The sequence below is a fragment of the Vombatus ursinus genome, unplaced genomic scaffold (genome assembly GCF_900497805.2).
Source record: "Vombatus ursinus unplaced genomic scaffold, bare-nosed wombat genome assembly UNPS02014839.1, whole genome shotgun sequence".
Taxonomy (NCBI): domain Eukaryota; kingdom Metazoa; phylum Chordata; class Mammalia; order Diprotodontia; family Vombatidae; genus Vombatus; species Vombatus ursinus.
Window position 1 is genome coordinate 83,196 of NW_020954617.1, and position 144,179 is coordinate 227,374.

Consider the following 144,179-nt stretch of genomic DNA (forward strand, 5'->3'; position numbering starts at 1 on the left):
AAAGATTCTCAGTGTCTTCTTAGAACATCTTTCTCTGAATTTCAAATGGGTTGGCATTGAATCTGAACTTCGTGTACTGTGGTTCACATTTTGTCCTTCCTTCTTTGGTCACTGATTTGGATTTATGGTCACAGGTGGTCTGCTTCCTGTTTATTTGAAAGATTTTTCTCCCTTCATATTTCCATAATAACAATGATCTATTGAGTTGATTCAACTCTCAGGCTCCAGACTTGACCTCTGAGTGACTGTTGCCAAGTTAGATTTGGTAAAAGACTCTCTTTTCCTTTATTGTTCAGCAGCCCAAATTATTTAACCTTAGAAGATAGAAGTCCAAGAAGACTTAGAAGACTAAATAAATTTAGGACTTGTCTTTTAATCAGACTGTTGAGAGAATTTCCAAGGTCCTTAGTAGCCACTGTCCAAATAAACTAACAAAAGATATAGAGAGGTAAATTGCAGTTTATTCAAAAGTGTGATACATACCATCAGTAGGTGATGAAAATGTGTGTGCATTTCACAATTTCATGGATGACACATGTACACATGTATTAAGGGTATCTTGCATGAATATTTTCCACAAACAATATTTTATAGCAGACTGCATCTTTATAGCTACACAGGTGGCTGATAGATACAGAAAATACAAGCTCTCACTGTGTTTATTTTTTGTTGACTATAAAAAGTATTTGAATTAATAGAGTAAAATGTAGCCTTGAAGGCTTTCCTCACAATTCTGCTGATAATATAGATGACATACATGTGTCTATTCTCTCTTTCAGAGCTCCCTGCACCAGAGAAAGTAATAGCTTCTTACCAATCAATTTTGCCAAGAGCAGATAAAGCAAATAGGCAGGAAAAGGTACTTAATAAAACAAAAAAGATGTTATGAATAAAAGAATGTGTCCTTGTTAGCATATCCATTTATACCTGATCTTTCATAGTTCAGGGGAATGAGAGGTATTGAAAAAGACATTCAGTACTGTCAAAGATGCATCATTCAGAAAGAAAAAGAAAAATAACAAATGCAGGACAAAATGGAGTCAGTTATGTTCTCCCCCAAAAACACTTTCAGCAGGCTTTCACAAGACTTGGAAATATGGTTAGAAATGCAATTCATCTGAAAAAGATCTTGGGGTATTAGTGGATGGTAAGCTTAATGAGTCAACAATGTGATGGTAGCCCCCCCCCAAAAAAATGCAATCTGAGATTGCCTTAAAGAGGATGGTATATAGAACTAGGAAGTTTGATCCCTAGTCAGATCAGATCTGGAATATTTTGTTCAGTTTGGGGTACCATATTTTAGCAAGGACATAGGTAAGCTGGACAGTGTTCAGAGGAGAGTGACCAAGATAGTGATAGTGCTTGACTGAGTTCATGTCATGAGTATTTAATCAAGGGAATTGGAAATGTTAACTTGGAGAAAGGAACAGTCAGGAGAAACTTGGTAGTACATGGGATTTGACTTGTTTGGCTTGATTTCAAAGGGCAAAACTTTGCATAATGAATAGGAGTTGCAAAGAGGAATATTTAGTCCCAATTTAAGAAAAAGCTTCCCTAACAGTTTGAGCTCTTCAAAAATGGAATGAGCAATCTCAGGAAATTGTAGTTTCCCTTCCCTGGAGGTCTCCATACAAATGCTGCATGAATATTTATTGAGTTATGTTGTAGAGTTGTCTTTTTAGAGTATGGGTCAGGGATGGCCTCCATGTTTGGTCCCTTCCCACTCTCAGATTCCATAATTTTTGTGTATGTCCTTTTGAAATATTTTTGTATCTGTTATCTCACTACCCTCACAAGTATCTTGTGAAGAAGTAAGGTGGTTTTATTATCCCCATGAGGATAACAATGAGGTAACTCAAGACCAAAGAGCTATTTGGTGATGCCATGTGTTAACATAGCTTGTTAACTATAGAGTCAAGAATAGTTTATATTATACATTTCCATCTTGAAATATAGGGGCACTCTTGGGAAATGGATATATTTGAACTAAATAATCAAAATATATTTGTCTCTAAATTAGTCCAATTCTAGACCTGTAGGAATAGAAACAGTTCTTAAATACAGGCTCCTCTTGTAACTTTTTTTTTTTTTTTGGTGAGGCAATTGGGGGCAATTGGCACAGTGGATAGAATGTTGAACCTGGGAGTCAGAAAGACCCAAGTTCAAATCCCATTCAGACACATACCAATTGTGTGACCCTGAACAAGTCTTTTAGCCTTAGTTGCGTCATTTATAAAAGGGGGTAATAAGAGTACCAACCTCACAGTGTTGTTGTGAGGATCAAATTAGAAAATTTAGATGAAGTGTTTTGCAAATCTTAAAGCATTGTATAAATGCAAGTTATTACTAAATCTACTCCCATAGGATTTATTGGTAATATATAACCCATTGGTAGTATACACACACACACACACACACACACACACACACACACACACCCCACCACTACCACCACCATCACTACCACCATCACCACCACCACCACCACCACCATGCAAGGATATATACCAACTAAGCTCTGTCATTCAATTTCTCACTCTTCTGTTTTGGTACATATGTGGTCATGTAGTGCATGTATTCATTCTGGGAAAACTAGCACTGTCTAGAATTATGGGCTGGCTCTCCTAGGTGGCAACAGTAGTTAGCTATAGCACTGTTTAATACTAAGGGGCAAATGAGTTGGAACCTTTTTCTTTTTTATTAATTTCTTTTGATTTATCAATAATCACCTCCATAAGCTTTTGAGTTTAAAATTTTTCTCCCCCTTCCTCCCCACCATCCTCCCCAAGATGGCTCACAATCTGATATAGGCTATACATATACATTCCTATTAAACATATTTTCATATTAGTGATGTTGTAAGGAAGAACTAGAACCAATAGGAGGAACCACCAGAAAGAGAAAACAAAACAAAACAGAAGGAAAAAATAGCAAATAGCATGCTTTGATTGGCATTCAAACTCCATAGTTCTTTCTTTGAATATGGATAGCTTTTCTATCATGAGACATTTGGAAATGTCTTAGATCCTTGTATTGCTGAGAAGGGCTAAGTCTATCAACCTTAGTCATCATACAACGTGGATGTTACTGTGTATAACATTTTCCTGGTTTGGCTCACTTCACTGAGCATCAGCTGGAGCCTTTCGCAAAGAAACCGATCAACACCTCCCTCCTCCTGTACCTTTTTTTTTTTGGTGAGGCAATTGGGGGTTAAGTGATTTGGCCAGGGTCACACAGCTAGTAAGTGTCAAGTGTCTGGTCTGAGACCAGATTTGAACTCAGGTCCTCCTGACTCCAAGGCCAGTGCTCTATCCACTGTGCCACCTAGCTGCCCGTACCTTTTAAATATATGAAATCATGAGTAAACTAATTAAGACTGTACAAAGAAGTTGGTAGAAGTTCTTAGTGATAACAGGAGAAGCTACAGCTCATGGATTTATTAGTCTAGCCATTTCTGTCTACCTGTCTCCTACTCCCTATGAAAAAGTGTAGTCAGACTGAATCAGTTCATATTTTAATTGTAAATTTTTAATTCATGCATCATGCTCCACCTCCCATGTCTGTGTATTTGTGCTGGCTATCCCCCATGCCTGAAATGTATTCCCTCCTCATTTTCACTTTTTGGAATCGGTGGTTTCTTTAAAGAATTAACTCAAGTGCCACTTTCTATGAGGAACTTTTCTTGATCCTTTCAACTATTAGGGCCTTCCCTCCCCAAATTAATTTTGTATATATTTTGTGTGTGTATATACACACATATATGTATTTGTATGTGTGTGCACATATATACACATACATGTATGCTATATGTGCATACATTTGTACACATGTATACCTATATGTGTTTATATACATATATATGTATGCTATCTCTGCTGTTAGCATGTGAGCTCCTTAAGAGTAGGTACCATTTCACTTTTCTTCTTTATATCCTAAAAACTTAGCATAGTGCCTAGAACATAATAAATGAACAATAAATGCTTTTTGATGGATTGATTGATCCAAGTCCTCTGATTCCAGAGCTAGAGTTCTTTCCATCAAACCACGCTAATTCACTGCCCTAATGAATCATCATTAGATAAGTCATAATTTCCTGACCTCTGACCTCACAGACTGAAAAACTCTCTGCCTAAAGCGTTTTCTCATCTCCCCAGGGGCCATGTGGATTTGTCATGCAGTATCTCAACAGCTTACCTCATAATGAAATTTGATGGTAATTTAATTGGCTAGCAATCATTTCCTTGTCATTCACTGTGTGTAGAACTCCAAACTAGACATTGTGAGATACAGATGATGTAAAATACCTTTTCTCTATTCTCAAAGAAATTACAATTTCTTTGAGAAAAGGAAATAGAAATAATAGAAATTAGAAACAATAGGAAGCAGTAGATCAAGAAGTGTAAAATAAGTGTCAAAACAAGTATCAATAAGTGTATATTCAGTACAAATGGAACAATAATTACTATCATTTTTTTGTGTGATTTGTAACTGTGGTGTTTAAAAAGTTTGAGAGATATACTTTCTGGGTAACTTAATAATTTTATTTATAATGCCAGCATTTTAAATAAAAGGCCCAGTGGCACTCTTGAATGCCAAAGGCAATCATGGTGGAGGTGGGCTCATGGTTTATATGTTCTTGGAAGAGGGGCGTTCCTGAGAGTTGCAATCAATTCTGATTGGTTAACAATTAATGAGAGGTATACTTTACAAAGAGAAGTCAGCTCACTCTAATGAAGGGCTGAGATGATATCATTCTTGGTCAGACTATGCCTATATCCAGATCACCCCCATCTGTGGGCAGTCTAGACAAGGAATCTACAATTATCCTTTTTTACATCATGACTTTCCCCATTGTGGCTTCAATATAATGCAGACTGGCATAAGAAATTAAATGAGAATTTTGGGAGGAATTTTATAGAAGTTGCAGACGACATGCTAAGGCCAACAGACAACTCAGAAAAAGTTTAGAAACTCAGAAATGCATAAAATGTATGTTCAATATTATATAACGTCAACATATTTTATCTTTTAATACCATAATAAATCAGACTCCTTCTCTGGTATGAAGGGGGGGCCAAAAATTTTTATGTGGATTTTCCAGATCTTGGGGGGCAGGAGTATGCCTTGCCCCTAGCATTAGAATGTGGAAGAGATAACTATATCCAATTGCACCCAAGCCTGAGCTAGTTGAATGGAGTAGCAATACACAGAAGGAGAAGGTAAATCCTGGTGTCTATCAGCCTTGTCCTTGGATAGGAAATAGGACAGGGAAAAAAAGCTGGAGTCTCCCCAATTTTAATAATTGCTATTAATCTGAGAGAGAAATAATCATTTCTCTCATCACCCTTCTTGACCAAAAATGTTATTTCTCTCATTGTGACAAATTAAAACTTGAAATTAATGATGTAGTAACTAACATTGCTAATACCTGGAAGGATGGTGTTCAGCCTTTTTTTCTTGAAGAAACAAAGAAAAGATTTGCTTGAGATGAGGCCCAATTAATCCAGATGATATTGAGATCATTTAAAGGTGAAGCAGGAACAAAAGGACGAAAAATGAAAGAGATCTTTCAACATTTCTATGTTAGACTTATTTATTTTTTGTTTTAATCAATGACAGCAGAGAAACCACCTTTGGATTCTAACGTCTCCAGCTGGGATGCACTCTATGAAGAAGTGGATAAAAGGCAATAGAGACAATGAAGATAAGCACAGGTGGACAGACCATGTATACATATATAAATATATATACACACACACAATGAGGTTTGTTCTGGAGGCAACACAATTTTGAACACATTGAAGTCCTGATTTTTAAGAGAGAGGACTATAGGAAAAGGCAAAGGAGAGGACCTCATTAATTTCTGACTTATATGCTTATGCTCTCATCACTAAAAACATGTTTATGAGAATGAATTACACATGTATTAAGGGTATGTTGGATAAATATTTTGCACAATGTTCCACAGTAGACCATATGTTTCTAGCTACACAATTGGCTGATAAGTGCAGAGAATACAAGTTCTCACCATGTGCATTGTTTATTGACCATTAAAAAAGCATTTGAATCAGTAGAGTAAAATTCAGCCTTAAAGGCTTTCCTCCATGCATATGTTAAGATCATGCAAGATTCCTGGAGACATAAAAATGTAGATTACTGTTCCCTGATTCTTTGTTAATATTGAGCAAGGCATAAAATAGGTAGGCACATGTTTGAAATGTTTGCCACAGACATATGTCTTGCCATAAATTGGACCAAGCCCCAAAACATTGTATGGATTTCTCAATCAGATTCATAGCCACTCAAAAGATTTTGGTCTAACTATCCACACAAGAAAAACTAAGTGGGTGAATAATGGCTATTGTTCAGGGCATGATATTCAATTAGATAGATTGAGCTGGTCTAGAAGTACACATAACAGACTGAATATGGACATTGAGCTGTGCTCAGAATTAAACAGAAAAAAAAAAGAACAGGCATTGAGCATGTCACTTAACTGTTGAGGACTTCAGTTTCCTCATTTGTAAAATAAGTTGGACTAGATGACATTTATTGTCCTTTTTGGATCAACATTGGATCAATGTTGAAAAAAGAAATTGTAGGGAAGCTGTGAGGTATGGCTTATATATTTACATATAAGGGAATGAGGTTGTATTCATGATTAAAAAAGGACCTTGTAAGATGACCAGATGGATTTGCTCCATTCCCACCTACACTCAAGATAAAAGTAATTATTTATTTTTAGATTTATTTTCTTTAAATTTAAGAATAGGAGAGTGTTAGCTGGAGTTAGCTAGTTTGTGAATGGAGGTATACCACCAGAGGGCAGCAGAGTCAATGAAGTGCTATCCTTACTCTCGAATGCCAGAAGCCTTTTGAGAAAATATTGAGAAAGTTATTTGAGAAAATAAGAAAATATTTTATCTTTATGTGGATTCAGGAATACATGAACTATCCATCTTTGGTGTAGGATGATGCTCTGAACCAACTGCCACAAGGACATGTGCTTCGAACTATTTTTCCAGTAGGGATAATCAATATCTATGGATATATCCATATTCTCTCCAAGTACCAAACTCCTCCCAATGATTTCTTTACAAAAGAAAGGAGGGCAGAAACTGGACTCCACTCCACTCCACATTTGCTGCTTTGCCTGGTTTCAACTCCACAGAACAAGATGCCCTTCCTAGGTTAAGCTCATCACTTTTAATCTCATCATCATTTCACTAACTCAAACTTTAACTGATACCACCTCTTTTCTCCTCTGATTGAAGGGTTGAAGGGTGAACTACCAAGTTCTTCTTAATACCTTTTTTTATAGAGGGAAGAAATTGGACTTTTAGCTCCCACCTCCCCTCATCTCCTGAATCCTTTTGTGTGCTGTCTTTCTCTATTAGAATGTAAGCTCCTTAAGGGCAAAGACTTTATTAATTATATCCCCAGTGCTTAGCACAGTGCCTGGCATATAATTGTTGTCCTTTGTTTTGGAAGAGGACCAATGATATCACAGGGTGATGTCTTGACTAGTGTGTGAATTGGATTTAAGTGAGGCAGAGTTGCACAAGACAAAAGTCTACATGATTGGCAGTGGCCTGGAAGGCAGTGGATGACCTTGGTGTCTTCAATGTCTGACCAAGCTCTAAGTGCCCCACAGAGTCTGCTTCAGCTGCCTTTATGGATGTTGGAATACATTGTTCTGGGAGAAGTTTTCGAGTTTGGGGTAAAAATCCCCTTAACTCATGTGAACCCCAGACCCCATGAACCACAGACCACAATTTAATGCAGAGTGCTCTAAGAAAGAGACAAATGAAATTGGGGTACATGTATCCAAGGTTTAATTTCTCAAAGTGTCTTGACATGCATTGCATGGGAGTTCATTTCAAAACTGGGCCCCCACTAACAGGGCCAGTTCAGAACTGGCTCAGTTTGGGATTTTGGGGTACAGCATTATATGCCCTTCAAAGAGTAGGTGTTCCCAAGGGGTGTCAATCAACCATGATTGGTCAACATACTAGGAGGTAGGTCAAATTAAAATGAGGTACATGCTTTAGATCACAGTCCACAGAGGCCAATGTCCCCTACCATCAAAGGAAATATCATATCTAGTCTTAGAAGTCTGTTTCTTCCCAAACCTGAGTAGGATAAAATCAATTCAGGCATGGGTTGGAGTTTGACCAAAATAAGAAGATTCAATACAATCTCATTATCAGAGATGTTCTTCTGAACAACTTTGGACAGAAGGCTGGCAGTGTGGAGTTCTGAGTCTCCAAGACGCAGATTACCAAGAGAAATCACTTTTAACACTCATTGATGGGTTTGAGCCTGTTGATTACCCTCAACCTGGTTTAACCTGTCTGCCCAGATGGTTTTAGCAGAGTGTGGTTATTGCACATGCTATAGCTTCTTTGGAGTCACAGATGAGAATTGGGTGACAGGTGGATACCAAAGGTGGGTGAGCAGCTCTGAAAAGGACTCAGCAAGCCCTCAGACTAGAGGACACTCCAATTGGATTGGATGTAGTGGGACAGAGATACTGGGTTGAAATCCTGCTTCTGTCCCATATTTGCTAAGTTAACTTAAAGAAATTATTTCACTTCTCTAGGCCTCAGTTTCCTTGCCTTTAAAATAAAGTGATTAAATAAAAGGATGTCTATGTTCCCTTTCATCTCTAATGTTACCTGATTTTATAAATGGACTGAAAAAGCAGTTGAGAATTTGGGAATCTTTTGGGTCAAGTCTTGCCCAGATGTTTAAGGAAAGTTCAGTATGATTTGCTAGGTTTGCAGCTACTACAAATAACATAAAGTCAGGACACAGTGACTACCTGTCACTTTTGTCAATTTAAGATTTCTTACTAGAAAAATCTTAAAGAGTTCCTGGCCTGCATTTTCCTTATTTCGAGATGGACAATAGTCCTATTGGTGTTTGTATTGTGGCATATGCCATATGGCTTTAAACTGATCCCAACTTTCTATTGAGTCATGTCTGGTAGTAGAATAATGAATGAAAGAATCTGAGTTAGAAGGGATATCTAAAAGGTCAGAATGAATAGAAAAGAATTTTTTCCATAGTAGTTTAAGATGTCCCTTTGAGGTTTGTCATCTTTTCCACCTTCATCCCCTGATTCCAGCTGTGATATGCCTATCCTATATCCCAAACCAAGGAAACTAGATGCCACTCTGATGAGTTTGCACCATACTCTGGCCAGTTCAAGAGGTAAGTTGGGCCTTGCATCTGCCAGCTAGAGTGATATGTGACAAAAATTTGGCACTACCAAGGAGATTGTCTGGTCTACTATTGTAAAGTGCTATACCCAGGGAGTAAAAGTCCAATTCTACTCTTTAGTTTTGACCATATGATCACCATTTAGTCCTTTGCTTGTCTCCCATCTGTTACCTATGACTAAATAATGCTTTGCAAACCTTAAAGCACCCTATAAATGTCAGCTATCACTGTGGCTATTATCTTTAGAGAGAGTCATCCAACTGTAACAGATTATGAGAATGAACTCCCAAATCTGAAATAGTTTTAGAAAGAAATTTATTTGGTCATTTGGTAGAGGAGGAAAGCCAGAAGAAGGCTCCCTCCTGAGTCTCAGAATGGTTTATATTATAAAGAGTTTTAGAAAAGAGTACCAGTACACCAAACACATACAGAAGCAGTTAAGCTATTTTCTAGAGAAGGCAATTCCCAGGCAAGGTCCATTGACATATAAATCAATAAACATTAATATTCAAACTAAGGTTGATTGAGATATAAGCACAAGCATTCAAATTTGAGGAACCCAAAACACCAGCATGGAGGAACCCATGACCATCTAGCTTCCTTAGGACAGCCAATGTCTAGCCACATCAAACTAGGTTCACACAATATTAATAAATAAAGTTTCCCAAACAATACAATTAAATATTTCCCTACACAATGAATCACACTGTAGGTCAGTTATTTAAGGTACAAAACCTATTTTGCCATAGTATGAGGACTCCTAGAATATAAAATATTTACAGGTAGGCATCTGACAGGACATAGGCAATTTTGGGCAAGATTTGGAAAAGGGAAACCTCATTTCCGATCCTGGTTGTGACCCTGGGCAATCCACTTTTCTCTGAGCCTCACTTTCCTTATCTGTAAAATGAGGTGGTTGGATCAGGAATTTTTAACCTAGGATCCATTAACTTGTGTTAAAAAAGCATTTTGATAAAGATATTTCAGTATAACTGATTTCTTCTATAATCCCATGTATTTTATTTTATTCATTTAAAAATGTTATACTAAGAAGGGGTTCATAGGCTTTACCAGACTACCAAACCATGATACCCACAAAAGGGCTAACTTAACTTTTAACTCTAAATCTATTATTCCCTTCCTACAAATGACTGGATTAAGAGTCTGAGCTATAGGGAAGATTATGGGGGAAGGAGTACTCACATAGAAAATAAGAAAGTGGTAAAGAGTCTTTGAAAGAGAAATCTCCCTTGTAGCCTTTTTCTTTTTAGGTAGGGACAAGTGAAAGTTAATCAAGATAGAGATTTGGAGCCTTACTAGACGTTTCCCAAATAGAAAATTTTCCCTTTAGGGGCTGACCCATTTTACCCCAGCCAATCCCATCTATGAAGATTCTGAAGAAAACACCTGACATTGCTGCCCGGATCCCTGCCTCCTAGCCCAAATCTACCTGGAAGTTTAAGAATTTTTACTTATTCTTAGGTATAATCATATGCATGGCTTTTAAATGCCAAATTATTAAATTTTAATAAAATACACTTAGCACCCAAAATTATATTGATCATAATTTAATCTTCCTTGGATGTTTCAGAAGGCACTTCAGGATGTGAAGAGCAGGTATGAAGCAGGTATAGTGAGAAAAGTGCTACACTTGAAGTCAGAGTGATGAGGTTTAAGGGTGCTAGAACTCCAAAATCATGACACTCAGGCCCTGTCTGAAAGAATTTGACCCAAACCTTCTTTCAGCCAAAGACATGGTTTATTAAAGATTGGCCATATTGGCCAGAGTCTTAAGGAATCTGAGCATATGTAAGCTATTGGCTAGATTGTAAAAATCTAAGCAGTGGCTAGATTATAAAAATCAAAGCATCTTAATGGAGACAAGATGGACCTTATATACAGAAAGACTATAGGAGGGATCTAGGAGTGGCCAAGTAGTCAATGAGGTAATAGAATTCCAGGGGTGGCCAAGGGAGAGCAAAGTTTAGATAGGATTAAGGGTGGGAAGTGGCCTGGGGACATAGGGAGGTAAAACAATAGAGGGCTAAGCTAGGTTAAGGGTAACAGAGAATTGGGAGATTGGGTGTAGCCACAAAGAAAGGCCAGTTGATGACATTATAGCCTCAGGCGAACTCCAGAGATTTGGCCCTGTGGGAAAGTCCTGGGTTTTTCCTCTATAAGAATCCCTAGCTTCTCCTGGCTGGGGGGATGGAGGGTGTGAAGGGGATGTCTGCCTTAGGGAGCTGTGGGTGAGGAAATGAGATAATCAGGGACAGAAAGGTGGACAGGAAGGTGCCATAACCAGGAACACATAGGCAAGGGGGCAGTGATAGTTCAGAGTTTCAAGCATATCTAGGAATATCATTATTCCATTGTTCAGCCCATTTGCCCAGGGTGGAGGAGTCCCTTTTAGTTTTGGTATTTCAGATAATGGGTTTCTCATTGACCACTCTATTTGAATCTCACCACTACCTATGTGACCTAGTACAAATTCTTTCACCTCTCTGGGGCCTCAGTTTCTTCCTTTGTATAGAGGGACTGGACTGCATGATCTCTCTCTCTCTCTCTCTCTCTCTCTCTCTGTTATAACACATTAAGAGGTGAAGCAGCCTCTTAAAAAATCATTTTGTTCTTGGCATTTATTTTCTTCAGTCTTTATTCAGAATCCTAAATAGTCTCTATCATTTCTGTGGAAATGTCAATCCAATTTCCTCAACTTTGAATATGGTGTATGGTACATGAACATAGTGGATGGTGAATGCACCTAGTTAATGATACATGGAGTATCATTATGCCATTTTAAGAATTTTTGCAAATGTACTGGTCGGTGTGCACTTTCCCACTATTACAAGTCAAGTTAAGTCAAGTTATCAAGCATTTATAAAGGGTTGACTATGAGCCAGGCACTATGCTAAGCACTGAGAATATAAATAAGAAGACAAGCTTTGCCCTTAAAGAGCTTGCGTTCTAATAGCGGTGTGTGCTAGAGCCAGTTTGAACTGGCTCAAGCTCAGAGATAGGTTATTGTTAAAATTTTGTTGTGGGCAGGCAGGGCTCTACATATCATTTGGTTGATTGTCTAGACTTAAAAGAGATGTTAATAAAGCAAACTAAATTTAAAAGTATGAGTGACTTAAATTTTTTTTCCAGACATCTGGTTGTTAAACATTTACCACAATACTCCTAATTTGGATGGCACAAATAAAGGGAAACTGAAAAGTGGGGAAGAGTGAAAAGGGAGAGAAGAGAAGAAGGCATTGATAAAGAGGTCATAATGAAGAAAGAAGTCTAGAGAGTCAGGTTTAGGAGTAACAGAATTCTTAATAATCTGCCTTTTACTTAACTGCCTTCATTTAGGTTCTAGTATCTGTAGTAAGGATGCTCACCCAAATTCACAAATGTTCTAGATAATTGATTCCCAAATCTGATGTGGTAATATTCTTTGTGTATATCCTGTTATCTCAAATGATACTATTAAATTGTCAGAGCCAAATAATTTTAATTCAAACATATTTTGAAAATATACTGAAGAGGTGGGGGGTTTTGGGGTGCTTCTAGTTGCACAGAGGCACCCCAAGATCGCGGGAGGTTTTGGGGTGAACTGGACGCCCGAGAGAAATCAGAGCATCACACCCAATTGACATTAATTGAGAGCGCGTTTATTTGAGCCGGCCGGCGACGGACCCCAGGCGTGCATCCCAGGGGCCGTGCCACCGAGGGTTTTATCTGAAATATTTATACTGTCTGGTTACAAAACAGGGTTACAAAACAGGGTCCGGTGGGGTGCCGGGAAGAGGACAGGGTCCGGTGGGGTGCCGGGAAGCCAGATCAGGTTATTTACAGAACAGGATGTTGCACCCAGGATGTTGCACAGCCGTTAGGGGAAGCTGAGCCAGAGGGCCCGGGGCGTGGTGCCCCTGGGCCCCTAACGGAGGGTCTATCACATTCACCCCTTTTCAAGAGCAAGTTATACAGAGGACTCAACAGAGTCCAGGGGCGCTGACTCATCCGAATCCAGGGGTGTATAGGATTTGCGTAGGACAAACAGTTTCAGAGACTGTATACGCTGCTGGATGTAGCGGCAGAGACAATTCATGATGCAAGGGGCAACCAATAATCCTAGGAGGAGAAGAACCAAGGGGCCCATTATAGCAGAAAGTAGAGTGGTGAGCCAGGGGGACCAGTTATACAAGTTCTGGTACCAGGAGGAGCCGCGGGCTCGGGCTCGGTCCCTATCATCTAACCGCTGCCTTAATGCCTGCAGGGATTCCCGGATGACACCTGAACGATTGGTATAGAAACAACAGGTCTCTCCCAGGGCCATACACAACCCCCCCTGTTTCAGGAATGACAGGTCAAGGGCGCGGCGGTTCTGAAGTACCACCTCCGCTAGGGAATCCAGGGAAGTCTCCAGGTGGGAGACTAGTCCCTCCAGAGCTCGTCGGTCCTTATCCACCTGGGTACTGAGGGCCGCATAATCTGCCTTTCCCTGCACTAGGGCGGTTGTTCCCACGGCTGCAGACCCGGCCACTCCGAGCCCCACCAGCAAGGGCACTAAGATAGGGGCTGCCCTTCTGGAGCGGGGTAGGCCAAAGTGTTCTGTGGCCCCCTCCTCGGAATACACGTACACTTGTGGGAACACCCTAACTATCACACAGATCTCAGTGGGGCTGAGGAAGTGGCGATCTTGTATACAGGTGGTGAGGCCCAGAGTGCAGGCGAACCAAGTCTCGGGTGGGGTGGTTATCAGGAAGCCGGGCCTATTGGACGAGGGTGTGATTAAGATAACAGAAGTGCAGGTTGAATTAAATGGGGAAGCTCTCAACGGGTAGTCAGGTCCAAGCAAGCACGTCCCTGTGCCCTGGACGTCATCCAACGTCAATTTAGGCCTATTTGGGTTACAGCGGGCGGGGATTGCTGTGGAGGAGGGGTTCTGCATGGACAAGTTCCCCAGAAATGAACTGTTTAACTCCAAAGCGACCCCCACAAAGTATGGGGGAGCCGGGTTTAGGCACAGCCAGCAGGCGGTAGTGACATTGGGGTCGGAGGAATTCAAGAATGCATGGACCGCAGTAAGGGTGTCAAGTATGGAGGCCCCAGGGGCACCGGGTGTTTTCAGAGTCGCCAACCCTGGTGTAGCCGAGGGCTCAGCAGATCAGGTCTATCTTGGCCCGTGGGTTGAGGACAGGGTTGGGGCCTATGGGAAGGGGCTGAACGGGTAGGGCGACCTTTTGTATTGTAAAAAGGACACCGTTGTCCCATCCAGTCATATACAACCTCAACCCCCATGAATGCCCAAGATTCCATGAATCATCCGTGTACTGTTTGACCGTTAAGATCATGGGGTTGCATTTTCCAGGCCAGCAGGAATACGGGAGAGGTGACTGTCTTTCCAAAGTAATGAGCGGGTCTTTTCCACCCCCAGGAATCCAGTCTGCCACTGTCTCACACCCCCATTCTGCGCAGTGGAAACTGCCGCCTCCACGGCAAGAGGGGCTTCCGGTAGCAGGACAGGCATAGAACTGGATGCCCCTGATATTATATTCACCTTGTCCTGCTCCATGTTGGGTGGCTGGTATGGGAATAGTAGGGCAGTGCCCGCCCCCTCCCGTCACAGGGTCCTGCAGGTGCCTATCTCTATTCCATCCCGATCCTAAGAGGGCACAGAGGTCAAACCTGAAGGTAGGCGGGCCATAGCAGGTTAAGGTCTGTATGATGGCGCCATCATTGGTGCGGGATAGAATCCACCTATGTGGTGTGGGGCGGTAGGGGTTACAGACTGTGGGATATTCCTTATAAGCAAACAGGAGAAGCGAAAGAATCAAGTTTTGGAGAGCCGGAGCCTTAGATCCGACACCGCCTCTGCTTTCCATTTCGCGGGCTCAGGCGCCGGAGTCTTCTTGACGTGTGACCGATGTATCCAAGCCTTTCGACCCGCGACTTTCACGGCCGATGGGTTGCAGAGGATTACTTGGTAGGGCCCAGTCCACCGCGGTTCCAGAGCCGATCAGGCAGGCAGTTTGCGGGTGAGGACCCAGTCTCCAGGTGTCAAGGCCTCCGAGGTAGCGGCAGGATCCGAACTTCTCCCCGCAGCCTTCAGGACCGATCGTACCGCGTCTTGGACCTCCCGGAGTGCCTGAAAGGACTTAAGAAGAGTGGGGTTAGTAAAATCCGGGGCTGGGGTCGCCCCCCGTTACCTTTGGTAGGACAGGTGGGGGCGCCCCATAAAGAATCTCATATGGGGAGAGAGAGAGAGTGGAAGAGTTAGGAGTACACCTAGCCCGAAGGAGAGCGAAAGGGAGGAGGCTAACCCAGTTATCGCCAGTTTCCAGTTTGAGCTTAGCAATGTGCTCCTTCAAAGTCCTATTCATCCTTTCTACTTGCCCTGAACTCTGAGGCCGGTACGCACAATGTAGCTTCCACTTTAGTCCCAGCATCTTGGATAAATTCTGAATTGTTGCAGATACGAACGACGGCCCATTGTCGGACCCTATCGAAGCTGGCAAGCCGAATCTGGGAATGATTTCAAAGAACAGTTTTTTTGCAACTACCGTGGCGGTTTCAGCTTTTACTGGGAACGCTTCTGGCCACCCGGAGAACGTGTCTATGAATACAAGGAGGAATCGGTACCCCCCCGTCCAGGTCCCATATCGGTGAAATCAACTTCCCAGTGATCCCCGGGGAAGGTCCCCTGCGGTCTATCAGCCGGCACCCTCGTCGCCGGCCGGGGGTTGATCTTTGCACATGTACTGCATCTCCTGGCCGCCTCCTCAGCTGCCTGTTTCATCCCTGGGCTGTAGAAATGCCTACTCACCAGGTCGTAGAGCCTGGTTCCGCCTAAATGGGTGAGGTCATGGAGGGTCATCAATAGAGGGGGCAGGAGGGCTTTGGGCAGGATTAACAGACCGTTCGGGTGTCTTCTCCATCCCCCCTTTTCACGCACGCCATCCGGATCGCCGGACTGGTAAGAAGGTCGTGCGGGCAATAAGTTTTCCGTCTGGACAGCTAAGGCGGGGAGAGGCGTCCTCCTTGCGGCCGCACGGGCGGCTCTATCTGCGGCTGCATTTCCCTGCGACTGGGGGTCCGTCCCACGGGTGTGAGCTGGGACATGGATGACTGCCACCTCTTTGGGAAGCCAGACAGCATCCAGGAGATCCTGAATCTGCCTCTTATTCCTGATCTCCTTCCCTGCTGAGGTTAGCAGGCCGCGCTGCTGGTACACGAATCCGTGAACATGGACAGTTGCGAATGCATACCTGCTGTCAGTGTAGATATTGACTCTCTTGCCCTTCGCGAGCCGGAGTGCCTGTGTCAAGGCAACCAGCTCTGCCCACTGGGCAGAAGAACCAGGAGGCAGGGCTGCGTCCCAGAGGGTCTCGGTCGGGGTCACCACTGCGGCCCCGGCCCTCCAAATCCCATCCTCCACGAAGCTGCTGCCATCTGTGAAGAGGATCATGTCAGGGCTGGTCATAGGTACATCGGTAAGGCCGGGCCGGGAGGTGTGGATGGCGTCAAGGACGTCCAGGCAATCATGCAGCGGTGATGCCGGCGGGGAGTTGGGAAGCAGCGTAGCGGGGTTCAAGGTCACGGGCGCAGAGAAGGTTATGTGGGTTGGATCTAACAGGAGGGACTGGTAGTGAGTCAGACGAGAATTAGAGATCCACCGAGTGGGAGGGGTGTGCAGCAACTGCTCCAGGTGGTGAGATGCAGAAATCTCAAGGGGCTGGCCAAAGGTCAGCTTTGTTGCCTCCCTGACCAGGGTCGCGACAGCCGCAACGGTTCGAAGACATGTAGGCCACCCAGCAGCGACCGAGTCAAGCTGCTTGGAAAGATAGGCCACTGGGCGATTCCAGGGCCCCAAAGGCTGGGTTAGCACTCCCTTGGCCACTGCCTGAGATTCTGAGACATAGAGGCGGAACGGCTTAGTCAGGTCCGGCAGGGCAAGAGCTGGGGTACTAGCTAATGCTCCGCGCAGTTTGTTAAAAGCCTCCTCCTGCCTTGGTCCCCACAGGAACTTGGCAGGCTCACCTGACAGTGCCTCATACAGTGGTTTAGCGATTTCCGCAAATCCTAAGATCCACAGTCAGCAGTACCCGGCCATTCCCAAAAATTCACGGAGCCCGCGGTGGGTTGCTGGGGCCGGCATGCCCAGGATAGCTGACACACGAAAGCAGCCTTTGTCCGGACTGCAGGGTGAATCCTAGATAGATAACAGATTGTAAGCACAGCTGGGCTTTATTACCCGAAACCCGGTAGCCCGACTTGTCCAATAGCTGCAGGAGGTGTAGCGTAGCATCTCGGCAGGTCGTCTCGGATGAAGCGGCCAACAACAGGTCATCCACATACTGGAGGAGTGTGACCTCGGGGTGGGATACGCGAAACCTGGCTAGGTCCGAGGCCAGGGCTGAGCCAAAAAGAGTAGGAGAGTTCTTGTACCCTTGAGGTAATCGAGTCCAGGTTAGCTGGGAGGACGTTCCGGTTGAGGAGTCGGTCCATGTGAAAGCGAATATAGGCTGGCTGATAGGGGCCAGCGGGATGGAAAAGAAAGCGTCCTTCAAGTCCAAGACAGTGTACCATGTGCGGGTTGGAGTCAAAGAGGACAACAAGGTATATGGATTAGGCACAGTGGGATGGACCATCTCCACCCTGGCATTCACCTCCCGCAAGTCCTGGACTGGGCGAAAATCTCCGGATCCGGGCTTACGGACCGGCAACAGGGGAGTGTTCCAAGGACTTTGACATGGCCGTAGTATGCCAGCCTGAAGAAGTCGGTCGATATGGGGTTTAATTCCCAGAAGAGTAGGCCGGGATACCTGATACTGTTGGACCCGCACAGGAGTAGCAGTGGACAGGAGTTGGACCACCACAGGGGCCTGGTGGGCAGCTAGCCCAAAAGGGTTTAACTCAGCCCACACTCCTGGCACTAAACTCCTGTACTGACTCAGCAGTGGGGACGGGGCATCAACCGACGGTCGCCCGGGAGAAAGGAGGTGGGACTCCTCGGAGAGGGGACAGGTCAAGACGAGCTGGGGCACGCTGACCCCCAGGGTGGGAGTAGGTCCCTTAAAAGAAATTACAGCTTGGAGTTTATGCAAGAGGTCTCGACCCAGGAGGGGGTAGGGACAGTCGGGCATGACCAGAAAAGAGTGAGACACCGAGCCTTCCCCTAGCTGGACCTCACGGGCAGTGGTGAAAGGCACTGCTTGGATACGGCCTGTAGCCCCCTGGACCTGTATTTTAGAGGAGGACAGGGGACCTAGTGGAGAGTTCAGAACTGACGCAGCCGCCCCTGAGTCTACGAGGAAAGAGATTGGCCGACCCCCAACAGTGAGTGTCACCCTTGGCTCCAGGGGGTCCAGGGTCATAGTAGACTTGGAGCCAGGGCACCCCTAATCATCCATGTCCAAGGTTAGGACCGGCTCTGGTTTAGTCTTTTGCTGCCGATTTGGGCATTCAGACTTCCAGTGGCCAGTAGCTTTGCAATATGCACATTGGTCTCGGCCTAAGGGGGGCCTGCCCGTATTTCTCCCACGAGGCCGGGGACCAGGCCTTCCCCCTTTCCCGCTTTGCCTGTCCCCCGGGATTTGCGCCAGAGCTGCCACGACCGCCCGTGTCATGGAGCGTGCCTGTATTTCTTGCAGTTCCTCCCGGGAGTCATAAACCCGCTTGGCTACTTCCATGAGTTCAGTAAGAGTCTTACCCTCGAATCCATCCAATTTTTGCAGTTTTCGCTGGATGTCAGGAGCCGAATTAGACACAAAGTCTATCACCACTGCTCTCCGGTTGTTAGGATCCTCTGGGTCAATGGGGGTATAAGTGCGGTAGGCCTCATACAATCTTTCCAAATAAGCAGCTGGAGACTCACTTTTCCCTTGCCTGATCTCACTAACCTTAGACATATTGGTGGGTTTCCGCGCTGCTGCCCTCAACCCCCCTAACAGTAACTGGCGATACCTGTCCAAAGCCTCTCGCCCCCGATCAGAATTTGGGTCCCAGTCAGGGCGACTTTCGGGAAAAACATGATTCCGGTGGCCCGGATCAGTTGAGGGACGGCCGTCGGGGTCCATAACCCTTTTCCTGGCTTCCAATATGATCTTATCACGCTCCTCAGTGGTGAAAAGAACCCGCAGGAGCTGCTGACAGTCATCCCAAGTAGGCTGATGTGTATAGAAGACTGTCTCCAAAAGGGAAATCAGACTTTGGGGCTTGTCCGAAAAGGATGGATTCTGTTGTTTCCAATTGTATAAATCACTGGTTGAAAAGGGGACATAGACCATGAAGGGTCTCTCCGACTCCCCGGGGGCCGTGGGGACCTGTCGCAGGGGAAAGGCAGATGCAGTGGAGTCGGGGGAAAACCCGGACCCGGAGGAGCCGTAAGGCGTCCCTGTTCGAGTATGAGGAGGACTTGTCAGAGGCGGGGCCGAAGGGTGGCTCGACCCCTGAACAGGATATGGTGGGGGTCGAGGCTCAGCCGGGTCCAGGGGGTCAGAATTGGAAGGGGGTAAGACCTTGGCTCCTACTTGCATAGTCCTGGGAACCTTTTGGCCGGATGTTGGCCCCGAGTGCACCCTGACTTTGGACAAAGCTTGAACCCGGAGTGGCTTTGGTGGGGGTTTAAAATCTATCCATGCAGTTATATATGGGATCTGATCGGGATGGCCAGGGGTCCCATAAGCAATCTTCCTGACCCTCCCAGTAATGGTCACGTCAAATGTCCCTTCCGGGGGCCACCCAACCCCAAATGTAGGCCATTCTTGTTGACAAAAAGTGGACAAGTTTTCTTTGGTAACCTGAAACCCATATCCCTTGGCAATACGCCGAAACTGTTTGAAATTTTGTAGGACAACTGAGAGAGGGGTCCCCGGTGTGGGGCTTGACGGCCCCTGACCCATCACGGACGGGAAGAGGCGAATCAATTAGGACAATCACAGATGGATAAAACATATAAGACAGACATAAACAGTTAAGACAACACTCCAGACATTAACATGCGGCGCCAGACTGCAGATAATCAGGACTCTCACACGGCTTCCCGTGGAGGTCAGTAAGGGTGTTACAGCTGCATCCAGCCAGGCCACTTACTTCCGTTGAGTACTCACCGATCAGACTGAGACCAGAGTGCTCGGTGCCCAATTAAGAAATTTAGAGGAAGAATACGGGGCGGGCTGGTTCACACGGGATAAGTCAGTGTTCGGGGCCGGGGCACATCTTCCCGGTGGCCATCCCCTGAACACGTCCCACCCCGGCCTTCCAGCAACGCCGAAGCAGCTGGCCCGAAGGGCGATCTCGGTGGAACCTCCAAATGAACTGGACGTCCGAGAGAAATCAGAGCATCACACCCAATTGACATTAATTGAGAGCGCGTTTATTTGAGCCGGCCAGCGACGGACCCCAGGCGTGCATCCCAGGGGCCGTGCCACCGAGGGTTTTATCTGAAATATTTATACTGTCTGGTTACAAAACAGGGTTACAAAACAGGGTCCGGTGGGGTGCCGGGAAGAGGACAGGGTCCGGTGGGGTGCCGGGAAGCCAGATCAGGTTATTTACAGAACAGGATGTTGCACCCAGGATGTTGCACAGCCGTTAGGGGAAGCTGAGCCAGAGGGCCCGGGGCGTGGTGCCCCTGGGCCCCTAACGGAGGGTCTATCACAGGGGTGCTGGGAAAAAGCCCTAGATCGTGGCGCGGATCTGCCTGAAAGAATCCAACCCAATTCTTCTTCCAGTCAGAGAGAAAGTTTATTAAAGATAAAGCATATAGGACAGACTCCCAAGGAACCCAAATATCAGTGATCTAAATGGGGCCTAAGGTGGTCAGGTGAGGCTTGTAAGGAAGAGCCGGCTTGAGGCAGTCTCAGCCTTTTGGGCATGAGGAAAGCTCAACTTCTAAATGGGGACTGGGGGCTAAGGAGGCCAGGTGCATGAGGATGAGTGGGCTTGAGAAAACCTCAGCCTCTGGGCTTGAGAGATTCTCAGAGTCTGAGTGGGGGCTGGGGTGGATAGGCTATGTGATGTGAGGATGAGTGGGCATGAGGGTCTCAGCCTCTAGGCTTGAGAACAGCTCAGCATCTGAGTGGGGGCTGAATGGGGGAAGTCAGGTGAATCTTAAGCCAGGTGACACCCATAAACACAGGCGGCGTGAGAGTCTCAGACTCTAGGGGCATGAGAAATTCCCAGCATCAGAATGGGGCAAAGGTGAATCTTAAGTACAGAAAGACAGTGGGAAGGATTTAGGAGTGACCAAGTGGTTTGGGGTGAGGGGAGGCAGGGCCTAGGGAGATCTGGATGGGAGTGGCCAGCAAGCTGGGGGTGAACAGAACTCCTGGGTCCTGGACCTCGTGGTGCCTAGGTAGGATTAAGGGTGGCCAGAGGAAAGGGGGTTGGTTGGGTCGTTTGGAAGGTAATAAACAATGAGAATAGATAATGAAGGGAGCTGAAAGGGGGGGTAGTTTGCTTTCAAATGGAGCTAAAGAGAGACACACAGGAGCCAGGTTCTTTTCAGGGCCAGGGAGGAAAGGTGCATTTGAATAAGCTTTCAAAGAGAGAATCTAAAAGTTTTAAGGTTTTTCTGGGAATTGTAAACAAATTCCTTTTGAAAAGGGGCAAAAGGGAAAAAGGGGCAAAGGTAAACCCCTTCAATACCACATAACACTCTTAGGAAAAGAGAGGTACACATTTCAGATAATTAAAGAAATCATGATAATATTAATATGAATTCAAAAAGATTCTAGTTAAAACTCCAAAAAAGGTGTGGTAAAATGATAAGAACAGAGGACTGAGTCAGGAGACCTGGGTTAAACCATAGCTCTTGGTTAAGTAACCTCACTTTTGGAAGACATTGTTTCCTCATGTATAAAGCAAGGACATTGGAATAGCTCTAACATTTTATAAGTATTACTAGTGATCTCATGCTCATTGAGAAGAAAGGATAAGAATACATACTTTGTTGTATTATAGATTTTCTACTTTTTCCAATTTAGCAAACTTCAATTCATTAAGTATATTGGGAGACTGTTATAATAATACTGCCAGAAACATCTAGATGTATATGTACACATATTTTAATAATTCCTCCAACAGAGACAATAGATACTATTAATATATCTTTAAGAGAGAATAGACACTTGGGGAGAATAGAATAGTAATTTACCTGTTTTCTGGAGATGCATCATGACTAGAAAGATTGTATAGGGTACAAAAGGAAAGGACTAAGAATTTCTTTCCTAAGGAGAGTCTGAAGAGTCATTTCCTGAGACAACTGAATTTAAAGCTTATCTTGTGAAAAAAAAAATCGTTATGAAGAGAATCCTTGAGAACAGACTTTAACTAACACTCCAACAGAAGGAAATAATTGGACTTTGGTTTATGGAGAAGTCAGCAATTATAGTAGGTGGTTATAGGTGACTCTGGTTGTGATATTTCTTATTGCAATATATAGTCAAAATATTTAAACATGTCTATATTGTTTTTAATAAATCTTGTAGCCAATAAATTGATGTCTATTTACTTGTATGAGTCAAGGGAGTTTGAGAAAGACAGAAGAAAGTAAGTTTATAAGAAAAGAGGTTTCTCTATTTTATTTAATAAACTGAGATGTGGGCTCTGAGCTAATTGATAAATTAGTGAGAGAAATTTTGACTTTCTTTTAATTTTTGAGGAAATATATACTTTAGATTGCTTTAGAACATTTGCAAATTAATAAAGAAAATGAGTTAGCCAAAAAAAAAAAAAAAAATAGAAGGGAGACAGCCCTATCTAGGGGAGAGAATGTGCAAAACCCCATACACACATATGTGTGTGGGTATATAGACAGATAGATAGATAGATAGATAGATAATCATTTAAGATCAATTGAGCCTCAATAAGGGCCAAAAACCTGAATTAATCTTTTTTTCCTGAGTGAGCTAAGAATGCCCCTTCCTGAGTCAACAGCCAAAGCTGACCAAGATCATTCTTCCGTTTATGACCACTATGGTGCTTTTAACCCAGACACTACCTTGAATAATGGGACTTTTCTTATCTTGATTTTCTATAGTGGTAAAGGAAACACAGATATCCTGGATCTGACATTTGCCAATCAATAACACAGACATCTTGAGTCAGGGTTTAAATGTCCTGCTAAAATTGCTTGCTTCAGTCAGAATTAAAGCTCCCCCTCCATGTAACATGTTACATGCTGCTAACTTAAGGGAATAAAACAATATGAATTTACTTATCACCTAGCTTGTTGTCTTTTTAACCAGCTTTCAGGTCGACAGTATTCGGGCCGTGACTTGGATGGAACTGAAGGAGTAGGAGAAAACATCCTACCCCAGCAATGCTAGTGGTTCAGGTGCCTCAGGATCCGTTTTTTCCTGGAGTACTAACCTTGACGGAGTCGGGTAAGTTTCCTCTATTCCCAGCTTCCATGGACCTCCCACTAGTTTGGTTGAAGTTTGAAAGAAAATTCCCTTTAATCTAGCTCTGGGGTCAGGGATCAAGCCGAAGTTCAGAAACTCTGGCTACTGTATCACTTAGGTCCCCTCTGGTCAAGATCAAGCTAGAGAAATTGGCTATGGGTCAGTCAGAAACTAAAACTAGACATCTGGCTAACAAGACCGCCACCTCTTAGATGTCAAGCCATTGCCATTCTGGTCATCACAAGTACTGCTAGCATTGATGTCAGTTAGCTAAAGATAACCCCAAATTACGTTGGCCACAATGGGGTTATTTTGACCGGTCAAAGTTACTTTATCTTAAAACCAAATTAAGTTTAAAGGCCAACAAAACATCTAGCCAGGAGTGGAAATGTTTTTATCCTTGGATTGCTGAGATGGCTGAGGGAGAAGGAAAGGCAGAAGCCTCTTCCTTTAAGGCTCGCAAAGCTGCTTCAGCACCATTTCCCAGGCTCCTCATAATCCCCTTCTCTTCCCCTTTTCCCTTAAAGGCTATGGTCCTGATGGGGACTCAGATCCCTGAACTTAACTTCGTTGGGACTTGTCCCTTTAAATCTGCAGCCTCAGGGACACTTTGAGAAAGGCTCGCAAGATCCAGTTACACTGTCAGGTCTTGGATCCTTGCAAGTTCTCCAACCCCCTTCCTCGGAATAATAACAGCCAATTCGTGTTGGGGGTATTCTAACAAGCCTCTGATTCCCTCTCTCTCCGTCATTAAGTGCGCACTATGTCACTGTGTTTGTATTGTATTTGTCCTGTTAATTTGTCTGTCAGTATGAGTCCCTGTATCTATACCTTGTAAGATTTTAAATGCAGCCAGAGACTTCTAAGGGCTGCAGCTAGGGAAACAACAAACTGTAAAACTCCTTTCCTTGTGGGTCCAGGCCTGGCCAGCCTAGACCTAGAGTGAAAAGTTAGATATAGCTAAAGACATCTTAGCAGATTCTGGAGGTTTTGAGATTAATCATTTAGAGGTTTGGAAATTGATCATTTTGGGATTGTTGGAGAAAACTCCTGAAATTGGGGGTAATTCCAAGAGCTCACTCTCTGCTAAAACACCTCCTCCCAATCCTGATTCTTCAACATTCCCCACTCCCTCCTCAGAGATAAGCATCTCAGTATGGGGACTGTAAAAGAGAAGAGAATGCTGGAGAATTGTAGGGAAAACTTAGATCAGCCTTCCCCATCTGGCAAAAGGAGGGGAGGGGCAGCTATCGCAGACTAGCAATGAAAGTCTGCTATCAGCCCTGTGCCCCTGGGCACCTTGCAGCCCACCCCTCTAGGCAAGGCCCAGGAGTAACCTCCAGGTTCAATACATTCTACCCACCCTGCCCCAGCAGCTGCAAATGGCACCAGCCTCAGTAAATTCTGCAGCTGTGGGGAGGGGAGAAGTTCACAGGTCAGAACTATGATAAGAATCCCTAAGCTCGGCCACCAAGAATTATCACCACTGGGAAGGCCCTGGCATCAACCACCCAAACCCCTGGAAGGCCTGGCAATAGTATGATGAGGTGAGAAGCCAACCTCTGCTATTGGTAAGCCCCATACTTCTCTGTTCCAGTTGCAGAAATGTGTCAACTTTGTAATTTATAACAAGCTCTTTTATCACTGTATACCCTGTTTCCACATTTGTAAAGGGAAAAGTAATAATGATTGTTGTAACGGGATCAAAATGATATAATGATTGTAAAATGCTTAAAACAATGGCACATGTTAGACAACATTATTATTATCTCTCTAATTTAATGTAATTGTTCCATACCTGATAACTTTGAAGTGGTTTTTAAAATAACAAAGAATAAGAAGATCAATAATTCCTACATGGGATAACCTGGAAATGCAACTGATGTCATCTGAAGTTTATTGTTTGTGTTGTTAACTATGTTTCTAAATTGTATTGTATTTCTAAAACTGTCTTAGATTGTGAAGTAGAAATGAATTGGCCTTTTAAAAGAATGTGACAAAAATGAGAATTTGAAAACTGTTAATGTTTGATGACGTGTATTTGGTTATAAGCAGGTCATTAATTGTTTCTATTTCAAGTTTTAAATACCTGATAATCGCTTATGGTGTGGTTATTCTTTTGAATTTTTTTTATATGGTGTAATTTGGTAAACAAATTGTATCAGCTATGTTGCTGAAAAAGCAATTTCTCTTATGATCTAGAGATGTTAGATCAAGAATTGTACTCTCCCCCCCCCAAAAAATAGGGGAGAATGAATGGGTTAAGAATAAACTTCCAAGTTTTATTTACCTTTAAGAGGAAATTTCACCAAGTCTGTGTAAAAGTTTCCTGTGTTGTAGAATTCCTGAGTAAATGAGAATCTTGGGGATATGTTAATTTGGAAATTTATGGACTACCATATTCACTATCTATGTGAGATTCCAGAATGTAATAATTTTTCCTAATTTCTAGTGATATATTTAAAGACAAAGGAAAAAAAATACTGAGTAAATTTTTGAAGGCTTGGTAATATTTGTTATTGTGATAAGGCTAATTTAATTGGGTACGTTTTTCATGGCTTATAAAAACTGAGTTTTGGGGGACAGCTAGGTGGCGCGGTAGATAGAGGACTGGCCCTGGAGTTAGGAGGACCTGAGTTCAAATTCGGCCTCAGACATTTGGCAGTTACTAGTTGTGTGACCCTGGGCAAGTCACTTAACCCCATTGCCTAGCAAAAAAAACCAAAACAAAACAAAACACAAAAACTGAATTTTTTCTCTATTACAAACACCTTTTTGACTAAGGAACTTTGTGATATCTAGGAATTCTGTGGTAACTAGGAATTTAGTTATAGTACTTTGGGAATTTATTTATGTTACTTAAGGATATTTTATACTAACTTAGTCTTAATGAATTCCAATTTTAAAGGCTTATTTTTGCTTAAAGGTGGAAAAGAGATAAGTTTAGTGATTATTCTTCTTAACATCAGGATAAATTTTAAACTGTTTTTAAGGAAGGGAAACACTTTTAGAAAAAATGTCTTCTTTGATTTTTTTTGAAGGCCTACTAAATTTTCATTTGCAAGATAATTTATTGCTTAATTATTGTAATGAATTGTAAAGCAGAAGAGATCTTGCTGTTTTGATCTGAATCTGTATTCCTTCCTCAGCCTAAGCAAGAGTTAAATTAATGTTTATTAATAAATATATGCATAAGATTCAAATCCTGAAGTGTCTTATTCTTCCAGAATGAGTATAATTAGAGAAGCTTGTGAACAAGAACATAAATCCATCAACTTGTGAGATTAGACAGGAACCTCTTTGCTTTGTTTAAACTAGGATAGGATTCCAGAACAGATAGTCATGTTAGTGAAGAGTAGTAACTTGTGAGTTCTTTTATGTTAACTTAATGGGAAATCTAATATTATTTTTAATGTAGAATTGGAACATGTGCAGAAATTTATGCAAATAGCTTAAGACTTACTGTAAGATGTTCCCATTGTTTAAGGGAATTATGAGAGCAGTAGTATTTTTCTGTGATCAGTCTCTTACTGTTACCAATGTGAGATTAAATTCTTATTATCTAGGATATGTGATTTTATGGGACAGCAATTTACTGTTGTTTTGAGCTTTGATTACCGGGATAATTGAGTTGTCATGAAGCCAATAGTAGAATGGCATGTGCTGCAGGCTGAGAACTGCTAAAGGTGGATGTCTGTGCCTGGGAAGGGTTTTGAGGACGACCTTGGACATAGCCTAGGGAGGATCTTCCTGACTCTATTTCCCAATTGTGCTATTTCCTTTCTGAAAAGGAAAATTCCCCACCTGATTAATCCTGAGCCCTGCTTTTAACATCCGGTGACAACATGATTGGCTATCAGATATGATCATGCCTGGAATCAAACAGAGCTAACGAAGTTCTTTCCTTCTGATGTGATATATGACATTGTCCCTCCTTTTCTTTTATAGCAAATTTCTATAATCAAGAAGCTGTAAGTACAGTACTAAATTTATTAAAATAATAGATGGATACTGGAACGTCTCTGAGTTACTATAATAGAAGGCAAGTATGAATAGCTTACAATTTTAACTTACATTCATGGCCAAATAATAATAATAATATAGGGATAACATCCTCCTAAGGAGGAAATGATTAGACAAAGTAATAAGACAAAGATGTAATGTGATAGATTTCTAAATAGGATAGCAAATTTTGAGAAAAGCAACAGGATTAGACTGATTCCTCTAAGAACTATATACAGATCTATATGATTGGCTTCCAAAATGTATCTGTCATAGAAATCCAAGCTTTAAGCATGTTTTGGCAATAAGATCTCAAATTTAGATTTTTACACCAAAAATCATAGAGGATAGTGGTAAAAGTAAGTGAAATTATTTCTCCTTTATTAAAGTATCTGGTAATTTTAAAAGGCAGGAGAGCTTGTTTTATGGTTGGACCCTCACATTTTAAAAGATTCTTATATCAGGTACAGGATTTAGGTAAGGATAGAAGCAGCAGATGATATAAAAAAAAATGGAGAACCAAATTTTTATGACTATACCAATTTATGATAAATCAGGATTATCTGGAAAATTCTAGATCTAAATCAGAGAAGCAGAACTCCCTTTTTGAACTGCCTAAGAATAAAACTTATTGTACATGAGCAAGGAACTCTAAGTTAGTTAACATCGGTAATAATGATTGTATTGATTTGTATAGTTCATGTTTAAGGTTTTCAAGGTTATCTTGGTGACATGTAAATCTCCCTTCTCAAAACTAGTCCATTGTGAGCCCTCTAAGTAGTTTAATCTGTACCTGATTTGATATAATTATGCAATTTGTGAATTATGAGAAAAACTTTGTTGTATTGTTGAACCCAGCCCTGCGTGACTGGGAAAACTGAACCATCTTTATGTGCCTTTAACTAAGGACTTATGCTGTTTTCTCTCAATTATCAACTCATACATCTTCTAAGAGCCCCTATCAGGTCTATGTGACTACTCTCATAGCTGCCAACTTCTGGATGTGGACTCCAGGATCATCTGAACATGCCCATTCCAAATGGACATCTCTTCCCACCCCCTGAGGAGAAAGAAAGTTTTTCTGGTCTAGAGGTGAAGCCTTTGGCTTACCTTTGACCAAAAGGAGGAAATGATTTAAGATTTAAGATCAATTGAGCCTCAACAAGGCCCACAAACCTGAATTAAATATTTTCTTCTTGAGTGAGCTAAGAATGCCCCTTCCTGTGTCAACAGCTGAAGCTGACCAAGAACATTCTTCTGTGTATGACCACTAAGGCACTTTTTACCCTGACACTAATAATGAATAATGGGACTTTTCTTATCTTGGTATTCTATGGTGGTAAAGGAAACATAGATATCCTGGATCTGACATTTGCCAATCAATTAACACAGACATCCTGAGTCATGGTTTAAATGTCCTGCTAAAATTGCTTGCTTCAGTCAGAATTAAAGCTCCCCCTCCATGTAACATGTTACATGCTGCTAACTTAAGGGAATAAAACAATATGAATCTACTTATCACCTAGCTTGTTGTCTCTTTAACCAACTTTCAGGTTGACTATCTATCTATCTATCTATCTATCTATATAGTTACACATTTATGTTGGATGGGGTTTTCTTGACAAAGATACTGGTGTGTTTTGCCATTTCTTTCTCCATGCATCTACATAGTTTGCCAAGTACTTAAAAAAGGTTATCTCTTTTGATCTTCATGACAATACTGTGGGGTAAGCAAGACAGATTTTTATTATCCATTTTACATATGAAGGAATTGAGGATGTGGAAGATTTAGGAACTTGTCTAACAAGTGGTTGAATCAGAATTTTACCCAGGTATTCTGGCTTTAGGTCCAGGCTCTTTCTCCTATTTGACAGTTGTTGAAGTTACTACAGGTTATATAAAATAAACAAAATAAAAGTCTCTTGACCTTAAAAGCTCAATAACTTTGACATGTTATAAATTTTGTTAAACAATAACTTTATATTTCAGTACTTCAAGAATCTGTGATTTAATAGGTGTGGTTACTTCCTCTGCTGTTTCAGATTGTAACCAACAATATATTGGAAGGTTTAAACTTCAAAGATAACTGTTTTTAAAAAATTCATCTTGCAGAAAGTAACAAAAATGCAAAATGACAAAATAAGGTAATGTTGGAATTTTTTTCTACTCCCCTAATAATAATCAACTCATCAACTACTTACATGCTACTTACCTACTTACTTTATGCTGTTCTAGGTGCTAGTGAATGAAACAAATGAAATTTTTCCTCCTCTCTTCTCAGAGTTTGCATTCCACTGGGGGGATCTAACATGTAGAAAAATGCGTAGGGTATAAAGTATTTTGTGGAAGGAATAGTGTTGGGAGAATTTTCCCATGGGAGTTCTAGCTTCTCTTGGCAGAAGCTGAGGGTCACAACCTGTTGCGTGGCAAAAACAAGGAAGTCTCACAAGACCTCTCCTTTGCTGACACGCAGCTCCCACGGTTCGCTCAGTTCTCCTCTCATTGGGAGAAAAATCCTACTCGTACCCCTGACACGAGGGCTGCAGGTGTCCAGCAGACTTGGTGATTGGCTATCACGTGGAGATCATGCTTTGATCAGGTGTTACTAGGATATAAAAGAAAGCTACTAGCACTTAATAAACGGAGCTTCTGCCATCTTGCTGTCTCCCGCCTCATCAATGCGCCTCCGGGTTAAGAGTATTGAACTGGTCTCATGCTCACCACTGCAGCGGCAGCGGCAGAATAGGACTCACCCTGACATGGGAACTGTTGAGATAGTTTGCCAGAGACTGTTGGGTTGAATCTTCTGGGAAATTATTTGTAACTTGCTCAAGAATAGACAGGATTGAGATTGAGAATAAAAACTATCAGCTTGTTTTTGAAAAAAAGAAGAATAATGGACATCGTAGTGAAATGCTTATTCAAATGTCTCCAGAATAAGTGCCCTATGTTTAGTGAGAGACTGTGTCTATTTAAGCGGAAATGAAACCAATGAAATCACAGGGTGAGTGCCTATTCCTATCAATCAATCAACATTTATTAAGCACATACTCTGTGCCAGGCACTGTGCTGAGCACTAGGAATACAAAAAGAGTCAAAAAATAGTCCCTGACCTCAAGGGGTTTATAGTCTAGTGGGGGAGAAAACAAGCAAATACATACAAATAAGGTATATGTAGGGTGAATAAGAAGTAAGAGACAGAAGGCATGAGAATTAAGAGGGATTAGGAAAAGGTTCCTGTAGAAGATGGGATTTTTGCTGGGAACTTAAAGGAAACCAGGAAAGCCAGGAGGCAGAGATGAGGAGGGAGAACATTTCATTTCAATGGTTTGAGGAAAGAAGCATTATATGGGAAATATTTCAAATTGCCTAATTAGTATCCATTATATTTCAGTAGATCCATAATATTAAAGATGTAAGCAATCCCTCTAGGGCAGCTAAGTAGCACAGAGGATAGAGCACTGGGCCTGGAGTTAGGAAAGCTCATCTTTATGAGTTCAAACATGGCCTCAGACATTTACTTTGTGTGTGACTCTGGGCAAATGACTTAAGTCTGTTTGCCTCAGTTCCTCATCTATAAAATGAGCTGGAGAAGGAAATAGCAAACCCTTCCAGGATCTTTGCCAAGAAAACCCCAAATGGGGTCACAAAGAGTTGGACATAACTGAACAACAAATTTTTAAATTAAGGTGTGTATGTTTTTTTTAAAAAAAAAAACATAATGCTATTGCACACTTAATAGAGTACAGTAACAGTGTAAACATAACTTTCATACACACTGGGAAACGAAAAAATTCATGCGACTCACTTTATTGCAATATTGGCTTTGTTTTGGTGATCTGGAACTGAACCCACAATATCTCTGAGGCATGCCTGCACTTGACTTGGAAGATCTAATTGGAGGTAAAATCAGTTCCCATGGACTTAATTACCATCTCTGTGTTGACAGTTCTCTGCCCTAACCTCTCTGCCGACCTCTAATTTAGCATCTCCAGTTTCCTTTTAGGTATCTTAAATTGGATGTCCAGTAGACATCCTAAACTCAACATTTTTAAAACTGAATTCATCTTTTTCCCAATCTCCTACCTTCTCTGAAGAGGGCAACATCATCCTTCTGCTCCCTCAGGCTCTCAACCTAGGTGTCATCCTGGACTCTTCACTCTATTCACTCTATCTAATCTGTTGCCTGTTATTTCACCTTTGTAACGTCTCTCGATTATGCCCTCTTCTCTCCTCAGACACTACCACCACTGGTGCAGGCTCTGTTACCTCATACCTGGACTTTTGTGATAGCCTGCTGATGGCTCCACCTGCCTCAAGTCTCTCCCCACTCTAATCCATCTTCCATTCAGCCACCAAAGTGATTTTCCTAAAGCATGGTCTCATTCATCATGTCACCCTACCAGCCAATGGCTTCCTTCTGCCTCTAGGAGCAAAACCAAAATGCTTTGTTTGGCATTCAAAGCCCTTCATAATCTAACACCCTCCTTCCTTTTCAGTCTTCTTACACCTTACTCTCCTCAAATCTTTGATCCAGTGACGTCGGCTTCCTGGTTGTGCCATGAACAAGACACTCTGTGTCTTGAATCCAGGCATTTTCTCTGGTTGTCTCCATGCCTGAAATGTTCTCCCTCCTCATCTCTGCCTCCTGGCTTTCCTGGTTTCCTTTAAATTCCCAGCAAAATCTCATCTTCTACAGGAACCTTTTCCTAATCCCTCTTAATTCTCGTGCCTTCTCTCTCTTACTTATTCCCCTTATATATACCTTATTTGTATGTGTTTGCTTGTTTTCTCCCCCCCTAGACTGTGAACCCCTTGAAGCCAGGGACTATTTTTTGACTCTTTTTGTATTCCTAGTGCTCAGCACAGTGCCTGGCACAGAGTAGGTGCTTAATAAATGTTGATTGATTGATAGGAATAAGCACTCACCCTGTGATTTCATTGGTATTGGGAACATCCTCTACCAAAGTTAAACAAAACTGTTCTATGATTTATAGTTTTAAATGATTGTTGAGATTAAATAACTGTCAGAGACAGGACTAGAAACCAAGTCTTCTAATTCAAAATTAGCTTTCTAAGTAGTATGACACACTGTGTCTCTGAGCAATGTATCTACGTTTTAAAATTTTTAATAAAATCTTACCATGATGACTATAGCAATATGTCTAAAATATTATTTCTGTGACCAAATTGGATTTATATACTTGCAAGGATGGTTCAGCATTTGGAAAACAATGAACAAAATTTTAATATTAACAATAAAAACACTCCAAGCATCTGATTAGATCAACAGATGCAGATTGTCCTTGAATGTTCTACTGATGAAGCCCTGAATTATGCTATCACATTGCCACTGAGGGTAGCCTTGGCAGAAACTCCACGCCTCTGCTACTATAAACCTCATAGATAATCTTGGAAATCTTATGCCTTTGCATGTGTTGACATGAAGAATACACTGGTTCTAGGAATTAATTAAAAACAAAACAAAACAATAATGTACATTTAACTCCTTTCTTCACTCACATCTTCTAAGATAAAGACTAGGTAAATTAATTTTGAACAACAGTTTTTGGTCCTGATGGGGATGGGATCTGAACCTCTAAAAGGAAAAGCCCATGTCTTTGGGATCTGGACCCCAAAAAGGAAAAGCCCTTGTCTTTGGGATCTGGACTCCAAAAAGGAAAAGCCCTGGACTTTCCCACATGGCCAAATGTCTGGACTTCCCTGAGGTTATAATCATGTCTACCAGCCTTTTATTGTCTCCTATACCCAATCTCCCAATTCTCTGTTACCCTTAACCTAGCCTAGCCCTCCATTGTCTTACCTCTCTATGCCTCCCCTCACCCTACTTCCTACCTGTAAGAAAGATTTTAGGGGGTTAGGCTTCCACAGCACGATAAGAAATTCCAAGATCTTGTGGATAGTCCCTCAACCAATCAGAAAGTGCTCTAAACTTTTCTGTAAATAACCAGTTCCTTAAGAAAGAGCCCTAGAGGCTAAACCGGTTGCAACCTGTTAGGTTCAAGGACGGGGACAGGGCAAAGGCTTTTCTCCATTGTGCCTGCTTAATAAACTTATTGAATGTTAACTGACACGCTCCAAGGGTGGAGATAGCTTCCATTTTTGAACATGTGACCCATGAAGTGGGCAGAGTTAACAGGACATGGATGAACATGTGATAGGCTGACCAGGAAGAGTGTAACTCAGATGAACCAAACCAATTGTAGCCCTGATAGGTGGAGTATGGATCTTACCAATGGTTTAAAAGTTGATTCTACCACTGAACCAGTGCCCACACACTACTAAAGTGCGCCGTGCCCGCTTGTCTCACGAGAAGCTTAATAAAGGCTTTCCTTCACTCCCTCACCGTAGTAGGTTTTTGTTTCAGATTTTTCTAACACACCCTTAATCCTGTCTAGGGTCCGTTCTCCCTTGGCCACGTGGTCCAGGTCCCTGGCTTTCTGTTACCTCATAGTCACCCTAGCTTACAGGTCACTCCCATCCAGATCCTCCTTAGATCCCTCCTGCAGTCACCCCAAACTACTTGGCCACTTCTAGATCCCTCCCACAGTCTTTCTGTATGTAAGGTCCCTCTGGCTTCCATTAAGGCACTCAGGTTCTTAAGATCTGGCCCACTTGTGTTAAAATACAAATGTTTAGATTCCTTAAGGGTCTGGCCAATATCAGGGGTTCTTTAAATCTCACCCACCCCCGACTGATGTTCTAATAAACCTTGTCTTCGGCTGAAAGAAGACTTGGGTTGAATTCATTTGGGCAGGACCCAAGTATTGTGATTTTGGGGTCCCAGAACCCCTAAACCTCTAAACCTCAATAGTCCCATCAAGAAGAAAACTAGTTAGAATGTCAATTTCATTGTATAGATTATAATCCTTCCCGAAAATTGAGCAAAAATGTATTTTACCAGAAGTGATATGAATGGAAATATGAGATACCACTCAAAACTTTGTCCAAAGCCTTCTTTCAGTGCTCTACCTTTAGAAAGGCCCTTGTCATCCCTTCTTTTTTTACAGACCCTCAAGAATTGGAACTTATGTTTTACAGAATTCGAAGCCACTGAAAAGAATCTACCCTCCTGCTAACTCTGACAGTGCTATGCTTGACTAATAAAATCCACAGAGTATGTAGGTATGGGTGGGGAGGGAAGCAGATGAGCATACACACACAGGGAACGTAGGGAAGGGAAAACGCCCTTGCCTCTTTCTTTACAAGCTAGGGTGGGCTCAATTCATTCTGCTTGTATAGATTTCCCCTCCCTTCTCATGACTACTACTTAATCAACAGAGTGTCCTAGATTTGGAGCTACAAGCATTTTTAAAAGTCATCTAGTTCAACCCTCAGGGCAGGTAGGTGGTGAGTGGATAGCATGCCAGACCTAGAGTCAGGAAGACTCATCTTCCTGAGTTTAAATCTGGCCTCAGACACTTACTAGCCATGTGACCCTGGGCAAGTCACTTAACTCTCTTTGCCTCAGTTTCCTCATCTGTAAAATGAGCTGGAGGAGGAAATGGCAAATCACTCTACTATCATTACAAAGAAAACCCCAAATGGCATCAAAGAGAGTTGGACACAACTGTAAAAATGATTGAAAAGTTCAACCCCCTCATGTTACAGATGAGAAAATTGGGGTTCAGAGATTTTGGTTAACTTGCCCAAAGTTACATAGGTAGTGAGAGCAGAGCAGGATTCAAACTCGAACCCTTTGACTCCAAATTAAGCCATTTTTCCTCTGTAATTATTTCCTCCAATTAGGTAAGGATTTGTGTACCTTGAATAGGTTTCAAGAACCAAGCTGACACTCCTTGTTTTTTTTTTTCACCTCTTGCTCCACCCTCCTCTCCCCAATTTTCTGGAACCTAACCAGAAGATAGTGAATCTATTTTCATCTCTTCTTATTGCCACATTTCCCTGCCTTCTCACCCCTCCCTCCCCCCACCAAAAAAAAAACCCAAAAAACAAATTAAAAATGATCAAATTTCTAGTCAGACCGTAATCTGTTGGTCAATATAATTAGCCAATAAATATTAAGCCTCCACTATGTGCCAGATCCTATGTTAAGTGCTGGGAAATAGGAAAAAGAAAACACCTGTCTTCAAGGAACTCACAATCTAATAAGGGACAGCACATATTAAGCAGCAGTTGTGTTCAGAGGCCTATATAAGATCACATGGGAGTAGGATCCGATGATAAGAAATAGAGAACATGTGGTCCTTCCTCTTATGGGAATCATGGAGAGGTGTGGTCAATGACACTTATCAGACCTAATTTACCCAGAAACAGAGTTGGTAATGCATAAAAGGTATGATTGGATGGATCTAAAAATACTCCCTCTCCTCCCCACTAAGGTGGCAGAAATTGGGTTATTTTCTCCTGGAAGACTTTGAAGCTTCAATTAAAATGAAAATATTTAAATTAATAAAAAAATGAAAATATTTCCTTTAGTTATAGCATTAAGTCAATGTCATCCATTAACATCTCATAATTAAGTTAGTTTATCTGACTTGCTCTGTAGCCATCCAGTCAAATACTCAGGTAAAATTTAATAGGGAGTGGGTCAAGAGAGGTCAGGAACCTGGATTGCACTTTTGAACAGAAGCTATGGTGGGGTTCCGTGATGAGGAAACATCACAATTTTGCCACTGCCAAGAAGAGAGCGTTTGAAGTGAAAGGTATCTGGGTTTGGATTCTTGCTCTGGCTCTGTCACTTATCAGCTAAAGTCATTGAACTGAAAGTTTCATTAGGGCAGGGACCCCATCTTATCTAAATTTATCATGTTTCCCAATTAGTTGCTGAACATTTATTAAGCACTCATTATGTGCCAATAGCTCTGCTAACTGCTCGGGATACAAAGAAAGGCAAAAATAGTCCTTACCTTTATGGAGCTTATAGTATAATGGGGTAACCAACACACAAATAACTAGATACACACAAATTAGGTATGGAAACAAAATGAGCTGGAGAAGAAAATGGCAAACCATTCCAGTACCTCTACCAAGAAAATCCCATAAAAGGGTCAGAGCTGTATATAACTGAAAAAAACAACTGAAAAATGCAACCCTCTCATGTTATATATGAGAAAATTGAGGTGTAGAGGCATCAGGTAACTTGCCCAAAGTCTCATGTTACATATGGGAAAACTGAGGTCCAAAGGGATCAGATAACTTGCCCAAAGTCAGATAGGTAGTGAAATTGAGAAGGTTTAGCTCATCTCAGGGCAACTAGGTGGCACAGTGTATAGAGTGCTGGGCCTGGAGTCAGAAAGATTCATCTTTCTGAGTTCAGATCTTACTACTTCTGACTTGCTAGCTATGTGACCATGGGCAAGTCACATAACCCTGTTTGCTTCAGTTTCTTCCTCTGTAAAATGAGTTGGAGAAGAAAATGGCAAACCACTCCAGTATCTATGCCAATAAAACCCCAAATGGGGTCACAAAGAGTAGGACATGACTGAAATGGCTGAATAACAATAATGGTTCATCTGATTTGGTATAGATGATGATGGGTCTGAAATGAGATCTCAAGCCTGCTGTCCTATAGTTCATGGGACTCATAACTACATTTTACTTCCTTAGAGAATTCCTGGACACTTACCAACTAGTCATGCTCCACCCATGTTTCATTGCATTTTGATGATTAATTCGCATAACCTGTCTATGATGTGTCACTGTTGACAAGGTTAGTAAGTCATCATTGCAAATCATTATATTGAAAGAGGGCATGTAAATACTCATTTATCTAAATTTACATGGTTTCTTTCATTTGTGGAGCTCAGTTGCATATTAGCCTCCCAAGAAGAAATGGGCTAGTAGAGAGAACATTAGATTTGGAGGCAGAGGCCATGGGTTTAAATCCTGACTCTAAGAATCCTGACTGGTTACTTACTACCTGTATGACCTTAGGTGAGTCACTTAAACTCTTTGGGACTCAGTTGCTTCACCTGTAAAATAAAAGGGTTAGATTGGATGATCTTATAGGTACTTATGGATCCAGAATCCTTGGATCTAATTTCTTGGATACCCTCACATAGAAATGGAAATCGGCATTATCATTCTCATTTTCTAGATGGGAAAACTAAGGTAGAAAAAGCTAAACCTTCTCTGAATCTTAGTTTCTTTGGCTATAAAATGGAAATAATATCTATTCTGCCTCTACGGATTGCTATGAAGATAAAATGAAATATGCTATTTATTTAGTGAAAAGAGTTCTGGACTGCCAAGTTTCTGAAAGCAATTTTTATTACTGTACAAAAAGAAAGATCCCCATATAAATCAAAATATTTAACAGTATATTTTTTCTGGTAGTAACAAAAAACTAGAAACAAAATAGATACCCATTGATGGAGGGATGGCTAACCAAGCTATGATATACAAATATATTAGAAAATTGCTGCATTGTAAGAAGTGATGAAAGTGATGAATACAGAGAAACATGGGAAGATGTATATGAACCAATCAAAAAGAAGTAAGTAGAAATAAGAAAACAATTTATATGACTACAATAATGTAAATAGAAAGAATAAAAACAAGTAAAAGTGAATTGTGAAATTTCAATGACTAAGCTTAGTGCCAAAAAAGAGGGGTTGGAAGACAATTTCATGTACCATTTTTTTTTAGAGATGGGGGATTATGGATGTACATATAATACCAGCCTTTTTTGGCATGTTGGTTAAATTTTTTAAATTGCTTTTTTTATTTTACTCTTTTAAAATTCTCTTTCTTCCCTCCTTCTCTCCTCCTCCTCCTCCTCCTCCTCTTCCTTCTTATTCTTCAATAAGGGATGGCTCCCTGGGAAGGTTAGTGAGGTGGGATAAATTAGAAATGTAGGTGATATAAAAAGAAAAGATATCAATAAAAATAAATTTAAAAGAGTGCTGGACTATTTGAAGTCAGAAGAACCAGGTTAAAATTATGGTTTTGCCTCTATTGAGCTGTGTGATCTTGGATGAGTATGAATCGTCTGTTAAATGAAGATGATTATACTTCAAAAGGCTGTCAAAGGTGATAATGTACAGAAACCTTATTTAAATGTAAAATAAATATATTGTATTATGTGAAATGTTTATAAACCTAAGGCACTATATAAACATTAGTTATCATTATTATTAGTGTTTGAACCCAGAGCTTACGGTTTCTTGATTTTCAGTTTTCTATACTTGGGTTAGAATCTCTATTCTTATAGAATATTAGAGCTAAAAGGGACCTTTGAGATAATCTAATGCAATTCCTTTATCTTTCAGATGTGGAAACAAGCCCAGAGAAGTGAAAGAACTTTTCCTAGGTCACCAAGGTAGGAAATTGCATAGGCAGTACTAAAACCCAGGTTTCCTGTTTCCCAGTCTGGTCTTCTTTTTTCTTTTTTTTTTTTTTTACTTGTATAAATGTGACGTAGCAGAGAGAACAGTGGATTTGTAGTCAGAAAGACCTGGGTTCAAATTTTGCCTTAGATATTACTGGCTTTGTCACCCTGGCAAGGCACTAAATGACTCAATTTCCTCATTTACTAAATGAGGATAATCACAGCACCTCCCTCATAGAATTGTTGTGCGTCTCAAATGAAGTCATGTATGTAATTACTTGGAAAACCTGAAAGCTTTCTCTAAGTGTGAGCTATTCCTATAATCCCGTCATGTTGCCTTCTAACTTGTTCTCTAACCACCTCAATATTTTTGTATTAAAGTTGTTTAAACAATGTCTCATCATGGAATGGTGGTCAAAGGCTATGACTGTGGAAGACGAGTTCTGGCAGACCTTACCAAACTGGAAAGATTTTCAAATGGTCTAGGTGACAGCTTGTCCATCAATCATAAGCATTAACAGGAAGGCTTGGCACTAGAAGGATGGTCAATAGGCAAAGATTTTTTTTTCTTTTTTGGCTTCAGAAACTCATGAAGATAATCATGAAGATAAGTAGGATTATAGCCTTTGAGACAGAAGCAAAAAATGTTTGTTGAATTTGGAGCTAAAGATTCACAGTGCAAATCTCAGGTCTGCTAATTAATACCCACGTGACCTTGGGTTCCATCTCTTCTTTCTCTGGGCCTCAGTGCTCTCATCTGTCTGTAAAATAAAGGGGTTGGATCACATGTACCCAGTCTCTTCCAGCTCTAAATATATGAACCTGAAGGACTTTAGACGTTGTCTAGTCCAAAAGTTCCTGACCTGGGGTCCATGGACACCCTAACTGCACCTGGCCTATAGAAGGTGCTTAATAAATGCTTATTGACTGTATAGACTTCAGGGAGTCCATGAACTTGGATAGGAAATAAATTATATCTTAATCATTAACTTATATCAGAGATTCTTAAACTTATGTGTGTCTTGGATCCCTTTGACAGGGTGCTGAAGCCCATGAACCCCTTTTCAGAACCATGTTTTTAATGCACAAAATAAAATGATTTAGATTACAAAGGAAACCAATTACATTAAAATATAATTATAAGCATATGTATGTATATATATATACATGGAGAAAGAAAGACATATATATACACACATACATAGATAGATATACATGTCCATCCATACACATACATAAGTTCATTGGTCCTAGGTTAAGGAATACTACAATTAACTGAAATTTAATATTGACTTCAATTATTTAAAAACATTCTGAGAACAGGTTCATAGACTTCTGGAGATTGCCAAAGAGGGCCATAACAATGAGCTTTGACCTACTTCAACAACTTTATCTTACAGCTGAGGAAAGTGAGGTCTAGTGAGAGTGACTGGTTACATGACGACATACATAGTATACATCAGTACTTGAATTGAGGTCCTCTGTATCTAAAGCTATTATTTTTTTTCCTCTGCAGAATCCTTCAGGCAAAGAAGTAGCCATCTGAGTTGGTAGATTGAGAATACATGTGAAATCATGAAAATAAAAATAATGGTTAGCATTTATATAGCACCTACTATGTGCCACGCACTGGGCTAAGTGCTTTATAAAAATTATCTCATTTTATCCCTATGATATTGGTAGGTAGGTGTTATTATTATTTCCATTTTACAGATGAGGAAATTGAGGCAAAAAAAATTAAGTGACTTGCCTAAGGTCACAGAGCTACTAAGAGTCCAAAGTCAGATTTGAAACTCAGGTCTTTCTGACTTCAGGGCTCAGCTGCTCTATCTATTAACCTAACTACTAGGTTCTTTGTTTTCAGTTCCAAATTCTCTGCCTTCTATCTTCCTCTCTCCCCTGCCCATTGAAAAGGCAAGAAAAATGAAACCCATTAAAAATATGATAGACATGCAAAACAAATTTCTGCTTAGCCTTATATCCCCCACCCTCAAAAGCAAGAAATACGAGAAAATACACTTCAATATGCACTGAGTCCTTCAATTCTCTTTCTGGAGGTGGTAACCCTTTCATCATGAGTCCTTTGGAATTGTCATTGGTCATTGTGTTGATCAAAGTTACTGTCTTTCAAAGTTGATTGTCTTTATAATATTATTGTTATTGTATAAATTGTTTTTCTAGTTCTGTTCACTTCGCTTTGCATCAGTTCCTACAAGTTTTACCGTGTTTTTCTGAAACCACTCCCTTCATCATTTCTTATAGTACAATAATATTCCAACACATTTATAAACCATTTCTCGTTCAGCCATTCTCCAATTGATGGGTACTCTCTCAGTTTCTAATTCTTTGCTAACACACACACACACACACACACACTACTAGAAATATTAAATATATATGGGTCCTTTTCCTTTTTCTTTCTCAAATTATATCAAGGGTGGGGAATCTGGGGCCTCAGGGCTACATGCAGCTTTGAGGCTGCAGGTTCCCTATCCCTGAGATCTATCTTTATGCAAAGAATGTCTTATAATTGAGTTCATATAATTGTGTTGTCTTGGCAGGTAGACTCCCAAGTATTTTATAGTATGTGTAGTTATTCTGAATGGAATTTCTCTTTGTATCTCTTGCTGGGTTTTGTTGGTAATACATGGAAATACTGATGATTTGTATCAGTTTATTTCATATCTTGCATCTTTACTGAAGTTGTGAATTGTTTTGATTAGCTTTTTTATTTTAGTTAACTTCCTAGGATTCTCTAAGTACATCATCATTTCATCTGCAAAGAGTAATAGTTTTGTTACCTCATTGCCTATATTTATTCTTTCAATATCTTTTTCTTGTCTTATTGCTATGCTAGTACTTCTAGTACAATATTGAGTAGTAGTGGTGATAATAGACATCCTTACTTCACCTCTGATCTTTTTGGAAAGGCTTCTAGCTTAATCCCATTACAGAAAATACTTGCCTTTGGTTTTAAATAGATATGACTTATTTAAGGAAAGATTCTTTTATTATTGTGCTTTCTAGTGTTTTTTTTTCTTTTTAAAAAGGAGTGGGTTTGTATTTTGTCAAATGCTTTTTCTGAAATAATCTTATGATTTTTGTAATTTTTGTTGTCAATATGGTCAATTAGGCTTGTCCTTTTCCCAATATTGAACCAACCTTGCATTCTTGGTATAAATCTAGCCTGGCCACAATGTATGATTTTTCTGATATATTGTTATAATCTCCTTGCTAGTATTTTATTTAATTTTTGTATGAAAATTCATTAGGAAAATTAGACTGTAGTTTTCTTTTTATGTTTTGACCATAATTGTGTTAGAAGGAATTTGGTAGGATTCCTTCTTTAGCTATTTTTTTCAAACAGTTTATGTAGTATTAAAAGCGTTCTTTAAATGCTTAGTAGAATTCACTTGTAAATCCATCGAGTCCTGTTTTTTTTTCCTTAGGGAGTTCATTTATGGTTTGTTCAATTTCTCTTTGTAAGAATTTATTTGGAAGAATAAGAGATATTTAAGTGTTCTATTTCCTGTTCTGTAAACCTTGGCAATTTGTATTTATGTAAATATTTATCCATTTCATTGATTGCCAGTTTATTGATTGCCAACCACAGTAACTAAGTTGCTCCAGGTAGATATCTGGAGGAAGTTTTCCCTTCTAAAGCTTGTTGGCCAGTCCTATTCAGATGGACTCTGAAATGTAAAGATTCAGATTTTTCTTTAGAAAGACAATAGATTCCTGGAGCTAGAACTAAATGACTTTCTTTCTTCTCAACTGCTCATCAGGTGAGTGCCAACAGTTGAGCTAAACTTTTATCACCTCGTCATCTCGTGGGGACATTTTTTCTTTTTGTGACTTCATCCAGAGACTTGCCCAGAGTCTGAAAAACGTATTGTTCCAGTTGCGACGTAACTTAGATTGTTAAAACAGTTTTAGAGACAGGGTAGAATGAAAAGTAAATGACAAATTCAACTAACAACTGTTGCTTTATTTGTTTTATTTTTGTTTTTTGGAAATCAGGAGTAATGACTCATTTGAATAGGTCAAGTACTAATTAGGTGCACCCTCAGGAGACATATTGTCCTGTAACTACTAGAAAGCTGGGCTGGTGTGCTTTAAAAAGGCCTTTTAACCTTTTGAAATGATTTCTTTTAAATGGTAGTCTATGGCATCTTTCCAAACCAAAAAACTAGTTCTATCAAGCTTGGATCCTTGGGTTCAATCTCTTTAAAATACCGGAAGTGAAAATCTTTGCATTCTGAAACTCTGGAAGCCACCCCTGGGTAAAAATTCGCTTTGTTCCTTAAGCCTGTTGCTGAATTGTCCAGCTCCTTTCAGAGCCCCTCCCATTAGTCCCTTTGAATTTTCTCACTTAGACCATCTTACTGACACTCCCAAGCTGCCACCAGCTTTGCAAAATCCCTGCCCTTTCGTTTGGCAATGGATTTCCTGTTTCCTCTGTTTCTAGTTACGAATCATTACCATTTCTACTCCAACTTGTTCTTGGTTAGGAGGCAAACAAACTTACCTGTTCTTCCCATCCTCAAAGATAAATATGCTCAGTTTGTTGTGAGATTGGAGTTTTCATGGATTTTGTCTTGTATGACATCTCTTATGCTTTTGGGCACTTAAAATGGGCTTATAATAATGATGGTTCTTGCAAGTGTCTTGTGAATTATGACATAGTTGGTAATGCTTAATATGGCATTCTTAACACACCAGTAGTCACAGTAAGGTGATTTGAGACAGAAAACTACTGATTCACTATTGCTAAATCACTTAGATTTTTGGTAACAGTTACTTCTCCTCATTTATGGAATGGAAATTGAGCCCCATCTTTGACAGGACAGTTCTGTGACAGAATAGCCAATGGCTGAAAATAATGGGAGGTACGAGGGGCAGCATGGCACAGTGAAAAGAGCATGCTTGACTTAGAGTCTCAAGAGACTGGAGTTGGAATCTGATACTTATTAGCTTTGTGAACCTGGGCAAATTACTGAAACCTTTCTGAGCCTCAGTTTCCTTGTCTATGAAGGGGAGATCACAATATTTCTAATACCTACTTACTAGGTTGTTGGGAGGATTAAAGGGATCATGTGATATAAAGCATTTTATAAACAAAGTGTTATCTGCATGTCAGTTAGTATTGTGACTAGAATGCAGCATACTTCCATGGAAAGAAGGCTAAACTTGAGTCATGATAACAGAATTCAAATGCTAACTTCCCTACTTACTATTTGGGTTACTTCGGACAAGTCTTTGAATCTAGTTTCCTCATTTATAAAATGAAGGGTTTGGTTTGGTAGGTCTCTAAGGTTCCCTCCAGCTTTAGAACCTATGACCTGAACATTATTTGGTATAACACCATTAAAAAAAATTTATTTATTTATTTTTTTAATAACACCATTTTTTTATTCAAAATGCAAAAAACAAGTGTAAACTAACAAACATTCAATTTAACAAGTGTTTATTCAGTGCTTGCCATGTGCCAATCAGTCAATAAACACTTGTTAAAGTTTAAAAAACTTGCTTTTTAGCTTTCTTTTATGTATTATCTCATCCTCTTGGAATATAAATTCTTTAACGTCAGGGACCATTTTTCTATTGTCTTTCCTAGCCCTTAGCCCAATGTCTGGCATAAAATTAATGCTTAATAAATGCTTGTTGACTAATTAACTGGAACATAAGCTCTGGAAGGTTCTATTATTCATCAAAAGCTTTGAGTACAGTCCCAGCAGCAGACTATGTCTGTTTTCAGAATAGCTGCCTAGTGAAAGATAGAGAGCTTAATAACAATAGGTTGGTTATTGGACAATAAATTTTTTGGCCATGGTGACCCAAGAAATAAAAGACAAAGAATGTAATGTGATTGCTTTCCATTTTTGTAGTGATGGTGGCAATTGTCAGTCATTTTTCAGTCATGTTTGAGTCTTTGTGACCCCATTTTGAGGTTTTCTTGGCAAAGTTACTGGAGTGGTTTGCTATTTCCTTCTTTATCTCATTTTTACAGATGAGGAAACTGGGGCAAATAGGGTTAAGTGACTTGCCCTCAGGGTCACACAACTAGTAAGTGTCTGAGGCCATATTTGAATTTAGAAAGTTGAATCTTCCTGACTACAGGCCTGTGATGGTGGTAGATGGGAAATATGAAGTTAAGAATGCAGGTTTTAGACCATCTAATGATTGGACATACTATTGTGTGAACTAAATTATATCAGTTTTTAATATAAGTGAAACTTTGAGACAAATGAAATTGTACTTAAATGAAAGAATTGCATCAGTATACCCCAGGATGATATTCTGAGTCCTTTTCTGGTTCTTTTCTATGATAACCTCTAGTTGATTTCATTAGCTCCCATGAATTCAATCATCACTTATAGATGATCCCTAATCTAAATATCAAGCCCTCACCTCTCTTTACTGTAGTCTTATATCTTCAACTTTGTTTGCTGTATATTTCCCACTGGATTTCACCTAGATACATGAAACAACATACCCAAATAGCTTTCTCTGTTGAGCTACAGTCACTCATCTCCAATAGCTTCTTGACATCTCAAACTGGATGCCCCATAGGCATCTCAGACTCAACAGACCCAAAACAGAACTTGTTATCCTTATCCTCAAGCACTCCCCTTCCAAACTTCCCTATCATTTGTGAGGGTACCACTATCCTATTTACCCAAGTCCACAAACTTAGTATCATCCTTAACTCCTCACTCTCACTCACCCCACAATGCCATCATGATGATAATCATCAAATATATCCAATTCACTGCCAAATCTTATCATTTCACAACTACCTTCACAACATTTTTCATCTATCCCCTTCTGATCACTCATACAACCACAATGCTAGTTCATTCTCTTATTACCTCTCACCTGGAGTACTGCAAGGGCCTTCAAATTAGTCTGCCTGCCTCAAATCTCTCTCTATTATTACCCATACTCCACTCATTTGCCAAGGTGATATCTCTAAAGCAGAGGTCTGACTATATCCCTCCCTAACCCTAACTGACTAGGAGGCCTGAGACTCAGTGGGATGGTAGAGTCAATGATTTGATTATTTAGATAGAGATGGATGTACATGATATGCATATGATCAATGGTCCTGGCATTCAGTTGGATTCATTTCTAATTATGCATATTTGATTTAAATAATATAAAGAGTATATGTTTAAGATCTTAATATTTTTAACTACATTTAATTTCTCCAATGCCATCTTCTCCTGAGTCTTATAGAATTTCATCCAATTTTCTTAGAGAATATGATCACTTCTATAACTATTGGAGAAGTGTAAATTTCAAACTTTTAATCATGAATTTGCTATTATAAGATTTTAACTAATTAACTTTCTTAATTCTTTTCATATGTTCCCTTGTGTCATGGCAGCCATGTAGTATATAGTGGAAAGAGTATTAGATCAGGAGACCAAGGTACTAGTTCTTTTTTTGTCACTTACTTCCTAAATATGTGACCTTAGATTAGTCTTGTGACCTCTAAGACTCAGTTTCCTTATATTATAAAATGAAAATTTGAATTAGATGATCTGAGGGCATCAGATGACTATTTAAATTTTAATCGACATGGTTAAAAGACTTAATTTATATTTCAGTTCAATGTGTTTTCTAGTGTCAATGCTTCTCAGTGATAAAAAGAAATATTTTATAAAATGATGAGAGGTAACATCTTTTTTTTTTCTTTCATTTTTTGGTGAGGCAATTGGGCTTAAGTGACTTGCTCAGGGTCATATGGCTAGTAAGGGTCAAGTGTCTGACTTGCCCAGGGTCATACAGCTAGTAAGGGTCAAGTGTCTGAGGTCAGATTTGAACTCAGGTCCTCCTGACTCCAAGGCCAGAGATTTATCCACTGTGCCACCTAGCTGTACCATATAGGTAATATCTTTCAAATCTTTAATTCCATCTTTGCTTAGGTGTTTTAGTTTTGGATAGCAAGCATTTATATAACACTTTAAAATTTGCAAAGATCTTTATCTATATCTCATTTGATCCTCACAACAACTTTGGGAGGTGGTGCTATTATTATTCCCATTTTATAGAGGAGGAAACTGAAATTGAGTGTGTTAAGTGACTTCCAGAGTTAAGTCCAGAGTCACATAGCTAGTGTTTGAAGTAGAATTTGAACTTAGGTCTACCTGACTTCAAGTACAATATGATTTGCCACCATCTACAACATTTTTTTTTCTTTTCCTAATATATTTTTATTTATTTCATTAAATATTTCTCAATTATATATACATTTTAAACGTTTGTTTTTTTTAAATTTTGAGTTCCAAATTCTCTCCCTCCCTTTTCTGCCCCCTCCTTGAGAAGGCAAGCAATTTGATATAGATCATACCTGTGAAGTCATGCAAAACATATTTTCCATATTAGCCATCTAGCAAAAGAAAACACAGACCAAAAAAAAAAACCAAAACCAACCACCCAAAAATCAACAAGAAAAATTAAGTATAATAAGCATGCTTTGATCTACATTCAGGTTCCATCAGTTCTTTCTCTGGAGGTGGATAGCATTTTTTCGTCATAAGTCCTTCAGAATTATCTTGGATCATTACGTTGATCAGAATAACCAAGTCATTGACAGTTGATCACTGTATAATATTGCTATTATTGTGTACAATGTTCTCTTGGTTCTGCTCACTTCGCTTTGCATCACTTCATATAAGTCTTCCCAGCTTTTCTGAAACCACCCTTATCATCACAATAGCGATGTTACACAATAGTATTCTATCACAATCATATATCACAATTTGTTCAGCCATTCCCTGGTTGATGGGTATCCCCTCAATTTCTAATTCTTTGCCACCACAAAAAGAGCTATAAATATTTTTGTACACACAGGTCTTTTTCCTTTTTCTTTTATCTATTTGGGGTACAGAGCTTGTAGGGTCAAAGGATATGCACAATATTATAGCTCTTTGGGCATAGTTCCAAATTGCTCTCCAGAATGGTTGGATCATTTCACAGCTCCATCAACAGTTCATTAGTGTCCCATTTTTTCCACATCTCCTGCAACATTTGTCATTTTCCTCCTCTATCACATTATCCAATCTGATAGATGTGAGGTGTTAGCTCAGAGTTGTTTTAATGTGCATTCCTTTAATCAGTAGTGATTTAGAGCATTTTTTCTTTTTTTAAAGCTTTTTTTTTCCCATATGACTATAGATGGCTTTGATTTCTTCAAAAAACTGCCTGTTCGTATCCTTTGACTATTTATCACTTGAGGAATAACTCATATTACTATAAATTTGACTCAGTTCTCTAGACATTTGAGAACCTTTATCACAGAAACTTACTGTAAAAATTCCCCCACCCCCCAGTTTCCTGCTCCTCTTCTAACCTTGGCTGTGTTGGTTTTGTTTGTGCAAAATCTTTTAAATTTAATGTAATCAAAATTATTCATTTTACATCCTACAATGTTCTCTATCTCTTGTTTGGTCATAAACTCTTCCCTTATCTGTAAATCTGACAGGTAAAATTTTCCATGTTCTTATAATTTGCTCATGCCATTATCCTTTATGTCTTAATGATTTTATCTTGGCATATGGTGTGAGATGTTGTTTATACCTCGTTTCTGCCAAACTGCTTTCCAGTTTCCCCTGAAATTTTTGTCAAATAGTGAGTCCTTGTCACAAAGGCTTGGATCAAAGACTAGATTACTATGGTTATTAACTACTGTGTATTGTGTACCTTGTCTATTCCACTGATCTACCACTATATTTCTTAGTTGGTACTAGATTATTTTGATGATGTAATACACTTTGTAATACAAATTGAGATCTGGTACTGCTAGGCTACCTTCCTTCACATTTTTTTCTCCATTAATTCCCTTGTTATTCTTGACCTTTGGTTCTTTCAGATGAATTTTGTTATTATTTTTTTCTAGCTCTATAAATTTTTTTTGGTAGTTTGATTGGTATGGCACTAAATAAATAAATTAAGTAGAATTGTCATTTTGACTATATTGGCTTGGCCCAGCCATGAACAATTAATATTTCTCCAATTGTTTAGATCTAACTTTGTGTGAAAACAAGAGATTTCCTGAGCCCTTGTTCCTAAATTTAGAATAAAATATTTCTATACTTGTTTGTTTTGCATTTCTTTCTTTAATTCTCTTTTATATTTGATAAAGTAAAATGATTTATAAGGTGTTCTCTTTATAGTTTTTTTTATCTTGGCCTTCATTCTCTTGTCTGGTTAACTAGTTTTCCCCTTATATATTACTTTAAAAATCAGTATCTGCCTTAGTACTTCTTGCTATAGTGACCCCTTGCCAGTGCTTGAATTTGTAATTCTCTACTCTACTAATTGACATCATAGGATGTTGGAATCAGAACTGGTAGGGACCTGAGGCCATCTAGTCCAATCCCTTCATAAATATGAGTCCTTTTTAAAAAAAATTCCATATTAGTCATATTATGAAAGAAAAAACAAAAACGAGAAAAAGCCACAAAAAAATAAGGTGAAAAATATATGCTTCAATCTTACATTCAGCCTACATCAGTTCTTTCTCTAGAAGCAGATAGCATTTTTCATTCTGAATCCTTTGGAATTGTCTTGAATCATTGTACTGGTGGGAATAGCTAAGTCATTCACAGTTGATCATCATACAATATTGCTGTTACTGTGTACAATGTTCTCCTGGTTCTGCTTATTTCACTTTGCATCAATTTGTGCAAGTTTTTCCAGGTTTTTCTGAAATCAGCCTGCTTGTCATTTCTTATAGAATAACAGTATTCCATTACAACCATACACCACAACTTGTTCAGCCATTCCCAATTTATTGGCATTCCTTCAATTTCTAATTCTTTGCCACCACAAAAAGAGCTGCTATAAATATTTTTGTATGAAAGAATCTTTTTCCTTTTTTTTTTTTTTTTTAAATCTTTTGGGATACAGACTTAGTAAGGGTATTGCTGGATCAAAGGGTACATACAGTTTGATTGTCTTTTGGGCATAGTTCCAAATTGCTCATTAAGAGTCCTTTAATTATCCTACTCCACTTCAGTCAATCAAAACATGCACCTACTATGTGCCAGACATTGTGCTAATGGCTTGGGATACAAAGAAAGGCAAAAACACAGTCCCTGCTCTCCAGAAGCTCACAGTTGAAGGAGGGAGACAATATGCAAACAAGTATATACGAACAAGCTACATACAAGATAAATTTGAAATAATCAACAGAGGGAAAGCACTAGGATTAAGAGGGATCAGGAAAGACTTCCTGTAGAAGGCAGGACTTTAAATGGGACTTAAAGGGAGCTAGGGAATCCAGGAGGTGGAGATGAGGAGCAGGAGCCACTGGGGGAATGACCAGTGGAAATGCCTGGAATTAGGAGATAAGGTATCTTGTCTGAGGAATAGCAAGGAGGCTAGTGCCATTGGATAACAGTTGTGTGGGTGTGGGTGGGTGATAAAGTGTAAGAAGACTTGTTGGTGGGGGCGGAGGTGCAGTATAAAAAGAGCTTTGAATGCTAGAGCAGTGGTGTCAAACTCAAATAGAAATGAGGGCCACTAAACCATACATGATGATCCCTGTGGACCACATTAACTTTGAAAAACACAAATTAATATTACCTATTTTAAATCAAATTTTTGTTTACTTTGTTAAATTTCCCAATTATATTTTGATCTGTTTCTGCACATGCAGGGGTACTGATGTGTTTGACACCTTTGCTTTAAATGATTTTACACAGGAGCAGTGGCTCCTACTCCTCATCTCCACCTCCAGAACTCCCTAGCTCCCTTTAAGTTCCAATTAAATCCTGCCTTCTATGGGAAGCTTTTCTTGATCCCTCTTGATCCTAGCCCTTTCCTTATGTTAATTATTTCAAATTTATCCTATATGTAGCTTGTTTGTACATACTTGTTTCTTTGTTTGATCCTGGAAGTGATAAACAGTCAATGGAGTTTACTGAGTAGGGAGTGTGTGTGTGTGTGAGAGAGAGAGAGGGAGAGAGAGAGAGAGACAGAGACAGAGACAGCACTGAGAGCCAGACTTTCACTTTAGGAATATCTCTTTGACAACTGAGTGGAGGATGGGCTGGAGTGGGGAGAGACTTGTGGCATTCTGTAGGACCTGTATAACTGCAGGAAGTTAGTTGGGAATCTCATTCTTAACAGGTTATTGGTGGATACCTTCAGCTAAACTGGAGAGAAAGAATTCCTGAATTCCTTAGGGGGAATCCTGCTGGAGAGAGCCTCATCCTTGATTATCTCTGACCAATGGCCACCACTTCCCTACCCTTTGGTCAGAGAAAGACCTCTTGACTGGATGATTTGGACTCTTTCGTTGGCCTTCAAGTTCTAGTGATAGACTGGATATGATGAGGAAAGGAAGAATCACAGCTTTAGTCAGTCAAATGGCATTTATTAAGCACTTACTATGTGCAAGGCATTGTGCTAAGTTCTGGGAATACAGTGTAAGCAGAAGGAAATATATTCCTGCCCTCAAAGAGTTCACATTCTAATAGGGGAAGAATATACACAAAAATGAATTGAAAAGGGGTAGAAGTTGGGGTGGTGAAGGTACCTGACATGGGAGCATGGAAGAGAAAGTCCTGTGGAGATGAGTCAGCAGTGTAGCCTAGAGAGGAATGAAGACATGTTTGGCTTGGGATTCCTCAAAATGGAGGTTCTAGAAAGAACCAGTCAATCAGAGGAAGAAGATACAGGGGTAGAGGTGCTTCTGGTGGGAGAGAGTGCCACATTCAGACTTTGGGGATATGTATGTGATGTTTTGTACAACTGTTCCTATTATACCACATTAATAAATACCCATAATTAGAAGCAAATCATCTCTGACTATTTAATGTCAACTGATAATCAATGGAGGAAAAACATTAGTAGGGATTCAGGAACTACAGAATTAGCAAAGCCACTCCACTAACCCTTCAGGACAACCCTTAGATCCCTGAGGGGAGATTTAGGAGCTGAATTCTAACCCAGGTTGCCAGAGGAAGTGAGTATTGGAATAATAGCCTCAATGCCTCAGATATATAAAGAATTCACTAGGTGAGGTGAATCTATTAAGAAATTATTAGTGTAAAAAACAAAAGCATCAATATAACATGAAAAATTCTTACAAATAAGCTAGCAATGATAAACTTTTAAGTAATAATTTTGAAGCTAGCATTTGTTTTGATATTTGGATTTTTCCCATCTCCTAATATATTCTATAATACTTTGCTCTTATTGTGACTAGGTAAATTTATGATGATGAGTTTGTTACCTCTTTTGATAAAATAATGATCATAAAGTTCATTAGTTTAATGTCACTTATGGCTTTAATTATATTTATCTTCTCATGTCCTCTTGGAACATTAATTTCTTCCTTAATCACATGTCCTATTTTTATTTCCTGTGAGATGTTTTATAACCTATTAAAAATACCATGTTTTACTTTTTATTGGAACATGAGTATGATGAGGAATGTATGACCCTCCCCTTTCTCCCAAATAAATTTGGGTGCCTACTTCTTGAGGGGGTGGGGATGTGAGATTCAAATAGGTCAATGAGAAGCTCATTATCGCAACTATCACTTAAAGCCACTTTAGGAGATAATGAGTTTCAAGTAGGCTGGTCAATGAAACTAACTGGGTCTCCTCCACCCCAGACAAATGGGCTGGACAATGGAATAACAATGTGCCTAGATATCTCAAAACTCTGAACTACCCCTGCTCCCTTGACTATGTGTCCCTGGTTACCTCATTTCCCCAACCATGGCAGGTTTTCTTCTATACGAATACCTAGCTTCTCCTGGTTGGGGGGCATCTCTCTTAAGGAGCCTTCTCCCTTAAATGACTATATCCCTTGGGAGGCAACCTCTCTTGGGGGGTTGTCTCTCTTTAAGGAGTTGCTGTCTGCCTTAGGGAGCTGCCTCCCTCAACCTCCTTACGCTGGGGTCTCCCTTAAAGGGCTGAGTAGCCTGGTGTGTTATGTTACCCAGACTAATTACTTGATTTGGAGACAGCCTGATCGAATTTTTTCTAGATGACTCCCCACACACACATACCTTGCACCCCAACATTTTGGTGGCCCCTGACCCACGAGTATTTATTGGTATTGAGTTTTCCCAATTTATCTTTTGTTCAAAACTGCATAATCTCAAACATTATATAATTCTAAAAACAGACTTCTGCCTTCCCTTTTCTCTTCTTGTTGCTGTGAAGTCATATGTGATGAATTTCTCTCAAGCTTTATTTAATCTTTTTAAAACATCTGTCATTATACATTTTTTAATTTTAAATTTTTTTTAATATTCTAGATACTTTACAGTGAAGTCATATCTACTTTTCCATTTCCATTTTGTATTTCTTGCTAAATCAGATCTCTCAGACATATTCCTATATTCTGGTAGTTTAAATGACAGTGCAGTATGAATGTCATTTTGAACCCTTTTGATTCTAGCAACATTCCCTCCACTTAATAGAGACATTACTTGGTCCCTGTAGGGTTTTTTTCTATGGAAATGATGGGGTTGGAATCTGAGCCCCAGAAAGGAAAAACTCTGGCCCCAGAACATTTCCCACCCTTGGTAATTCTATTACCTCATGGACTCTTTACTTTCCCACATGGCCAAATCTCTGGGCTATGGTCCCATCAACTGGTCTTTCGTTGTGACTACACCCAATCTCCCCTCTATTGTCTTGCCTCCCTATGGCCTCAGGCTATTTCCCACCCTTGGTCCCACCTAGGCTCCATTTCCCACCCTTGAAAATTCTATTACCTCATGGACTACTTGGCCACTCTCCCACGGTCTTTTCTGTATATAAGGTCTGTCTTGTCTCAATTAAGATGCTCAGATTCTTAGAATCTAGCCGCTGCTTACCCATGTTTAGACTCCTTAAGAGTCTGCCCAATATGATGGATGTTCTAGTAAACCTTGTCTTTGGCTGAAAGAAGGCTTGGGTCAAATTTTTTCAGGCAGGACCTGCGTGTTGTGATTTTGGGGTACCAGCACCCCTGAACCCCTAAACCGCATCATTTTGGTGGCCCGTATGGGGAAACTGCCCAACCCCAAGGTCTTCTCCAGCCAAAACTTGAAGGTATGTAAGCCTCCTCTCCCTCCCTTTCTTGCTCTGCACTTGGGGTCTCTCTCCAACCACCAAGGCTTGGAAGTGCTTTTCTGGCAGACAGTTACGAGACTGTCTTGCACTCGGCCTGACGCTCTCAGGCTCTCGGTCCACTGGGTCTGTTCGAGGCCATGGACCTGGGTACACCTTCCGCAGCACAGAGGACAAGGAAGGATGCCCTAACCAGAAGTGTATCTGTTAATTCCCTTGGCGCTAGGGAAAACTGCAGCTGCTTTTTGGTTCCCTGAGGCTTACTTCCTTCCTTCCCTTTGCACCTCTGAATCCTCCTCCATGGAGGTTACAGGGAAAGTTAGAACAGCTAAAAATATCTTGGCAGATTCTGGAGGTTTTGTGATTGGTCATTAAGGAGTTTAGAACTCCTCCTTACAACCCTGGTCACTCTTTTCTTCCACTCCCTTTGTTTGAGTACTTTTGATTTCGCCCTCCCCCACCTGGGGAAAAGGAAGGAGCGGGGAGGGGCAGCAACTACAGCATGGGCCCCACTGGCAATGACCTTGGGGCAACCTTTGCCTGCGACCTCCTGGTCTCATCCTGGTGGATCTCCAGCTGCTTCTGCGTCACCACCAGATGGGAAGCCAGCTCTTGGGCCCCTTTCTCCCGGTCCATGCTTTGCTCCAGCTGGGCTGTTTTCTCCATCATTCCCTTTCCTAGGCCGAGGCCCTCAGTCAGCTGGGTCTGATGCTGGCACGCTCCTTCAGCACGTGTTCCTTGTCAGTGCTCTGGCGCAGCTCTTGCAGGTGAGTCCTGTTGAGGCCCTCATTCTGCTCCTTCAGCTGCTGGACCAGGCTTGTGTTCTCCTCCAGGAGGGTCTCCACCACCTCCAGCCGGCTCTGGGCCTTCTCCTGGCCTTCCAGGGCCATTTGCAGCTTGGTTCGGAGCTCAACCACCTCTGCCCCTGAGCCCTAGACTGCACTAGAAGCAGTGTGGGATAGGGGAAAGAGCATTGGATTGGGTGCAGGGAGACTTGCCTTTTAGTTGTGGTAAGTCATTGCTCCTTGCTAGGCTTCAGTATCCTTACTTGTGATGAAAACACACACACACACACTTTTGCTACTAAAAATATTGGTTTCTAAAAATTTATAAACTTTTAAAACCAATTCCTTCTTTAGTCTTGCTCTTTTAACTCTCCTTCTCTCTACCTCTTTTTTTTCCCTTCCCATTCTCTTATAGAAGACTGGAGTGTGAGCTGTAGAAGACACTTTTTGGAGAAAATCTCAATTCAATTTCATTTAACTTAACAAATATAAGGGCAAAGACTTTTATTTTTGTCTTTTTATTTTGAGAGTGAGGCATAATCTGTGGCATAGGAGGTACTCAATAATTGCTTCTTGTTAGATGTTGTCTAATCTCAACTAAGCCTTCGATGCTATGGGAAAAAATTGGCATTCTTCCCTACTGTCTAACAGCACTCCCATAGAGTCTGTTTCAAATCTTCACCCTCCACCAGAATCCTGAAATTTTTCATCATATGAGCACCTTTCTTTGGAAATTGTGTCCATTTATCATTCTAAGTTCCTTCATTTCCCCTGTTTTCTATTTTAGTCCCTCCTCCCAACCCTCAATTTTCAATTTTGCTCTAACCTCTGGAGAAGAAGTCAGATGGCAAGAAGGTGCCAGGACAAACTCCCTACTTCTGACCTTGATCTTGTTCCCTTCCATTCCCTTTGGGAATCTGCTCCCATAAATCATTGCCCCTCTCCTAGCTTCTGGCCCTCTTTATCACTTGGCTCTTTTCCTTTGCCTACAAATGTGTTCAGGTGTCCCTCATTCTCAAGCAATCTTCACTAGATTACAACTAGAACTTGAAGGGAACTCAGAGGTCATATAGTTCAACTCCTTCACTTTGGAGATGAGCATAGCGAGGACCAATGAAATAAATTACTTACTCAAGAAGGCTTAGGGTATGGTATTCCAGGAATATTGAGATTGCAATGGAGTGGAGGTGGTGTATTAGATAGGGTCACTGTCTTAAGATAGTGAAGAAGCTTGAAGAAGCTCACAAATATATTAGGGGAGATGGACATTGGCACAGATGAGTTGAATACAAAATAGAATATGTTAAATTCATGAAAAAAAGACAATTTTGTAACTCCTGTTTCCCTGTAAATGAAGATCTTTCCAAATGTAAAAATGAAATTTTCAAATGTTAGTTATGATATATTTATTTTTAATTTTTAAAAATTTTGAACTTAAACTCTGAAAAAGGGACTAGTTCCATATACACAACACAAGACAAAAAGATTGTATATATAACTCTATTTCATCCTACTTGCTTTAAAAAAGTATATAATAAAGGCCATGTGTTATTTTCAAAATTGTCCTTATTTGTGCTTTCTTCTTAGTAGCTTCTGTTTCCTTCTGTGCATTTAAAAAAAAAATTTCAATTCCTTGCTTTTTTTTCATCATTATCGCAAATCGCCAATTAAAGACCAAGAAGAAGAAAGAACAAAGAGGAGGAACAAATCCTTGTAACAAATATTAACAAACAAAATGAATCTATACAGTAGTCACATTCAAAAATGTGTGTCTCTTTCTGTAGCTTGAATGCATCCCCTTTTTATTAGGATATAGGTAATGTGCTTCACAATGGGTCCTCTGGAAACATGATCAGTCCTTGCATTGATCATGCTTCATAAGTCTTTCAAAGCTGTTTTTTTCTTTCCAGTGTTGTCCCTGTGCAAATTGTTGTCCTGGTTCTATTCCACTTTGCATCAGAGAACCAGAGGTCTCTTTCATCATCTTTTATAGCACAATAATATTCCATTACATTCATATACTATAATATGTTCAGCCATTTCCCAATTGTCCAAAATGCTCCCTTAGATTCTAGTTCTTTTTCACTTTTGATCCCTTCTTCAGATTTAGGAAGTTGGTTTTGCTTACATCCCTCCATATTCCCACTTGTTTTCTTGTTGGGTATGATATATTTGTCTAGAAAACTGAATGTGTTCAACCCTCTTATATGTTTCAGATAAGAGTGAAGGTCACTTGATGCCCACTTCCCTCACCCTTTTTTCCACGTTTGTGTACTTTTCTCATATACCCCAATTATGAGAAATAGCAAGTTCTACCCTGTTCTTTTTCCTTTATATGCTAGTGTATTTACTTTTCTTTCTCTTTTTCATCTCAAAACCCTTAGAATAGAACCCATCTACCTTGGGGTCCTGATTTTCTTATTGGATTCCCTCAGTATCCATTGAAGACATTGAGGTTCTGAAGGGACACTTGTTTCTTCTCCATCTAATAGAATGGTAGCACTGTGTCATCATAAATTCCCTTACAATAGCTCAAATATGTTTACCTCTCTAGGTTTTTCTTGACTTATGTTTTTATTTCAAAGTTCTTACTCAGCTCTGGTATTTTTTTTTTTTTTAATATCAGAAGTGTCGGAAAGTCCTTAGTTTTATTAGAGATTCATTTTGTTCTCTGTAGGATTATACTCAACTTTGCAGTGTAAGTTATTCTTAGGGTTTAAGCCCATTATCTTTTGTTTTTTTAATTATTATATCTGAAGATCTCTTGTGTGATTCTGATGGTCATTTCCTCAGTACCTGAATTGCTTCTTTATGGATTCTTGCAGTATTTTTTTCTTTTTCATCTAAAGTCAGATTTGTTGGTATTTGGGAGCGTAACTAATTGACTCTTGGACTCATAGCCACATGACTACTTGTAAATTGGCAGAGTATTTTTTTCTTTGGGAACTCTGGATTTTGACTATGATATTCATGGGACTTTTCCTTTTAGGGTTTCTTTCAGGAGGTGATTGATGGATTCTTCTCTATCTTCACTTTGTTCTCTGGTTCTAATAGATCTGGGCAATTTTCTTTTGATGAATTCTTTTTTTCTTTTGGCTAGGCAACGGGGTTAAGTGACTTGCCCAGGGTCACACAGCCAGTAAGTGCTAAGTGTCTGAGGCTGGATTTGAACTCAGGTCTGACTCCAGGGCTGGTACTCTATCCACTGCGCCACCTATCTGCCCCGTTGATGAATTCTTAAAATATGGTATCCAAGACTTTTAAAAATCATAATTTTCTTAGAGTACACTGATTCTTAAATTATCCCTCCTTGATCTATTTTCCAGGTTGGTTGTTTTGATATTGAATTTCTTATATTTTCTTCATTTTTTTTTTATCTTTGGATTTGGCTCTAACTTTTCTTGCTGTCTCATGGAGTCATTGATTTCTCTTTGGTTTACTCCTTTTTTAAAAATTCAAATTCAATTTTTTTTTTACTCAACAAAAACCCATTTTTCTCCCTCCTACTTCCTTTCCTCCATTTGGAAAAAAAAACAGAAAAAAAAACTATTACAGTTTTCAAGGAGTCTGTTACTTGGGTAAGGTTCACCACTTTGTCTTCTAAGCTAGTTTTCTTTTTTCTAGTTCTTTCTTCTAGAACTTTTATTTCAGTTTTTATCTCTTGTGTTATTTCTTCTACTTTTCATGTAGTCTTTGTGAAAATTCCATTATTTGCTTTGAGTCTCTAGGTGTTTATAGTTGTTACAGAGAAATTTTTTCCTTTTTTTCCGGGGAATCTATAAATCTATAATTTTTTAAAATACCATTTGGGGACTTCTTTGATTTTCTCCTCTCTTCAGTTTTAGTCCCTAAAGTGTGGCTTAGGGCCAGGCTCAGTCCCTTGCTGCACTTTTGGGTGGAGTAGTTAGTCCTTTTGGGTCTTACCCTGTGTCCCCTGGTTCTTGCACTTATCTCTACTTCTTGGGGTTAGGCCTCTCCCCAACTCCACCACCCTTCAATTCTTTGAGAATAAGATTTCCTGATTTCCAGGTCTTTCTGTGGCACCTCAGGATACAGTGTTTAAGAGACTTAGGTACCTCTGGGCATCTGGGCTGTTCTGAGTGCTGCCATGTTGCACTGATTGCTACTGTCCCAGGGCTTCCAAGATCCCAACCCTGGGATCTTCTGACAACTCTGAGGATTTCTGGGAAGGTGCTTATGGACATAACATCCTTCAGGTCACATACATATCTCTGGCTTATCTTTGGTCACACTGGGAGGCTGCTGGTTTTGTTGCCTGTGCTCTCACTGTCTTTGCTAGCAGTCCTCTTTTCTATAGTAATAACATTGTAAAGATGAACAACTTTGAAAAATTTAAGAATTCTGATCAATGATCTAGCCATGATTCCAGAGGACCAATGATATAATGTTGCTACCCACCTTCTGACCAAGAGGTGAAGGATTAAGGGGCTATAGAATTAAATGTATGTAAATGTTTTGGGTGTAGCCAATATGAGAGTTTGTTTTGCTTGACTATGCATATTTATTATTGTTTTTTTTTTCTGTGAGGGAAAGGGAATGAATGCTTTTAATTGAAAACAAATTTAATTAAAAAGAGGATGTGGCACAAAGAGAAGCCCAGGAGGCCCTCAGTTGAAACAGCTGGGGGGTTAATTGGGTTTTTTAAACACATGACTCCAGGAAGTGTGACATTCTGGGGTCTATTTTTTGGTCCTCATTTGCCATCCTGGCATAAGTCTTACAAGGGCTAGTGTTGTGTAGTGGAAAGAACATTGGACTTGGAGTCTTAGCAGAACTAGGATCAAGTCCCTGCTCTGCCACTCTATGTGTGATTTTGAGTAAGTCATTGATTTTCACAAAGCTTTGGTTTCCTTAATGGTATACCTAATGGTATCAAATTTAACTTTCTTGCCTCAATTGGTTATTGAAGATCAGGTAAGTTGGTATGTGTAAAGTGTCTTAAAATCAACCACATGTCAAATAAAGTGCTACATAATTGTGAACTCATATTCTCATTTAGAGGTCCCCAAAGTCAGCAGCAACACCTTTGTCTTCATCAAGACAAACATTTGCTCCTTATTTGTAACTTATCTGAAATTTCTCTGGATTCCTGAGGGGCAGCTGAAATTATGTTCAATGGCTAGTTATGTTGAAAATTCAGAAGGCTCCTGAGGTCAAATACAGCCAAAAGGTCCACATTAGTGACAAATATTAGTGACATGAGGACATTACAGATGGAAGTCATAGTCGGACTCAGTACCAGCATATATTCACTTATGATAAAGAGAAGTCCTATTAGAGAGATGGGATGTGGATTATCCTTCAAACTAAGAATTTTTTTTCCTATCTCACTAAAAATCTAGAACTGAAGCTATCTCAGATCTCTAACAAGAATACCTTCATAGGACATTGAAAATATTTTATAGGATAAGAAAGTGCTTTTTCTTTTAAAAAAAAAAGCCACATTTTAGGGACTAAAACTGAAGATGAGAAAATCAAAGAAGTTCCCAAGAAATTCTCTCTGAAAGACAATGTAGATATCATCTGTTCCAGCTCTGGCACTTTGAAGGGTGGAGAACCAAGGATCAAAAGGGAAGAGACTGGCCCCAAGGCCACACAAGTAAAACTTGAGTTTACACTTTATTTTGCTGACTCCAAAGCCAGTTTTCCCTGTTGAAGACCAGTTCCTTTAATCACTTTAGGTTGCCTAAGGTTTGAAGCAATTTACTGTTTACTTTCTAGAAGAGTCACACCCTTCAGTATGTCAAAGCAAACCACATTTGCTGTGACGTCATGTCGAGTTAACAAGTCAACAAGCACTTATTAAGTGTTTACTGTGTTCTAGGCTGTGCTAAGAAGTGCTCATACAACTGTTTCTGTCTGACCGGTGGTAGAACCTTCCACGTTCATATTGGTCTTATCAGCCACGGTCAGCCACATTGTACCTCAATCCCAACATAGTGATATCATTTTGGTCCTCTTGAGAATGAAAGATGACAGCCAACTAACCAAGTATTGGAAATATGATACCAAGCAGAAAGCTAGTTCCTGTCCTTAAGGAGCTTATGTTCTAGTTGGGGAAGACAATAAAGAAAAGGAAGCTAACAGGTAGGGAGAGGGGCAGCATGGTAGAGAAAGTCTGGAGAGTCAAGAGTGCTATCTGGAAGATACAGCAGGCCTGGGTCTCCTTAAAGTGGAGCTTCTAGGAAGTTAAAGGGAAAGGTTGAAGGAATAGACAGTACTTAATGATAATAACAATAACAACAACAACAATATCAACAACAGCTACCATTTATACTGTGCCTACTATGCACTAGGCACTGTGCTAAGTACTTTACAAATATTATCTTGTTTGATCTGAAAAGCAACCCTGGGAGGTAGGGAATAGTAGTATTCCCATGTTGTAATAAAACTGAGGCAAGCAGAGCTTAAGTGACTTGCCCATGGTCACAGGTAAATTAGTGTCTGACGATGGATGTGAATTCAAGTCTTCCTGACTCCAGGCTGGTAAAAGGTTTTTTTTTTATAATTTTAAAATTTTTTTTCAATTAACAATATGAGGGGGCAGAAGTAGAGGGTTTTTCTTGGCACCTTTTTGTCAAATTATCACCTCTTCAAGGTATCATCTCTGCTCAGAGTTAGAGCAAAGGAAGAGAAGATACATGAAAATTGTTGGGAGGGATAGTGTGGGGAAAGGGGAGATTGAAATACAAAATAAGGACAATGAGGGAACTTAAAATGAGGGCTGGACATTATTTCCTCAGAAAAGTAGTAGAGTAACTTATCTGATAAGAGTCCACAGGATTCTAGTGGAAGGTGGGGAAGATTTGGAACTGACTCCATGGGAATGTTGATAGACAATTAGTGGGGAAAGAATACCAAGGATTTCATATAGCAGTAATGGTCCAGTTGAGATTAGATAACATCTAACAACAAGAAACAATTATTGAGTACCTCCTATGTCATAGAGATTGTATCTCACTCTCAAGATACAAAGACAAAAATAAAATAGCCTTTGCCTTTACATTTGTTGAATTAAATGAAATTGGAAAGAGGTGATCTCCAAAAGCTGTCTTCTACAGCCTCATCCCCACTCTTCTCTCAAACACTGGAGAAAAAGAAGAGCAATATTAATGAAGGAGGAATTGGTTTTAAAAAGTTTGTAAGTTTTAAGAAATGACTACCTTTAGTAATAAAAGTAATAAAGTGATAAATACAATAATAATGTACAATATAATAATATTATATATTATATTATAATGTATAATATAATAATAAAATAATAATAAATAAAATAAAAATAAAGTAATTAAGTAATAAAAAGTATACTGAAACATAGCAACTAGAAGGCAAGTCTGCATCCAGTCCAGTGGTCTTTCCACTATTCCACACTAATTCCACAGGAAAGACCTACAGGGACCAAGTCATAGTATTAAGTTTAGGGAATACTATGTATTACTGAAATCAAAAGAGTTCAAAATGTCAGCCTCATTACACTGTTATTTAGCTTGAACTATCAGAATATGGGAACATGACTTAGATATTTGGCTTAGCAAAGAATATAAAATGGAAAGGAAGAAATCAGTGTGACTTCAATAAAATGTAACCAAGATATTGAAAAACTGAAATTTTAAATTTTAAGGGAAAATGTAAAGTTGACTGATTTTTTTTTTAAAGGAAAAAGCAAATAAAGCTTCAGAGAAACCTATCACAAGCCACTTTGAAGCAACAAGGAGAGACAAGGGAAGGCAGGAGCCTTATGTTAGACTTAAGCAATATTAAGACTACTCATTTTGGAAGAAAAGATAACTAGAGAAGACTCCAATTTAAAAAAAATCAATAAATACTTATGCTCCAATAAAAAACAGAACAGTATGGTATTTTTTTAGTGAGATAAAATATCTCATCAAAAAGAAAAATAGAACATGTGATCAAGGAAAAAACATGTTCCATCAAAACAAATAATTAAATGAACAATATGGACTATTTTTTTTAGCAAGTTATAAAATATATCATGTAGTAGAAAAATAGAACATTAGATTAAGGAAGAACTAATATTTTAAGAGGACACATCAAGACAAATATTTTGAAAACCACAGGTAATAATAGTGGCATTAAGCTAATGAACTTTATGTTTCATTATTTTATCAAAGAAGACAAACTCTGTCACAAAATTACCTGGTCACAAAAAGCATCTGTAATTCTATTATAGAATACATTAGGTAGAACCTCACCATTTTAAAAATATGCTTTCCTTCAATTATTAGTGACTTAAAACATTTCTTTTTTTCGTACGACAATTGATATTGGCTTGCTTTTTTAGAAAACTGACTTCATGTCTTTGAACATTTATCAATTGGGGAATGGATTGCTACATACTCCTGAATTGAAACCATTTGTATTACTAGCTGAGCAGCCACCATGACAGTAGGGGTGAGTCACAAGTTTATGGAAGTGAAATCAGACCAGCTAGTTTAGCCCTAAAGCTTGGCAGCTGTGTAGCTGAGGCATTTGAAGATGTTCAGTGAGCATCCCTAGCAAAGGGATGGGTTTCAAATTTGGCATCTTGTTCATTAAGCCTCCTTTTTCTTCAAGCCTTTAATGAATCAATCAGTTCCAGGGAAATAGCTAGATGTGGCAGCTAAGTCTTAGACCACTGGCACTGCCAGCTAAATAATATTTGGGGGGGGCATTGCAGTGTTTTCTATTTTAATGAGATTAAATGTGATAACATTAAAGAATTTTATAAATCTTAAAGCACCACATGAATGTTAGCTATTATTATTATTTCTGGTTTTGGTCCAGATAACATATAATATGGATATGTTCCATTTAACTTGCAATTTTCATAAATCTTATCAATTTTGAACATATTGTGAGTTAAGGTAATACCAAATTGAACATTAATTCATCATTAAGATCAAGTGCATACTCTAACTTTCTTCTTTGATAAAGATTTTTTGTTTCTGACAATCAAGAGAACTGAGTTCTAGTCTTAAATGTTTAAGTCAAAGATTCCTCCCAATGGGGTCTTTGTACTTTCCATCTCCTGTTGAGCACTGTGTGTCCCATGAGGGAAGGAAGCAAAGAGCTGGGCTGGGTTGGGTTGGGCATCTTTCATCTACCCCCAAACAGTGACCTCCATCAAGGCAATTTCCATTTGCTGCTGACAGTCCCATCTCCCAACTGGGAAGAGGAGAACCTCTAGCACAAATTGCAGTAACCTTCTTTTTGACCTTAGGCCTTCCATCTCCTTCTGAAATTTGTTCCTTTGAAAGGGAAGAGAAAAAGGAAAATTGGTAAATGGAACTTATTTCTCCTATTGTGCAGGTTCCACTTCTGTCTCATGCTGTCTCCTTTCCCAGTTTAATATCTACCCTTCAGAGGAAAGTTGGAGCAGTGAATCAGGACCATCCATTTGACTCTTTGTATGCCTTCCATCTCATACTGCATTTGACTCTGGCCTGATCTCCAAATTCCTTTTTTGAAGAGTAGTCGTGCCCTCTCCTCAATATGAACATTCTCACACCTACTCATATCCTTCACATTCCAGTGATTCTGAACTCTGTAGTTCATCATACAAACCCTATTCCTACCCCCAGCTGATTTCTTATTCTCAGCCCCCTTAAACCCTCCCTTCTCAAAGTTATAAGCAAACACCACTCAGCCCTTCCACTGCGCCTTCTGGAATGCTTGTTCCATAGGCAGCACACTTCCCTTTGATCTAAATCTTTTCCTCTCACTCTTTTGATCTTCTGGCTATCCCTGAAACCTGGCTCCTCCATGAGGACACAACCTCTCTGGCCAGCCTCTTCAGCAGTGGCCATACATTTGTTCATTCTTCTCAGCTCACTGGTTGAAGTAAGGAGTTGGAACACTTCTTGCTCTCTTTTGCACTTTCAGGTTCTTCCCCTGTCTCTTATCACTCAGTAATTTCTCCTTTGAAGTCTATGTTATTTGTATCTAATACCCAATCAAAACCCTTATTTCTGTTGTCTACAAATCCTGAGGTTATTCCCTTTCCTTCCTCAATGAGTTTAATACCTAGATCACAATTTATCTCTCCTCCCCAACTCCTGCTCTTATACTAGGGGACTTCAACATACATATTGTTTCTCCCTCAAATATCCTAACCACTCAGTTCCTCAAACTACTCACTTCCCAGAAACTACTTCTCCACCCAATTTCAGCCACACACAAAGATGGTCATACTCTCAATCATGCCATCAACCCACATATGTGTTCAAGAATTTTGGAATCCCCTTATCCAACCATAGTCTATTGACTTTTCATCTCTCCCTCTGTCTTTCCTTGCAAAACAGTACTCTTCATCTGCACCATACCTGCCAATCCCTAGACCCCTCTGTACTCTCCCTGGCCATTTCCCCTGCACTAACTACTCTCTCCTCTTTTCCCCATTTTGGTGAATCAGATCAATTCTACCCTGTCCTCTCTTGAACCCCTAAACTCCTTATCATATCACTGATTGTGTCCAGCCAAGCCTCAGTTTGATCACTCTCGTTTGTTGCCTCTGTACCAAAACATGTGCTGCTGAACAAAGGTGGAGAAAATCATGCAACCATTTTAAATCCACTACAAATTTATGTTACATAACCTCAACAGTACTCTCACTGATGTTAGGTAATCCTACTATTCCTCCCTTATCAACTCACTATCCCACTCTCTGTAGTGACTCTTCCAAACATTTTCATCCCTCCTCAAACTTTCCATGGTTTCCCTTTCCCCCACTTTCTCAACTGACAACCTTGCCTATATTTTACAGAAAAAATTGAGGCCATCCACCGTGAGCTCTTTTTTCTCCTCTCTTCCTCATTTCATATTATTCATATGCATTCTGCCAATGTCTCCTTCAACCCATCTCAAATGACCTTATTCCTTACTGAGGCTAACTTCTCTATCTGTTCAAGAATCCTATTCCAGCCTGTCTCTTCCAACAGATTGCCTCCTCTATCATCCCCATCCTTTCACTTATTTTCAATCTCTCCTTGTCTATTGGCTCATTCTCTTCTCCCTAAAAACATGCCCATGTGTCCCTTACCCTGAAAAAAAAACCCAAAAACCAAAAACAAACTACCCTTCACTTGATCCTTCTGCTCTTTGTTAAACTCCTAGGAAAGACCATTTACAATAGACACCTCCACTTTTTCTCTCACTTTCTTATTAACCTCTTACAAACCAGCTTCTGACCTTATCATTTCACCAAAATTATTCTCTCTGAAATTATCAGCGATCTCTTGGTTGCCAAATCCAACGGCTTTTTCTTAATCCTCGTTCTCCTTGACCTCTCTGCAACCATTGACACTGTTGAACACTCTTTCCTTCCTGATACTCTCTTCTCTCTAGGCTTTTGGGATGCCACTCTCTCCTAGTTCTCTTTCTCTATTACAGTAGGAGGCAGCAACATCCTTTCACTCCCTCAGGCTCTCAACCTAAATGTCATGCTTGACTCCTTATTTACTATCTCCCCTCACCATTTCCAATCTATTGCCAAGGCCTATTTCTTCTTTGCAACATCTCTTGAATAATTCCCCATCTTTCCTCTGATACTGCAACTATACCTGGACTATTGCAATAGCCTGCTGGTGGGTCTGCCTGCCTCTAGTCTCTCCCCACTCCAATTCATCCTCCCTTTAGTCACCAAAATGATTTTCCTGAAGTGCAGTGCAGGTCCAACCATGTCATACCTTTCCCCACCCTCCACTCTGTAAACTCCAGCAGCTCCCTATTGTCTCCAGGATCAAACAGAAAATACTCTGGCATTCAAAGCCCTTTATAAGCTAGCCCTCTCCAACATTTCCAGTCTTTCTATACCTTACTTCCCAACACATATTCTTTGATCCAGTGACACTGGTCTTCTTGTTACATGAACAGAGCACTCCATCTCTTACCTCTGGGCATTCTCTCTGGCTGTTCCCTATGCCTGGAATGCTCTCCCTTCTCAACTCTGCCTACTGATCTCCCTGGCTTTCTTTAAGTTTCAAATAAATTCCACCTTCTACAGGAAACCTTCCCTAACCCCTCCAAATTCCATTAATTTATTCTGTTTAATTATTTCCTATGTACCCTGTATATAGCTTGCTTTGTATATATTTGTTTGCACATTGTCTCTCCCATTAGATTGTGTTCAGGGAGTGTCTTTTGTCTCTTTTAGTATCCTCAGCACTTAGCATAGTGCCTGGCACATAGTAGGTGCTTAATAACTGTTTATTTATTGATTCATGCTTTGTTACTCTATCATTAGATGATGCTGGTCAAAGGTTTTAAGCATCCTTCTTTTTCCTTACCTGTGAAATGAGAGTGGGACTCAGTGATCTCTTATAGGAAAGGGAAGAGAATAAGCATTTATATAGCACCTACTATGTGCCAGGCTCTATGTTAAGTGTTTTTTTTTTTTTTTTTACAAATATCGTCTCATTTAATCCTTATAACAATCTTGTGAGATAGATGCTTAGGAAACTATTAGTGTTTGGTTTTGTATGCTTTAGCACAAAGGTTTTAACTTGAAAGTCAACTTTTTAAAAAATATTTTGATAACTTTCTTTTAGCATAATTGATTTCCTTTGAAATCCTATGTATTTTATTTCATGTATTTAAAACATTATTCTAAGAAAGGGTCCATAGGCTTCACCAGACCACCAATGGGGTACACGAGAATGGTTAAGAACTCCACTAGCAGAATATCCATAATTGAATGGGAGTAAGAGGGCAGGTTGAGGATCATTTAGGAAAGTTTATAGTACTTTTAGTTTACAGTGACAAATTAAAAAAAAACCTAAATTAAAACATCTTTTTAACTCTGACATTATTCTGGTGATACCTTATGGCTGGGAATTGTGGAATAGTCTCTGAAGAGTCAAAACTTTGGGTCACTTGAAGAACAATGGAGAAACAAGTGACAAATGAGTAAATAGTCTGCGGCATATTAACAATGATTTTCTATGGGCAAGGAGTAGTGGAAAAAATATCATGTGGGAGATATGTTTGGAAAAATAGGCAGGTTTGTCAGGTAATGAGAGGGAGGCATAGCAGTCTGAACTGGGCAGTAGTACTCCCTGGTTGTTAACAGGTTGTGTGGAATTACTGGTGGAGGATTTACGGGAGTGTTGAGGTTTAGAGGTGCTAGGACCCCAATTCATCCTGCCTGAATGCATTTGACCCAAGCCTTCTTTCAGCCAAAGGCAAGGTTTATTAAAGATATACCATATTGGTCAGACTCTTAAGCATCTAAGCATTTGTATTGCTAATGCAAGCAGGCCATATTTTAAGAAGCTGAGCATTTTAATGGAGGCCAGATGAACTTTATATACCGAAAGACTGTGGGAGGGGTCTAGGGAGGATCTTGATGGGAGTGACTGGGAGGTAGAATGGGGTCTAGATGGAATCAAGGGTGGGAAGTGGTAAGGGCCAGACAATAGAGGGCTGGACTCAATTAAGAGTAACAAAGAAACTAAAAAAACAAAGTAACTAAAGGAAGGCCAGTTGTTAAGATTATAGTTTCAGCCAACAGCTAGACTTTCTTGACCAAGTAAAATTCAAGGAGAGTTCAAGGTGGAGTTTTCCAAGGCCCATAGACACATGGGACCCAAATTCTTTTTGGGGTAAGGGACAAAGATCTTGGTTAGGGTCTGTACCCCATCAGGAGGACATGCATGGGATGAGAAGAGTGGATGGGTTATATTCTACACCACTGAATGGGATCACAGATGCAAGTCTATGCATGTATTCCCTAGCTAGTGTTTTCCCAACTTCCCTTAGAAAGCCTAATTTCAGTTTCCTTTTATGTAAGTATTGAATTGGTAATTTACCCAAACATTGATCTTAGGGAAAGCATTGGTAGGTAGCATGGTGTAATAGAAAGGACATTGGCACTGGAGTTAGAAGTTTTGAATCCCAAACTCTGCTTTTTACTAACCATATTGTGAGAAATAACCTATGTGGGATGACTGCCAGACCTCCAGGCAGGATTAGGGAGTTAGCCCGGGGTGGCTGCTGCCGCCCACTGCTTCCCTGGTTGCAAGCCTTACTGAGGTGGCTCCCACTCCTACAGTCACACTCTCACAAGTCAAGACTCCACCCCATAGAGTGTAAAGAAGAGGCATTTATTACGATTCTTGTGAGAAGCAGGTGCTCTTGTTCACAGAGAACAAGCACACTTTACAGGAGCAAGAACAGACTTTTTATAATGGTGAGTTCTACTCTTCCCATTGGCATCTGAACTGGTCCAGTCTCTTCCCGGTTACAACTCTTCTTTATACATCTCTAGCATGTCCCCCCCCCCCCCCCCCCATGAGCCTTACTGAGTAAGCTCGGTATTTGGGGGATTGTGACTGGAGAATGACCCCTTGAGCTTGACAGCTGTTTGTCATGTCTCAGCTCTCCTAATTCTTTCTTGGTCAAGATGTGTGCAAACATTGTGTTTACCAAATAAGATATGCTTATCTACAAGCACACTCTTCTATGCACCTGCAACTTTACACTTTCTTAAGATAAGAACATCTGTGGAAGCAAAACAGCATAGTTTACAACATTCCATCTCCTACAATATCATCCTTAGGGATTATTTTTGGGCCTCCATTTTTTCTTTTGTAACATCTAGAAGTTGGATTAGATGATCTTCAGTGCTCATTTGAGTTCTAAATCCGATGAAATTCAACATTTTAACAAAAGGAAAAAACAGATGGATGCTGGAAATGTTATATTACTAGTTATACTTACTAGCTATGTGACCCTGGGGGAATCATTTAACACTCTGCTTCAGTTTCCTCATCTGAAAAATGGGGATAATAATAGCACCTCACTCCCAGAATTTTTGAGGATAAAATAATAATTTTTGTGAAATGCTTTTGAAACCTTAAGGTACTACATAAATGTGTTGTTGTTATTTTGAAAAATTGGATTTATCTCAGTACCGAGCAGGAGCAAACAGGTTTATTTATTTATTTATTTTTAGTTTGTAAAAGTGATAGAATCCAGAAAAAAAATAGATTTTTTTCCCTAGCTACTACAGTTCACTGTGACTCTAAAATTTTTTGAAACTATTACTGCTAGGAAGGAAGAATAGTTTAAATTCTAAGATTTCTGGTAAAATACTTTTAAAGTTCATTTGTTTTCCATATTACGTTAGACAGGCATTGACTTTTCAAAATATTGTTGCTTATGCTCAGGCTATTAAAGACAGTACCTGGCTCAGGCTTGTATTACAGCTGGGTTCCTACTCTCATTTGAAATGTGAATTCAGGTGTTTACCACATTCCTATGTTTGTTTGCATACTCTTCCTAATTTCCCCCAGTAAAGTATTGTAACTTGTATTTGATAGGTCAAAAAATTCAAACACCACCCCCCCTTCTCCCTGCACATTACACCATCTCTTTAGGATTCAGTCTGTCTTTTAATTGGTTAGGAAAAGGCTGCCTTTTCTGAACAAACAGGTTAAATACTATTTGCTCAGGGCATTAGACTGAGTGGACAGACTCCTGACCTGTTGGAGCTTAACAGGTGAGCAATTACAATTAATTTTAGCCGACTTAAAAGCTTAGAAGGTAGCCTGTATTTTTTCGTCTTTCAAATGCAGGAGCTAGTAGGAGGCGGAGAGTCAATTATCTATTAGGTGGGTTCTCCAGGAATACCAGACTAGCAATGAAAACAAGGGTCTCTTTCAAGCTATATAACTTGTGCTTTTAAAGAAGAATCTTTTTAACTCCATGAGTGAAAGACACCTTGACCATTGTTTCGTGGTTGAGTACCGGTGATCACCTGAAGAAGTGGTCAGTGGTTTTTTTGTTTTTGTTTTTTAAGTTCCAAGTATCATAGACATAGTTAAACATTATCTGTGGGAACCACTTAGAGGGTTGTGATGGGGTAAGAGAGTAGGGAAGAAGGGAGAGGCAGGAAATAATAATAGCTAGGACTTATATAGCACTTTAAGTTTTATAAAGCATTTTATAAATATTCTCTTGTTTGATTTTCACAACAGTTCTGTAAGATATACGATATTTTACAGATGAGGAAACTGAAAGGGGTTAAATGACCTTTTCATGGTTACATAGCTAGTAAGTGTCTAAGGAAGGATTTGAATGCAGGTCTTTTAGAGTTCAAGCCCATCCTTTATCTACTGTGCCACTGTATTAGAATAGCTAACATGAAAAGGGAAGATAGATCTTGGTGGGAGAAGTGACTATATAGGCCAGCTCTTAGATAATAGAGAATTAGATAATTTTAGGGTCTAAGAAGAAAATTGCCTAAAAACTTTATTGCTAGTTTTGGAGAGGAAGGTTTGGTTATAAAAGGCACGGGGAGGAAGGAAATAAGGATTTTTATCCTTTAGGATGTTAAAAGCACTCACATTTAAGTGTGTTCAAAACTTTTTGCTTTGTGATTCATTGCTGAAACTCCTGAAACATCAGAGGTATGGGCAAGCCATGCTTCTGAGGGCTCCAGTACACTCAGTGACAGCCTGTCTCCAAGCCTCCTCCTCACTCAACCCCTCCCCCTCCCCTTCAGTTCCAGCCATTTAGCCTCCAAGGAGGTTTTCTACAAACTATGACCTGGCAAGAAAGAAGCACAGTAAATATGAGGGAGAGGGGGAGTATCTACTGCTCACTTCAAAATTTGCTTTTTAATTATTTCTCTGCCAGTGAATAGTTTTTGAAGTATTTCCTGGGGAAAGTTGACTTCAGGAGCCTCTCTTTGTCATACATGTAAACAAACCCTAGTGGGGCTATTTGTTATCTCATAATAATCATGGTTTTGTCAGGCATCAACTTAAAAAATTATTCTGCATTTTTAGAGTGCTGTCCAGAGATATAAGTGAAAAGGCAATGGGAGTGAGTTGGGCTATAGTCCATTCTTTACAAAATTATTTTAAAAAATCAGAAATCAGAAGCCAATTTATTTTTAATTATTTTAATGTACTTTGGGCCTTTCGTGATTCCCCTCCTTCCCTCACTCTACTAACTAGAAGTGATCTCTCCTCTAAATTTTCCATAGATAGTATGGTGTAGTGGGAGTTAGGAGTTAGGTTTGAATTTAGCTCCACCACTGCTTGCTAACTTGTGTGACCTTGATCAAGTCACTTAACTTCTCCAGGACTCCATTTTCTAATCTGTAAAAGTAATTGATTAGACTACGAGGCCTCTAGGGTGTCTTCCGGTGCTGGATGTATGATCCTATGAGTCTCTTAACTCATCACATACTTTATTGTATCCCAGTTATTTGTATTTTTGTTATAGAAGTTCTTCATATTATATGATAAACTTCTGGAGGTGAGGGACCACGTTGCTTTTTTTTTACCTTTGTGTCCCCTGGATCAACACTTTTTAGTTGCTTGTTTAATGTTTGCATTATACTCTGTTGGAATTTCACTGCTTTTCCTTTCCTTTCCTTTCCTGTCTTTGTTTTGCTTCTAATTTAGGACTGTGGCTCTTTGAGGGTATGTTGAAATCCTTAAAAATCACTTTCTAAGTTAATGGGGATTCCATTTAAATTTAGGGCTTGTTTTTCCATTCGGGTTGCAAATTGATTCTGTAGGTAAACTTCCATTACACAAATAACATTGCAAATAAAGGTTCTGAATAACAAAGTGTTTCCTGGCAGATGGTCCTGTAATGGTGCTTTCTTTATTTGTTAAAGATCGATTCTCTGGAATAATAATACCAGTCCCTGCATGTCATAGCCACTCTACATTTCTTTCTCTGGTTGATGTTACTCTCTCTAAAGAAAACACCCAACTGTTTTCTGTTTAGACTGGAGTCCTACCCCTTCTTTGCGTAGATGGGGATACTGAGACCTAGAGATTGAGTGGTTTGCTTAACATCACACAGTTAGTTAGTGGGGGAGGGTAGGCTTTAAAGTTTTGGGGGAAGTAAGAGTCAATCTAAGAACCATATATAAACCAAGATATAAAAACTCCGCCCCCCCAAACTTCCAGTAATAATAGATGTAAAAAAGAAATAAGAACCAGGTGTCTGGTATTTCTCTTATTACTGCTTAAGAATGTTCTGTTGATATACTTTTCTTTTTTCTGTTTTTAGCATCACTACCATTTTGTAACACCTCCAAATCAGGGCAATTAAGCAAAACAAATCAGGACCTTGGCCATCTCTGAAAATATATGCCTCACTCTACCCTATGCCTCTTGTCCAGTGCTTCCTTGCAAACATATGGAAGTCATCAAGTACTCACAAGTCGTGATTGGTTACTGCATTTATCAGAGTTCTGAATTATTTCTATATTGTTTTCCTTTACATTATTATGGTTCTGTAAATTGTTCTTTCCTCATTCTGCTTACCTCACTTTTTTTTCAGTTCTTACAAATCTTCCCGAGTTTCTCAGAATTCTTCATGTCCATTATTTCTTATGGTGCAGGAGGATTACATTACATTCATGTACCAACATTTGTTTGACCATTCCCCAATTGATGGACATGTAATTTCCTTCCCATTCTTCGCTGTTACGAAAAGTGCTGCTCCGTCTTTTTGTAAATATGAGATTTCTCCCTTTATCTTTAGCGTACCTGTGACTTGTTAGATACAATTTCTGTTTTAGACCAATTCACACCTACACCAACAATGAATCAGAGTGCTTATATTCTTGCAGCCTCTCTAGTATTTGTTATTTTAATCTTTTGTTATCTTTGCCAATCTGATGGGAATGAAATAAAATCTCAGAGTTGTTTTAATTTGCATCTCTTTTATCAATGATTTGGCACATTTTTAATATGTTTTTGAATATCCTCTTTTGAAAATGGCCTGTTCCTATTCTTTGGCCATTTATCCATTGGGGAATGGTTCATGTTCTTCTATATTTTAATAAATTCCTTAAATTTCTTGGTTATCATAGATTTGCTGCAAATTTTATCCTAATTAAATGCTTCTTCTATTTCTGGCTGCACTAATTTTATTAATGTGAAAACTTTTCAATTTCATATGACCAAAAAGTTGTCAAGTTTTTCATCAATAATTACTTCTTATTATTTTCCATGTACTCTATGGTTTAGTTAAATAAGACTTACTCTCTATCCAGTGAGTGATCTGCACTTGCCTTGTACTGTCCCTCTTCTGTGTCTTTATTCGTGCTATTCTTTTGCCTAGAATACCCTTCCCCCCATTTTCCTATTAAATTCCTATCCATCCTTAAAAATCCAACTCATTTGCTACTTCTTGCAAAAGGCCTTTTTCCGTTCCATTAAGGAACTTAAAACGAATAGAAACATTTGCTTGAAACTTTTAATAGTTTTATTTTTAATTTTTAGGAGGCAGTGAGGTTAAATGACTTACTCAGGGTCAGACAGCTAGTAAGTATCTGAAGTCAGATTTGAATTCAGATCCACCAGACTCCAGGGCTAGTGCCCTATCCACTGCACCACTTAGTAATGCTAATGAAGTGCTAATACTAGAGGGAAGAGGTTAACTAGATGAGTGGGTCAAAATAGAGTTAGTCAACAAATATTTATTAAGCACCTACTATGTGCTAGGCACTGTGCTAATGAGCACTTTGAATACAAGAAAAGGCAAAAGGCCTTCTATGTTCTCAAGGAACTCACATTCTACTGGGGGAGATAGCATGTAAACAACTATGTACAAACAAAGTATATTTAAGATAAATTGGATATAATTAATAGAGGCAAAGCACGAGAAATAAGGGGGATTAGGAAAAGCTTCCTATAGAAGGTGTGGTGTTAGCTGGGGCCTGTAGGAAGCTAGGAGGTGGAGATGAAGAGGGAGAACATTCCAGGCATGAGAGACAGCCAGTAAAAATGTCCAGTCTTGTGTGAAGGACAGAAAGGAGTCCATTGTCACTAAATCATAGAGTATGTAGAAAGGAGTAAGGTGTAAGAAGACTGGAAATGTGGGGAGAGGGGTAGGTTATGAAAGACTTTGAATACCAAATAGAAGATTTTATATGTGACCGTTGAGGTGATAGGGAATCACTGGAGTTTATTGAGTGTTGGGTGATATTGTACTTAGGAAGATCATTTTGCTAAGTTGAGTGGAAGATGGCCTAGAGTTGGGAGAGACTTGTGGCAGGAAGACCAACTTCAATAGTCCAGGCTTGAGGTGATGGGGGCCTACACTATAGTGGTGGCCATGTCAGAGGAGAGAAGGGGGCCTATATGAGAGATGATATGAAAGTAACACAACTGGCCTTGGCGACAGATTGGATATGGGATGGGTGGGGAAAGGTGAGAATGAGTAGATGAAGATGACACTGAAGTTTTGAGCCCAGGGTTTGGGAGGATGGTTGTACCTTCAAAAGTAAAAGGGACAATTGGAGGAGGGGAGGGAGTAGGTCTAATAAAATGAAGTCCTGGCCTGGGTTTTTCAGGACTTTAAATAAATAATCAACCCTATGTATTTCTGTGCACAGCATTATTGTGGACCTGGCCTTTTTGGTGGAGCACTTTATTTGGCACTAGTTTGGTTTGGTTGGTTGTCCTTCCTTTTCAAAGAGAACCAGTGACATCATGGGTGACATGTTGACTTGTGGGTTAATTGGATTTAAGTGAAGCAGAGTTTGGCATTGTAGGCAGAGCAAAGAAATATAAGCATGGTCTCTGCCGCCCTCTAGGAACTTACAATTAAACCAGAATTATTATTGTGATGGGGTTTCCCCAGGTGTGGAACATTGCATATGATGTCAGGTTGTTTTATGTGTGTGTGTGTGAATTTGTTTTGCTGATTTCTTTTTTCTTTAAAAAAATTTTAAAAAAGCTTATTTTAAAATTCGAGATTACTCCCTGGGAACATGGAGTGATGTTAGAAGGGGAAATCTAGGTGATGTAAAAACAAAGATCAATAAAAATCTATTGAAAATGAAAATTAAAAAGAAAAACAGGAATAGAGAACATTTGAAACAAAAAATAAAAAATGCAAATTTAATACAAATGGAATATGTAAGGTGGAAGGAACTTAAGATATCATTTAGTCCAACATATTCATTTTACAGATGAGGAAACAGACCTAGAGAGTGGAACTGATCTTGCAAGGATGCAAAGTAAAGGAGTAATGAGACTCATGGTAGCTATTCAAGGAAAGTTTCCTGGCAGGCTTTAGTTTTGCCATTAATGCTTCTAATTTAGGGAATTGAAATAACAGAATTATAGTCTTTGAAGTTGGAAGGAATTTTAAGGTCCTCTGGTTCCAGCTTTTTATTTTACACGTGAAGAAACTGAGGTCTAGAAAGCTGAAGTGATAGAGTCAAAGGAAGAGGTCATGGAGATGCTAATCTCTAAATTAAACTCCCAAACTTTCACCACACATTCTGAAGACTAATTTAATTTTCATTTTTGAAGTTACACCTAGTTCCAAATGATGTCTGATACTAATAAGCATCAGTGAGATAAAATGGTTTGCCAGTTTCTTTATTTTTTTTGATTATAAACTTGACCATGATCTCAAGAAATAGAAATAAACATGAAATTGAGTCTCCAACCACCAAATCTGAAGTATTTCCACTTTGATTTTTTTAAAATATCACCATAATCTTGAACCAAATAATAAGTATTTATTTTATTTTTTCCCAATTCATCTTCATCATTTTTTCTGACATTAAAAACATTCTAAGAATGTTTTCATTTTTTTCTCAACTACATGTAAAAACAATTAACATTTTTTTCTAATTTTTGAGTTCCAAATTCCCTCTGTTCCTCCCTTTTCACCCTCTTTGAGAAGACAAACACTTTGATATAGATTATAGATGTGTAGTTATGCAAAACATATTTCCATATTAGCCACATTGCAAAAGAAAACAGACAAAACTCCCCCCAAAAAAATAAAGTTAAAAAGTATGTTTTGATCTGCACCTGAGATTTTTAATGATCAACATGTATGTAGTAATTTGCTATCTTCACTTTCTGTTACTTAGGATATCTTTCCAAAGTTCTTTGTTTACTTCATATTTGTCGTTTTGAAAATTGGGGTCAGTTCCATTGCATTAAAAACAAATATTAAGTACCTACGAGAAGCAAGGCACTGTTTTGTAGTACAAATAACATTCTATTAAACTGATAAACTAGAATTTATTGTTATTCTCCCACTATTAGTAATATAAGGTGTTTCCATTTTTTCTGCTAATACATAAAAAGTAGCTGATTATTAGAGAATTAGAACAGTTTTCTAGATATTTATTAACACTTGGTAATATAAGCGTACATATATACATAACTACACTAAAATAATACAGTATGTAATATACAATAAAAATACAAATACATAAATACATATATACACATACAGTCCCTTGATCCTGTGTCCATTTGGGTATTGCTCTGATTCTTTTTTTTTTAGGCAATTGGGGTTAAGTGACTTGCCCAGGGTCACACAGGTAGTCAGTGTCAAGTCTTTGGTCTGAGGCTGGATTTGACTTCAGGGCTGGTGCTCTACCCACTGCGCCACCTACCTGCCCCTATTGCTCTGATTCTTGAAAAACTACATTTCCTTCTCGATTGTAACCAATGGGTCTTTTCTCTTCCTATTGTTCATAAAGCCTTGTGCTAGTCTCCATCCATTCAACTTTGAATGAAGTATCAAAGCCTTAAGGAGAGTTGAACAACTGAAGCTCTGACCCGGGACACAAATTGAGAGTGGCATTTAAACTCTTTATAAGTAGAAACAACTAAGTTTAGCACCTAGTTAATAGGAATAATTAGTTAAAACAGGAAGTGACTAGAGGGTGACATTTTAATGAGCTCTTACCTGGACAGTCAGGCCCTGCAACTTCTTCAGTAGGAGTCTTGTGGTATCCTAGAGCTTGGCCTACCTTACAAGATGTTTGGAGTCTCTGTCTCTCATCATTTGGGTGAGGTCTAAGGTGTCTGTTTATTTGTCTTAAAAAGTAGATTTGAGTTTGTCTTTCATGACGCTTGCTTGACCCAGTTGCCAGTAGTTGAATTATAGCTCTGGATATTATGGTTCTGGATTACTTTTAGGTATTGAGTTCTGATACATTTTCTTTTTATTAAAATAAATTTTTTTATTAATTTATTTTTAGTTTTCAACAATCACTTCCATATGCTTTTGAGTTTTAAATTTTTCTCCTCCTCCCTCTCTGCCTCTCTCTCTAAGACGGCATGCAATCGGATATAGCCTCTACATATACATTCCTATTAAACGTATTTTCACATTAGTCATGTTTTAAGGAAGAATTAGAACCAATAAGAGGAACCACAAAAAGAGCAAACAGTATGCTTCAATCTGCATTCAAACTCCATAGTTCTTTCTCTGGATGTGGATAGCATTTTCCATCATTAGACTTTTGGAGATCCTTGTATTGCTGAGAAGGGCTAAGTCTATCAAAGTTAGTCATTGCACAATGTGGCTGTTACTGTGTACAACATTCTCGTGATTCTGCTCACTTCACTCAGCATCAGTCCATACAAGTCTTTCCAGGTTTTTCTGAAGTCAGCCTGCTCATCATTTCTTATAGCACAATAGTATTCCATTACATTCATATACCACAACTTGTTCAGCCATTCCCAATTGATGGGCATCCCCTCAATTTCCAATTCTTTGCCACCACAGAAAGAGCTGCTATAAATATTTTTGTACATGTGGGTCCTTTTCCCATTTTTATGATATTTTTGGGATACGGCTCTAGAAGTGCTATTGCTGGGTCAAAGGGTATGCACATTTTTATAGCCCTTTGGGCATATTTCCAAATTGCTCTCCAAAATGGCTGGATCAGTTCACAACTCCACCAACAATGCACTAGTGTTCCAATTTTCCCATATCTTCCCCAACATTTAAAACAAATTTTTATTGATATCTTTTGCAGGACATCACCTAAATTTTCCCAACAATCTCTCCCCCAAACTCTGATTTTAGCAAAAAATAAAAAAGATGAAAAAAAGTAATGTAAAACTAACCAACACTTCAAAAGAGTCAGTTATTTCTAGCATTCCACACTTTATTGTCACTCACCTCTGTAAAGAAGTCAAGGAAGATACCTTGTTATAGCTCTTCTTTGAGGCTAACCTTGGTCATTGTAATTTCAGGGTATTCAGTTTTGATTGTTCTTTGCATTTACATTGTGTGTATTGTTTTCCTCATTCTGGTTCTTGTCTTCCCATACTTCTTTATATCCATCATTTATAATTTTTTACAGTGCTGTAATATTCTAAAATATTTATGTTCCATAACTTCCTTAGCCATTCTCCAATTGATGGGCATCCACTTTGTTTCCAGTTCTTTGCTCCTACAAAAAGTTATGCTGTATTTTCTAGTCCAGTTCTTGAAACAGGATTTTTAATGACTTTAAGAAATGAGATATGTTGTGATACAGTATTAAAATGTTAGTGTAGAAATTTCAGAATAATTTGCTATTGTGACCTTTTCATCCTGTTACAAAACTCTCGTTAGAAAGAGATAGAGTCAGTGCTGCTATAATGTGACATATGCATTCTTAAAAATCATTTAGCTATGTAAACTTTCACAGTAAAAACCACATGGCTTATGGGAAAAATGGAATCAATGGCCAGACACTAAAAAACTTTATCAGTGACACATAAAAAAGATATGAACCTAATAAAGATGGTAGCACAATTTTATATGTTTTATGGTTAAGGAATACACAAATACTAAAATAAATAGTGGTAACATCTGTGGCCTTGGCCTGGTTCCCACTGATGGGTTGGCAAAGTCAACAGCTCAGGGTGAGAGGAAGACCTGATTAGGGCAAAACTGCAGGATGAAACTTGGTAGGGGTGGGGGAAAGGCTGGAGTGCATGGCTGGGGACCAGCCCTCTTCTACCCCCACCCATAGCTTCTACTGTACCAGAAAATATACAGTAAATAATGGCATTTAACCTTTTTCTTTTTCTTTTCTTTTTGTTGAGGCAATTGGAGTTAAGTGACTTGCTCAGGGTCACACAGCTAGTAAGTGTCAAGTGTCTGAGGCCAGATTTGAACTCAGGTCCTCTTGACTCCAAATTGGCATTTAACCTTGAAAAAGATATGAAGTTTGCTTGTGAAAATGGGCATCAGAAGGGTTGCAGCTTGCAAATTCTGTGTTGTACTCAAATTGCTCCCCAATGTATCAATTTGGAACAAAGTCACTTTTTAAAAAAAAATCACAGAACTGTCTTATTACTTGAATTCTACAAATTCTACTTGAAATATTTGAAGCAGAAAGTAATCTAATGATAAAATCATGAAAGCTTAGATGGGGGAGAGCAGAGAGGAGTAGCACTGTGGCATAGAATCTTAGAGCCTTATTAATAACTCCTATTTATGCAGAACTTTCCTTCAGTGCCCCTGAAAGGGACAAGTGATCTCAATGTTTTAAATAGGGAAAGGAATTGAAACTGGGAGATATTAAGTGGCTTTTTAAAAGTCATACATATATTTTATACACACAGACACACACACATACAACTCTATTGTGTCTAATGGTGGCCATGTCTAGGGTGGGATGGGGGTAAGGGAAGGAAAGAAGAAGGGAAAAAAAAAGAAATTTACATGATAAGTTTTTTTCATATTTAAAAGGAATAGCAATTTGTACATAGTATATTTGCAGTTTCATGTGCAATCATCTTCCTTATTATACTGTTATAGAAATGCTTGTTTTATTCCATAAGTTAAAAACAAAATAAATTTTTAAAAAAGTCATACTTCTAGTAAGTGGCAGAACCTGGAATCTGAACCCAGATCTTCTGCCTATAACACATTGCCTCCCAGAGTGAGAAAGGACCTTGGGAGATTATCTAGTTCAACCTTCCAATGAATTCAAAAATCCTCTTTATATTACCCCTGACAGATACATGTCTAGCTTTTGCTTGAAAAACTCCAGTGATACAAGCAATTTACACAGATATAGTTATTCATATGTCTACCTTTTTAGAAGTCAGGGGTCATGCATTTACCTTTGTTAGCTATCCCCAGAGTTAGTGGTATACAGCAAGCACTACACAAGTTCTTGTTGACTAACTGACCTGGCTGCCTATTCTATTTTGGGTCAGTTAGTTTTCTTTATTTCTTTTCAAATGGACTTTTATTGATTTCTTTTGCTTTCCCATCACCATCATCTCCCAAGATGTCTCTCCCTTCCCCTATCCTGAGATTCAGCCCTTATGACTAAGAATCAAAACAAAAGAGAAAAAAACAGTTTAGTAGAACTAGTCAATTCAACAATAACTTAAGAGCAGTGTTCTATAACTGTCTCTAAAAAGAAGGGGAAGGAGGTGCATTCTGTTGTGTCTTCTGGGGGAAGACCAGTTATTACAGCGCACAGTGAGGCTACTTTAAACTAGTTTGATTTTCTTAGTTGGAAAGAAAAAAATTCTTAATCAAATCATCCACCAACCTTACTAGGAATTCTTCTTGCATGATTTCTGACTGCATTTGGAGTTTGTTTCAAATTTGCATTGGGAACTCATCTGCATTTTTTCTGAAACTATATTGCCCACTTGCTTGAGATGGGCCACTTGGCTTAGTAATTAACTAGGTTGAAGCTGATGAGCTTTTAAGCCTTATGTTTAGATGAGTTGACATCTCCCTACTATGTCACCTGGACTGTCCTCAGACAATTAGGAGAAAAACATTATTTCTGACAGCTGCAGTAACTTCATGTCATCCCTGGAAAGGTGGACCTGTTTGGAGGATTTTGCAATAGGACAGGTGCAATACTGTTTTAAAGTCTTTGGAGAACATCCTAATTGCTAAATTCTACCCAATCTTGTTAAAAATAGAAAATAATTGCTAAAATTTATAGAAAGAACCCAATATAATATTTATTAACTTTTAAATTTGTTTACATGTAGCAGATGGTTTTATAGATTTGTATTCAGTAACAGATGGGGATTATGGTTATACAGAGAGGGATATTTTATTGAACTACTATGTCCATATTTACATTTGTTTTACCATATCCAAATAGTCCTTGGATTATAGTAAGCCTGGGGCCTACCTTTCTAGGATTAATATACATTAACCCATTTCACAGAGTCTGAGATTCATTCAAAGAGGCCTCTTTGCTGTTCCTCACATAGACTATTCCATCTCTGGTCTCTAACTTTTTTTTTTTTTAGGCATACACATTTATTAAAATGGACAGTTTTAAAATTTAAGATTTATACTGAAAAAATTAAAACAATTGACAAAGAAATTTACATGTGGGTAATGGGACCCATTGGCACCAGAAGGTGCTAATTGCAAATTGAATTCGTCCAAGCCTGCCATCTTTTTGATATAGTTGGAATTCACTTATATAAAAGTAAGTAATAGGAATCCAATTACCAACATACAACTATATTAGACAATGTGTTTTGCCTGTTGCCAAGAGAGAACATGATTAGCATAATGTGTTCGAGAAACATGGCCATTAGTCCTACAGATATAATAATGGTGGAGGTTTTGAATTAGTCTAGTAATTATCTTGCAGCTCTCTCTGGGGCAAGTGAGCCCTGAATCACCAATGTCTTCCATCTAGGGTGAGTTCTTCTTATCAAGGAGGCTGTCCTCCATGCCTAGAATGCATTCCTGCCTGGCCCATAGTTGGTGTCTAATGAATACTTGTTGATTGACTAATAATGACATTAACTTGTTTTTAAAAACACTGTGCTGGTGGTTATGGTCCAGTTTTTTTTTTCAATGTGCTTATTTTGTTTTATTTCTTTGGACAAAAAATGCTTTCTTTGGAAACTGGAGACTTGTTGGCACTATTTGCTGTGACTGAGTCTCTATCTTTGTATTTGAGTGATACAATACTTACCCCTGGGGCAGGACTAGAGGAACCAGGTGTATCTGTGTGTGTGGAGTCTCTTGATCTACCAGACATCTGAAGTAGTTTCAAAAATCAAATATGATAATAAGTGTGAGGCACTTTATAAACTTTAAAGTATTTTGTAAATGTAATCTGTTATTATCTTCAGGATTTAGAGCTCAGAAAAAGAGTCACAGAATCACAGAATTGGAAGAGTTCTTCGAAATCATCTAATCTTATTTTGACCAGAGTGACCTATTTTGACCTCCACTGAGTGACAATTAGCTCACTAGGACCTAAGGCAACCCATTCTCCCTTCTGGATGCATAACACTAGAGAGAAAGGGATTCAGGTTGGCAAGAGTTAGGGGAGGTGGCCTGAAAAAATAGCATTGAGTAGATTCTGGGAAGTGAGATTTCTCAGGCTTAGACCTCCTTTCCTGATGGATTCAGAGTACTGCTCCAGAGTGGCCTAGACCTCAATTGCTATGTTCTAATGATTGTTCTGCTCTGGGGCACTGAGGCCTCAAATGCTGACTAGTTGTCTGCTCATGAAAACAGAAGTTAGTCGATCTACTCACCCAGCTCTATCAAGTCTGAGACCTGCTGAATTTTATATATTTCAGAGACTAGTACAGTGCTTTGCACACAATAAACACTTAATAAAGAGGAGTGTAAGTGTTATACATTGAATACATTTTTATTTTTAAATATTTAAAAAATATTTTATTTTTCTCCTATCTCATGTAAAAACAATTTTAACATTTTTTTAAAAAAAATTTTGAGTTCCAAATTCTTTTCGTCCCTCCCTTCCCCCCTCATTGAGAAGGTAAGCAATTTGATGTTAGTAAGTGTCTGAGACTGGATTTGAACTCAGGTCTACCTTACTCCAGCTGGTCCAAAATGGCATATATGATTTTTTGTTTTTTGTTTTTTATTTTTTATTAATTTATTTTTAGTTTTCAACAATCACTTCCTTAAATTTTTGAGTTTTAGATTTTTCTCCTCCTCCCTCCCCTCTCCCTCTCCAAGACATTGTGCAATTTGATATAGGCTTTGCATATACATTCCTATTAAACATATTTTCACATTAGTCATGTTGTAAGGAAGAATTAGAACCAATAGGAGGAACCACAAGAAATAGGAAATGAAACAAAACAGAAGGAAAAAAAAAAAGAGCAAATAGTATGCTTCGATCTGCATTCAAACTCCATAGTTCTTTCTCTGGATGTGGATAGCATTTTCCATCATGAGACTTTTGGAGATGTCTTAGATCCTTTCATTGCTGAGAAGAACTAAGTCTATCAAAGTTAGTCATCGCACAACTTTGCTGTCACTGTGTACAACGTTCTCCTGATTCTGCTCACTTCACTCAACATCAGTCCATACATGTCTTTCCAGATTTTTCTGAAGTCTGCTTGCTCATCATTTCTTACAGCTTGCATATATTTTTAAGAGTTTTTTTAATGTATTGATCAGTTATATTGATTTTTCCTCTTTTTATGTTTGTGCCTTTAGAACACTATTTGTTATATAGAATAACTCTCTGGGAGGGGTCGGGAGAGGGATATTGAGGAAGCTCTGGTAATATTAAAAAAAGATCAATAAAAACTTATTAAAAACAAGACAACACAAATTGTTTAATAAGTGCTTTTCAAAGGGAACTAAATACTTCTCTTAGGTGTATAGTACAAATATCATTATCTACATATTACAGGTAAGGAAGCTGAGAGGGTATTGAGCTGGCCACTGTCATGTAGATAGGCAGTAGCCATATAACTAGTCAGTATTGGAGTGGAAATTTCCATTCAGGTCCTTTGACTCTAAGATCAATGATCTTCCCATCATACCTTATTGCTTCTTTGCATTAGATGAGAAAACAAGCATAACCTTAGTCCTAAGAAGTGTACGTAGCCAGGACGAGAGCCCAGGCCTCCTCACCCTTAGCCTACTTCTTTTTCTACTAGATCTGGTTTGCTCCCCAGCAATGTAAGCAATATTCCAAATAGGCCTTCCTTTAACCTTCTCTGTGGTTAGGGGGTTGAGGAGAACCATAGCAGGGACAATGACAGTAGCAGGACTGAGATTGTGGCTAACTTTTCACATCTTAGTATTCAAGTAATACATTTATTCACTGACCATGATGGTTTAAAGAAGAAAGTAATGAACATTATGTTCCCACTTTGCTGCTCATGGGCTTCTGGGTTTACATTAGTTCCTCTAATATATAATCCTTGTAATTTACCAAAAGAAAGTTTCTGGTGCCAAGATGGCAGGGTGAGGAAGGAACCTTCTGAAGCCATCCCAAATTTCCCAGCAAACAAGTAGAAAACTTCCTCAAAACTGATCTAGGAGCAGGGAAGCAGCTTACCAGCACAGCAGGAAAGGTCTGTCTCACTGGGTTGGGAGGAGAGCAAAGTCCAAGAGCAGCAGAAGCAGCCAGCCTCACAGCAGGGGGCCTGCAGCCAGGCTCCATGCCTAGGGCAATCCACCAGTGAGGCCCCAATCTCCTGCAAACCAGCAGACCCCTAGACAAGTTCACAGTCTGTGCAGGGCAGCAGGGCCCCACTCCAGTGACCCCACCCCTCCAGCACAAGCCACCAACTAGACCTTGACCCCACTGCTGACCAGTAGTGAAGTCCCACCCCTGGAGCAGGCCAACAGCTAAAATGCATACCCAGGGGAAGCTAATAGGTAGGCCCCACCCTGTAGTACAAGCCTACCCTCCAGAGAAAGCAATCAGCTAAGCCCTGAAGCCCAATGAAAGTCAGCAGTAAGACCCAGAGCATCAGGCCAAAATGCTTGGAACAGTGCAGGACCAGAGCCCAACTCTCACATAAAAACTCCAACTCACCAAAAAAAAAAAAAAAAAAAAAAGAAAAAAAAAAGGTGGGGGGTGGGCAGAAAAAAAGAGCTTGAAAGTTGCTATGGTGATAGGGAGGATCAAAGCATAAAATTAGAAGAGGACAATAGTGTCAAAATGACTACATGTGAAGCCTCCAAGAAAAAATGTAATTTGGTTTCAGGTCCAAAAAGAATTCCTGGAAGAAATTTTAAAAAAAGCAAAGTAGACAAGTAAGAAAAAAATTGGGAAAAAAATGAGAGTAACTCAAGAGCATCCTGAAAAAGTCAATAGCATGGGAAAAGATATACAAAAATTTACCATGGAAAATAACTCCCTAAAAAGTAGAATTGGCCAAACGGAAAAGGAAGTACAAAACTCACTCAATAAAATAATTCTTTTTAAAATGTTATTTATTTTTAGTTTTCAACATTCACTTCCATAAGATTTAAAATTTTTTCTCCCTCCCCAAGACAGCATGTAACTTCATATAGGCTCTACTTATACATTCATATTATGCATATTTTCACATTAGTCATGATGTATAGAAGAATTAGAACTAATGATAGGGGGAACCAGAAGAATGAAGATATAAAACAAAACAACAAAAGAAAAAGAGAGCAAATAGTATGTTTCCATCTGCATTCAGACTCCATGGTTCTTTTTCTGGATGTGGATTAAAGAAAATAATTCTTTAGAAATTAGAATTGAACAAGTGGAAACTAATGACTCTATGAAACATCAAGATATGATAAAATAAAATAAAAAAAAGTAAAAAAAGAAAAAAATGTGAAATTTCTCATTGGAAAATAACTAACCCAGAAAATAGATCCAGGAGAAATAATATAGGAATTATTGGACTATCTGAAAGCCATGATAAAAATAAAAAGCCTGGACAATGTCTTTCAAGAAATTATCAAAGAAAAGTGTCCTGATATATTAGAACCAGAGGGCAAAATAGAAATTGAAAGAATCCATGGATTACCACCTAAAAGAGAACCCAAAATGAAAACTCCCAGGAACATCACAGCTAAATCCCAGAACTCACAAATCAAGGAGAAAGCATTGTAAGCAGCCAAAAAGAAACAATTCAGATATCATGGAGCTACAGTCAGGATTACACAAGAATTGGCAGCTTCCACATTAAAGAACCAGATGACTTGGAATATGATATGCCAGAAGGCAAAACAGTTAGGATTACAATCAAGAGTCACCTACCCGGCAACATTGAATATAGTCTTTCAAGGAAAAAAAAAGATTTTTAACAAAATAGAGGACTTTGAAGCATTTCTAATTAAAAAACCAGAGCTGAATAAAAAATTTGACCTCCAAATATGACAGTCAAGGGAAACATAAAAAAGTAAAAAAGAAACAAGAAAGAGAAAACATAAGAAATTCAATAAGGTTAAGCAGTTTACATTTCTATATGGCAAGATAATATTTGTAACTCAACAAGTTTATTACTATAGGAGAAATTAGAAGGAGTATATGTAGACAGAGGGTGTGTATATAAGGTGACTTTGATGGGATGATACCCAAAAAAACAAAATGAAGAGGTGAGAAAGAAAATTGCATTGGAAAAAAGAAGGGGAAGATTGAATGGGGTAAATTACCCCACATAAAAAAGGCATGAAAGAACTATTATAATGGAGGGGAACATGGGGGTGGGGTGGGGTTGGCAAGCAAAGCTTCAACCTTACTCTCATCAAACTTGGCTCAGAGAGAATAACATATATACTTAGTTGGATATAGAAATCTATCTTACCCTAACAAGAAGTAAAAATGGATGGGCATAATAGAAGAGGGAACAGGGAGTGATAAAAGGGAGGGCATATTGGGAAGGTAATGATCAGAAGTAAAACATTTGTGAAGATGGAATGGGTTGGGGTATGAGGGAAAGAGAGGGATAAACAAGGGAAAAACAGCATGGAGGGAAATACACAGTTATCATAACTATAAATGTTAATGGGATGAAGTCACCCATAAAACAGAAGCAGGTAGCAGAATGGATTAAAAACAAAAATCCTATAATATGTTGTTTACAAGAAACGCATTTGAAGCAGAGAGATACACACAGGGCAAAGGTAAAGGGCTAGAGCAGAATCTATTATGCTTCAGTTAAAACAAAGAAAGCAGGTGTAGCAATTATGATCTCAGACAAAGCAAAAGCAAAAATAGATCTAATTAAAAAGAGATAAAAAAGGAAACTATATCTTGCTGAAATGTACCACAGACAATGAAGCCATATCAATATTAAACATATATGCACCAAATGGTATAGCATCAAAAATTTTGAAGGAGAAGTTGAATGAGTTACAGGAGGAAACAAATAATACAATTATACTAGTGGAGGACCTCAACTTTCTTCTCTCAGAACTAGATAAATCTAACCAAAAAATAAACAAATAAAAAGTTAAGGAAGTGAAAGAAATTCTGGAAAAGTTATATATGATAGATTTCTGGAGAAAATTGAATGGGAATAGAAGGGAACATACCTTTTCTCAGCAGTACCTGGCACCTACACAAAATTGACCACATCCTTTTCAGATCATAATACAATAAAAATTACATTCAATAATGGACAACAGAGAGATTAAAAATTAATTGGAAATTAAATAATCTAATCCTAAAAAACAAGTGAGTCAAATAACAAATCAGAGAAACAATGATTAATTTCATTAAAGAAAATGGCAACAATGAGATAACATACCAAAATTTATGGAATATAGACAAAGTGGTATTTAGGGGAAAATTTCCATCTCTAATTGCTTATATCAATAAAATAGAGAGAAAGCAGATGAATGAATTGGGCATGCAACTAAAAAAAATACAAAAAAGAACAAATTAAAAATCCCCAATTAAACACCAAATTGGAAATCCTGAAAATCAAAGGAGAGGTTAATAAAATTGAAAGTAAGAAAACCATTGAACTAATAAATAAAACTAGAAGCTGGTTTCATGGACAGCCCCCCCCCCCCAATAAAATAGATGAATCACTGGTTAATTTGATGGAAAAAAAGGAAAGAAGAAAACCAAATTACCAGTATCAAAAATGAAAGGGGTGAATTCGCCTTCAATGAAGAGGAAATTAAGACAATTGTTAAGAGCTATTTTGCTCAATTATATGCCAACAAATTTGAAAATCTAAATAAAGTGGATGAATACATACAAAAATATCCCAGATTAACACAGGAAGAAATAAAATACTTAAATAACCCAATCTTAGAAAAAGAAATTGAAAAAGCCATCAACGAACTTCCTAAGGAAAACTCCCCAGGACCAGATGGATTCACAAGCAATTAATCCCAATATTATATAAACTATTTGGAAAAATAAGCGAAGAGGTCCTACCAAATTCCTTTTATGATACAAATATGATGCTGATACCCAAACCAGGAAGAACCAAAACAGTGAAAGCAAATTATAGGCTATTTCCCTAACGAATATTGATGCAAAAATTTTAAATAAAATACTATCAAAGAGATTACAACAATATATCACAGGGATCATACACCATGACCAAGTGGAATTTATACTAGGATGCCGGGCTGGTTCCATATTGGGGAAACTATCAGCATAATTGACCATATCAATAACAAAACTAACAGAAATCATATGATTATCTCAATAGGTGCAGAAAAAGCCTCTGCAAAATACAGCACCCATTCCTATTAAAAACACTAGAGGGCATATGAATAAATGGAGTTCATTTTAAAATGATAAGTAATATTTATCTAAAATCATCAGCAAACATTATCTATAATGGGATAAGCTAGAAGACTTCCCAGTACAATCAGGGGTGATTGCCCTTTATCACCTCTATTATTTAATATTGTACTAGAAATGTTAGCTCTAGTAATAATAGAAAAAGAAATTAAAGGAATTAGAATAGGCAATAAAGAAACAAGACTATCACTCTTTGCAGATGATATGATGGTATACTTAGAAAATCCTAGAGAATCAACTAAAAAAGCACTCAAAATTATTAACAACTTTAGCAAAGTTGCAGGATACAAAATAAACCCACATAAATCTATATATTACCCACTAAATCCAGCACTAAGAGATAGAAATAGAAATTACATTTAAAATAATTGTAGACAATATAAAATACTTAGGAGTCTACCTGTCAAGACAAACCCAAGAACTATATGGACACATCTCTAAAACACATTTCACACAGATAAAACCAGATCTAAACAACTGTAAAAATATTAATTGCTCATGGGTAGGCTGAGCCAATATAACAAAAATGATAATTCTATCTAAATTAATCTATTTATTCAGTGCCATACCAATCAAACTATCAAAAATTATTTTATAGAGATAGAAAAGATAATAAAATTCATTTGGAAGAAAAAAACTCAAATATATCAAGGGAATCAAAGGAAAAAAAATGCAAAAGAAGGTGGTCTAGCTGTACCAGATCTCAAACTGTAATATAAAGTGGCAATCATCAAAACAATCTAGTACTAACTAAGAAATAGAGTAGTGGTTCAGTGAAATAGATTGTACAAATTACATTATAATAAATGAACATAGTAATCTAGTATATGATAAACCCAAAGATCCAAGGTTTCGGAACAAAAACTCATTATTTGACAAAAACTGCTGGGAAAGCTAGAAAACAGTATGCAGAAATGAGGTATAGAGCAACATGTCATACTGTTTACCAAGATTAGGTCAAAATGGGTATATGATTTACAGAAGAAGGGTGATACCATAAGCAAATTAAGAGAGCTTGGAATAGTTTATCTGTCGGATTTATGGATAAGGGAAAAATTTAGGACCAAAGGAGATATAGAGAGCATTACAAAATGTAAAATAGATAATTTTAATTACATAAAATTAAAAAGTTTTTGCACTAACAAAACAAATGCAACCAAAATTATAGGGAAAGCAGAAAACTGGGAAAAACTTTTTGTTTGCAACGAGTATCTCTGACAAAGGCCTCATTTGTCAAATATATAGAGGAGACACAAATCTTTGGAGGGTGGTTCCTGTCTGGAGTTGACTATAAAGGCAGTTGACTATAGAAGTTCTCCGAAAGCTTCCCCAGCATATAGATATCAGCTGCAGACCCCTCAGCATGGTTCAATTTGATCATGTGCTCTGGAGCTATTTCTACAGTGACTCATTAGGTTTCTGTTTGAATTTTTCATGCAAATACCCCATCTCCTAGGTGGAGAAGGCCTATCCACTCCCTGTTCTGTCAGGGCAGAGAATCACATTCCTCCTGAGAGCAGTAATGGGATAATTATGGTTTTTATTTTTATAACCAACTGGTGGGTGTTCCCAAGTCTCTCCATTACTTCTATTCTCATTTTCCTGTCTCATGGCTCTGATGTCAGCAGGAACCATATCCAATCGCTGGACTGGAGATCGTTAGGTGGGTTCCTGGGTATGGTCAGTCACTCTCTACCCCCATCAAGAGAGATCCCATCACTTGTGTGGCCACCAGCTCCATCAGCTGCCTCTGTATTTCCTTTGCATGGCACTGAAAAGCTGAGAGCTATCTGGCTGCTAAATGTAATGAACCAGTTTACTTTTAGCCTTAATATGCTGTAAGTCCATCTTCTGCAGGGAAGATGAATTTGTCAACTTTTTTTTACCCTACTGAGAAGTCTTCTCCTGCACCCGCTGAACTAGTTGTTCTGCATGAGCAGGAGACTACTCTCTGCTCCACGGAGAGCTCTCCCCATACGTAATTAGCTAGTCATAAAACAAACATTTATTCGACGCTTATTCTGTACTAAATGCTGGGATACAAAGAAAGACAAAAGATGGTGCTTAAGGAGCTCACACTAATGGAGGAAAGAACATGCAAACAACTGTGTACAAGCTATATATATATATGTGTATACATGTATATTAGAGATAATATAGGGAAAGGGATTGGCCTTAAGGGGGATCAGGAAAAGGCAGGGAGACCCACCAAGTTCTAAGTACAGTTTTCTTGCTTTTTAGGGAATAATTAATCTTTGCTGTGGGAAAATGATGGGAGTGGAATGGGATTTATCCTATCATATCAGGACAGCTGAGGACTGAACTTGGTTGAAGTAGACTTGGGTCAAAGTTAGGAATTTCTGCTTTTGGAGAGAACAGTAGAAAGCATACCTTCAGTTGAGGTATGACAGGATACCCGTGCTGTGGTTGAGAGCCATACCCTGGGACACTAGTGCAAAGTTACTGCTAGAGAGCCTGGGGGATTACAGGGAAATAAGATAGACAACATCCTCTGAATTCTGAGCCCCAGCCTCTCTGCCCCAGTGCTATAGGCTTTGGTATGGGGTGAAGGCAACACATAGAGGAGAAAGCACAGGGCCTGGTACAAAGTAAACCCTTAAGAAATGCTTATTGATTTGACAAAAAGAATAGCCAGAAGGATCATTGAATAAGCTTTTAAAATCTCTTCATTAGTAAAAATTACACTATCATGAGAGGAGAAAACTCTTCTAACTAGAATTATATAATCCTGGACTTTGGATATTAGTAATCTAATTTTATCTAATAATTGTATTTTTCCACTGGAATCTAAGACAATTTCAATGGTCTTCTTATAAGAAACCATTGCAAAAACCAACTACAGAAAGATAGAGATCTAATTCTTTGTTCCCGGACTCAAGGCATTTCAATTTATCATAATACGTCTCTATAATCCTAGACCAATCAACATTACTATAATTTAAAGTCATTGACCTTTTGACTACCAGAAGGGTAACTTTACTTAAATTTATGAATGAATGGAGAAAAGAGGAACATTTATTATTCCCTTCATTGTTAAGCTAGGCCAGAGCCAATCTCTTTAACAAGAACCTTGAAGCTGTAAAATTATTTTTTAATGTTTAGCATAAGAGCCTACATTGCTATATGATTTAAGGGAATAAAGTTACTCAAAGCCATTAAATCTCTTTTGGTAGAACATTTGGGTATTGTAAGAGGATTTCTATGTCTTGTGACTTATTTCACCCCTTAGTCAAGGTGAGAGAATTCTAGAAAAGATTATTTTTGGTTTGTTTCCTTTTCCTTTAAGTACAACCCAAAACATCAAATTTATCTGAGGACTAGCCTCACTGAAGTTGGGAGAGTTTAATGCTTAGGCTGGCTCTACAGGGTAATTAAATTTTTTTGGTAGAAAGTTTGTAGACTTTCTCAGGAATTGAGTACTTTTACTACCTTCATTGATGAAATTACAAAGCATGCAGAAGAGTTGAGTTTTTAAGGAAACCAGGGATTGCAAGAGAGGGAGGTGAATTAAGAGGAACAAAGACAACTAACTTCTGATTGATTTTCATCTTTGGGAGTACTTATCAAACTTTTACTAAGTGCTAGGTGGGCAACTGGGTGGTGCAATAGATAGAGCACTGGGCTTGGACTTGGGAAGATTCCTCTTTATGAGTTTAAGTCTGGCCTCAGACACTTACTAGCTGTGTGACCTTGGGCAAGTCATTTAAACTTATTTGCCTCAGTTTTCTCATCTGTAAAATGACCTGCAGAAGGAAATGGTAAACCACTCTAGCACCTTTGCCAAGAAAACTCCCAAAAGGGATCACAGAGAGTCGGGCATGAGTGAACAAGTGGCAGGCGCTGTGCTAAGTATTTTGGCTTGGGAAGTTGTAGGAATAGTGAGTGTAGAGGGAAGATGCCTAACTGTGTTGCCTTCTAGGCTAATATAAATCCTTATTTCCCAGTGTCCCTTTTCAAGGGAGAATTCATGGGGTACTGTGAAGGCTTTATTTGTTTACGGGCTCCCTGTACATCTTCTTTGCCTTCGGCAAGATAGCATAAAGGAAAGGGAACTGGGAGTAGGGAGTAGCTGGGTTCAGATCCCACCTTTGTCACTAACTGCCTCTTCAGAAGTTAAGTATTTTAACTTCTTTGGGCCTCAATTTCCTTATCTGCAAAATCAGATTTTTTTAATTTTTGAAGATAAAGGGATTATAGATTTAGAGCTTGAAGGCCACTTAGTCTAATTCATCAGGTAGGATTTGAATGGCCTATAAGTTTCCTTCTAGCATTAAACTTATGGTCCTATGAAAGAAAGGCTATCATCTACCTGATATGTATTTGTTAACATGATTGCTTTTATGGGAGATATAGAGACTCTGTTATCCACTTTTGTGGAAGCTACATATAAAAGCTATATTTGGAGATTTACTAAAGTCAATTGTGGTTGGGAACAATTAGCCAAAGGGAATGTAGTACTTAGGTGACAAAGTGGATGGTGTACTGGACCTTAAGATAGGAAGACCCAAACTCAAATCCTACCTCACACTAGTTGTGTGACCTTGGGCAAGTTGTATGACTTCTCCAAGCCCTTAGTTTCTTCACCTGTAAAATGAGGATAAGAATGACATCTACCTTACAGGATTGCTGGGAAGATAAAGTGGGCTTATATATGTAAACTACCTTGCAAATCTTAAAGCACTATATAAATGCTAACTATTACTGGGATCCATGTGAGCAGAGAGCCCTGGGCCACAAATTATATCTTGGTAGCTTGTCAGGAATACTTTCCTTCCTTGGAGGTAATGCTTGCTTCCTCCCATTTATCTTTTTAATTGGCTATTAGTCATTTGTTTGACTTTTATTAGTTTTTTTTCTTTCCCTTTGTGTGTTGTAGTTTAGAGTGAGGCTTGAAAGCACCAAGGTAAACTGGAAACAGTCCACAAACCTGGATAAACTTTTGTTTATTTAAACAAACCTTTGTTAAACTTTGTTTGTGGAAGTGGTATGAATATATATGTTTGGAGACCTACTCAAATAGACACTTTTTTTGTGAGCATTGAAGAACTCAGCCTCAGCAACCTCAGACACTGGGAGGAACAATTAAAGAATGAACTAACTGTTGGAGCTTTCTCATGTTTTCAGAGAGCTATGTAGAATTAGGGATATGGATCAAATGCCCCAGACACCCTGCCCCTTCCCCGCCTTATAATTTTTTTTTGAGACATTAATTATTTAAGAGGTTAGGAGGGAGAGTATAAAGAGTATGATCACGGTAGTTTTCAAATTATCCTTTTGAGTTCAGGTTTATTTTTCCGATGTGAGCGAGCACTTGAATTCCAGTGGGCTGCCCTACCCACTGAAAAGCAATTTCTATTGTCTTAACTAGGTGCCAATCAGCATGTTCACACTGTTTACAGGGAAGGTGCTTCTCTTACCCCAAACAGTGAATAGGTCTTGTAAAACTGTCTAGTTGTTTAGGGGAGTTCCCATGACTAACCCCTTTTCTTGAGGGCTCATTTGGTGTTTAGCAATTTGTCAGGCAACTTGGGGAATGAGAAAAATACAAAGGAAGGAGACGGAGTCTCTCTTTCCAAGGATTTTACATTTTTATCTAGTATGTAGGACAAAATCCTTATGTGTGACTGCTTCCACCTTCTAGTATCTTGTTCTTGAGTCCGAGGGACTAGTTAGCAAAGCATTCATTCACTAATGCCGAAATATGGCTAATGATGTTTTTCTTTTGATAATACGTGAAACAACAGGCAAAAATGTTCCTGAAGTAAGAAGTTGAGCATCAGAGCACGGTATGACCATCATACCAACCCACCACTTCTGTTCTCTTACCTTTTAGGTTTTTGTCCAAAATATCAGCTAACCCAAAGGGAATAGAAACACGTGAACTCGGCGGTGATTCTGCAATGGGAATGCAAAAAATTACTCAGATGTTCATTGGGAGTTACATGACCTGCAGCAAAACATACTACCTAGTGATTACCATTCTTTTGCTTCCTTACTATCGGGTACTGACCTTCCGAGCACCCCCTGTTGTCCCAAACCTTCCTTTTATCATGGGTTGGAATGCTCCCACTGAAATCTGTGCTAAGAAATTTAAGTTACCATTGGATCTAAGCCTCTTTTCCTTTGTTGGAAGCACTCTAAAGACAGTTACAAATCAGAATATCACTATGTTTTACCAGGACAGGCTTGGCTACTATCCTTATATACATGAAAAAACAGGTAAAGCTTTGAATGAAGGGATCCCTCAGTTGGCTTCTTTAAAGAAGCATCTAGACAAAGCAAAGAAAGACATCCTCTACTACATTCCAGCAGAAGATACATTTGGTTTGGTGATTATCGACTGGGAAAACTGGAGGCCTAATTGGGTAAGGAACTGGAAACCAAAAAACATTTACCAGATCCTGTCTGTTGAGCTGATTCATCAACTAAATATAAAATTAAAAGACACCGAGGCCTGGCAGGCTGCCAAAAAAGATTTTGAAAAGGCAGCAAGGACTTTTATGCAAGAGACTTTAAGATTGGGGAAATCCCTGAGGCCAAATCACTTATGGGGCTATTACCTTTTCCCTGATTGTTATAACTATAACTTCAAAAGCCCCAGTTACAATGGAAGTTGTTTTGATGTAGAAAAAGAAAGAAACAATGATCTATATTGGTTATGGAAAGAGAGCACTGCTCTTTTCCCATCTATCTATATATCCAAGAAGCTAAAGTATTCTTATAAGACTCAATTCTTTGTGCGTAATCGTATTAAGGAAGCCATTCGTGTTTCTCAAGTGATGCGATTCAAGAAACCTCTTCCGATTTTTGTATATGCACGTCCAGTTTTTACTGATGCCACATCTCAATATCTTTCTGAGGTGAGTAAACCACGATAAGCGCCAGACTGGTGGTGATAGTGCTTAAAATCTATTTTAGAAGACAGCTAAACTCAGCATTTGAAATGAATCTTAGAAAAAAGAGTTCAGGAATTTTTAGACTTTGAGGATGTGTGCAGTTTTTTTAGTGATATTATTTGGCAGGGAGGGAAAAATGTATGTTTTAAAAGTTTTGTTTAATGTCATTAGAGAGATCTTTGTAACTTTGTTAAATAAGCAATTATGGAAAAATATGCCAACACATATGCATGTATGAATATACAGGGCAGGCCTCCAATGAATGGAAGTAATTGTATAGTAAAATATGTGAAGAATGAGTTTGCAAAAGCTCTTTTTTTTTTTTTTTTGCAAAAACTGATAAACGTGAAATTATTGAGACAGATTGTTGTCAGTAATGATTATAACAAAATCACAGTTTGCTCATGACAATCTTATGATCTTTTTGGTGGAAGTGGCAGAAAATGCTACATTTATTTAACAAATATTTCTTAAGTACCTACTAAGTGCAAGGTGATATTGATTAGTGGAAAGAGTGATGGACAGGACCTGAGTTTGAATCCTGGCTCTCCTACTTCACTATGTGGATGACCAGGGCTAAGTCACTAATCTCTCTGAGCCACATTTCTTCATCTATAAAATGAAGGTGTTGGATTAAAAGACCAGAATGGTCATGTTCAGATCAATATCTAGTATCCTATGGCCTAATGAAAAACAATTACAACAGAAAGTACAAGAGTACTTAATATAATTATGATGTCAATATACTAAGGTCTGTTTCTGCTGTTCTATGTACAATATTTTTGCTTTACTCAACTTATCCCAATATTAATGTTTTCAGGATGACCTTGTAAATACTATTGGAGAGTCTGTTGCCTTGGGTGTCTCTGGAATAATAATGTGGGGAAGCCTCAATTTAACACAAAACAAGGTAAATTGAATTGGTCAAGAGTGGTTAATTATTATTGTGAAGGGCATACAACAGAACTCTTTGAATATAAGCTAAGTTCTCTATCTCTATGTCGGAGATTCTTAAGCTGGTATAATTACATTAAACTTTTTTTTGATAACTATTTCAATATAATTGGTTTTCCCTGTAATCCTATGTATTTTATTTTATGCATTTCAAAGCCTTACTCTAAGCAGGAGTCTATAGAGTTCACCAGATAGCCAAAGGAGTCTGTAACACAAAAAGGTTGTAAGAAAAGAAAAACATTTTTCTTTTTTTTCCCATTAAACATATTTTCATATTAGTCATATTGTAAAGAAGAATTTGAACCAACAAGAGGAACCATAACAAAGAAGAAACAAAACAAAACAGAAGAGAGAAAAAAAAGAGCAAATAGTATGCTTCGATTTGCATTCAAACTCCATAGTTCTTTTTTTAATTAATTTATTTTGATTTATCAACAATCACTTCCGTAAGCTTTTGAGTTTTGAATTTTTCTCCCGCTCCCTCCCTGCCTTCCACCCCAAGATGGCTCACATTCTGATATAGGCTATACATACACAATCCTATTAAACATGTTTTCACATTAGTCATGTTGTAAGGAAGAATTAGAACCAATAGGAGGAACCACAAGAAAGAGAAAAAACAAAACAGAAGAAAAAAATAGCAAATAATAGGCTTTGATTTACATTCAAACTCCATAGCTCTTTCTTTGGTTGTGGATAGCATTTTCCATCATGATACTTTTGGAAATGTCTTAGATCCTTTCATTGCCGAGAAGAACTAGGTCTATCAAAGTTAGTCATCGCGCAACATGGCTGTTACTGTGTACAACATTTTCCTGGTTCTGCTCACTTCACTCAGCATCAGTCCATACAAGTCTTTCCAGGTTTTTCTGAAGTCTGCTTGCTCATCATTTCTTATAGCACAATAGTATTCCATTACATTCATATACTACAACTTGTACATTCATTCCCCAATTGATGGGGTCATCCTCTCAATTTCCAATTCTTTGCCTCCACAAAAAGAGCTGCTATAAATATTTTTGTACATATGGGTCCTTTTCCCATTTGTATGATCTCTTTGGGATATAGCCCTAGAAGTGCTATTGCTGGGTCAAAGGCTATGCACATTTTTATGGTACTTTGGGCAGTAAAACATTTTTCAAGGAGTTATTTTGCTCACTTCCACAATGATTGAGGAGAATTTTTATTCTAAGAATTAAAGTTGCAACTCTTTTGTAGAACATTTTCTACTTTTCCTCAATAGTATAAGTTCTATATATCTCTGATTTCAAAGTATCACAAGACCTCTCCCCAATATCATTTGCTCTCATTGTGTCTGTACTTTTATCTTTCACCAGATCACCTCTTCTGTTCTCTTTTTCCTATCTCTTCCAAGGCCTTTATTCTATAATCCTGTCATTTGAAAGTACTAAAATTATATTGCAACTGCATGTAAATGTTAATGTGTGAAGGAACTCATCTAAGCTTCACTGATAGGCCAGGATTTCTTAATGGGATAAGGAGACTTGAGTGCCTCAGTGATAAGGACAAAGGAGTTATATGCATGTAACTAGAAAAGAGGTAGGGCAAAATATTTATTTTTCCTCATTGATCATGAGAACAAAAGGAAAAGTAGGGCTGTAGAAGCACTTGTTACCATATAATTGCTCTCCAGGGAATTAGATGAACTTGATATGTCATTTATCAAGTGTCTCATTTAGCTATCCAAGCATTCAACCAATCAATCAACTAGCAAACTAGCATTGGCCAAGCTCCTACTAATGAACCACAAACTGTGAAGAGTGAGTAGACTGGGTCTGTTTGGTTCCCAAAGGCAGAACTAGGGTTGGGTAGAAGTTGCAGAGAGATGGCTTAAGTTTGTTTCAAGGAGATACTAACAATTAGAGCTGTTTAAAAATTTATTGTGCTGCCTTGGAAAGTAGTGGCTTTCTGCCTGCTGGAATTATTCTAACAGAAGCTAGGTGAACCCTTGTCAGTGATGTTGAGGAGTAGATTTTTGCTCAGTTATGAGTTGGACTCCGTGACCTCTGAGGTCCTGTCAATCTCTGATACTTTGTGCTTTTGTAAAATTCAGTAATTTTGTAGCTAAACTCTTAACATCTCTCCTTTTAAAAATGTAATTTATTTTTATCTCCAACTTAAATGTTAAAATGAGCATTTCCATATACATAGTAGACTAGAAAACTAGGATTGTACATAAAAGCAATTGTTTTCTTTATATTTACAAAATAAATTCAACATAGGTTTCAAACTTACAAGGCTGTTCTATTTGCTTGTGATTCCTTCTGATCTTCCTTTGTTCTCTTCTGTGCATTTTTTTTAAAAAGGCAGCTTAATCATAGTTTCTTCTTTAAATCCTTTGATTGTAATTAGAAGCAATTAACCAACAAATTTTATTGAATACCTATTATATACAGCACTGAGTTTAAGTGTTGTGATGGCCAGAGAGAAATAGAATATAATCCATATCCTTTAGAAAATTGAATTCCAGTAGAGGAAAAAGATGTGAAAAATTAGATAACAATGCAAAAAAAAAAAAACAAACAAACCAAAAGCCCGATGTCAATACAATATACAATGTCAGAAAGCTTAGAACAGGAAATGCTAAGAAGTTTCTAAGATATCCCAGTGGGCAAGTATAATCAGGCAAGAAAAGGTACGGCTTTGAACTGTGCCTTAAAAGATTGAGTAGGACCTGAATAGGTAAAGAGAACAGTATGGGAGTTTCAGAAAGGGTAGAGGTGTAACAAAATGTATGGAGGTGAAAAATACATGAAGTGTCTTTTAGAGATAGCAAGAAGGCCAGTTAAATTAGAAAGGAGACTTTAGGAAGGTCATTAGGTGTTTGACTAACAAACACCTTTGTAACAGGAAGGATACTTTTGGGAATTAACCATTGGTATGCCAGAAGCCTCTGTAGTCTCTCTTCAGGCATGCCTCACCATTAATAGTGAGGAGGAAAGTACTATATTGGTATAGAGAAGATTGACAATTTGCCAAGAGCCAGGTTCTTACTGCTTTCGTGAGCACCCTACCTCATCCAATTTCTCCAATGGAAGCCAAAGTATAGGGAGAGTTATTTCTATTGACTAGAGAAATCTGAGAAGAAAGGAAGTCGAAGGCTAGATTTAAAGTGAGTATTTTAGGAGGTCTCTTGATCTCCTTTTCCCTTTTGCTATATCATGACAGGCAGATCACAGACTAATAGATGTAGAGCTAGAGGGATTTGAAAAGTTTTCTACTTTAACTGCTTCATTTTAGTTGAGGAACTGAGGCCCAGAGAGGTTCAGTCATTTGCCTGAGGTCACACAGCTGATAAGTATCAGAAATGGGATTCAGACTCAAGTCTTATGACTCAAAGTTCAACAATATGCCCTCTTATATGTCTACTATTGGAACAAGATGATTTGGTAATTCATCAGTAGCTATTGATCATGAGGAGAAAAGGCTTCTGTCACTCATGCTATACCAGTAAGTTTGAGGTGCAGCTATGTTTCCAATTTTGAGATAAATCACTAGGACTGTCATTCATATTTTACCATCTAGGACTATGTACCTCTCTCATATAAACTGTACTCATTGACCCTCTTTATTTACCATCTAGAGAACTGTCTTGTCCCTCCAAAGCTGCTTAAACTTGTTAGAAAAATTTCATGGAAATTCTTTGCTTATACCATTTCACTGATACATTTGCAGACATTAGGTTTAGGCTTCAACTTGGCTAATGGTTCAGAGATTCAGGAAATTGCACAAAGAATGTCCATGTGACTTTATTAGAAGTAACTTAATAAACTTGTTTGTAAGAATCAGTCAGTCAATAAATACTTGTTAAGTACCTGCTATGTGCCAGGCTTTGTGCTAAGCTCTAGGGATACAAATATAAATAAAAACGATAGTACCTACTCTCCAGGAGCTTACAATCTAATGGGACAAGACAGTAGACAAAAGGAAATAATGATGTAGCAGGTGGGAGGGGGAAGCAAACAAGGTACCCAGAATGAGGGCACGATGGACAAGTCCAAAGGAGTCCAAAAGCACTGGTAGCTAGTGGGAAACGGGGAGAAGACTGTCTGGACCTTCTTAAATGGAGGTTTTAGAGTGCATGGTTCTACTCTAGTCAAAGGATTTAATCAGAGGGGAAGAAGCACTGATGAATTTTGCAACATAATGAGATTTCCCATTGATGTGGTTCCTGGGGGCAAGAAGGTATGATTGAGAAGTTTGAATACAGCTGGGGGGAAATGGGGTAAAATTATTTCAAGCATTTTCTGTTCCTAACTGTATCCTCTTCTTTTCTTATAAAGCAAGAAATTTTCAGTTTTCTGATTTTGCTTTAGAAGTTTATTTTTGATCTCTAACCAAAGTACTCCTGAAATTAATCGTCCTATCACATTTTGACTTTTTCTATCCTATTTTTTTTCACAGAAAACGTGCATGGTCTTAGACAATTACATGATGACTACACTGAACCCTTACATTATCAATGTCACTCTTGCAGCCAAAATGTGCAGCCAGGCCCTTTGCCAGGAGCAAGGAGTTTGCATTAGAAAACACTGGAATTCTAGTGACTACCTTCATCTGAACCCAAAGAGATTCATCATTCAAACTCGGAAGGACAGAAGATATGTGATTTATGGAAAGCCCAACCTTCAGGATCTACAGGAATTTTCAGAAAAATTTTATTGCAACTGCTACGCAGGCTCCAATTGTAAAACAAAAGTCACTGTACAAAATGTTCGTGATGTCAAGGTGTGCATTTCAGAAGATATTTGTATTGAAGCCTATTTAGATTCAAAACCAATCGGCCATACATCCAGGTCCCTAAAGTGGAGACGAGTTATTGTTGCCCCTCAGAACTTTCTTTCCCTGGACCCTACTGGCATAGAAGATCAGCTGATTTCTACCATAGCATTCGATGGATATGGCATAGGTAATGGTGATAGTTCAAACAATGGCAGTGATAGTATTGAGACTACTCTTACCGAATATATTTTTGGAATGAACTATTTAGCTGAAGGCACCCATGCAGACACTGAAAATGGTATGCCTAATTCTTCCTTTCAACAGACACCTGGTTTATATCAACCAAAACCTGAAAACAATTTGATAAATACGATTTACTCAAGGTCTTGTTCAGTGTTTATGAACTTTTGTACTTATAAGCTTTTTATTTTTCTAACTGTTGAATTGTTTTTGTCAACTTTTGTTTTTATGGACATGTAATGCATGCCAACAGTTTTTTTGATGTGTGAATCAATCCCCATGATAGCTTTATTACAGCTATAATCATATATTTTTTTAAATGGAGAGAGTGACTTTAGAAATCATTTGTCTGGGGCAGCTAGGTGGCACAGTGGATAGAGTCCTGGCCCTGGAGTGAGGAGGACCTGAGTTCAAATCAGGCCTCAGACACTTGACACCTACTAGCTGTGTGACCCTGGGCAAGTCACTTAACGCCATTGCCTAGTCAAAAACAAAAACAAAAAAACAAACAAACCAGAAATAATTTGTCTGAATGCTCATTTGTAAAACTATTTATGGCTGAAGCAAAAGCCTTGCCTACCAGCAAATGAGAACCCTAAAATATAAATTTATCTCAACAGTTGGACCAACTATAATACATACAAATTCCTTGTTTACAGAGAAAATATTTTTGAATTTCAAAGTTGAATTTCTTTTTCTGTTACATACTTTAACCTTATTAAGAGAGCTAATTTTGTTTTTAAAATTACTGTTATGCTCCAACAAGAGCTTTAGAATGTAAATTTCTAGAGGTTCCACTTCTACAAAATGTAACCCACAAATGAGAAGAACCTTGTTCCTAATTCAAATAGAGGAGTTGGTAGCTTATGAGTGCCTGGGCAAGTGCCAATAGCTTTTGATACCCTCATTTTTTTTTCCTTTTGGTACCCATGTGAAAATTAACATGTGAATAAAGCCAGGTTACTTCACATTGTTGTCTTTTCACTAAATTATAATTTGTAATAAAGTATTTTTTAAAATATTACCCATCATGGATGTCACGTGCTCAAATATGTTCACTTAGCAGAGCATTTCTAAGAGTACAGAGTTCCTCTATACCTTTGCCCTTTTCTTATTTCCTCTTAGCACATACATTTTTTCATCCAGCTCTTTCTGAATGAAGATAACTTTTTAAGGTAGTCTTTTAAAATTATTCCAGGAATTTGGTATATGCACACAGCTTCAATGTTCATAAAGATAGCCTTTCTCTTTTTACCCCATTTTTTCCTTCCCCTATTCTCCTACTCAGTCCTCTCTGTACTTACAACATTCTTGAGACTCAGCTCATGTCTCACCATGACAGGTGCCACCATATTCCCAGAGCCTTGCACTTACTCTATCTTTTGTTTATAAATCACTTGCATTTCCCTGTGTATCCCTCCTCCTATGCTGAGGGCTGTCCCTTATAATAAAGAATAAAAAGCGGGAAAAATTCTTAATCAATGTATCTAGTCTAGCATTATATGCAATGTTTCACACTCATAATACTCTGTCTGCAAATGAGGGAGGGAAGTGTTTTCTCATTTGTTTTTTTTTTGGGGGGGTCAATCTTGGTCATCATAATTTTACAGCATTCAATTCCAATTGTTTTATTGTTCTTTCCATTTACATCATTATAATTATTATTTAAATTGTTTTCCTGGTTCTGCTTCCTTAAATTTGCATCAGTTAATGTCTTTCAATGCTTCTATATTTATCATATTCATAATTTCTTAAAAACATAGTCATATCCTTATTCCTCCAAGTATATACCTGGTAGTAGAATATCAAGGTCAAAAGATATGGACATTTTATAGCTATCATTTATTTAGATTTTTAAGGTTTGCAAAACACTACACAGACACAGACACACACACACACACACACTTATTTGTTCCTCTCAATACCTCTGAGGTAGATGATATTTTCATTTCCATTGTACAGATGAAGAAACTGAGGCATATTGAGGTTAAGTGACTTATTCAGGATCAAACTACTAGTGTTTGAAGAGGAATTTGAACTCAGATCTTTTTGACTCTAAGTTCTAAGATCTATCCACTTCATCACCTAACTGCCTCAATTGGGCAAGGGAATTTTGGGTTGGAATTGAAAAGGGAAATTACAGGCCACAACTTAAAAAATATGCATAATTTTGATGGCAGAGGGGTTAATAATACAGTCTTGTGCTTGCTGTTTGATAGTAGAAAATAATGCCCTATTGAGGGAGAAAAGATATATATATCATACAATAATATTGTATATTATACATAATGTATAAATATGTAACTTGGACAAAATATTTAAAGTCTTTTGTTATTTCAGGGGTAACTAGGTGGGGCAACAGATAGAGCTTTGGATCTGGAGTCAGGAAGACTCATCTTCATGAGTTCAAATTTATCTTCAGACACTTACTAGCTATGTGACCCTGGGCAAGTCATTTAATCTTTTTTGCCTCAGTTTCCTCATCTGTAAAATGAGCTGGAGAAGGAAATGGCAAACCACTCCAGGATCTCTGCAAAGAAAACCCCAAAGGGGGTCACGAAGAGTTAGATATGACCGAAACCACTGAACACAACAAAAGTTATTCCAAAGAGATAGTACTGGAAAGATATTTGCTAATTTCCAACTCAGTTGACAGTGAGGAATGGATTTTTTTTCTCTTTGCCTGCAGAGTGATTCCCCCTCCCCCTATAACTTTATTTGTTATTGAAGATTTTTGACATTTTTGATTGTCTTCCTTTCTTTGGTCACATAAGAACAATGTAGTTCTTGCATCTGTAATGATGGAAAAGCAGAGATGAGCTACTCTTCCTATATTTTTATTTTTGATAGTAGTTAGCTCCTTACTTTGAATTGCCACATTAATGATTTGTGGTCTTATGGTACGTCTGTAGCTAAAATGAATAATATTTCCATTTTTAACTGTACCTTCAAGGTTCATTGGCTCTCTCAAAGGAACATTCATCAATGGAGAACTGGTTACTTTTTTTTAATCATGTCCTTTATGAACCAATGAGCCTAATGTGATAGCTTTTTTTTTTTTTTTACTTTGAACATTGATCCTCAACCTTATTTTCTTAACCTCAACACTGAAAGGATGGTACAGTATTTGAGACCTCAGTAGGTTTCCTGTCAGGATTCCTCAACTTAAGAGAAGAGGCATTTACATGCCAAGGCTCATATTTTCAATTTTACTTATAAAAATTCTATGGTTTGTGTCATGACTCTTGGGAGTGTGTTGTAACCCTTGACTACATGACGCCATTGCGTTGAAACTGGAATTTGGTTCTGAATGTATAAGAATTTGAAGCTGGGATTCATTGTGTTCTCAGTTTCAAATTCTTATACATTCATGTCTTTCTCTTTCCTGCTGTCTACATTTTTAAAAAGGGAAAAGATATGGAGAACAAGAGGCTATTTGCTTTCCCTGCTATTTCCACCAATGCCTCTTATTTGCATGGACTGGAAGGACTCTGTGATGAGGATTCTCTCGGCATCCACTCCCCTGTTGTAAGCATTCAAATTTCTAATTGGCAGTTCTGCATTTTCTGGCCCATAAATATAGCTGCCTTATTTTTTATTCTCTTCCCTTGCATCTCTAACAGTACTCTTAGAACTATTATACCAACACCTATTCCAAAAAATGACGATGATGATGTTATTATTATTCCAACTTAGCATCCAAAATATACAATTTCAGGTTCTGGGTCACTATGACTATAGTCACCATGAAAGAGCCCACAGGATTGCATTTTCTGTTGGAGAGAGGGTAATTTGTCTAATGATAAAGGTTTGAGTCCAATTTTTTTTTTTTTACATCTGATTGACATCTGGATTTAGCTTCAGAGATGGAGCTACAAAAGCAACCAGAAAATGGTTCAAATTGTAATTTTACATATTGGCTAGAACCAACATTATTTTGAAAAGGGAAAGCTCAAGTTTCCCCAACTATCACCAAGTTACAAGTTAGATGGACCTATTCAGGCTACAACATATAGCAGGTGAAAAACACCAAATCTGAAATAAAGTCTTAAGAAAAAATAAAAGTCTCTCTTTAGCATGTGGGACACAACCAACTTCTATTATTACTTTATTTAAAAAAAAGGTGTTTTAGTCACATGGAGCTGGTTGTTTCATTATTCACTAAATCTTTCTCCTATTATGCAGATCTAAAGACTTGGAATGTTTTCTAAGTAAAGCTTTTGTAAGAGGTATCATCCATTCAATTTTCTGATAAAAGAGTCTCTATTTAAAGTTTTTTATTCATTTGCTAATTTTTTTGGGGGGGGACAAGACAACTTAGGGTTTTTAATTTGAATCTATCTAGCTTTTAAATCAAACATTTTGTAGGAATGAGATAACAGGTGTGATTTATTCATAGTTCTTTACTGGAAAGGAGATAGTGATGCTTCTAATTTGACTCAGAAGCAATCCTTGAAAATTAACAAGTTCTAGCATCATATGCCATGTTAATGTTATTTTATTTATCACACAATTGTATTTTTCTACACGATCATAGATTTAGCATTGGGAACACTATCAAGACCTTGGAAGGCATCAAGCCCAACCTCCTCTTTTTAAAGATAAGGAAACTGAGAAGTGAAATTACCTGTCCAGAGTCACACAGCTAGTGTCTGAGGGAGGATTTGAACCTAGGTCTTCCTGACTCCAAGTTCAGCACTTTATTCACTGTTACATCCTTGTCAGAGTATGTCACTCATCCTAATTAGGAGTTACACATTTTATAAATGAAACCCAGGATTATGTACGGGAAATTTGTGCTCATGGGGACAAGATATAATTATGAGAGGCATTTGGAGACACAAAAATAAGTAAGAAGGGTTCCTAACCCTTTTTGTCTCATGGATCCCTTGGGTAGTCTGGTAAAGCCTATAGACTTCTCATGGTGTTTTTAAATGTATAAAATAAATTAGATTACAAAGGAAACCATTTATATTGAAGTGCTTCCTTAGATAGTCAGCTAGCATTTATTAAGCCCTTACTATGAGCCAGGCACTGTACTAACCACCAGACAGGAAAACTTCAAACACATGTGATTTAGGAGCTAGTCTAGCAATCACAGGAATTTTAAAGTAGTAATGAGTGTAAACCCTTACCTATAATAACTGTAGTGTGATGGGAAAATGCCTGATTTCTATTTGTGAAAAACCAAACAAACAAAAAAACAAAACATAAGTACTGCCAATAATATTACTGTGGTTGGGTGCACACCTTCCTAATTGAAGGAAATTAATTTTAGTTAGGAATTAGTCAAAATAAAGGTGTGTTCTTTTTCCCACACGGTTTCTATCCATGAACTCACAAGGAGTTAGGACTCAAGTTAATAACCCTGAACTCAGGAATCAAGTGATTATCTGGGTGGTGTAGTGGATGGAGTTCTTTATCAGGAATCAGAATGACTTATCTTTGTGAATTCAGATCTGGCTTCAGAAACTTAGGAGCTGTGTGACCCTGAGTGAGTTACCTAACCTTATTTGCCTCAGTTCCTCATCTGTAAAATGAGCTGGAGAAGGAAATGGCAAACCATTCCAGTATCTTTGCCAAGAAGACCCCAAATGGGATCACGAAGAGTTGGACACAACTGAAAAATGACTAAATAAGGGGTTAAATGGGGGTGGGTACCTGGTAATTCCTGGGGCTTATGTTTCCTTTAATGGAGCAATAGGGTTAGCCCTATGATAAAACCTATCCATATATTTCATTTGTTTTTCATTTCCCCCCCACTTAATAGTATTTTTTTTCCAATTACATGTAAAGATAGTTTTCAACATTCAGTTTTATGAGATTTTGAGTTCCAAATTTTTCTCCCTCCCTCACTCCCCTTTCCCCTTCCCAAGACAGTAACAATCTAATATAGGTTATATATGTACAGCCATGTTAATCATATTTCCACATTAGTAGAAATTAGTGCTGTGAAAGAAGAATCAGAACAAAAGAGAAAAACCATGAGAAAGAAAAAAACGAAAGTGAAAATAGTATGACTCGATTTGCATTCAGACTCCATGGTCTTTTCTCTGGATGTGGATAGGATTTTCCATCCTGAGTCTTTTGGAATTGTCTTGGATCATCGTATTGCTGAGAAGAGCTAAGTCTGTCATAGTTAATCATTGCACAATGTGTGTACAATGTTCTCCTGGTTCTGCTTACTTCACTCAATATCAGCTCATTTAAGTCTTTTCAGATTTTTCTGAAATTTACCTGCTCATCATTTTTTATAGCACAATACATTCACATACCACAACTTGTTTAGCCATTCCCCGATTGATGGGCATCCCCTCAATTTCGAGTTCTTTGGCACCACAAAAAGAGCTGCTATAAATATTTTTGTACATATGGGTACTTTCCCCTCTTTCGTTATCTCTTTGGGATACAGACTTACTAGTGGTGTTGCTAGATTAAAGGGTACGCACAGTTTTAAAGTTCTTTGGGCATAGCTCCAAATTGCTCTCCAGCAGTATATTTTATTTGTAAAAATTATTGGAACTTTTTGTTTTTATATCATGGCCATTTTGTCCCCCCCACTCCTTCATATCAACCTTTGATTTTATTCTTGACTCCACCTTGAGTGAATGTCAGTATTCCTAGGGGCACATCCTGAACCAGCCTGGTATCTACCAGTTCATATAAACCACAAAGACCTCAATCATGCTGCAGAAAACAAATCACATTCAACTCCGTAACAACCCAGCTTTCTGCAGACAATTAGAACCACATATAAGAATCATGATGTGAAAAACATGGATTAGTTAAACAACTGCTCATTTCTAGACAAAATGAAGAGACTGTCACCTGAGTTTTCTTTTCAAAAAAAGCAAACTGAAACAAATTTGTGCCTCAGACCATTTGATACTTGGTAAGTTCAAGGCTATGTGCCATTCTCAAGATCACCTTGGGTTATGGTTTGTATGAACTGGTGGATGCCAGGACTTGTATACATTATGACTAAAGAGCTGTGTATGAACTGGAAGCCCATTTATAGAGGCTGGTAGCCAGGGCCTTTAACAAGGTTCCCAGATAGCTATACCCATTCTCTGATCCAGAGATCAAGGGTCCTGCCTCGGAGTTCGATGGGAGAGACCCAGGACAGGAAGAGCATAGATAACTGTGGTGCTTACTATCTGGGATGGGTAGATGAATGGAACAGGAGAGGACTGAACCTTCAGAGGAAACTCTGCTTATTAGAGGTTGCTATAAACCCCCCAAGAAGAGGTATTATTGGAGGCCTACAGAGTCATTGTGCTGACTTCATAGTTGTATGCCTGTGAAACCTGGGCAGTCTACCAGTGCCACATTAGGAAATTGAATCACTTCCATTTGAATTGTTTTAGGAAGATTCTGAATATCACCTGGCAAGATGAGGCACTGGATACTGAGATTTTTTCTTGAGTTGAATTGCTAAGCATTCCAATTCTACTGCAGAGAGTGCAACTCTAATGCGCTGGCTATGTTGTTTGAATGCCAAATGTACGTTTTCCTAAAAGACTATTTTATAGGGAACTCAGAGAAGGCAAGCACTCACACTGAACTCAGAAGAAGCAATACTAGGATTCTTTCGAGGTCTTTCTTAAGAACTTTGGAATCAATTGTAAGACATGGGAGACATTGACAAAGGACTGCCCAGCATGGCACGCCCACATCAAAGAAGGTGCTGTGCTCTATGAACAAAGAATTGCAGAAATTCAAAAGAAACATGAGATGTGCAAATTTAGAGACATCTACACCCCAAACACATGGACTGTTTGTGCTCAACCTGTGACAGAGCCTTCTGAGTTCAATAAGTCTGATCAACCATAGTCAGACACATTGTACCTTGATCCCAACACAGTGAAGTTATTTTGGTCCTCTTCAAGTAGGAAGGAAAACTAACCACCCACCACACGTCTCACCAGAGCTAGTATTTGAACCTAGGTCTTCTGATTCCAAGTTCAATGCTCTTTCAATTTAATTTTTTTCAATTAGTAAGTATTTCTTTTCTTTCCCTCCCACCTCCCTCTAAATGAAAAAAAAAATGCAAAACATTTGTACCAAATATGCATAGTCAAGCAAAACACATTCCTACATTAAAAAAATCCTTTGCTGCTTTTCTCATTGTACCACATTGTTTATGGAAAGGGGTGAAATGATTTTAGATTTAATATAGATACCTAATAATTTAATTTTTTGAAACCAAAAGTCATACTGAAGAATTTTTCTATCTAGTCATGGACAAAGGTCCAGAGGCAAAAGAATTTTGTGTTTAGTATTTGTAGTGTATATTTGTGCATGAGGATTTTTTTTTAAATCCCTGAATCCTCTCCTACTATAGAGAATAATACATTTCAATTAGAATAGATAAACCAAAATGTGTTCTTTTTTCAATGGTAGGCTAGGGCACTGCACATACTCTTCCCTAACGGTCCCCTCTGCTCTGAGCCTTGGCTTGCTACCTGGACCAGCTTGATTTCCAGTGAGGGCAAGAGGTGGGGAGTGAGTATCCCTTAACTGAGCTTTGGAAGAAGAAAAGGTGGAGATGAGCAGGGACTACATTCTATGCATGAAGGTTGGCCTGAACAAGGACAAGAAATGGGTTGTAGAATGGAGGAACAGCTATTGGCCCAGTTTGGCTAGAATATAGAATTTGTGAAAGGGGCTTAATTTGAAATAAGGCTCAAAAGTACTGAGGGTCAATTGAAGAGGGGATTAAATGATAGGTAGTGTATTTCATCTTAGAACCAGGGACAATGGGAAGTCGTTGAAGGTTTTTGGTCGAGGGAAAGATATGGTCGGATTTGTGCCTCAGAAAGATTGATTTGTTTGAAGGTTGGATTGGTGAGACCGGGAGCAGAGAAAACAGTTAGGAGACTATTATAGTGAGCTAGGAGAGAGGTATGGAGGGCCTGAACTAGATAGAGTGAGAAGAAAGAAGGGGACAGATGTGAGAGATATACTAATAAAACTTGGCAACCAATAGGATATGGTGGGGTGAGGGAGAGGAAAGAGTCGGGGATGAGTCCAAGACTGTGAACCGGGGTGACTTGGGAGGACAGTGATGCTCTCAACAGAAACAGGGAATTTTGAAGGACAGATGAATTTAGGAGACAAGGTAACCAGTTCTGCATTTGGACATGTTGATTTTGATGTGCCTGTAATAGGTCTAGGAGTCAGGTGCTGATGTAGGACTAGTATTAGGGAGAGAGCAGGCTGGATTTTGGGAGTATATATTTGAGAATCATCTGTAGATGATTTCCATTAGAAATGATACTTGAGCTCTGGGATAGCAGATGAGATCATAGGAGAAAGGTGTAGTTAGAGGGATGAGAAGAATGCTTGTTATATAGCCCTGAGGGAAATCCATGCTAAGTGGTGTGTATATTGGTTTCTTAGGAATAAAATGATAAAGTGGGGAATAGGGAAAGGCCACTGTATGTGGCTTGGGTAGACCATTTGAGGGTGCTCTCATTTGAAAGTTCCTCAGACCTTATGAACAAGAAAATTGCTTAACTTTTCGTCCAGCAGGGGGCAGTGGGATAGTGCCATCCTAACCAGTGCATTCAACACAGTGCTTCTGGTTAGTGATGCCTTAACAATGCAGCTTCTCTTCCCCCTCGTGGCTTTGTGCTTGGAAAGAGAAGTGATAACTAGTCACACGCCAGCACATTATGTCATCGCAGGAAAATTACATGGCTTATTTTACAGATTAAAAAATGTCTAAACATCTGGAATTACAATTTGTAGAGAAAAAATACATATACAAATAATCTTGGTTGGATTGCTTTAGAAATGCTGGGTGTTGGGATATTTATTCTGCGTTTGTTTTTGCTTACTTGGAATGAGTGGTTTAAATTAGATTTTGTTGTTGCAAGCACCATAAATTGCTTTTGGGAGGGGAGTGGGACAGGAGAATTTCTTTTTCCCTCCCCTTCTGACTCCCTACTCACACGTAATAGGTTAAAGTGTTCATGGAATTTTCCCGGCACAGGGAACTCCTTGTGCATTTTCCTGGAATAGTAAGTAATTTGTTTTTAAATATGACATAAAAAACCCTTTTTTTGAAGTTCATTTAAAAGCTTAAGTTATCTATGTATATTATTGATAACTTTAGGGCTTTTTGTAGTAATGAAAAATAAAAATAAAAGCAAAAAAACCCCCAAAACCCTGCACCACAAACCTTAGCACTACCTAGCACTAAACTATGAGAATTAGAATCCAACTGTTCAGTTAGATAGCTTGTTGTCCTTTAGGGCAGGGATGGTAGAAGGACACTAATTTGAGGGAGGAAAGTATTAATTAGAGGCTGCACTCAAAACTCACCTCTTCTAGGAACCCTGTCTTGATTGTATCTATCCCACTTGTTGTTCCTTTGTTCCATGTCCCCAGCCTCAGAATTCGTACTTTATATCATTTTTGTACAAAGTCATTTTGCATGCATATATTGCTGTGTAATCACTGGGGAAGGGAGACAGTGAAAACTGAAAGAACTATTGCTGTTGTTGTTCAATTGTATCTGACTTGCTGTGACCCAGTTTGAGGTTTTCCTGTCAAAGATACTGGAGTACTTTGCCCGTTTCCTTCTCCAGCTCATTTTACAGATGAAGAGACTGAGGCAAACAGAGTTAAGTGACTTGCCCAGGGTCACAAGTGTCTGAGGCCAGATTTGAATTTAGGAAGGTGAGTTTGCTTGACTCCAGACCTGGTACTCTAATCACTGTACCATGTAGCTGCTCACTAGGCTGCTATAGTAGTTTGGGAGAAACGTGATGACGGTTTGAACATGAGACCTTGGGTGAGTAAGTTCATCTCTCTAGATTTCATTTTCAGCATCTGCAAAATAAAAAGCCAAACTAGATGTTGAAGATCTATGATTCCAAATTCTTCTGGAATTTCAATTGTATGAATTTTGTCTATATTGTTAGATTGTAAGCACTTTATCCTCTGGATTAATTCTTCTGGAATTTCAATTCTGTGTATTTTGTCTATGCAGCTACATTGTAAACAACTTATCAGGGTTGTTACTAGGGTGGAATTTGTGGGGCTTTGCCCCAGGGTTCTAAAATATAAATGGCTGCTTCCTGGAAGCATTTCCCCTGTGCAACTCATATCTAGCATCAGGCACAGCCACTGCTGGCCTAAACTATGTCTATAGTGGGATATGTGCCATAAGATAGCATCATCATTGGCATCCTTCCTCCTCTGTTCAGCTTTGTCCTTGGTGGACTGAGGGTGCTTTTTTTCTGCAGTTGGCAACACTTTCAGCAGTGGAGAAACCCTCAGGTGTCCCAGCGTGTGCTTTATCTTCCTTTTCCCCTCCCCTCACCCCTGGTTAGTCTCCCTGTCCCAGGGCTTATCTCTCATGAGAATTTGTTTGTTAGGGCTCTACTTCTCCTGGACACTTTCTCTTATCTCTTGCCTAGCTCTTTCTCCCCTCTAATACATTGACTGTTCTACTTTTTGTGTGCCTAATATTGAGCTCTGCCCATTGTAAGTGTATATAGTATGTAGTATATAGTAGATAGTAGATAGTATACAGTACATAGTACAGTAAGTGCTCATTTTAAACTTGTTACTTGGTAACAGAGTGTTTGATGGATCTAAATACCACAGTTACTAGGGGGAAGAGCTTACCATTTGACAAGAACTTCTGGGAAACTTGGACAGTGGTATGGCAGAAATTAGGTTTAGACTAATACCTCACACAATATACCAAAATGAACTGCAAATGTGTTGATGACTTAGATATAAAAATGCACACCATAACAAATTACAGGAGCTAGGAAGAAATGACCTTTAAGCTCTAGAGATGAAAGAAGAGTTCATTACTAAACAAATGATAGGGAGGATCACACAGCATAAAATGGATAATTTTGATTATGTAAAATTAAAAATGTTTTGCAAAAACATCTTATGCATTGAAAATTAGAAGGGAAATAGGTATCTAGGGGAAAAAAATCTTTGTAACAAGGTTCTCTTATTGGAGCCATTTCAGTTGTGTCCAACTCTTTGTGACCCCTTTTGGGGTTTTCTTGGCAAGGGTACTGAAGTGGTTTGCCATTTCCTTCTCCAGCTCATTTTACAGATGAAGAAGGTGAGGCAGAGTTAAGTGACTTGCTCAGGGTTACACAACTAGAAAGTTTCTGAAGTCAGATTTGAGCTCTTGAAGATGAGTCTTCCTGATTCCAAGCACAGTGCACTATCTACCTAGATGCCCTTTATCTAGTATGTATCTATCTTTGCATAAATCTGAGGGTACTCATGATTTCCATTCCCTTTAGAGATAGATGTGACAAAGCGGACCTGCACAGGTAAATAGTACAGCCCTCTCATAGGGAAGCTGCCCTATTTCCCAGAACAAGTGGGACAGCCACAGGAACCTTAATCCACCTTAGAAATCAGTAACCTACCTGGATCGTAAACTTGATATCTCAATATAACATTAGTCCATCCACTTTTCTATTCTTAACCCATCAGAATGGACTTCTCTCTTTATGAAAGTTTGTCTTTAAAAGTTTAAGCACAGCCTGAGTTTGCGTACAGGCCTGTGAATGTATATGCCTTATATGTAATAACAAACTCCTGTTGCTATATTTTTTTTCTGATCCTGACTGAATTCCTTAGGGTAAGCCCCAAATGAAGAATTTTCTTTCGTCTTTCAACATCTCCCTTTAAAAATATATATAAGATACATATATATCTTTAAGTATATATAAGATATATATATCTTTAAACATATATAAGACATATATAAAGAAATATATATAAGATATATATATCTTTAAAATATATAAAGAATGAATTCAGATTTGAAAAACTAAAACTCATTCCTCAATAGATACATGGTAAAAGGCAGTTTTCAAAGGAAGAAATCCAAACTATCAAAATCCATATGAAAAAAGCTCCAAATCACTACTATTTAGAGAGATAAACATTAAAGCAAGTCTGGAGTTCTACCCTACGCCCATAAGACTGGCAACGATGGCAAAAGAGGAAAATGACAAATGATGGAGGGGAAGCAGGAAGGCAGATAAACTAGAGCTGTAAATCAGCCTGGCCATTTTGGAAGGTAATTTGTTACTATGCCTGGAAAGAGCCCAAAATATATTTTGACCCAGATCTATCACTAGTATGTCTATGCCTCAAAGAAATAAAATAAAAAGGAAAAGTATCCATATGCACAAAAATATTTATAGCAGTTCTTTTTGCGTTAGTCAAAAACTGGAAACTGAGGGGCTATCCTATTAGGGAATGGCTAAATAAATTATGGCATATGAATATAATGAAATATGATTGCACCACAAGAAATAATGAAATGGACAATTTCAGAGGCAATTAGGGAGACCTTTATGACATGATAAAGAACAAAGTAAACAGAAATTGAGAACAATTTATATCATGAAAAGAACATCATAGAAAAAGACACATTTGAAAGACTTTAGAACTCTGATTGACATAAGAATAATTTATGAGTTCACCACTCATCTCCTGACAGAGATGTAATAAACTTAAAATACATATATTTTTGACCATAGTTAATGAGGGAATTTGTTTTGCCATATTTGTAAATATGTATTGAGAGATTTTAAAAATTGCTTATTAGCAGGCATTGGGAAGGATAGAGTAATAAAAAACTGATGCTTAAAAATTAAAGAAAGAAAAAATGAGTCAAATTTGGTATAATTGGGTTTTGTTGAACCAACAGTAAAGCTGAGAATCTGCTGAGAAATAATTATAATAGGTGATATTTATATTCATGAACTGCTTTATGTCTCCCAAAAGGATCAAGTGCACATATGTAAGGTTTATATATATATTAAGCTCAAGATAGAAGCTTCTTTTCTTATATGTATGTATATTTACATATACATAAACATGTATGTATATATACACATATAAATGTAATGTTAAACATATAGATTTGATTCTTGTGAGGGACATACATATATTCACATATACATATAACATTCACGTATTATTATACCCACCTGACAAATGAGTTTACTTAGGCACAGAAAAATCAGTTGACTTCTTGAAGGTCACACAACAAGTAAGTGCCAGGCCAGAATTAGAACCCAGATCTTCTCATGGCAAATTAAGGGTTCTTTTACACTGCCTCTAACAACCCACTGCTGTTTGGGATTGACCCAAACCATGGGGAATTAAGAAAGTGATCTTAATCTTAACCTCCTTACTTGATGCTACATCTCAGTGGCACCAGTGCCAACGATTGGCTGTCTAGGGGAATATTGCCAGACCACTATCAATGAGGCAGACTACTTAAACTTTAGGAGTTGGACCTAAGATATTTCATCTACAATCAATAGATGTTTATACTATTAATCTTTCTTTCTCTGTCATTTTTCTGCTTTAAATCTTTCCCCTCTGCCCATCCAGAGCTCAAAATTATAGAAAATGTTAATTTTAGTAATGGCGTGTCATTTGGATTATGCGTATGAAAGCAAAATTTAAAAAAATGATCAGGAGAAATTACACAAGCCAATATGATGAGGCACACATGAGATTGTGGTCCAGCAGGGTTCAGTTTTAGGTTTGATGCTGCTTTTTATTCTGCTACCATTCCACCAATTTCAAGGGTACATTTGACTTTATAACGGAGTACATGTTAGCCTATTGAGTCAACATCTCATAGTGACTAGAGTGCTTAGGCTTGAAGTCAGAAACACCTGGGTTCAAATCCTGCCTCTGACACTTACCAACTTTGAGATCCTTATCCAGGTGACTTTCTATGTATTTCAGGCAGCTACCTTGTGATCTACCCATTAATTCATGGATGTGTTTTAATAGGTGGATTCCCCTTCACTGAGAATTCTCCACACTGGAAAAGATCATAGATCCTTCACCTATTCATATAAAGCTTAGCCATAGTCCATGTGTATTTCTTTTAGATTAAAATCATAAAACAACAGCATCATATCTTCAGAATACTCACCAGCTCCTTATCAATGCTAATATAATTCTTCAGATGGAGATAGTTAATGTAATATAGATAACCTTACGGATGTCATCTTCTGTTTTACGTAGTCTCATTCTTATTGTTCAATAATTAATTTGAGTCTATGCAATTCAATTTAATTAATTTATTAAGCACTTACTGTTTTCTAGGCACCTAAGGTAACAAAAAAGATATAGTTCCTGCCCTCAAGTAGTTTCTATTCTATTCATTCTTCTAGCACTCAAAAGGCAGCCATATTGACATGGAATGCTTGATTTTCTTTCAACAGAAAACTCAAATGAAGACTTTCAATCTGAAATATTCCACAGAGTTTTTTTGTTTTTTGTTTTGTTTTTGTTTTGCTTTTGTTTTTGTTTTTGTTTTGCTTTTGCTTTTGTTTTTGTTTTTGTTATTTACTTTGAACTTCGATGGATCCATGGTCTATATGATTTGGATATTTCTTCCCTTGATGCAGATTGCATCACTGTCCTTGGGCTTGGCCTCTGGTAAACCTGCAAGGGATCTATCTACCCAGAGAGCTGGTGACCAATAAGTTCTTTTGATATTAGGTGAATAGTAAAAATAATAATGATAGCTAGCATTTATGTAGTACTTTCAAGTTTGCAAAATAACTTTGACAAATGTTAACCCATTTGATCCTCACAGCAACCGTAAGAAGTAGGTGCAATTATTATAACTACTTTATAGATAAGGAAGTTAAGCGACTTCCTTTGGGGTCACACAACTTGTGTTTGAGGTAGGTTTTGAACTCAGGTCTTTGAGACTCCAAGTTTTGTGCCATCTAGCTGCCCTTCCTTGTGCTCCTTACTGGACTACCAGTGGAACACACAAGCTGCCCATGGGTTATGTGTTGCTCTCCACTGACTTGTTTTTTCTCTGGTATCTTCCATTATGCCCCTAAATCTGTGCAACTCCTCATTTGTAATGTGCCTTTTTGTACTTTTAAAAATCTTTTCATCAAAACATTCAAGTCTTTCAGAGGGACTATTGAAATACACTCTAGTCTAACTCAGAAACAGAACAAAGCCTCTAACTCTAAATTTCCTGGCAAAGCATATTGAACACTAAAAGTAAAATAGTGTTAATTATTTTATTATTCTTACATTTAAAATTACAGCTGACAACATTGATTTCCATTCTATTCAATTTGATACAACTTTATTGTTCCAAAGATTCGGTGAATAGATTTCAGTGTATACATGACTTTGAACAGGAAAAAAATTACATCTTCATTTTTACTAACCAGTGTGTGAAATTTAGTATTTCCTTCAGTTATTTAAAAACATTATTCTAAGATGTGGTCCTCATTTTTCCCATAACTGCCAAAGATATCCATGATGTATGAAATGTTAAGAACCCTTGCTTTATGAGTACAAGGTACAGGACAAGCAGACCCAGCCTTTAGGGAGGTTACAGTCTAGTAGGAATGTGAGCAATTCACCCAATTAACTCTAACTTAGAATGTGATGAAGCACACTGATGAGATCAGAGTATTCTGAGAGATCAAAAGCTACCTTAATAAAGTTTTTTTTTAAAAAAAGTTTAATGTTTCTAAAAATAAGAAGACAGAGTCTTATATGAGTAATGGTGTTTACAAAAGACAAATGCAACCATGCTGACAAGTAATTGCACTTCCCATTGGGGTGATTATTGCTGATCCTCAGAACCCTTCCCAGGCTTTAATGAATCTTCACCAATCCCCTGTGAAGTGGGACTTTTTCATCTCATGCCAAGCAGGAGGTAGAGAGCATTTGCCAGATGTGTTTAAGGCCAGAGAGGAGCCAGGGCATATGGAAACAGGAGCCGACCCAGATGCAGAATCCTTTCTCATAAGTTTAAGCACATATAGGCAAGGATTTGAGTAGAGATGCTCATGAAGTTTTTGAAAAGCACTTCCAAGAAAATAATATTACAATACCAGGAAGGAGATGCTGAGGTTGTAGCTTGCTCCCCAGGGTAGATGGTAAGTATGGGACAGAGAAAGCATGACAAAGGGAGAGGGAAAGAATGGAGACCAGAAACAGGAGTGATGGGAAGACAGGCAGTGAGGGAAGTAATTCAGTAATGAAAGAAGGTTTAGACAGTAGATTGGTGTGGGTTAGAGTCAAGATTTTCCTGGGATAGAACTGGTCCAGAAAAAGTGGCTTTTCCATTTTGGTGTTTCACTACTAATGCCAGAAAACAGCTATGATTTCAGACCTTCTCCAAGTACTAGAGTAAATATTTACAGTATAATTTTATAGCAAAGCTACTCATCTAGATGACTGTTTTTATAGCCTGTTCTCTTTCTTTTAACTTCCTCTGTTCAGCATACTGTATCACATGGGGGCAGGGGAAGGCATTCCTTCACATAGGGGAAACTGCTTTACACTGACACTGAGTTGATTATCAGCTTGGAGTATAATGTCTGGGTAAGCCATCAGATGGCAGTCCAAGTCCTGAGGGATCAGCTTGAGTAACTGTGCAGGCAAGGGAGGAACTAGAAGTCCTAAAACTTTGAATGCCTATACCTTTGCTCTTACGGTGCTATCCTGACCTAAATTAGGGTATGATTTAATCCCATCATATTTTAAAAGTGAATTGGCTCATATTGGCCTCTTGGTATAGGTAAGGCCTAACGTAAGCCAGTTCCTTGGTAGTTGAAATAAAACATTTGTAGGACATCTTAATGTTAACCAAAAAAGATTTATTTAGCTGTAACAAGGAAAAAATATTTAGCGAGAATACTGCATGATTCAGACGTAGCTCCCTTGACTCTATGTTATCCAAAGTAGTCCGCTATCAGGGAGGAACTAGGGTTCTTTGTGCATTTTTGTATTTGAGAAGTGCTAGATACTTTATTCCCCTGAGCCAATTAAGCATCAAGGATGGTTTCAATAACTTTTATAGAGAAGAATTAACCTAGCTAATTCTGGTGGGAGGCCTGGTAATTATTCTACTTACCACATCTCCATTCTCAGGGAATCATAATCTCATTCCTAACTTCAGCATAACTGAAAGAATTGCTCACTCATATCTAGATTAAACTCCTTTTACTGAATTGAAATAAAAAATGTAATGCACCCACTGGGACTTGAGTAATCCATGGACTCTTGGGGTGCACCCTCCATCTACTCAGGGAGGAAATGAAACTCTCTCATGGGAGGTGTGAGGCAATGGCCAAATTATTGAATTAAAAAAAATACAACTCCCACATAAGTATATCCATCTCACAAACAAGACTAAAACAGATAATTTATACCAACTACTAGTAGGTAGGTGATCAGAAGAAGAGTGGGAAGCTGTTACCTTCTCTGGCCTCAGAGACCACAGAGGCTCCCTGAGGTCAGGCATTAAGTGCTATTGATTCATCATCCCCTCTGGTGCCAGTCCACCAAATCCTCCTCTCAGGTCTCCCATCTTTTCCAGGCTAGATCAGCATTAGGTTGTTATAGAGGTTTAAAGCTTAGGGGGACCACCAGATGCCAATGTGTTTTCTCTATCACCTTTGGGAGCCAATATAACACAGTAGAAAAGTACTGAACTTGGAGTCAGAAGACCTGTATTCAAATCTTGGCTCTGATCCTTCCTTCTTGTGTGACCTTGGGCAAGGTGTTTAACATCTTTGGGTCTCAGCTTCTTTACAATTGTAAAATGAGGGGTTTGGACTTCAAATATCTTTGTAGAAGAGGAAATTATTTATTTTTATTATGTTTTTGTTGTGTATTTAAGATTTGTTTTGTATTACTAAATTACAATAAATCCTTTTAAAAAGAGGTTGTTCTTGCTATCTTTTATTTTTACATCATCTAGATTTCCTCCTGTATTCCTCCCTGTCCTCTCTCCCAGAACCATCCCTTATAACAAAGATTTAAGAAAAAAAAGACAAAGAGGAAGAGGAGAAAACCATTCAGTAAAGCCAATCAATATATGGCAAAAAATCTGACATTATATTCAATATTCTAACCCATGGACTCCCCACCTTGACAAAGGAGTGAGAGGCAAGGGTGTCTTCTTGAGGCCATGCTTTTTTGTTATGATTTGGCAAAACTGATTTGTTATTGTTTTGCTGTTGTTCTTTTCCTTTTACATTGTGGTCACTGTATATATTCTCTTTTTCCCCTTCTTTTTGTTTTTCTGGTGAGGCAATTGGGGTTAACTGACTTGCCCAGGGTCCCACAGCTAGTAAGCGTCAAGTGTCTGAGGCTGGATTTGAACTCAGGTTCTCCTGACTCCAAGGCCAGAGCTCTATCCACTGCATCACCTAGCTGGCCCATGGATACATTTTTTTTCTTGCCAGGCAATTGGGGTTAAGTGACTTGCCTAGGGTCACACAGGTAGTAAGTGTCAAGTGTCTGGCCTGAGACCAGATATGAACTCAGATCCTCCTGACTCCAGGGCTGGTGTTCTATCCACTGTGCCACCTAGCTGCCCCCACTGTATACATTCTTTTCTTGGCTCTGCTTACTTTACTTTGCATCAGTTCATGTATTTTCCTATGTCTCTGTATTCAACATGTTCATTGTTTCTTAAAGCCCAGTAGTATTCTATAATTGTGAATTCAATAATTTATTTTGTTTTTATTGTATGTTTAAGATGCAATAAAATTTTAATGAAGTCTTAATTTTATTTGACTAAAATATGATCTAATACAATTATTTTCTTAGATCATTTTATGAAAATTTAGGGACAGTGATTTTTTTTTTTGAAGCAAAGAGCATTGCTATATAAAATTTAGAAGCCATTGTACTAAAGGCTGAACCTTCCCTCTTCTCCCAGTCTCTTTTGCAATCTGCTCCTTACTATCCTAAGATAGGTACCTTTCAAGGACACATTGGTTGGAGGAACCAGAAACATTTTGGTTTCGTTGGTAAAGGATGTGGGATTGGACTCCCTTAGTTCACCACTATTAGTTCTCAATTACTGAGTTGTCCCTCAAAGGAATATCTATTATATGTAACAACTTCATCAGGTTGTCACCTGAGGGCCTACCGTTAGGCAGTATCTTAGTGTCATCTCCTAAGATCACTGATATTTGGAAGGAGTAACAATTCCCAGAACAACAGTCTAATGTTATCTTCACCTTCTTCCCCTGGCCTCTTGCCTCCCTGTTTCTGTCATGAGTTTTTTGGGAAGCAATGTGACAATCCTTTAAAATGCTTCACTGGTAGCAAATGACAAGACAACTGTAGGGACTCTGTTTATATTAAATACCACAAAGATATTTCATACATTCATTTCATTTTTCCTTCTTGCACTTAAGAGGTCCCAGAAAATTGCAGGGTAGACCCAATCTATTTCAGATACTAGTTATAAATTCAAATAAACTACTGGTAACAAAAAGAACTGGGTTATAGTCTCAACCTTAACATTAACTAGCTAACTAGTTAGGAAAATCACTCCTCATGTTACTTTCCTGAACCCTTAAATGGTCATAACTCCTCTTTATACTTCACATAGATTTTATGACAATAACATGAGGCAAGATGAGAACATTACTTTTTTTTTTCTTAAAATGCTATAGAAACTTAAAGTCTTATTATACATTTGTTTAGTATTTACCTTGGCATACATGAGTTCTTACCTGGGTAAATACTGGCACACTGGGAAACCATTACTGACTTTTTTGGTTGGGGGGGAGCGAGACACAAATCTGTGATTTCATCAATGACTGGAACTCCCTGGTTTTCATAAACATTGATCAACAACTCCTGTAACTTAACAGTCTTAGAGAGTTGCTTGAGGGCATTGAGAGGGTAAGTTATTTCTCCATGGTCATGTAGTATGGGAGATAGGGAATCTACAGAGGCCTTTGTAGATAAAGACGAGGGTGAACAAAGAGATTCTCTGTTTCAGCTTTAATGGTGACAGTTGTCTGACGCTGGCCAGTAGAAGTGATACTTTTTGCTCAGTGAGCTAGTGTTGAGGTTTAAACCCAGTAGATCCGGGCAACTAGGTGACTCAGTGGATAGAGAACTGGGTCTGGAGTCAGGAAGACCTGAGTTCAAAACTGGCTTACTAGCTGTGTGACCCTGGGCAAGTCACTTAATCTCTATTTACCTTAATCCTTTGGAGAAGGAAATGGCAAACCATTACAATATTCTTTGTCAAGAAAACCTCATGGACAGTATTAGTGAGCTACGGTCCAGGGGGTCAAGAAGAGTCAGACACAACTGAAAGAGTGAACAACAATGGCCAATGAAATCTTCTTATATGTAGTAACCATACGGAGAACTGTATAACTCTTCAGACTGCATGCCCATGATGGGTCTGAATAAAAGAGACTGCATCAATTAGGCTCATTGAAGCTTTTGTTTTGGTGAAGCCAGAAGGTTGTCCTGTGGGTCACTGCTTCACAATGTCTTTTCCAGGACTTCCTCTTGTTGCTAGAAACATGAGCTTAGCCCCATTTAATAGAAGTACTTTTTACCATACCACATTGTGGTTCTTGCTTTCCTTGTGCTCCCATGATCCAAATCCAGGCCTTTCATGTGTTAATCATAGCTAGTATGTGTGAGATGGAGGACCTGAAACCAGATCTTTTTGACTCCAATGCCAGCCCTACTATCCACCATTTTGTGGTGTCTTGCAGACATCACTGATATCATTACTAAATAATATCATATTGGTTTGGAAGAATCAACATATCCCCCTACACCCCTAACTTTCTTTTCCTCTTTTTACTTATCTACTTTAAATTCATCAAATGAGAGAATTATATCTTAAAATGTGCCAATTAACATGTGAGGGAGTATAGAAATAGGCTGTTTGTCAAGTCTAAGGAGGTTTTTTTTTTTTCTTATAGGCACCTCCCAAATAAGGTTCTAGGTTAATTTCTGCTTTTATTACCATCAGTCATTGTATATGAATCATCTGTATCCTTATAAATCCTTGTGCCCACAATGCTATTAGTACGGGAAAAACATTGAATAATTTATGTTTGGAGAGACTGCCTAATATTAGTGGAGGACACTGGTGGACTGGAAATCAGAAGACTAAGGAATCTATCCCTGATTATTATTATGGACAAGGCAACTTAGCCTTCTTGACAGAATTATATTGACAGAATTGTAACCAATTTTCTCCTCAAGTTTTTTCCTTAAATTTGATCATGATATTGTCCAGATCAGGGACCTATTCAATGGGATCCTTACACAATGAATAAATTGCTTGGACCAAAGGAATCAACCTGAGGGTCCATGGGCAGCTAAGTGCATGGTCAGCTGGGAGTAAATTCCCTTAATCCTTTCCTCCTAGCTAGAATTGATTTCCCCCTCCTCAATTTGCAACTAGGGTTGTGTATGGATTTCCCTCATGCTTACCAAATTCTGCTGTGTATTATAGATAGTTACATACAATATCTTATCCCTCCCTTAGCTTATAAGTTTCTTTGAGAGAAGAGATTGGGTCATATTTCATATTTGTATTCCCAACCCCCTAGGATAATGCCTTGCACAAAGTAGGTACTTAATAAAAGTCTGTTGAATTAAAGAGAATTACAGATAAGTCAGGTAGATAAATATTCCTTTGTTAAAGGATTAGACTAGACTTGATGATTTGTTAAATTCTTTCTCTTTCTCACCCCCAATGGGCTAAAATCAGTTATCTGCCTTTCAAAAGGATTCCCACTTATAGTCCTGAAGGCCCCTTAGCTTTTTGAACACATGATAATTTCAGTTTGGCCAATATGTTTGCCTTCTCCACTTAGCTAGGGTAGCCTAGAAGCACTGCTTTTTGGACTTCTTATCAAACTCCAATATGGTAAGAGATATACCTACTGTGTGGGATGGGGTTGGGGTGTAGAGGAAGGGAGGAGAAATAGGAGAAAAGAGTTTAAGGAATCTAAAATATTCCTTATTTTCTGTAAGGCATAATGCTTGGCAATCATTTAAGTTTCCTCCTTTTTTAGTCAGGGCAGCTCACAGTTGGAAATTTTTTTTAGATGAAAACAATAACCATGAGGAATATCACTGTAGAAAGCCTTAATTTTTGAAAGGCAGAACAATATTTTGGCTAACAAGTAAATATAAAAGCAAAATCACTGATGGGTATGGGCCCATCATTCAGTTTCAGAAGCCGAGACCTTTGCCCCTTTCACCAAAAGGAATTTGGTTCTCATTTGTCTACAGGTCCCAGAAAACCCTTAAACTTTTTTACTCTGGTCTCTGGTTCCTTATCGACTCCCTTATCTCCCTTGGAAAGTCCTAGCCCCACCTTCTGATCCTTTCAAACTTCTACCTTCCAGTTTCTTTCATTATCTATTCCCATTGTTTATTCAATCTCTCAGACCTTCCAATTCTCATCTAGACCCTTTTCCCAGACCCCTCCTCTGGCCACCCAAAGTTACTTCAGTGTATATAAGATCCACCCTGACTCCCATTCAAATGCTGAGAATCTCTCATGCCTAGAGGCTGAGCTTTTCTCATGCCCACTCTTCCTTACAGGCCTCACCTGGCGTATGTGATTTATCTCTAATAAACTTTTTCTCTGGCTGGAAGAAGATTTGAGTTGAATTCATTCAGGCAGGGCCCAGCGCTGAGATCTTGGGGTTTCCAAGCACCCCAAAACCTCTAGACCTCTTTGTCACCATATCACAAAGAGTTCAGAAAAAAAATATAATTGTCTGTGAATGTAAGGATTAACAAAAATCCTTTAATAAAAGTTGCCTCTAACAAGATCAGGGTATGAATAGATGTCAAAATCTATCAGAAAACTGTATCATTGTCTTACTTAAATGATTCATCTAAAGTGTGACATTATTTTTGATTCAAATCCAGTTTTATAATTTTATTAGCTCATGAGCAATCCCACAATCCTTTGCATTCATTTGTCTGGTTTCAATCATATTGCCAAAATGGAGCAGAAGCCTCAGGGAAATGTTCCTTCCTTTTGCATCTATTACTTTTGCTTTTTTTTTTTTTGAATGCTGAAGTCTTTAGTGAAAGGCTCCTTTAAAGAATATGTGTTCCTGCAGTTGAACCACTGCCCTCTGAAATGCCAGTTAGGATGTTTTTTCTAGGCAGTTATTCATTTTCCTAGGGTCAAATCTTCCCATGGAATTTATGCAACAACACAAATGTAGCATTGTTTAAAACACTGGAGCTATATTTGGAAAATGGAAAGGGAGGCTTATGGTAGAACTGCTTCTCCTAGGTATAACAGATGCATTGCAGAAAAACCTATCTGTCCTCAGCTTGAGGAAACTTGAGGCTTTCCCCAAAGGATGAGAAGAAATATGGTATGGTAGACAGTGTATACCAGTAGTCATGAGACCTGAGTTCTAATCCTAACAAAAGATACTCTTCACTAGTGAATTCTATTCTTTGATACTAGAACAGGGTTTTGTTTTTTTTTTTAAATATAGGTTGATCTGTGGATAGATTTCAAGGAGCTAGTGACTTGGATGGGGAAAAAAAATCTTTATTTTCACTGATCTATAACTGAAAATTAGGATTTCCTTCAATTATGATTAAAAACCATTATTCTGAGGTGTCTACATAAATAACCTGACTACCTAAGGGACCCACAAAACAAAAAAGGTTAAGAAGCCTTGTGCTAGAGAGACTTAACAAGTTCTCTAACTTCTTAAGGTCTTAGTTTCTTTAGTTTTCAAATGAAGGGTAAAAGTAATAACTCATACTTTATCACAAAGCGATTTCCTGACAAAGCCCTGTCAAGTTGATCTTAAAGGTACTATTATTATTTAATCATATTTGTAGCTATATTTATTCTCTTTATATTTATTCTATGTATGCTTTCTCCATACTTGTCTTCCTTGTGAGAGTAGGGATTATTTCATTCATTGCATTTATATTTCCAGCATCTAGCATAGTGCCTCTTACACAGTAAGTTCATTTTACGTATATAAGGAAACTGAATTCTGAGAGGGTAAATCTCTGTTGGGTGTACAAGTGTATTTGTGCTTGAGCTCCTCAAATTATCCTGATAACCAGGAAGGGCCGCATGAGGACTGATACAGGGTGTCTTGACATACCAACAATCTTTTGTGGTGACTGAGAGTAAACCCAGCTGGATGTGTAGAAAATCAGCAACTCTGAAGCCAGTTAAGCTCACAGTAGCTTTGAAGCAGATCCCGGGCCATTTAGTGGTTAATGGATGGACCTTCAAGAGATATCCCTATCTTCAGAGACTCCCTTAACTGTAGTTATGAGGCTCTCAGACACATCATATTTTATTGTTTTTGAAGGCATCCCCTTATCTTATTGTTTGTGCTCAAGCCTTGAACTGCCAGGCCTGCTTATTACCAGGAATGCCTTCTGATTCGTGTATCAAAGGGCCACAGCTTGATATATAGCCTCCATATCCATTACTGAGGTGAGCTACTCAGCATTAGGTTGGTTGCTCCCATGCACATGTTTTATTTCCCTGCTTAATAAAAATGTTCTTTAATTTCACAGGCATCCTGTTCATACGGTGTTCTTCCCTTTAGGGAGAAGGGGGATTTAGATCTCAAGAACTGGCCTTCATGTTCTCCCCCTTTGGGTGTAAGAGACATCTAAATTCCCTAAAGAGAGTGTATGCCTTGGTTTACAAGGCAAACCTCAGCCTCCCCATGTCAAATCCAACACTGTTTCCACAGTACCCCACTAACTTATTCTCTATGGTCCCTTCTAGCTCTGAAATTTATTATTTTTATGATTTCTGAGGTTATTTCCAGTTTTAAATTCTGTGACTTCCCTATGGACCCTTCTATTTTCTTTCCTCCCTGCCCTATCATAGCTAAAATATTACAGCTTTCATTGGCATACAAAAATTATAGAGTCACAGATGTAGCTCCTAAATGGTCCCCCATCAGGAGTATTTTGTGTTGACATGTGTCCTCTCTTCATCAGACTTTCCTTCCCAACCTTACCTGTAACCAATAAAATGCATATACCAGATAAGTAGGTGAGAGGCACAGTTTATAGCCATAGATGAGAGTCAAGTTAACTACCCTGCAGGAAGCTCAATATTACCAACAGATCCACCAGTCACCTAGAGGGGAAAAATGATGCAGAATTTTCTGAAGACGTTTCACTTGTTTTTGATTTAATTCTTAGCACAGTGCCTGGAAAATAGTGATTATTGTTTGAGCAATTGGTCGATTGCTTACGATGCCTTCTCTATGAATGCATCAAATGAAATAACATATGTAAAGCTATTTGTAAATCTTAAAATGCCGGATGAATACTAATTATTATTAATATTCTGTTGACTCTAGATCAGCTATTACAAAAATCAGGTAGTCCATGATATAGCTGGCATAGGACTCTACCATTATTCTTGCTTTTCTTCTTTATAGGAAGCAAAGTAGTGGGGTAGCAGATAGAGTATTAGACTAGGAATTAGGAGTACTGGGGCTCAGATCACACTTCTGGCACTTTATTGTTGTAATGACAATGTGCAAGATAGGGCAAGAATTCTCAGAGCCTTAAGTTCCTTTTTAATAGTATTAGCATATATTCCTAGGTAGCATAGTAGGGAAAAGCAGTGGACTGAAAGTTAGATAGGCCTGAGTTCCAATGCAGCCTCAGATCTTTTCTAGTTGTGTGATTCTGGGCAAGTCACTTAACCATTCAGCTTCAACTTTGTCATCTGTAAAATGGGGAAAATAGCATCTTTACTTCTACATCTAGGTGTTGTTGTAGGAACAAAAGATTTAACATGTATAAAACACTGCAAACCTTTAATAACTATATAAATTATTAGTACGATCACTATTAGTTTTTAGTGCTATTAATACCCACCCCAGAAGGAAATTGTGAAAAACAAATGAGGAAATACACATAAAGTATGCATAAAGTATGCATAGAAAAACTATATTATTGCCAGTTAGTATCATTGTTATTGTTATAGCAATACTGCTATTCTTCTATGGGAAGAGAGGAGTGCTTGCTAAATGTCCCAGCTTCACAAAGGTTAACTCTTTCACAAAAAAATACTTTTGTATAAGATGGAGAGATGTGGGCTTGATCATAGTACCCTAAGGTGGAACCAGAGAAGGTTGAACACACAGAGCATTGATTAATAGTGATATCAGCCTGGACAAGATCCTTTAATGACATCCTGCTGAGCTCTGTCCTCCTATCCTGCTCAAAGTTTATCAGTAACTTGGAAAGAATATTAGATATAAAGTCAGAGGGCCAATCTGTGATTTCCAGTCATTTTAGGAATCAGATTATATATTTTTAGAAGACAAGTGTGATACAGTGGGAAGAGTGTTCAGTTTGAAGTGAGAGTACTGGAGTTGAAATACCAGCTTTGCCACTTATTAACTATGTGACCTTGGGAAAGTAACTTAATTCCACTAGGTCTTGGTCTCTTTGTTTATAAAATGAAGAGGTTGGGGCAGCTAGATGGCATAGTGGATAGAGCACCGACCCTGGAGTCAGGAGGACCTGAGTTCAAATCCGGCCTCACACATATAACACTTACTAGCTGTGTGACTCTGGGCAAGCCACTTAACTACAATTGCCTCTCCAAAAAACAAAACAAAACAAAATGAAGGGGTTGTACTAGATGATCTCTCAGCTCCCTTTTTTAGTTCAAAATCTATGATTTTATGAAGAATCAGAATTACAGAATTTAGGAGTTGGAAGGGACCTCAGGGGTCATTTAATTAAACTCATAGATGAACGGAATCCACGTTATCACATAATTAACAAACGACCATACAGACTCTGTATGAAGACTTCCAAAGAGGAGAATTCCCCAATCTCCGCTCCCACCCCAAACCTTTTTAGAAAGTCTATTTCACATGCAGGTACCTCTAATTGTTGGGATTCCCCCCTGATGTTAAGCCTAAATGACCTCATTGCAATTTCTCAGAAGTTCTGTCAGAGCTTAATACTCTCTGGGGCCAATCAGAACATGTCTAATCCTGCCTCCAAAAAGAGAGTTGGCACGCACATCAGATTCATGAATGACATGAAACTAGGTAGTAGACAATTTAATGGATAACAGAACAATGCTCTAAAAAGAACCAATAGAACTTGCAGTAGAACGTAAATTCCTTAATGAATGAGTTGAAAAAAGTATTAATTAAGCACTGACCCTGCTTTATTATTTTTATTATATATTTATATAGGACTCATTGCTTAAAGTAGGTCTAAGCACTGAGGATGCAGAGAGAAGTAAGACAGCCCCGTGCTCTCGAGGAGCACAAATCCTAATGAGGGGCGGGGAGTGAGGGCAATAACCTGGAAGGTTTAGGCTGCAAGTCTGATGGATAAGTCCTCATTCTATTTTCTGATGGAAAATGATACTTGGGATGCAGCAGCAAAGCAGATGTTAGTGGCTCTTCTTTAATGTCATTTTTGCTGATAAAACCACATCACTTTCTGATGAACCACTTGACAGGGCCAAGGACTTTGGTGGCAAGAACTTTCTTTTCTGGGTCTTCCGTATCTGTGACTGTAGTACTGCAGGAGCAGTTACCAGGGTTCATCTCCAGGCATTGCTTCCCAGGGTGACAGCTGCAGGCCCTGGACTGAAAATATTGTTTTTCTAAGGCCCCTGGGTGCAGGGTCCTGGGCTATCTCCATAAAGGTCTGAAGGGAGATGGTGGTCAAGGTGGTGGGTGGTGGCTTGATTTACCCGGCACACGCTACCTCTTGTCTGCGCCTCAGGATGCCCTGCTGTTTCATCCAGGTTGGCTTGCCTGCCCTGTATATGGCGGTTGGTCTCTTCCCCCCAGGAACTGTTTCTTTAGATGATAGTTGTGAGGGCTAGGCTGAAAACATAACTAATGGTCTGAAGGGTGCTACCACTCCCAAGGCTTCTGTGTTGATCTGCTTGTTGGTAGTGGCTGGTTAAGCAATAATTACTACTGATGGTAAAGAAGGCAGGCCTTTTCTCCACAATGATTTCTCTCTGCAGTGATGGCTGTGGGGGCTGGGCAGGAAGCAAGTCTCGTGGTTTGGGAAGCAGTGCTATTCCCAAGGCTCTTGGGTTCAGGGTTCTGAGCTAGGAAGAAGATAGGTGATGCAGTGAATAGAACACTGGGCCTGGAGTCAAGAAGTCCTGAGTTTAAATCCAGACTTAGAAACTAACTGACCAAAGGGGTTCTTAACTCTCACGGGGATCGTAGCTATATTTCAGAGAGTCCATGAACATGTAAGTGAAAAAAATTACATCTTTATTTTTACTCGCCTCTAACTGGAATTTAGCATTTCCTTCAGTTATGAATGAAGGGAACAAATCACGGTACATGTTTCAGGTTTCATCTGAATACTAAAGAAGCCCACAAAATTAAAAAAAAACCAGTTTAAGTAGCCCCTTGGTCCGCAGTGATGTTTCCTTTCACTTCAGAGTCCATCAGGGTGACCTTGGACAAGTCATTTAACCTCCATCTGCCTCAGTTTCCTCAACTGTAAAATGAGGATAATACTAATGTCTACTTCCCAGGGTTGTTGTGAGGATCAAATGAGAAAATATATCTGTAAAGTGCTTATCATAGTGCCTGGCACATAGTAAGTGCTATATTAGATTAGGTGGCTGTTATTATTAACAATACTAATGACAACAATAATCATAAACACATATCTCATAGATATTTATAATAAAAGTCTTGTTAACTTGAGATCTTTGAACATGATGGTACATTTTGGCAGATTGTGCCCCAATAAACAACAGGCCCTTTTATGTCCATTTCTCCTTGAAAACAAAGCCCTGCTTTAATGACTTATTATGGTATAGAAATAACCATGGGCTCTCAAAGGCAAAGTCAGAGGAATCCAAACTCCAGAAGGTGACCAAGATAGAGTGACTTCAAGAATGGATCTGCAATGGACTGTGTGCCTTTCATTTAAGAGTCAGTCTAAAGTCCCAGAAACTCATCAGTAGAAAGTTGACCTCTAGGTTAAGGACTGGTTTTTTTCCGCCACAACTTATGAAAGCTACTGTTAAATTTTGGGGAGGCTATGATTAACCTCAAAGAATGGGAATATCCATACCAACAAAATTACAGTTTTTTTGAAGAAGAACACAAAATTAAAATGGATGCTTCTGACCTTGGGAGATATTTTAACTTAGAAATAGCTGTCATTCTGCTAGATAACCTAGTCTTGGTGGGATGAACTTTAGCTCTAAGAAAATACTAAGAACTTATTCACATGAAGAAAGTATACATATAAGAAGGAGATGGGGAGAACTTGGGTGAGATGTATGGTTATTGTTTTCCAGGACATTTTCTTATGTGACTTTCTGAGTCATATGCTGTAAGGAGCACCATGGTACAGTGGCTAGAACATTGACTTTGAATTCAGGGAGGGTGGGTCCAAATCCTGTTTCTGATAGTTATTAATTGTGTGACCTTGGGCAAGCTTAAAATAATTAATGCTGGCTTTATGGATGCCGATCGTGAATTCTCCCTTCATTTATCTTATTTCTGCTCTTACAAATGCTAGCTCTTCCTTTATATTATTTATTCTTACTCTAAACTGCTCTGTTCTTTGGCATGCCCATTCTCTGTTCTAGTGGTCTAGTTGTGGTTTTTAAAAATTTTTTAAGTATTTCTTTCTGGAGATTTGTCCTCATTTTCTTTTTGTCATAGTCAAAAGAGACTCCTTCCATTGGAGTATCTCTCTCTGTCTCTGTCTCTTTCTCCTTTAGTCTTCTTATTAGTTTTCCAGTTTGAACTCCCCCACTCCCAACTTCTTCCCATCTTTTTGTTGTTGTGGTTGTTATTATTATTTTTTAATATGGTGCATTAGTTGTTTTGAGATGGGGCAGGGAAGTTAGGCTTAGTCATGATCACTCAGTGCCATATTGCAGAAAGTCTAAATGGTTTGTTGAATTCATATCAGCAATTTGATATAACTGCCTAAAAAGCTAATGTGATCATAACACAGCATTAATAAGAACATTAATTGAAATAGAGTATTGAGATTATAGGAAGTATTAATCCCACTGCAGCCTGTATTAATTAGACTAAGTGTTTCCTTTCTACTTGGATCACAAATCAACTGGCTTCAGAGGCCATCTCTCCCAATTATCTCATTAGAGATGAGGCAACTGAGTCTCAGAGAGTGACTTGCAAAAAGTGACACGTGTAGTAAGAGGGCAGTGCTGGGTTTTAGACTCATATCCTTTGACTTCACATTTGGCCTATTTCCAGTGTACTATGCTCTCTCAAGTATTATGTTTGCTTCTAGGAACCACACTTCCAGAGCACGTTGATAAACTGGAGAATATTCAGAGGAGAATACCTCTTTGGGCAGCTAGGTGGCACAATGGATAAAGTGCCAGACCTGGACCTAAGAAGACTTATTTTCCTAAGTTCAAATCCAGCCTCAAACATTTACTAGCTATGCGATACTGGGCAAATCACTTAACCCTGTTTGTCTCAGTTTCCTCATTTGTAAAATGGACTGGAGAAGGAAATGGCAAATCACTGTAGTACCTCTGCCAAGAAAACCTCAAATGAGGTCACAAAGAGTCAGACATGATTAAAAACAACAACAAATTTAGAATACAGCAAGGAGGATGAGGAAGGCTTTAGAATACCACATAAGGAACGGTTGAAGCAACTCAGGATGGTTAGCTTGGAAAAGAAAAGGCTGAGTGTGTATGTGATAGTGATCTTCAAATGTGAGATCTGAGATTTAAAGTTGCAAGGGATCTCAGAAGTCATCTAGTTCAACTCTCTCACCCCCTTCCATTTTATATATGAGGAGCCAGGACCCAGAGTGGTGAAATGATTTGCCCAATTTGAAGTCAGGTTCTCTGATGTTTGGATCCAGCAATCTTTTCATCATGTTGCCTTTCCATATTTGAGAGGTTGTCATATTGAGAAAAGAATAGACATTTCTGTATTGTTCTAGAGATAAGAATTAGAACCACAGAATCACAGGGTGGTAGATTTCAACTGAAATTTACTTTCCAACATAGGAATGGACTGTTTTATGAGGTAGTGAATTCCCTGTCCCTGGAAGTATTCAAATAAAGCCATAACAATCACCCTTTAATACTGTTGCAGAAGGGATTCTTGCACTGAATAGGAAATTGCACTAGGTCACCTTTCAATTAGAAGATACTATCATTCTATATAAGCTTTGCTATTCAAAGTTTATTACTACTATGATAAACTTCTTTTGGATGAAAGAGTCCAAAGACAGTATATAAAGCTAGAGTCCATGAATAGACTGCTGGGCTCCTAAAACTTTGCCATCATTTAGAGGCTATATCAAATCAGTGGATGCCTTAGAATACAGAACACTATAAGATGGTTTTCTGTTAAATTCTTTTTTCTTTGGTGTCATTTTCTTTTTTATTATTAACTTAATAATCAACACATGTAAACATTCCAAAATAAAGAGAATAAAAAAGATGATTCTATATTAAACTGTGATCTTTTGTTTCATCCAGTTTTTTAAAAGTATGTATTTAATTTAACAATTCAGTAACCCTAATTGCCCTAATTGTTGCTATCCCATTCTGAACTTCATTTTCTTCTGAATATTTTAAAGAAATATTTTTCCCTCTCTTTTTTTTTTTCTAATGGAATGTAAACTCCATAAAGGCAAGGATTGTTTCATTTTTATAAATTGTATTTCTAGCACAGTACCTGGCATATAGTAGCTGTTTAATAAATGCTTGTTAAAAAAAGTAAATCATGGGGCAGCTTGGTGGCTCAGTGCATAAAGCATAGGCCCTGGATTCAGGAGGACCTGAGTTCAAATCTGGCCTCAGACACATAACACTCACCAGCTGTGTGGCCCTGGACAAGTCACTTAACCCCATTGCCTGGCCAGAAAAAAAAAGAAAGAAAAAAGTAAATCATCTTTCTTGTTATCAGAGTATTTGAAGTAAGAGTCAGAGTGAAGTAAGAATACCCAAGTGCTCTTGTCAAATACATAAGCCCTTTTAAAAAAAACCATTATTTTATTTTCCTCAATTACATGTAAAAATAATTTTCAACATTTAAAAATTTTTTGAGTTCCAAATTCTTCTATTAAATTCTTAACCATTTCATTTTCTTATGCTTTTTAAATGAGCTACACTGATTCAAAATTGGGGCTGAATTTTAAGATGGGTTAAATAAAGCTTTAACAATATAAAATTAAAACGCCATATGAGAACAACAACAAAATACCATGCAACAGAAAGAAAAAAAGTCCACCAGAGTCTGGATTTTAAAGATACCTCCCCACCCCGACTCGGTAATGTTACCCCATCTAGATTAAGCTGGCTTGTCTCTGCCGGTTTCAGAAGCTACAAAGACTGGCCATTGACCCTTTGTGTTTTCTTACGTAACTCTAAACTCTAAACCTGAAAAGCAGTCCTTGAATGCCTGTACAAGTCGTATACCTAGCCCAGTCTATAGTTGCAGACCACATAAAATAATTTAATATTAGGCCTGGAAGTGACCTTAACTGTCATCTAGTCCATTTCTATCACTTTGAAGATAGGGAAACTGAGGTGAACAAAGGATATAACTCTGAAACCAAGTTTCCTGACTTCGTCCTACTCTCTACTACATCAAATTTAAGAACCAATATGTATAGTTAGTAATGGACACGACTGGCTATAGTTGTTTGTTTAAATATGTAGCCCTGTCTGCTGCATATTATGTAGAAGAAGTCTTATAATTCTTCCATATAATTGTAGAAGTCTGATAATTTACAGATTAAATAACTGATTAGACAATTGAACAGTTAAGTGACTTACCCAAGATCACAAGGCTGACAGGTATCAGGGGCAGGGAATAAACTCCTGTGTATAATCGTTTTTATACTAAAGAGGGACAAATATTCAAATAACATTTAATAAATTTTTAAATGAGATTCTGTTATGCATGGTCAGGCTTCATTCATCATAGTTTTAAGCTTAATATATATATATTAATTGAGAAGCAACACCTTAGCTAAGTCCTACATGAGGAATTTTTAAAAGTTATAGTCTCCTACAATCAGAGTGTATACATTGGAAGCAAGAATTCCTTTAAGAAGTTGTTTTAAGTGAGAGAGAATTACAGCCTTACTCTCTTTTCCAGAGTCATCAAAATCCAGTGGCAAAACAAAAGTCAATATGATTGGTGATTGGTAGCACAATAAATAGAGCACTAGGCCTGGAATCAGGAAGACTTGAGTTCAAATCTGCCTGTAGACACTTACTAACTGTGTGACCCTGGGCAATTCACTTGATCTCTGTTTACCTCAGTTCCTTCAAGTGTAAAATAGAGATAATAATGATAATAATAACCTTGCAGGGTTGTGAGGATCAAATAAGATAGTACTTGAAAAGCACTTAGCAAAGTGGCTGGTGCACAGTATATACTATATAAATGGTCATTCCCTCCTTCCCTCCAGCTTTCCCCTCTTCTGCTGGATCTGCTCCCTACTGGTCTCTTGTGGACTATAGTCTCTCTCAAGTATGTGGACCTAATGTGAAGTCTCTGCTGCATGCTGCTTTCTCTTGGTTTCACGTGGTTACTGCTTGACAGTGCTCCACCGGTCTCATGGTTATCGTTGGATATTTTTAGGTATAGCTCCCCTGGGTGAGAGGTGGTAGAACTTTTCTCTGTTAAGAGGAAGAATGGGTTCTTCTATCTCTATTTTTATTTTTGCTATCTCTACTTTAGAGCCCAGAGGCCGAAGATTCATCAATTTTAAGAGAAGCAGATCCTTCATACACTCAATATCAGACTGGGAAAACCTTGTTATTCTCTTCCTCATTGGAGCCTGTCAGTTTCAGAACTTTGCCTGTGATCAGCTTTTCCTCTATGAAATCAAAATCTTGTCTCTCAGGGCAAAGTACTCTAGGACTCAGCTCAGTTAGTCAGCTAAGCAGTGACTGGAGACATTGTGTTTTTTTTTTTGTTTGTTTGTTTTTTATCAGAACTTCCTACTTATCAAGTGAGGATACCCTATTACAGTTAGAAATTCCTTCTGGATGTATGATTACTGTCTGTAAAGCCCAGGTATGTTTATGGCACTCCCTTGCTCAAGTGACTCCCTATTCTCTAGCAACAGATAATGAACTTGTCTATTTGGCATTTTCTAAGCCTTTCACAATCTAACCGCAGTCTACTTTTCCAGACTTTACATACTTTGCAATGATCGACACATAGTACTTCATAATGGATATGGGTTGATGGATGGTGAAATTATACTCCTTCGGACTCATTTTAGGGACTTCCTTTTCAACAAGCCACAAGGGGCATCCAGATCTGAGGTCCTCTGTTTTTCTCAACCCAGCCATCCTTTTGCTGTCGTTGTTGTTTCCCATGCCAATGAACAGGAAGGGTCTAGGTAAAGTTACAAGATTTTTAGACTGAACCACTTGCAAGGCAAGAAGCTCCGCCTCAATTCTTTGTTCCAATTCGTGTCTTTATCACGTATGCATGACACGCAGCAGACATGACCAGGCTTTGAGCTAGGCCTAACATCACAAGGCTGGTTTCAAACATTTTCTGAGGAGGTGATCCTAACAAGGAGACAGCAACGACAGATTAGAATTTCAGAAAGCCTTCCACATTAGCATAGGCCAGTGCATGTGAGAGGTGGGACCTGTACCAAGACCTTCTTGAGCTGAGAGCAGCCCTTTATTCACTGCATCACACAGCCTCTTTAAAATGCTGAGAATCCATGATTTTTAGAAAAGTTTAAATTTATATTTTCTGTTCCTTACATCGTCATAGTTATCCCAAATATTTCTCCTCTCTCAGAGAGCCATCCTATATGACATTATTGTTAGTGATTCGGTACAACTTTTTTTAGAAAGGAAAAAAAAAGTCAGTACAACTGATCAATACAATGGAAAAAATCTGAAAACATGCACGGTGTGTAACACCAGAGACCTCCCAATTCCATGAAAGGGTAGGTTGGGGGTATCCTATCCTCTGTCTTCCTTCAAGTTCTGCTTGATCTTTATAATTTTGTTACATTTACTTTTGATTTTTTGGTGTGTAGTTGTTCTTTCCATTTATATTGTTGTAGTTAGTATGTATTTTTTTTGGCTCTGTTCACAGAAATTTTTCCATGCTCCTCTGTATTAATCACATGCATTGTTTCCCACAGTACTGTAACATTCTATTACATTCGTGTACCACAATTTGTTCAGCCAATTCCTAATTGATGCGTATCTACTTTGTTTCCAGTTCTTAGCTATCACCAAAAGGGTTGCTATAAATATTTTGGAGTATATGGGAGCTTTTTTGCTTATCAATGGCTTCCTTGAGGGTAAAAGGCCAGTAATTGAGTCTCTGATTCAAAGGGGATGTACATTTTAGTCACTTTATTTGCATGATTCTAAGTTGCTTTTCTAAGTAGTTGTACCATTTCATGGTTCCATCAACAATGTATTGTGTGCCTACCTTTCCACAACCCCTCTCACATTGACTGTTGCCATTTTTGGGGTCATTTTTGCCAATATGCAAGGTATGATTTGCATGTCTCTTATATAGTACATTTTTTCATGTGGTTGTGAATAATGCATAGCAATTTTTTTGAGAACTGTTTGCTCATATCCTTTGACTTTTGACCCCAATTTGTTTGTTAGGGAATGGCTATTAGTCACACACACACACAGATATATATATATCTATATCTATATCTATATCTATCTATCTGTGTGTGTGTGTACACATATACAGTATATTACATACATATATTACACACATGTATGTATTACATACACACATATATGTATTACATACACACATATATTTATTAATTGCTTATATATCTTGGATACCAAACCCTTATCAGAAAAATCTGATATTAAGATTTTTTCCCCATTCAATTCTAGATGCATTAATATCTGTACAGAAGCTTTTCAGTTTCAATAATTAAAGTTATTTGTTTTATCTTATCTTCCCTATGCCTATTTTCCTTATTGTTAAAATGAGGGGATTAGATTAGCTGACTTCTAAATCCCTCATAGAAAGGTATTAACCTTGAGTTAATGGAGTTGATTTGTTAGAAATACTTTAATAAATGTATTTAAATACATTTGGTTTCCTTTTTAATTCTATGTATTTTATTTTATGCCTTTAAAAATATTATTCTGAGAAGAGGCCCATAGCCTTAACCAGAGGTCCATGACATCAAAAGCTTAATTCTCATTGCTGTAGATTTATAATTCTATGATCTCTTCTCTCCACCCCCATTATAAATATCCTACCTCACACTCTTAGCTTTCCTTGACTAAACTTCTGTAATAGTCTCCTCACAGGTCATTCTTCCTGTTTCTAATCTAAACTTTCTCCAACACCTCTTTTATAACACTGCCTAAATTATCTTCCTCTTATTGTCTTATTCCCAAACTACTTTTCCAGACTCACCTCATAATACTTCCTTTCACATACTGTACTTTTCAATCAGACTAGAATCTCCTACTCACAGCTATAATATCCCATGTGACCTATTTCTCTTCGCTCTTTTAAATAGTATGGTCTTTAATATTAAGGTCACATAGCAATCTAGGATGTATTGTGAAATGTGCTGTAAAGTGTATTTCTAAGCCTAATTTCTGCCATACTGCTTTCCACTTTTCCCAGCAGTTTTATTCAAATAGGGAAGTTTTTTTTTAATGTAATTTATATTTTCTACTTTATCACACACTTTATAAGTCCCATTGTTTATGACTCTCCCTTATTTAGTCTCTTCCATTGATCTATCTCTCTATTAACCAATTCTGGATGGATTTGATGACTGCCACCTTATAATATAGTTCTTTTCATCATTTCCATTCATATGCCATATCTTTTATTTTTCCAAATGAATTTTGTTATTACTTTATTAAGTTCTGTAAAATACCACCTTGGTAATTTGACTATGCAGCTAGGTGGCACAGAGGATAGAGTCCTAGACCTGAAGTCAGGAAGACTCATTCTTCCTGAGTTCAAATTTGGCCTCAGACATTTATTAGCTGTGTAACCCTGGGCAAGTCACTTTATCCTGTTTGCCTTAGGTCCTTATCTATAAAATGAGCTGAAGAAGCTGAAGAAAACCACTCTAGTATCTCTGCCAAGAAAACCCCATATGGATCATAAAGAGTCAGGCATGACTGAAATGACTGAACAACAACACAATTTGATTGGTATAGTATTAAAAGCGTAAATTAATTTTGGTAGTATTGTCACTTTTATTATATTGGCATGGCCTAGCCATGACCACTGGATATTCCTCCAGCTATTTAAAGTCTTCTTTATTTATTTAAGGAACACTTTGTAGTTGAATCTGCTTGTGTGCTTTGGGAGGTTGATCCAAGTCTTATGATTTTCAACTGGTGTTGTGGATGGTAAAGGGATGTTTCTTTGAGATGACACTTCAATTGAGCTTTGAAGGAAAGCAAAGAATTCCAATAGATGAACAGGGATTGTCTTTTGCCTTTCTTTGTATCCCAAATGCATAGTGCCTGGAAGATAGTAGGTGCATAATAAATGTTTATTGACTGAATACATTCCAGAAATGGGGGACAGAATGAGTAAATGCGCAGAACAGGGAAAGAAAAGATCAGGATATGGGAAGGAGAGTAGTCTCATCTGGTTGAAAAGTACAGTATGTGAAGGGAGTATTATGAAGTAAGTCTGGAAAAGTAGGTTGGGAATAAGATGACAAGAGGAAGACAACTTAGGCGGTGTTTGAAAGAGATGTTGGAGACAGGTTAGATTGGAAATGGGAAGACCTGTGAGGAGGCTATTACAGAAGTTTAGTCAAAGAAAGCTAAGAGTATGAGGTAGGATATTTATAATGGGAGAGGAGAGAAGAGATCATAGAAGCATAGATCTACAGCAGGGATTCTTAAGCTTTTCGTATCATGGACCTCTTTGGCAGTCTGGTTAAGGCTATAGCTCTCTTCTCAGAATCGTGTTTTTAAAGGCATAAGTAAAATACATAGGGTTAAAAAGGAAACCAGTAAGAATACCTTGATCTAGAGCTATGAGAATTTTAAAAGCCAGCTAAGCTAATCTGTTCATTTTACCAATAAAAGAAACAGACATAGGGAAGATAAACTAAATCAAGTCATCAACAAACAATTATTAAATACTGAGTTAAATGTGATAGATACAAATTGCTGCAAAAAGACAGAAATTTCCAGCCTTCAAGGAGCTTACATTCAAATAAGGGAAGAGAACACATAAAAGGGAACTTAAAGGTAGGGAATGGTGGTGAAGTCTAAAAGGATGAAGGATGGCTGGTCTCAACCTTTCCTTGAAATGAAGGTTCTAGGAGGATCAGTGGAAGAAGAGGGCACAGGATCAGAGAGAAAAGGCAGCTGAGTCATGATGGTAGAGTACAGAGAATGGTGTGTTTAATAAAATAAAATAAAAATATAGTTGGTAAGTGTCAGACATGGACATTTGAACCCAGGTTCTCCAACTCCAGTGTTGGCATTCTTTTCACTATGCTTCCTAATGAGGTGATGGGATCTGGATCTGAATGTTCCCATACATTTCAGTAACTTGGACCCTGAATTTTCCCACACATTTCAGCCCAGATCACTGGCATCTCACTCCAGGCATTTGGCCCATTCCAGTACACCTAGATACTTAGTAGTCCTTTCACTGTGACTCTCCAACCCACCCCAGACCACTTAATACTTCTTTCACAGTCCTCTTGATCTGCTAATAGTCCTTTCACTGTGGCTCTGTTACTCACCCCAGACCATTTAACTCCTTTCACTGTCACACCTGGGCCACCCTGGGCTATTTACCACTCCTTAATCCCATCCAGATCTTCTCACTATCTTTATTTGTATGTAAGTATCAATCTCACTCCCATCAAGTTGCAGATTCCCTAAGAATCTTGCCTGGTCCTATTGGCATTACAATAAACTACCCCTTGACTGAAAGAAAGTTTGAGTGATTGAATTCTTTCCAGGCAGACTCCCCTATACCCTGACATTTTGGGGTTTCCAGCAACCCCAAACTGCATCACTTTCCAAGGGGACACATGTGAGAAATATTAGAGAGGTAGAATTAATAGGACTTGGCAATTAATTGCCATTAATTGTGTGTTTTGACTTGAGGAAAAGAGAAGAGGATAGGTGACTTTGACATTACAAATCTGGATGACTGGAAGTAAAGGTATAGTGGAATGCAGATCATACAAGTTAACTTCATCCAAGCTTCAGGCAGTTTCAATTTTATCACCTATCCTAACTCAAGAGATTGATTACCTTCTGCAGATACAGGTTACTTATATCATTTTTAACCTTTGGAATAGTTTAAATAGAAAAACACTCATGAAGCAGCCTTTTGATCTTTGATCTTAACAAATGGAATTGATCCAAATGTAACTTCTTGAGCTTACATGGGCCCTCCCTTATAATCTTTGGATGAACCAAGCTTAATTCATGGGCTAGGATCTGTCACAAATTTGTCAGACAGGCTTTTAAGAAGCATAGAGAATAATATAATCATGTGGGGATTTTTAGAGAAAGAATGTGTAAATAACCATTGAACCAAGAAAGCTGCCTCTTATGTGTCTCTAGGAAAGAACATTTCAAACTCCCTCTTGACATAGCTCTTCTCTTCTAGTAGAGCCCCTGGCATGAAAATTCATTGGTAAAGCTGAAAGGGACCTTAGAATGCATCTAGTCCAATCTCTTCATTGTGCACAAGAGCAAACTGAACACCAGAGAGGGAAGTGTAGGGTACTTGGCAAGTGTCCAAGGTCATATAGCTACATAGTAGCAGAGCTGGGCAACACTGTATGCGATACCTTAAGACCTTTCTCAACACTTCATCTAACTCAGGGAAAAGAAATGAAGTGACAAGAGATAAAAAGTTTTTGACTGGCAACATTGAGCACTGGAAAGACCTCTGAATCTAAACTGTGACACTAGCTCCCTAACTTTGTGATGATTGACAAATGGCTTCACCTCTATGGATGTCAGTTTCTTCATCTGTAAAATGGGGCTAATATTTAAAATAATTTATCTTTAATGCTCTACTAGTGAGAGTAGTATTACTCAACCAACAAGTATTTAACAAATACTTGTTAAAATATTAATTTAATTATTAATAATAATTAATGAAATTTAATAAATACTTGTTTAAATGTCTACTGTATGTTAGCCATGGGGAATACATGGCTTCCTGCCTTCCAGGAACTTACACTTTATAAAAGGAAACACCCTGCATATGTAACATAACTTTTTCTGGGCTAAGGGAGTCTGGAGTGCTTGCCCTCTTCTTCTAAAGAAACTTCTATCTGAATCCATGTTTCCAGGCTGGGTTCAAACCTTGGCAATCTCAACAGAGAGGAATCAGGGTCTTTTCCTTGAACTCACAGGCTTTTTATGCCTCATTCACTACTCTTTATCCTCAGGGATAATAATTTAGATTTAGTTCATGTTTAGGTTCTCTCCAAACAGAAGTGTAGAAATGTATTTGATGTGCAATGTAGATAAGGTATAGGACAGCTATTTATTTCTTTCATGTAAAAAAAATGCTTAAAAAACCAAAGACTCACAAGCATGCACTGGTAAAGACTTAAACGTGAAATAGTAGCTTGTAATTCTTATTTTACTATTCTGGCAGGTTGACACTTAAAATGATGCAGGGATTCTTAATCTTTTTTTTGTGTGTGTGTGAGGCAATTGGGGTTAAGTGACTTGCTTAGAGTCACACAGCTAGTGAGCGTTATGTGTCTGAGGCTCCAGGGCTAGTGCTCTATCCACTGTGCCACTTAGCTGCCCCCCAGGGATTTTTAATCTTTTGTGTGCCATGGATCCCTTTGGCAGTCTGGTGAAACCTGTAAAATATATAGGACTCTGAAGGAAAAAAAAATTGAAAGTAAAGAGGTATTTTTTTTTTCCATCCAAGTTCACATGCTCTCTGAAATCTATTCATAGGTACCGTGGGTTCTGATGACAACCATGTTTTTGGTCTGTGGGCTAGTGAGATTTTTTTTAATAAATATTTTGCCTTCACCCTGGCTTTGCACTGGTACTCTCATGATGATGTCCTTTAGTCAGATCTGATGAAGAGGAGTTCACCTGATTTTGCCCAGTCTACCTTCATAAGTGTATATGCAAAATACATTATATTTACTGCAAAATATATGAAAGGTAATGTCGCTGGGGGGAATTAGGTAACAGCTGGGAGAATGAGGAAGGAGTCTATATTTCATAGTAGAGGTGACGGAGATTTGCTGAATTTATTGAACAGGGGGATTAACACAGTCAAACTTGTGCCTTAGGAGCAACTGTTAGGATCATCAGAGTTGAATAGCTTTTGCAGCAGCACTGCTTCCATCTCTGCCTGAGCTCCGAGGCGAGGAGAGACCAAAAATGAGACACTAGGAGGAGAAAGCAATTTGAAAA

The 144,179-nt window shown here is 38.4% G+C and overlaps 1 protein-coding gene across 3 annotated transcripts; it reads left to right on the plus strand.

Annotated features, from left to right (window-relative positions):
* Nucleotides 1-37,405: 37,405 nt before the first annotated feature.
* On the plus strand, nucleotides 37,406-102,311 carry SPAM1 (sperm adhesion molecule 1). 3 transcript variants are annotated; one of them, XM_027840191.1, is made up of 5 exons: nucleotides 37,406-37,541; nucleotides 38,879-38,928; nucleotides 94,942-95,968; nucleotides 96,825-96,914; nucleotides 101,384-102,311. In XM_027840191.1, exons 2-5 carry the CDS (start codon nucleotides 38,879-38,881, stop codon nucleotides 102,179-102,181), a joined length of 1,965 nt encoding a protein of 654 aa, XP_027695992.1. In that variant the 5' UTR covers nucleotides 37,406-37,541; the 3' UTR covers nucleotides 102,182-102,311. The 3 variants fall into 3 exon arrangements, with proteins under 3 accessions (XP_027695992.1, XP_027695993.1, XP_027695994.1); XM_027840192.1 differs by lacking the exon at nucleotides 37,406-37,541 and adding an exon at nucleotides 38,074-38,103; XM_027840193.1 differs by lacking the exons at nucleotides 37,406-37,541; nucleotides 38,879-38,928 and adding an exon at nucleotides 70,251-70,322.
* Nucleotides 102,312-144,179: the final 41,868 nt, after the last annotated feature.

Bases quoted from the DNA above. Each gene is read 5' to 3' on its own strand.
- SPAM1 (XM_027840191.1), top strand. From the start codon at position 38,879: ATGTGGAAACAAGCCCAGAGAAGTGAAAGAACTTTTCCTAGGTCACCA. The intron at 38,929-94,941 runs GTAGGAAATTGC...CTTACCTTTTAG, and splicing joins ACTTTTCCTAGGTCACCAAG to GTTTTTGTCCAAAATATCAG. The intron at 95,969-96,824 runs GTGAGTAAACCA...TAATGTTTTCAG, and splicing joins CATCTCAATATCTTTCTGAG to GATGACCTTGTAAATACTAT.